Below are 136752 nucleotides of genomic sequence, written 5' to 3' on the forward strand. Positions count from 1 at the left end.
TCTCCCCACCCAGAGCCCTGTCCTCTGCTTCTGACCTTCGCAGCTCTCTGAGAGGCTCATAAGGTGCTGGCACCCTCAGCTGGCATGGAGGATTGCTTCCTCTCTGGGAATCAGAAGACCTGGGTTTGAATCCTAAATCTTCCCGTTGTTTTTATGAGACTTCAGGGAGCAACTTCACCTCTCTGAATCCAAGCTTCTTCATTCACTAAATGGATTTGGATGATCTGGACCTTGAGTCAGCATGGGAGGATAAAGCAAGCTAATGTACATAGCTTGCCCTGCACTCAGGGCAGTGCCTAGCACAGGGTTCCCCTATGTGACCACTCCTTTGTCCACTCTGCAGAGCTTCCCTTTGCTGCCTGCCTGGCCAGGCTTCGGCCTCGGGGTGGAGATGCAGGGTGGACGTGGAGGAAGCCACAGTGAAAGCGATGGCCCAAAGAAAGTGGGCCTTCTATCAGCTTATCTGCTTCCCCCCGCTCACACCCAGGGGCCGGAGCTGTGGGTTCCCATGTAGCTAGCTGCAAGTCTAATTTGTGGGACAGATGCCATCTGACCGTCCTGCCATGCCCCATCCCCATACAATGAAGCCATTTCCTACTTTCTGAGCTCACCAGCCCTCCCTCTCTGTCTGGGTTCCCCCCTCCCCTACTCTAATCCTACCTCCAGGGTAGCAGCTGGTCACATGCCTTGGCTTTCCTCCTACTGCGTGCCAGGCCCTAGGCACTGTTCTGGGGATCCCGAAATGAGTCGGATGCCATCCTGCACTCCCAAAGGTAAGACACAGGCACCATCAACTAGAATACAAGGACGAGATAAATGTCCCAAAGAGAGCCGGCAAGTACCTGGGAGCTTAAGGGGGGAGAATTTGCTTTGGGTTGGAATAATCCTAGAAGGCTTCATGGAGGAAGCGACATTGGACTGGGCCCTAAAAATCTGGGATGGGAAGGAAATGGAAAGGAGATTCATTCATTCCATGCTGGCACAATGGCACGAGCAAAGTTCTGGTGGTAGGTAGGAAGCATGGCTACAACTAGAGAGGAGGGGAGAGAAGGATTGAGCCAGGAGGACCAGCAGGACCTTGACGTGGCCCTGCTTAGGAGCATCTGCCCTGCTAGACCATGAGGTCCTTGGGCACAGGACCCTATTTACTCACCCCTGAATCCCCACAAGCCCCTCCCCCTGGCACAGCATCCTGCACTCAGGGGCTGCTCAATAAATGAATGCCGAATGAATGAATGAATGCAAGAAACACTCCCGTAGGCACAGAGCTAGGTCCTGGGGGAGCCCTGGGAAAGAGACTCAAACATAGATCATTCAGGGATCAAGCAGCTCACCTCACTTAACAGTCGTGGAAACAAGCCCAAAGAGGCTGTGGCCTGCCCAAAGTCGTTAGTGGCGTGACAGATGTAGAGAGCTTCGCGGGGTGCCTGGCCTGTGGAAGGTGCTGAGTCGCGCCCTCCTCTTGCTGCCTGGAATTCATGCAGAGCGAGGCCTAGGAGCCTGTGAGCATCACACCTCCCAGAGCAAAACCCCTGCCACCTCTGTACTCTGCACTCCAGGAGAGTGGAAAGCAGACTGCCCCTGGCTCTCTGGGTTAGAAGGCAGAGGCAGGCTACAGCAGGCCCATTAAAGACACTTGGGAGGACTTCACTCTGCACCTGGCGAGGCCTCCACCATGGAGGTCTGCAGCCAGGCACAGAGTGAGGGTCTTGGGTCCAGCCTGGTGTCTGAGAGGCCCCCACTCCCACCCCTGTGAAGCATTTTCAGGCAGTCCTAGCAGTCCTGCCCTGGTTACAGACTCATTGGCTTTGGCTCAGGGCAGGGCACAGCCGACTTCCTTGCTGTGTGCCTGGCTGAGATCTTTCTTTTAGACCCTTGCAGGGGCAAGATGTTCTTTTCAGTGAAGGACCTACTCAAAGGAAAATAGAGCAACTGCTTAGGTTGGTTCAGCACTTTACAGTCTACAAGACACTTTCAGACCTAGCTTGTCATTTAAGCCCATGGTGATCCCCTAAGGTAGGTAGGTCAGGTGACTTCTTGAGGCCTCTGAGGGAGAGAGGCAGTCATGTGAGAGTGCCTGCAGTTGTGACTTGAACCCAAGTCTTGGGCTTCTAGGCCAAATGCTCCCCGGTGCCCACGGGCTGGGGTTTGGACTAGCTTGGGAACTGCCTGGAGAGGCTTCCCAGGAAAGCACAAGGAAAACATTCACCCAACAGGAAACAGTCCCCAGCCCCAAACAAGCCCCCTCTCCCAAGGAATCTGGATTTACCCACTATAAAGGCCTAAATGAAGTACACTTCCTCCAGTCTGCCCTTTCCAGGCCCTGGGGCTGCCTGCTTCTCCTTTGTCCACTGAAACTTACCTATCTCCAGCCCCACTATGGAGCGGCTAATCTGATCAAATAAATCCTAGAATCAAAATCTGGATTATATATTTATTTATTTATTATATATTTATTATCTATAATTAAACTCCTCCAGGCTGGTTACTAAGAGAACTCCCTCCTCCACATCCCCACCTTTTCTCTATCCCCCCAATCCTGGTCTGGCAATTCTCCCTCCCTGTTAGGTATGTTGCTCCGCTACTCAAGAATCTGCAATGGCTCCCTAGTTCCTTCAGGAGTCAGCCCAACCTCCCTGACTTGCATTCAAGGCCTACCCCCAGCTCATCCCAGCATCCCTTGTGGCCTCGACTGCCACTTCTCCCCACTGCACACTTTAATTTCAGTCAGAGAAGCTCCAAGCTGCTCCTCAGGTGCACTTCTGACCTCCTGCCTCTTCAGAGCTGCTTCCCTCTCCTGTTTCCTCCTGCCAGATCCTCCCTGGCCTTCAAAGCCTGATCCAGGGATGTTTCCAGGAACTTCTCCCTGATCCACCCAACCCAGCATGACCTCTGCCAACCAGTAGCCCCTCTCTCCTGGCCTTGACACTGACTGCTTTGTGTTGTAGTGGTGACTGTCAGGCAACAGCCTGGCCCAAGAGAAAGAGCCCAGCCTCGTAGATCAGGCAGGCCGGAGGCGAGATCCAGGCCCTGCCACCTGCCAGCTCTGTGATGGGTGTGCTGTCCTGAGTATACCCTGCCGGGCATGGCATATGGACAGCTGAAAGAAGACTGCTGGAACCCAGAGATTTAGGAGGCATATTGGGTAACAGTTCTAGTCTTGGGAGGTAGTGCCCAGGGCTTGAGATTCCTCTGGGAGGCGGCTCTGAACACAGGCAGGAGCACTGGACTGGGAGTCCAGAGCCTGGACTTTAGACCACATTCTTTTTTTTTTTTTAAAACTATTTATTTATTTGTTTGTTTGTTTATTTTGTCGGCACCAGGTCCTAGTTGTGGAACACAGGATCTTCGTTGTGACATGCAGGATCCTTTTTGCAGCATGCATGTGGGATCTAGTTCCCCAACCAGGGATCGAACCCAGGCCCCCTGCATTGGGACTGCAGAGTCTTACCCACCGGACCACCAGGGAAGTCCCTAGACCACGTTCTTCAGTGAATGTGCTGCAGTGACTATTCAGCAGGGGGCCTCCTTGGGGCCATCTGCCCTTGACCTGGGCCTTGGATGACTCTTCTCTAAAACAAGGGCATTGACCAGGAGGTTGGAGGCCCCTGGGTGCCCTGCCTTCTGATTCTGTGGTGCCAACGGGGAAGGGGTGGTGCGGAGATTGGCACGGGGATTTGAGAGTCGGAGAGAACAGTCCTTTAAACCCTTCAACAAATATTTGTGGAACACTCTACTTCCAGGAGGCTGGGGCAGCTGGAACTCTGGAAAGCCCTTGTACTTGTGGGTGGCCATGCAGAAAGGCCCTGACTCTCAGCCTCCTCCCAGCCCTGCCCACATGCTGCCTCAAGTCTTTTTCAAGCAAAGTGGGGAAGGAATAAAGAAATCTGCACCACCCAGGACTACACGGCCCGGACAGTGGAGGTGACAGCAGCAGAATGAGGAAGCAGTGGTGAGGGACTCACTCCTGTGCCCGCCCCTCCCCCGCACCCAGGCAGCCCAGACTTCCGCTCCTGAGTGGAGCTTGAAGCTAGAGCACCTTTCATGCCTTTGCTCCACCAGCACTTATGCAGCGGGCATGGGGCCAGGCACGGGGGCACCTCAGAGGATGAGGCCAGCAGGCCCTGCCCTCCTGGAGTTCCTGGTCCACAGGGGGACAGCCAAGGCCAAAGGCCATTCGGTACAGAGTGGCCAGTGCTGCCATAGGGGGTGCAGAGGGGAGGGTCCCCATCCAGTCCTTGGTTTCCCAGAGACCTGATAGCTGAGCAGGATTCGGCCAGATTGGAGGGAGACGGAGGCCTGGGAACCATTCATCCATTTATTCAAACGTTCATTCATTCATTCATACGTTTGTTCATTCATTCGGCACTTATTTAACTGAGCGCTGTGCTAATCATGGAGTCAAAAACTGCGCCCGGGGAACTTACAGTATTGGTGGGGGGCACGCCCAGACTGAGATCAGGCTGTGGAGAAGTGAGGGGGCAGTGGGGGCCAGATAAAGAGTCAGGGCATGGGGGGATGTGGCTGTAGGAGGGCCGGGCGTCAGGAGGGACCTTTGAGTGGTGGGGAGAACCTAGTCTGAGATCTTTGAGCTAGTGGGGTGGTCTTTCTTCTTCTCGGAACTGGGCATCCTTGATGTTGAACAAGAGTAGAATATCCACCAGGGTAAGTTCAGACTGTGGACGAGAGTGCCTTTGTAGGTTGAAGGGACACACGTGGATCTCCCCTGGGGAGAGGGTTATATCTAGGGGAGGGGGCAGGATAAGGAGCCCTCTTTGCAGGCCCCTCGGGTTCCAGCTGCAGCCCTGCCCAGGTGCCCAGAATACAGGATGGCAACCTGTCTATTACCTTATGGTTTGTTCTCCCTCCTGCTTTCCCCACTGACCCTCCACCCACCCCACCAAATAAGGAGGCCAGGGGTGTTCAGGGACTTCCGCCTAGGAGGGTGGCAGCCTGAGTTCCCGATGACTTCTGCTGCAGCTTCTTGACCCCCTGCTCTTGCCTCTCCCCCTGCACTGATGTTGTGAAAGCAGAGGCAGCAGACCTGGACCAGGAGCCAGGAGGCCTGCGGCCAAACCCCAGCTCCTCCAGTGGCAAAGTCACCTACCTGCCTTCTCTGGGTGCCTGTCACCTGGGGAGAAAAATAATCCTTGCCTCTCTCCCAGGGCTGCTGTGAGATTTCCAAGCGAAATAATAGCTGGAAAAGTGGTGGGTGCACAAATGAGACGGATTATCAGTACTATAATCTATTATGTGTTATTTCTGAAGGCACAACAGAACGTGAGAAACCAAGCCCGCCTGGCTCCTCCCCAGGAGCCCACTTCCTCCTCGCTTCCACAGTCTACCCTGGCTTTGCGAAGACACAAATCCTCTCCCTGCCCCACTTCCCACACCCGAACCCCGCTAATTAAGTCCCTTACCTTCCCGGGTATCATTGTCTAATCCCTAAGCCCTTTCTCACCAGTCTCCAGTTCTCTCCAGAAGTCAAATCCCTTTAGAGTGAGGTGGCCCAGTTAGCTGTGAACCAAGAGGCTGGGGGCAGGGAGCAGGCATTTCAGGGCTCCTGGAGGGGCGGGGTGAGGAGGAGAAGGGAGGGGAGGGCAGGAGGGGTGCTGGAGACTCTGCCCTGGCTCTGCCACGAACTGGCACAAGCCTGGAGGCTTCCCCTGGGAGGAGTGGGTTGTCATTTCTACCCACACCCAAGACAGAATCCAGATTCTACTGCCAGACTGTTCATTCCCGGCCAGTGCCTTTGAGAAGCGTGACAGCTCAGGGTGAGCCCACCGACTCTGCAGCCAGACCACCTGCATTCAGGTCCAGGGTCCATCACTTACTGGGGTTACTTGACCTTCGTGCCTCAATTTCCCTTCCATCAGATGGCAATGACAATCTTACTACCTCATGTGGTGTTGATGGGATTAAATGAGCTAGTTCATGCAATTCACTTGAACAGTACCTGAAACATAGTAAATGTATCAGCTGTTTTACTTGAACTTCCTGCTTCTTCCCCCATATATTTTTGCCATTCAGGTCTTAACCCTCACTACACTGCTCTTGGACAGTCCTTCTTTCCCTGGCACTGAAGCTGAAGCAGCCCCCAGCCCTGGTCACCCTCTAATGCTATTTTTATCTCCTTCAGGTGGCACTTACCATGGTCTGAAATACATGGTTATGGTTGACCATCTATTATCAAGGGCAGGAGCCATTGCTGGTCATAGTCATGGCTACCTGCCCAGTGCCTAGAACCCCGTAGGTGGTCAACATCCATTTGTGGGCATGACCCAACACTCACTCTGTCCCCTTAGGACTAGACCCTGACCACCCTGACCCCCCTTCTACTCTGCAGCCCCTCCTCTTGCCACACCACAGTTACATTCCTTATGTGCACCTGCCCTGTGTGATCTCAGGTGGGTCAACACCCCTCGCTGGGCGTCTGGGTGAGTAGAGGGAGGTGATGATGAAACCAGGCAACTAAGGGACAGTCTAAGATTTTTCTAAGATGATTTGTTATGTGTTCTGGGGCTCGTGCCTATAAGGTGAAGAGATCTCAGGGACCTCTGAGTTCTGGAAATACAGTCCCCCCACCAGCCTAGTCCTCTGTTGCTGCAACTGGGCTTGAAGCCCTGTCAACTGAAAAAAAAATGCACAACCTAAAAGTTATGTTTTTTTCAGTGGCCAAATCTGAGGACTTAAACCCGGGACACAGCATCTCAGATAATTCTGAGAAACTGTTCCGAAGAGGAAGGTGGGGAAGCAAGGATACATAGGAGTTTTTGCAACAAAGACCAGGTAGTCGGAACATCAGAAGATTCCTGTTAAGATAAGAAAACCAGATATCTTAAGTTAAGGAATGTGGCGCTTTTCTGTGTATGGGAAGAGTCTGGGCTCACTGAAATCATTCCTTTGATATGCACCTCAGCTACATGGGGCCAGCATCCTTTGTATTCTCATCTTGAGTTCCCTCAGGGCTCACTGGTGGGGTGGCTATAATGTGGTGGCTTGATGGCTGCGACATCCTTTGTTTACTGATATGGCAGGCAGCCTTTTTAGTTCACACCCCCATGGGTGGTACATTCCTGTGAGCAAGGCATTGCCTTCCTCAAGGTCCCTTTGTAAAAACAGCAGAGACCAACATTGGGCCCCAGTGTGGCCCCATTCCCTGGGGACTAGCCTGCCACCTGGTGGCAGCTCAATCACATTGGCGCTCCTCCATCACAGGGGCCGAGGTTCGTGCTCACTGGAGCAGACTTGTATTCTGAACATGGATTTGCCTTCCCTGCCCTTCATCCTTCTGCCAGCACCACCATCCGTGGGCTCATGGGGTGCTTGACCATTTTATGCACAGCCTGGAATCACAATGAAGAATTCGTTTCACAGCAGAGGAAGAGCAGCCCTGGGCTCATGCCAGCCTCACCACATATCATGTTCCTGGTACCAAGTCTAAACCATTTCCCTGCCCCTGCCCCATTAGTGCTTGGGGTAAGGCACCCCATGCTTCACACTTTCATTAATGGCTTCATTTCTTCCTCTGTCCCCTTGCACCTTTAGGGGGGATGAGGAAAGATGGGGGATGGGGGGCCTCCTCCACACAGTTCACAGCCCAGCCCAGAGCCAGGAAACCTTGTACTCCAAGACTCAAGCCACTTGGGATCACAGCATGCCTGGTGAAAAGACCCACCCCCCAAATTTTTAGTCCAACTCCCAGTTGGGGACACAGGCCAAGAAAAGGGAAGCGGCTTGCCTGGAGGCACAGGCTGAGAAACTGATGGCTCTGTCCCTACCAGCTCCCTACCCTGCCCCAGAAGTGAAGCAAGCCAGGATTTGGGGGTTTTGCTCCTCTGGAGGGGCCTGCAGGGCTGAGCATCCTGTCCGTCCATCCCTGAGAGTAGAGTGGCCTGAGGGTCAGCACCAGGCCCCGTGACCCGCCTCCTCCCCCAGCTGGGATCCCTTCTGAGATCCCTTCCTACCCTGTGGTCTCTTGTCTTTATTTATTTATTTAATTTATTTTTTATAAATTTATTTATTTTATTTATCTTTGGCTGCGTTGGGTCTTCATTGCTGCGTGCGGGCTTTCTCTAGTTGCAGTGAGCAGGGGCTACTCTTCGTTGCGGTGCACGGGCTTCTCATTTCAGTGGCTTCTCTTGTTGAGGAGCACGGGCTCCAGGCGCATGGGCTTCAGTAGTTGTGGCACACGGGCTCAGTAGTTGTGGAGCACGGGCTTAGTTGGTCCACAGCATGTGGGATCTTCCTGGACCAGGGCTCGAGCCTGTGTCTCCTGCAATGGCAGGCGGATTCTTAACCACTGCGCCACCAGGGAAGCCCTGGTCTCTCTTGTCTTTAGATGCTCTGTTCCCAAGCAGGGCCTCTCTGAGCATTCACCTCCCTGTAGTCAATCTCTGGTCCTTTGCTGCCTCTGTTCCTGGGCTTACTCTCCCATCAGTAGCAAGGCTGATCTCTACTGCTCCTCTACTGACCCCAACCCCACCCCACCCAGCAGCAGAAGGGCCTGGGCTGGGCTGGCCTGGCCTGGGCTACACCCTCCCACGTTGAGACTGTATCCTCAAGTCTTTGTCTCTTCCAGGATCACCAGGGTTACCCCGTGGGAGGACAGACCTCAGGGTAACACTGTTCACTCACCAAGTTTACAGCAGCCCTCAGGCTCCCACTGACTGAAGGCTAGGATGTGGACATTTGTGGGGAAGAAGAGATGTGTTCTAGGTGGGGGACGGGTGTGAGCTGGGATCTGTATCTGGTAGGTGTGTGTGTGTTGGGGGGCAGCAAGGACCCACTGCCTGGGGAGGGGGTAGGGAGAAAGTGGTGGGAACAGGGATAGGGAGAGAGTGGAGCCAATGGCCTGGCTAATTACAGGGTGTGTCCTTGCAACCTTGTCATTGGGGCTGACAGACGGGTTGGGACATTCACAGAATCAGAGAAGCAAGACTCTCCGTGGACACCAAGGGGCCTCCACCGTGCATTTTGCAACTTAGAACATACAAAAGAATGTTAGTAACCTATACAAAGAAGAATGATATAACGAACAATCATGTGACTTAAAAAGCAGAACACTGAGACCGCTGGGGAGGGTGTCCCTCCCCAATTACATCCCACACTGGTGAACTGAACTTTGTGTTTCTCGTTTGCCTGATTGTTTTAGAGTTTTGTTACAAGTGAATGCATTTCTTAAAAATACAGACAGTCCTGCGGTTTTTTTTTGCCGTTGAGGTGAGTTTCACACAACATAAAATGAACCATTTTAAAGTAAGAAAATCAGTGGTATTGAGTACATTCACAACGTTGGGCAACCAGCACCTCTATCCAGTTCTAAAACATTTTCGTCACCCCAGAAGGAAACCCCGTACCTGTGAAGCAGTCATTTGTCATTTCCCCTTCTCCTCAGCCACCGATCTGCTTTCCATCTCTATGGATTTACCTATTCTGGACACATCATACAATAATACATGGCCTTTTGTGTATGGCTACTTTCACTTAGCATAATGTTTTCAAGATTCATCCATGTTGTCATGGGTGTCGGCACCTCATTCCTATTTATGACTAAATACTATTCCAGCATATGAACATATCAAAATTTGTTTACCCATTTATCCACTGGTGGACATTTTGGTTGCAAAACTGTGGGTAATGAGTCAAATCCATTTCACCTGCCTTCACTAATCAAGGTCATTTTAAGATGCATGTCCTCCAAGCAGCAGTGGCCTAAACAATAAGATATTTGCCCGAGTTGTTTTCCAGAAACTTAGAGTCAGCTGTGCCTAATTTGAGGTGAGCTGGTTAAGACTGGATAGGACCACTGACCCTCCAACTGGGCATGCTCGAGTGCCCACTTGGTGACCTTCTGATGTCAGAGGGCCAAAATTCCACCCTCAGATTGTGCTATGAACGTGCAGAGACCTGTAGTTTAGTTACGCCTGTGCAGAATGAAGATTACCGCCCCTTTTTCCAATCGCCTTTCCCTACGCTCCCCACACTCCCCATGCCTCAGACTGCCCTGCTTGCTTTATCTTCATCCCATAAATACCCCGGAGCCCCTTGCCTTCAGGGAGGCAGATTTGAGACTTCTCCTATCTCCTAACTTGGCTGCCTTATGAATAAACCCTCTCTTTGCTGCAAACCTCAGTGTCCCAGCGTTTCGGCTTGTGCAACGGGCAAAACAAACCTGGTTCAGTAACAGTTGTTTTCATATTTTGGCTATTGTGAACAATGCTGCTATGAATGCTGGTGTACAAACACTTGAGTCCCTGCCTTCACTTCTTTTGGATATACCCAGAAGTGGATCAGATGGTAATTCTTTTTTTTTTGGCTGCGCTGCGCAGCATGCGGGAATCTTAGTTCCCCAACCTGGGATGGAACCCGTGCCCGGCGTCTTGACCACTGGACTGCCAGGGAAGTCCCTCCCAGATATTTTTATTCTTTTGAATACTATTGTAAATAGAATTGTTGTCTTAATTTCCTTTTAGGATTATTCATTGCTGGTGTGTGGAAACACAACTGATTTTTGTATGTTGACCTTAAGTCGATTTTTTTGAACTTAAATAGCATGTATTATTTGGAGACTTGCTTTTTGAGCTAAGCATTCTGTTAGTATTATCCATGGTGATACACATACCTAGTCCATTCATTTTTCTCTATTGCATTGTACGCTACACATGAAGAGATCACGATTTATCTCTTTAGTGATTGTGAGTCGGGCTGTTTTCAGTCTTTTACTATTCAAATAGGGATGTTCTGCACATGCCCAGGGAATGGTTCTCAGCCAGCAGAGTCACCTGGTGTGCAAGCTTCTTTTCATTTCCAACAACAAAGGCCCCACCTCCAGAGATAACAATTCAGTTGATTTGGAGTAGAGGTTGGGCATCAGTATTTTTTAGAAGATCCTTAAATGATTCTAATGTTCAGTCTGTGTTGAGAACCACTATTCTAGAGTGCACTGTATACCCAGCAGTGGAATTCCTGAGAGTGTGCATCTCCAGTTTTATTTGATGTACAATTATTACCAGCGTGGCTGTCCTGTACCAGCACAACCAGGCTGTACGCCCATCAGCAGTGTACAGATCCACATTCCTACCAGCACTTGGCATTGTCAGACTTCAAATTTTTGCCAGTTGATCTCTCATAAGACCTTAATTTGTATCTCTCTGATTAATGATTAGGTTGAGCATCTTTTCATATTTATTGACCATTCTTGTTTCCTCTTTTGGCAAATGCCTATTTGTATCTTGTGCCCATATCTATGTATTTGTATATTCTGCATATGAATCATTTGGTTGCAAATACCTTTTCTCATTTGGTGGCTTTCCCTGCCGCTTTATTACAATGTTTGGGTTAACAGAGTTTTTCATTTTTTATTGTGGATGAATTTTTTTCAGTACTTTCCTTTATAATCTGCTTTTATGTAGTAAGAAATCTCTCCTGGGGGAGGGGGAATTGGATAAAGGCAGTCAAAAGGTACTACAAACTTCCAGTTATAAGATAAATAAGTACTAGGGATATAATGTACAACATGATAAATAGAATTAACACTGCTGAATATTATATATGAAAGTTGTTCAGAGTAAATCCTGAGTTATCATCATAATTTTTTTCCATTTCTTTTTTTTTAAAAATTTATTATTATTTTTTATTTTTGGCTGCGTTGGGTCTTTGTTGCCATGTGCGGGCTTTCTCTAGTTGCAGTGAGCAGGGGCTACTCTTCATTGCGGTGCGCAGGCTTCTCATTGCGGTGGCTTCTCTTGCTGTGGAGCACGGGCTCTAGGCGCGTGGGCTTCCATAGTTGTGGCACACGGGCTCAGTAGTTGTGGCTCACAGGCTCTAGAGTGCAGGCTCAGTAGTTGTGGCACACGGGCTTAGTTGCTCCGCGGCATGTGGGGTCTTCCGGACCAGGGCTCGAGCCCATGTCCCCTGCATTGGCAGGCAGATTCTTAACCACTGTGCCACCAGGGAAGTCCTCCATTTCTTTAATTTTGTATCTGTCTGAGACGATGGATGTTCACTAAACTTATGATAATTTCATAATGTACGTAAGTCAAATCATGATGCTGTAGCCCTTTAAACTTATACAGTGCTGTATGTCAATTATATCTCCATAAAGTTGGAAGAAAAAAAAAATCTCTCTTGACCTTGAAGTAACCAAGATATTCTCCTATTTTTTTTTCTAAAAAGTGTTTAGGGTATTACTTTTCATATTTACGTCTTTAATCCACATGGAATTGATTTTTTGTGTATGATGTGCAGTAGGAGTCTAATACCATTTATTTTCCTTATGGTAACCCATTCCCTTAGCACAATTTATCAAACAGTCCATCCTACTGCCTCCTCCCCTCTCCTCAAATGCAACGCTTCTTCTTACACAGTCATGCTTTTGTGTGCGGGTCAGTTTCTGGCTTCTGCGTTTGATGCCCTATTTGTCTGACTTCAGGCTGATCTCAGACTGTCTTATTCTCTCCATCTTATTCTTCAGGAGCATCTTGATAGTTCAACGTTGGTGGTTATACAGGTGTTCCCTGTAAAATTCTTACAATTTTTCTGCATGCTTGAAATTTTTCATAATAAAATATTGGGGGAAAGAGTGTCCATGGCTCCTCAGGCCTTTGCCCTTTTATCACGACACAATTTTTTTAAAGTTTTCAGACTGAGCCAGCTTCCAGCAGCAGCAACCCCTGGGAGAGAAGGACGAGTTTTAGGGCCGTCCGTGGAACTTTCACATTCCGGTGGGCATCAGACATGACTTGTTGGGGGTGAGGCAGTGCTGGTCTTCTATCGTGCCCGTTTCAAGGCCTGAAAACCCAGCCTCTGGGCCCCACTGAGGAACTGTGTTAGCTGGGCGTCCCTGGCCCCTCTCTCTGCCCCTCCAGGACCCCTGCTTCAATCTCGCCCCTCCCCGCCCCCCGAACGCCTGTCACGCCAGTCTCTGGAGTTCAGTCTGGTGGAGAAATGGAGAACCAGGCCAACCGTGTGACCGTCGGGCGGCTCCAGAGCAAGGGCTAGCGTCCAGACCCCCAGAAGTTCCTCGTTGCTGCCCTTCTGGGGCCCCAATCGTGCCTCCGGCTCCCCAAGTCGCCAACTATCTTCCAACTATCTCCGTCGGTCTCCCTTCGTCTGGTCTCCGCCGTCTGACAACCGAAAGCTGGGAGCGCCTCCTCTGACTTCCCACCTCTGCTCGTTGACCTGGGCTCCGCCCGGCTCCAGCCCCGCTGACCGCCGGCGCCTGTGTTCTCCACGGCCACCAGGGGGCGCGCGCGGCCGGGTCTGGGTGCAGGAGCCGCCGCGAGCCCACCCCGCCTCCCGGCGCTCCTCCCCGTCCGGCCACGGCCCCGCCCCCGCCCCTCTCGGCGTCCCGCCCTGTCCGGCTGCGGCCTGGCTCTCTCCGCTTCCCCACGTTCCCAGGACCCCCGGCGCCCCTGTCTCCGGCCATGGGCCCCGCCGCTCGCCCCGCGCCGAGGTCGCCGCCGCCGCCTCCTCCTCCGCCGCCGCCGTCGCCACTGCTGCTGCTGTTGTCCCTGCTGCCATTCTGGCTGGGCCTGGCGGGGCCCGGGGCCGCGGCGGACGGCAGCGAGCCCACTGCCAGGGCGGGGCGGGGCGGGGCCCGCGCCGTGCGGGTGGACGTGAGGCTGCCGCGGGAGGACGCTCTGTTGCTGGAGGGCGTCAGGATCGGCCCCGAGGCCGACCCGGCGCTCCCTCTGGGTGGCCGCCTGCTGCTGGTGAGCGCCGCTGAGCCATATGGCCCCCGCCCCGCCGTAGACCCTGCACCCAGATCCAGCCTTCATCCTGGACCAAGCCCTGTCAGCCCAGCGCCCCTTCCCCAGGCTGCCCAGGCCCCCAGCATTCCGGCTTCCAGAACCTGAGATCAGATGCCCTCCCCTCCAGACTCGTTCCCAAACCCTGGCCTTGCATCATCTGTGTGACCGATCCCCCTTCCTTCCCCTCCTCCCTCTACCATGGCCCCTCGCCCCACAGATGGACATCGTGGATGCTGAGCAGGAGGTGCCCGTAGAAGGCTGGATTGCAGTGGCGTACGTGGGCAAGGAGCAGGAGGCCCAGATTCACCAGGAGAGTCAGGACAGCGGCCCACAGGGCTATCCTAAGGCTCTGGTTCAGCAGGTGCAGGGGGTGTATGTGGAAAGGGGGCTGGAGGAAGGGTTTTCAAGGCAACTGCTAGAACCAGACTACCAGGTGGGCCCCTAAGGAGCTTCCAGAGAAGCCCTGGGCCTGGCTGGGGCAAGGGACCCCAGAGGTAGACTGGAGTCAGTGTGGTTGGCAGCAGGGAGGTGGGAGGAGGCCAGAGAGAGTCAGGAAGCTCAGCCAGACTTTGAGAGTATCCAATGGGGAGTTCCTGCTGGGGGTCGATGGGCAGGCCTGCCCTGCTTGGACCAGGGAAGGCACAGTATTATTTGGGTCCCCCAGAGCATCTGGGGGGAAGGTGAGAGGAATAAGGGTTTTTGCCCTTGACCTCAGGGAGCTTATAGCTGATCTGTCCAGAGGAAATGCTAACCACAGAGCCAGGAGCTGAGAATAACTATGAGCACAGGTGGTGAGACAGGTGTGTGGGCAGGGTGTGTGCTAGCCTCTGCCTCTGTCCTGCAGATGCGGAGGGCGCTCTTCCTGGGAGCCTCTGCCCTGCTTCTCCTCATCTTGAACCACAACGTGGTCCGAGAGGTAAACCGGATCAGGCTTTCGGGGCACGTAGGCTGGGGAATGGGTGACCTGGCCTGGCTGACCTCCCTGTCCCCCTACAGCTGGACATATCCCAGCTTCTGCTCAGACCAGTGATCGTCCTCCATTATTCTTCCAATGTCACTAAGCTGTTGGAGGCACTGCTGCAGTGAGTTGGGGTTTGGGCTCAAAGGACTGGGCTTGGGTGCTAGGGTCCTTGGCTTTGTCATGGGCTCAGGCGTCCTGGGACCAGGGCCTTCCCTGTTAGTCTGAGACTGTAGCCTCCTAGTCTGAAAAACGGGTGAGGGGACTAGAAGGAGATGATTCTATGGGCTCTATACGTGGAGGTGATTGGCTCCAACAAGGAGGAAGCCAGATTCCTGATTGACTCTTCCCTGTGCTTGAGGGCCTGCTTGGCCGGCTGTTATGAGAACTAGAAAAACCACTGGCTGGGAAAGGCGTGGGGGCCGAAGCAGAAGGGCTGTGGGGTGATGCTCGGGGGTATCCTTTTCCCACAAGGCTGGGGTGAGTGGGTCCGGGCCTCTCCTCCCAAGAGCCCTTCCATCTGGCCCCTTTGGCCTTCCCTCCCAGGAGGACCCAGGCCACGGCTGAGATCACCAGCGGAGAGTCCCTGTCGGCCAACATCGAGTGGAAGCTGACCCTGTGGACCACCTGTGGCCTCTCCAAGGACAGCTACGGAGGATGGCAGGACTTGGTGTGCCTGGGAGGCAGTCGGGCCCAGGAGCAGGTGGGTGCCTGGGGAGAGGAGGTGGGGGTGGGGGGACCACACACATGACTTGTCTCCAGTCCTGTGGCCTCTTCCTGCCCTGGTGGGGAGGACCACCCCTTGCACCTCCCAGGGCTGCTGTGAGGGTTCAGGGGCCGGGTGGGTGCTCAATGTGGTGCCTGACCCGGGGTCATGCACAGTCAGCCTTAGCTGCTGCTGTTGTCACGTCCCTGTCCCTCTCAGAAGCCTTCTTTGACTCCCTATCACCTGCAGAATGAAGTTCAAACTCCTTACCTGGCTTTCACAGCTCTCCTGATCACTCACCGTTTTTTTCCCAGTCTTCTCCCTACACTCCAGCCACTCTGTGCCATTTACCGGTCTCCACTCACGCCCCGGTCTCCTGCCACCGGGGCTTGTCTGTAGGCTTGGACACCCTCTTTCTCCAGCTCTGTATGTCCCAGTCCAGCCAGAGCCCTCACAACTCATCCTCCTGCCTTCTTTGGAAAGCCTCCCTCACATTGGGCCCCCAGCCCCCCTACTACTTTTATTTTTATTTTTTTAATTCTTTTTTAATTTTTAAAAGAAATTTATTTATTTAATTTATTTATTTCTGGCTGCATTGGGTCTTTGTTTCTGCGCGTGGGCTTTCTCCAGTTGTGGCGAGCTGGGGCTACTCTTTGTTGTGGTGCACGGGCTTCTCATTGTCGTGGCTTCTCTTGTTGTGGAGCACGGGGCTCTAGGAATGCGGGTCAGTAGTTGTGGCGCGCAGGCTCAGTAGTTGTGGCTCACAGGCTCTAGAGCACAGGCTCGATAGTTGTGGCACACGGGCTTAGCTGCTCCGCGGCATGTGGGATCTTCCCAGACCAGGGATCGAACCCGTGTTCCCTGCATTGGCAGGCGGATTCTCAACCACTGCGCCACCAGGGAAGCCCCCTCTCCTGCTTTTAAATCACAGCAGTGCTTTGTCAGGCCCTTCATAGGCCTCTTAGGACAGCCCATCCTGTGTGACCGTTGGGGACTGTGACTTTATCTCCCGAAGGCCAGGCTGTGTCTTATTTGTCTCTGGCTTTCCCAGTGCTCAGCATAGAGAGGGTCAAAGGTATTGTGTCTACAAGCACTTCTCAAATCCCCACTCTGCAGGGCAGGTTTGCCCCGCTCTCCTGACACGCAGCCTCCAGCATGCCTTGGTGGATGGGGAGCCGTGCAAGGCAGCTTCAAGTCAAGCAGACTTGGAATGAGGCTCTGAAACCTTAGCTGGGCAATGTTAGGCTGCGTGTTTAACCTCTGGTCTTACGTTCCTCATTTGTGAACAGGTATAGCACACGGCCACAGGATTGTTGAGATCGTGAATGTAAATCTCACGGCGGGCACTGAGCAGATGGGTGGCTGCTCTGATACAATACCTGTATTGTTATGAGTGCTCGAGTAAGTCAACAGTCACCAAAGGACTTCTGATATTCTAGGACATTTGGGGCTCCGTGAGAAGGGCTGTGGAGGGTACAGAAGGCCTGGAAGACCCCGGCTCTGCCGTTCAAGGCCTCAAAGACAGGCAGAGAAGAGGAACTTACACGGAGGCAGCCCAGACAGCACGATTTCGCTTGAGCAGCGTGAACCGCAGTTCTGCAGAGGGAGCGGGCAGTGAGGCTGCGGGAGTGGAAGGAAGGGCTTTCTGGAAGAGGAGAGAGCCCGCCCTCTCTCCCCGTGGAGGGCAGCCCACATGGACTTCTGGGAGGGGCAGGCATTTGGTGAGGGGCTGTCAGATGCGAGACTGGGAGGAGGTGCGGGCAGAAAGCCTGGAGCTCAGAGAGGAGCAGGCCGGGAGCGTGCCCAAGAGGCCAGGAGGTGGGCACGTACTGTAGGTCAGGTGAGGCTGGCTGGTTGTGAGGGCAAAGCTGAACAGCCTTGACCTTGCTGCTGGCCGGGGTGGGCCAGTACAGGTGTTGGGAGCCCACGGGTGCTGAGGTGTCTGAAGGCCAGCCAGGGCCAGCTCTCAGCCCTAGGGCCCATTCACCATTCCTCCAGCCTCTGGGCGTCCAGAGCTGTAGCCAGCATGTATCAGAAAAGTCCGATGACCATGTCCTACTGCTCTGATGGACAAGGCCCAACCCTGCCCTCTCTCCTCACGTGGGGGTCCCCAAGATGCACCGAGCCTGGGGAGATGGGGTCTCTGGCCTCCAGTAGAGCTCCAGGCCAGCCACACCCTCGGCCCACCCAGAACTCACTGGCCGCTCCAAAGCACGGAGCTCCAGTTTCTGCCCCAGAGAGCTTACAGTATAAAGGTCGCGCGAGTCCTGCCACGTGTCAGCCTGGCTCAGCATGGCAGGGGGTATGAGGACAGGACAGCTCCAGCCCTGGGCTCATGCGGCCCCATCAGGAGAGGAGCTAGGCCAGAGACACTGTCACATGCTGGGGTGATGACTGAGCTGGTGAGGGGCATGGCCCTCCAGTCATGGTGAAGGCGCCTGAGCTCAGCCTAGGGGCTTCGGGAGAGCTTCCTGAGTAGGTGTCACTATCCCACCATGGATGAAAGGGGACGGGGACACAAGCCAGGGGGCAAGGGTGGGACAGAGCGTGAAGCTGGGGCTCACAGACCCCTCTTGGCAGTGGCCCCCAGAGTGCTTCCACCCTGAACAAAAGCAACATCTTGTGACCCTAACAGCACCCAACCTTGCCCATCAAATCACTTCTCAGCCCCTCTCCCACCACGTGTTGGCAGTTGAACTTCAGCATTGGCTGGGGAAGAACACGGTGGCAGAAAACTTTTAAACGAATGCATTTATTAGTTGTGACACATCCGCAGGCCCGCGTGCTGGTGGGTCAGCGGCTGGGTCTTGCTTCCTCCGCTGTGTCATCTCCTGAGCCAGCTGTTGAGTGGTCACAGCCTGTCTGCCGCACTGGATATGGTGGCAGTTCAGTCTACGTCAGTGTGTCCCCCTGGGGGCCTCTCAAAGGCGAAGTGAGGTACCTCAGACGTGGTTCCCTCCGACCAGCGCGAGCTGGAGGACCGCTGAGGGCAGAGTGGGTATGAGGAGGGTGGCAGGGGAGGTGAGGGGGGAACATTTGCCTGGCAGGGTTGGTCAGGGAGAGCTTCCAGAGCAAGAGGTGTCCAAAGCCATAAGCCAAGGGAGGGAGCGTGGAAGAAGAGCATTAGTTCCCAAGACCGGGAACAGTGTGGAAAGGCACAGACGTGGGAGGGGCAGGGAGCATGGGAGGGGGGAGGGGGGAGGGGTGGAGATCAAGGGCCTTGAGGGCCCCCTGGTAGAAGAGTTTGGGTTTCCTCCTGAGGATGGGGAATGCGGAGGAGGCGGGAGGGGAGCATCAGAGGGAAGGGTCCAGTAGGGGTGCTGTGTAATCGGGTTTGCAGGTGAGATCCCTGTGACTGTGGGTGGGAACTGGGTGGGTGAGGCCTGAGCAGGGCACCTGAAGAGCAGCAGAGTGGGGAGGAGAGGAGGGGCGTGCGGGGCCTCTAGGGAGTGAGGAGGCAGGGCCTAGGGACTAGCACCCTCTCAGGCTGTGAATGCTCAGCCTGGATGGGGGTGGGTGGGTGGGTGATGGCAGCCAGGAGAGCAGACCAGGAGGAGTGCTGGGTAGGGATGGGGGTCCTGGGCTGGGGAATCTGTGAGGCTGTCAGTAGCTGCTTCTGTGAGTGCACAAGCACGAGGTTTGTTGCCCAGGATTGGCCTGGGCTGAGCACTGATGTAGGGTGGAGCTGGGGCAGTCCCTGAGAGAGCACGGGGCGGAGGTGGGGGACAGCAGCTTCAGAAGAGGAAGCCTGGCGCCTCCGGGGTCATGGTGCCCATGGACCTCATCTGCCTGGTCCTTGGGGTGGATTTACTGGGTAAAGAGGGTGGGGTGGCCCCAGTGCCCCTGACACCCTGCTCTTCTCCCCAGAAGCCCCTGCAACAGCTGTGGAACACCATCTTGCTGGTGGCCATGCTCCTATGCACAGGCCTCGTGGTCCAAGCTCAGCGGCAGGCATCCCGGCAGAGCCAGCGGGAGCCCCGAGGCCAGGTGGGAGCCAGCCCTCGGGGGCCCTCGGGAGCCCTGGTGTCCCCAGCCCTCGGGAACTGTGTGCCCTTCCCCCACAGGTGGACCTGCTCAAGCGCCGGGTGGTGCAGAGGCTGGCGTCCCTCAAGACCCGGCGTTGCCGGCTGGGCCGGGCAGCACAGGGCCCCCCGGAGCCTGGTGCTGAGACCTGCGCCGTGTGTCTGGACTATTTCTGCAACAAGCAAGTTAGTGCCCTGGGCAGAGGCCAGCCTTCGGCTGACACGTGATGCCCCCTACCCTGCTCCCAAGAGACCTGAGAAGTACCCCAACCAGGCCTTCACCCAGCCCCACCAGAGCTATGGAAAGCAGCATGGGGGTGGGGCAGGTCACAGGGGTTTCAGTTCCCCAGCTCAGGTGAGGGCGTGGGGCCTGCTACCCCCACTGGAGGCCTGTGCCTGTGGCCTGAGCCCTCTCCCCCACCCTGCAGTGGCTCCGGGTGCTGCCCTGTAAGCATGAGTTTCACCGAGACTGCGTGGACCCCTGGCTGATGCTCCAGCAGACCTGCCCGCTGTGCAAATTCAACGTCCTGGGTGAGCACCAAGGGTGGGGGCCCTTGACCGGCTCCACTTGGTTCCCACCTGACACCTCCCTCCCTGATATTTTTTCTCCTCTCCTGCAGGGAACCGCTACTCAGATGATTAGCTGCCCCGGCTGGGTCTCTGCATGTGGGGAAGGGACCCCTCCACCTGCATCCCGGCCCTGGGCCCTGGGTGCCTGGAACAAGACGGCAGGGGGAACAGGACAGAAAACCCTATGGGTGGAAGGAGGGATAGGGGCCTCCCCTGCTGAGGGGCAAGGTGCCCACCACATCCACACTGGGGTGGAGGGACCACAGCCCCCAGGCTGAGGATGCAGGGCCCAGACCCGGCAGGAAGAGAGGCTGCTTTGGGGCCTTTCTCTGCCATCCTGGGGTGCCTGCCCTCCGCTCAGACAGCTCCCAGGACTCTCTGGCCAGGGACCTGGGGAAGAGGGTGTGGGCAGTGCTGCTGTTCCCAGGGCTCTGGGAGCTCTCTGGCCTGCCTGTCAGGGCATCCCTGGGGGCTGAGGCTGCAGTGGCCAGGTTTTGTGCTTATTTATTGGGGGGTGGGTTGGGAGAGGAGCTATCCGGCCTTGGGGGCACTCTAGCCTGACCATATTCCATGACACATCTTGGTGAAGGCTATGATGTTAAACCTAGCGGCCCTTCCATTGCCTGCTACCCTCGGTCCTTGGGCACCGGCAGCTGCAGGTCCCATGGCCTGTCCAGCTGGGCTCCCTTCTGGGGCCTGGCTGGGACCAGAGGCCTTAGAAACCATCTAGTCCTGTGCTTCTCCGTGGGGCTACAGGTTGCTGACCAGGATACTTGAAGCCACAGGATAAATGTACATCTTATAGGGGCATCCGTTTTTTTAGATTTGGGGTATGGGAGGTTTAATATTAAAATAAACATGGATATATTTTAACATAAGATGTAAAATTTGTGTGGATGTTTTAAGATAAACAAGTCGCCCTGGAGTCTACTGCCCGTGGGAGGCGGATTCTAAAATGGCCCCCAAGATTCCCCCAGCCCCCATGGACACGCCTTATGTGATCCTGGCACTATGACGCTGATGGATTTTACTACCATGATTAGGTTATGTTATATAGCACAGTTGACCTTAATATGGGAAAGCATCCAAGTGGGCCTGACCTAACCACGTGAGCCCATTAAAAGTAGAGAGTTTTCTCCAGCTGGTGGAAGGAGAGGAATTCAGAAATTTGAACCATGGAGGGGATTCAATGCCTGAGAAATTCTCTGTTGCCGACTTGAAGATGGGGGGGCCACGTGGCAAGAAGTTGGATGGCCTCTCAGAGCCCAGAGTAGCCCTGACAGCGGCACCAGTTCGACAGCTGCAAGAACCAGAATTCTGCCCACGATCAGAATGAGCCTGGATTCTGTCCCACACCCTTGCAAAAAGAAGGCAGATGCTTTTTAAGTTTTATTTATTTATTTTATTTTTTATTTTTGGCTGCGTTGGGTCTTTGTTGCTGTGCGTGGGCTTTCTCTAGTTGCGGCGAGCGGGGGCCACTCTTTGTTGTGGTGCGCGGGCTTCTCACTGCGGTGGCTTCTCGTTGCGGAGCACGGGCTCTAGGTGTGCAGGCTTCAGTAGTTGTGGCACGCGGGCTCAGTAGTTGTGGCTCTTCGGCTCTAGAGCACAGGCTCAGTAGTTGTGGTGCATGGGCTTAGTTGCTCCGCGGCATGTGGGATCTTCCCGGACCAGGGCTCGAACCCGTGTCCCCTGCATTGGCAGGCGGATTCTTAACCACTGCGCCACCAGGGAAACCCCTGGCAGACGCTTTGATTTCAGCCTTGTAAGGCCCTGAGCAGAGAACCCACCCACACAGGGCCCGGACGTCTGACCTACAGACCTGTGAGCTACTGAATGGATGCGGAGAGGAGCCGGGCCGTGACAGGTCCTCCCCCTGCACTTGGGCCTGGGCCCCCTGCCTCAGGGAGCACACCTGAGGGCTGGCTCTCACCTGTGAGGGGCCCAGTCCAGACAGCCCAGGCTCCCTCAGCGAGCCCCCGGGCTCCACAGAAGCAAGAGTTGGGCAGCCCGTGGCCATGCCAGTTCAGCTACACCCACAGCTCTTCTTGACTTTTCTCTGTAAACTGAGGTGCTCTACTTGTTGGCCTCCTGACCAGGGAAAACTGTCATAGAAAGCCAAGAGCATCTCCCATCCCACCCCCACACCCAGAACTCCTCAGCAAGGTCTTAGCGCCTGTCCTTCACAGGCGGGGTGGCTCAGGACAGGCTGGAGGCTTCGTGAGGAAAACGACTACTGCAGGCCTGGTGTGGCTGGTGGCATCAGTGCCCTGGCCCCAAGGGACAGGCCTGGGAAAGCCAGGGCTGGCTTGGGGTGTCCCGCTCTCTGGCTGGGTGAACGCTTGCCCTGCCTTCAGTGGCCTCCTGGGGATCCAACCTCCTGGATTTAGAGAAACCCTTTCTGACTTGTGTTTCCTGAAGGTGAGGCGTTCTGCAGTGAAAGGGGGGCTGATTTTCTTGGATCCTTAATGTCCCCATCCCCAGGTTCACAGCTGGGTGGTCCCTGCCTGCCTCTGTGAGCCTGAGCCAGGACCCCGGCCTCTGACTCCTTCCTTGCCTCAGGTGTCCTCACCGGGCCCACCGTGGCGGCTGCTCTCCTTCCCCTGCGCACCCCCTACCCTGACCCTGCTCTTTATTGGTGGGGGTCACTGAGTCCATGTTACCCCTTAGCCTTTGCTATGGGGATCAAAAGACTGCCTTTCACATCGCCCAGGTGCTAGAAGCTTCTTTCTGCCCTCGGTGTGTCCTCTTCCCCCACTGCCCCTATCAGGAGGGAGGCAGGAAGCTCCCATTTACTGAGGGTGCACAGTGTGCCAGGCCTCTGCTGGCCAATGACCCACATGGCTGGGGACTCAGGACAGGGAAGGAAGGACTCTTGCCCTGCTGAGCCAGTGTGGTGAGGCCAAGGTCGCTGTGAGCAGATGGCCTAGGCTTTATTACATGGGGTGGGTTGCCAGCTTCCCGCCCTCCAGCCCCACTCCACTGCAGGCTACGTGGGCCGCTCCTGGGGCTGGTATGCAGGGCCGGCCTGGCCCCGGCTTGGTGACAGTCTCCTTCTCAGCCTGGCCAAGGCCCGGATGGGGTTCTGGGCACAGTTGGTCGAGTGGGTCACATCCTCCAGGGAGGACTTGCTGGGTCGACCGCAGGGCTGCTGAGGCGGGGAGGCCTGGGGCTGGCCCGGCAGGGTCCTGCCCGCACTGGCCGTCCTGCTGCAAGGTGAGTGCCGCCTGCCCAGGGGCCTGAGGGAGGACCAGACGGCAAGATCCCCTGTGAGCGAGGGGGACCACCCCACCCCCACACGCCCCGCCTCTGACAAAGCCTCACTCACCCTGGAGATGCTCTCTGGGCCTGGGCTGGGGGCACTGCTCCGTGGATTCCCTTGCTGGGAGGGGTCCAGAGCTGGTCCTGTGGGATCAGCTGCAAAGAAAACCAAGCTCAGAAAGGCCCAGGATCCCCTCTGCAGCGGACAGAGAGGGTGTCATAGAGGAGGCGGGAGGGCCTGATCCTGTCGCCACGGCCCCTTCCTCTGAGGGGCAGGGTTTGGAAAGCCTTCCAGGGCCTGTCCTTAGCCGTGGTAAGGGTGGAAAGGTTTGCCTTCTCACAAGGCTCCTGGTGCACTTGAAATAAAGGTTCAAAGGGCTAGAGGGGGGATTTGGAGCTAGAAGGCACGGTAACATCCTCATGCCTTCCTGAATCGTGGAAGATGGTTCACAAAAGCACAGCCTAAAGCCACCTGTCATGAGAGCCCCATGTGCAATGAGCTGGGCTGACGGCAGATTCCCCGGGGGAAGCTGAAGACCTCTGCTGGGTTGGGGGCCTCTTCCAAGTCCCCAAGGGCCGGCCCCTTTCAGGTGGGGGAGCCATGCTGCCCACCTTGAGGCCCCCCTGCTGGGCCACCTCCCGGATCTTAGACAGCATGGATCGCAGCCGCCCGTTCTCCTCCTGTAGGACCCGGATACGGATGTCGTTGGCCTGCACCTGCTTCTCCATGTCGTCCGTGACGTTGCCAGAGCCTGTGGAGACCCACTATCTGGCACCCAACCCCATCAGGTCTGCCTCTTGTGCCCAACGAGACAGGACCTCAGAGGGCAGACACGCCAGCCGGTATGTGCCTAGGGTCCCCTGCCGGTGGCCCTGCAGGTGGGCGGGGTCAGCATACTGGACCTCCCACCTCATCTTTTCTCTCCTGAGGCCTTGTTCCCCCCACTCCCCCCGCGCTCCCTACCCCCCTGCCTGCTGGGAGGTGACCAAAGCCTTGCAGAATTTGAGAGCTGAGGGGGACCTGGAGCTCACCAAAAATTTAGCACATAGGTAGGAAAGTGAAGCTCTTCCAAGGCCACCTGTTTTCGGAGGGCCCGAGAGACAGTGACTCGTCCAAAGCCACAGCCAGCCCTTGGATATGAGTCTCAGGAATTCAGCAAGGATGTTCTTTCCCACTGCTGGGGGGACAGATGCTCCCCCTGACTCTGAACCCAGGCAAGGTGCTGCCTGCTCTGGTTATCAGTTTCCTGGTTTGTCACAAGCGGCTGCTACCTGCCTCGCGGGGCGGCTGACAGGGTAACACAAGGGCCCAGCACTCACAAGTGACGACTTATCATGACAAGCTAGATTGCAGTGGATCATCCCAACAGCGCTGCACGGGGATTCACCCCAGAGCCTCAGGGGGCTGGAGGGGTTAGGACGAGAGCCCACGTCGCCGGGCAGTCAGTCTTCCACTGAGATGGGTCCCTGGCACTCCCATGGACACTGGACAGTTGGGGCTGTGCCCCTGGAGCTGGCCCCACGGTGTAGTTTGGGGAGATGCCAGGACAGGGGACATGGAAGCTGAGCAAGGACTGGCCTGTGACGTGGTACACAGCACAGGCTACACAGGTAGCCAGACCTGGGTCTGGATTTGGCTGTGTGACTCTGAGCAGTCACCTCCCCACTGGGCCTCTGTGTCCCCATCCACACAGAGGAGTGGGTAACTCGCACAGCACCTGTGTGTTGTGGGGGCTCTGCCACCCTTGCTGTGGACCCGTGTCCTGCCCTGATGAGCCCTCAGTTGCCCGCCCCCAGCCCCGGCGTGCCCTCCGCACCAACCCCGGGCCCCTACTTTGGATCTGGGCTTCCACAGGCCTGTGCAGGTCCGGAAAGGCCACCAGCAGCCTCTCCCGCTCCCTCAACTCCACGAGCTCGCGTTCTAGCTCCGAGATGGTCAGCTGCAGATCCGCTGTTGCCTGCTCCAGGCCTTGCTTCTCTCGCTGCAGGCTCTGCAGCAGCTCCTGGGGCAGGGGAGGCTCAGAGCTGAGGACCGGCTCCCAGCCCCCTGGGGACACCCCATCACCATCACTCCCCAGGCACGGGGCAGGCCCGCAGGTGCTTAGCTGGCTGGAGGTTCCTGCAGAGAAAGGGAAGTGCCGCCCCTGCCCGCTCGCACCTGCTGGGCCCGCAGCTGGCACTGCCCCTGCTCCCTCTCGCTCTGCACGTGCTGCAGCTGCTCCTCCACGTGGACCCGCTGGGCCTCGGCCTCGTCCAAACTGCCCCTCAGCTCCTCACGCTCCTGGTCCAGGGTGTCCAGCTGCTGTAGCAGGGCTCGCTGTTTGGCCTGCAGGGACTGAGCCGGGATGGGCAGGAGGGAGGCCATGAGGCCCATGGGGCCAGGCCCAGCCACGCAGGACAAAGGAGGCAGCTGTATCCAAGCCCACCCCCTTGTGCTACATCTGTCTGTGCACATGCGTGCAGTGGAAGGGGTGGAGGGAAGAAGGGAGCAGACCACAACCCTGGCAAGGCCAGGACCCCCAAGCTTGGAGATCCTGCCCCGCCTGGAAAGCAGACCTCGTCCCCACTTCTTTCCAGTCACAGTCGCCACTCAGGAATTCTTCTCCTTAGGTCTCCAGTGTCTCCCCGCCGTCAGTGGAGCCCTTTCTCTCCCTGCAGCCTTCGTTGCAGGAGCCCAGGCGCTGACGAGGCTCCCAGCCTCACCTCCTGGTGGCGGACCATGCTGTCGACACGGGCCTTCTCCTTGTCCAGCTCTGTGCTGGCCCAGCGGATCTGCTGGCTGGCTCCGTCCAGCCGCCCTGCCAGCAGCTGCACCTGCTCTTCCAGCTGCTGCACCTGCCTCTCAGCCTCCGCCCTGTGCTCAGCCTCCTCTTGCAGCTCCTGGGCCTTCGTCTCTGCAGGATTGAGCGGGCGGGGGAAGGGGTAGAGCGGGGGAGCCCTGGGGAGTCCCTGCACTGCCTCTGACCCAGGACGAGACCTGGGAGGTGGGGGCTGGTCAGAGGACATCTCTGGGCCTCAGTGTCCTCAGCCACAAAATGGGGCTCTGAACCCTGCCTGAGGTGGGTTCTGAAAACAGAAGGTACTTTCTGGGTGGGAGGTGGCATCACCCAACAGTGTGGCCTGTCAGACCCAGCCTCCTCTGTGGTTCCCTTTAGCTTTGCCCCCGAAGCCCAGGAGACAGAAACAGAGGGTGCTGGTCCAGCCACCGAGCACAGGGCACACAGTACAGGGCTCCATGGCAGGGCTCCTCACCCACGGCCCGCGTGGACTCCCGCTGCTGCTTCAGCTCCCCCTCCAGGGTGGACACCTTTGTCTTGAGGTCACTTGTTTCTATGGCAGCCAAGAGAGAGGCCCTTCAGAGGCTCCCTTGGGCCTGGCTGGCAGCCTCAACGCCCAGTGCACCCCACAGCATGGTGGCAGCCCTGGCCAGGGTGGAGGAGTGCCTGGGCTTGTGGGAGGAGTTCTGGGGAGGTGCCAGGAGGCCTGGGTCCCTGTCCACTCTGCTTCCTGTCAGCTGGCTGACTCTCTGGGCTTCAGTGTCCTCCACGGGGGTGACTTGCCCAACTCCCTCAGGCCTCACAACTTCAGCAGGAGCTGGCCCACTGTGAGTGCCATAGCTGCGTCTCTCTGCCTGACGGCTTCTACTGAAGCCAAAGAGGGGCCTCAGCTGGCTGGAGCTACCCAGGGGATGAGCTCCCCAGGAGTCCCCTTCGGTGACCGACAGGAGTGAGTGTATGAATCTGCCGCTCCCTCGCCCCTCTGGTGGGACGACTCGGACTTCTACACGGGCTCCTGCGTTCCCCAGTGGGATTAAGCTCCAGTTGCCCGCAGTGTAACCGGCTTGATGAGCACACCCCTTTTCCCCTGCCTTCCCTTCCCTGCGTCTGCTGCCCACTCCCAGTCCAGGTTTCTTCCACACCAACTCCCAGCACCCACAGCCCCGTTGCGGGGTCTGCTCCTGGGGAAGCCCATGCTCAGGCTGTGGCAGAGCCTGGCACTGAGGGTCCGGCCTCAGGCACACACCTGCGAGCAGCTGCTGCCTGTCGCGCTCCCACTGGGCCAGGCGCTGCTCGGCCTCATCCGCCTGCTGCCGCTGTGCCCCCTGCTCCCGCTGCAGGGCCTGCTCCAGCTCACCTACTTGCTTCCTCAGTCTGTCCTTCTGCCCCTTAGCCTCCTCCAGCTGGGCCCTGAGGGGCCCCACAAGCTGAGTGAGGGCCCCCATGTGTTTGCTGAGGCGTGTCAGGTCTTTGCTCTGCTCGGCCGCCCAGTGGCCCACGGTGGTGGCCGGCAGCGGCCTGAGCCCCATGCTGTCCTGCACCAGATGCTGGAACTGGCCTAAGGACGAGGGCAAGTTCTGGCTCTGACACAGGCTGATGACCATCTTGCCCACCTCCCGCAGGCTGCCCTGCACGCTGGTGCACGCATCACAGGGCACCAGGGCTGTCTCCACGGTCTGGGAGTGGACACTCCTGGCGTTTTCGGCCATCCTGGCTGGACACGGCAGGGAGATGCGGACAGAGAGTCTGTCCAGCTCTTGGCAGGTCTGGGGCAAGCCTGGCATTGGGGAGGCGGGCTTGATGAGCTTGGCGGTCACAAATTCAGGGCTCCTGGCTGGCTCGCCCTTGGCTGTGGGCTTGGAGGTGGGGGTCTCCCCTTGGTTTGCCCTTTTCTGTAGTCAGGAAAAGAAAGGGAAAGCAGGTGAGGGAGATGGGCCTGGGAGGTGACCAGCTCTCTGGGGATTTCTGTGACAGCAGCCACTCCTGATGCTCAGACCATCAGATGGTATCTGATACCAATGTGAGTGAGAGAGCGAACCTTCTCCTTTCTGCTGCCCCAGCTTACCAAGCCCAGGCTCCATGCTGTTACATGCGTGGCACTGGGAGGGTAACACCGTGACAGACACAGCTGCCGGGTACTGGGCCCTTGCTTAGCGGACTTGTCTGCTCTTGTGTTGCTGAAGCCACTCTCAGTTTCAGTTTCCTTCCCATCATGGTGACAGTGGTCCTGCCCACCAGGTGGTTGTGAGGGTTACGGAATAACCCATAACAAATGGGGTTCTTACAAACACCATTCCCCAACAATGCCCTGGGAGGTAGGGACTGTTATCACCCCCACTGCACAGATGAACAAACTGAGGTTCAGACTAGGTAGGATTTTTCCAAAGCCCCATAGTGTAAACTGCAGAACCAGGTGGCCCACACATGACCCCCGAGGCCTGCATTGCGAACTGCCAGGCTGCATGGGCCTTGAGTGGGGGCTCCAGAGTGGAGCCAGCGACAGATGTGGTGCACATGTGGTGTGCGAGGAGCCTGGGGCAGGTGGACTGGTGTGAGGGTGACCGCAGTTGGGGAAGCGGGTGGCCGACCCACCTGGGGGGCCACCTGCTGAATGAGCATGCCCAGCCTCAGCAGGCTGTTCCAGAAGCGCCGCACTGTGAGCCCCACAGACATGCAGGGCCTGGCAGCCCTGGCGGGGGGCACCGTCTGCTCCAAGCCAAGGTTCTCCAAGTAGCTCGCGCAGCTCTGAAGCAGCAGCAGGAGCCTGTGGGCAGAGATGGCAGGGTTGGCTGGGGCAGAGCCCAGCGCCAGTGTGCCCTCACACCACACGACCAACAGCCTCCAGCTCTGGGAACCGGCCCGGGCGTCAGGGACTCGGAGCATCTCAGAATATGCTCTGCCTGACCCAAGAGCCACTTCTTCCAGGAAGCCCTCCCTGAAGGCTAAGCTTGGGGCCCCTTCGGGGCCTCCTGGGTGGAAGCACTTCTGCCTGGCTGCTCCCCACTGGACTGGGAGGCTCTGGGAGGCCGGGCCTTGCCTCGGTTGTGTCCAGAGTCCTCAGAAAGTGCTGGGTAAGTGGCTGCCTTCCATCATGTGGCTCAGAGCCTTCACCTCGCAGAGGACCCAGCTGAGACCCCCAGAGCGGAGGAGGCTGCGCACGGCCTCAGGGTGAGTGTGCAGAGCAGTGTGCCCTGCGGTTTCCTGATTCTAGTTGGTGGGGGGGGGGGGTTCTCCTGTGGGACGAGCTGCTTCTGCGACAATGGAGACTGGAGTGAGAGACCAGGTCCCTATCCTACCCTGAGTCAGGGGCTAATTGTAAGGAAAAGGGTTGTTGGGAAGAGAAGTATGTATTTGCGTGGGAATCAGGCTGTTTTAAAAGAAGAGGTACTGTGTTTACAAAACATATGGCCAGATAAACGACCTCAACTTGTTGCAGGTGCAGGAGGGTCATCCCAAACCAACTGTGCCCTTGGGCAGAGAGGGCCTGGGGGAGGGGGTGCTGACCGCTCCAGGCCCTGCCCCTCTCTGGGCCAAGGTGTCCTCCTCTGTGAATGGGGACAATGAATGAGCAGCACTGGAGGGTGGAGAGTGGCCTGGACAGAGGGGCCAGGTGAGGGGTGGGAAGGCGGGTCAGCACCAGCTTTCTAGAAGGTGGATGGGTGAACTGGGCCCTGACGGGCTCGGCCAGTCCAGGGACGAGTAGGCGGGGCACTCCTAGCAGAGGGCACAACGAGGAAGGAAGGTGTGTTCTGGGCTCACACATGTTCAGCCCCCTACAGGGTCCAGGTAGTACTTTCACACCGTTGGCTCCTCCAGGCCTCTGAGTGGTTACCCTGGCTTCTAATTGTCTCCAGGCAGGTCATCCCCAAACTGCTGGGGTCCCTGCCTGTCTGTCCCCCGTGACTTCATTAGCATGCAAGGTTTGGAGCACGTGGAGCCTGGGCTGCAGTCCCCAGGGAGTGGAGGCTGACGACCATGCTAATGTGAATGACAGTGTAGAAGTGGTGGGGCTGCAGGGGAATCCACTGGCCTCCTTCCCAGCAGGGCCAGGATTTGGAAAAGCACATCCTGTGTCTGGCCCTGTGACACATGGAAGGGACAGGAAAAACAGCCTGGGATGGAAAGTCTGAGCAGCAGCTGTAGTGTCCTCGACACACAGAAACCCTAAGGAAGCAGCTGGCAGTGGCTGGAGAAGTAGCCGTCAGAGCTGTGGTGTCACAGAGACCAACAGGGTGGCCAGCAACTCCCTGAGGGTGGAGTATAAGACACACAGCACAGCACGACACAGGTGAGATCACTGTGAGGGCCCTGAACCAAGCTGGCCCCCGACAGCATTCAGTCAAAGGTGACTGTTGTCATCAATGTCATCACCCCCGCCAGAAGTGGATCCTGTGGCTGCTACTGGTTTATGGGGTGGGTGCCAACATCCTGAGATGACCAGGTTTGGTCCAGGCTCTCACCTGTCAATGACCAGCTCCAGCAGCACAGCGTGGGACAGCTGCGTGAACTCGGGGTCACCCGGCACGTGGTCGTAGTGCTCTAGCAGGGCCACCATGTCCAGGTCACAGGCCATGCGGTCAGGGAACTTCCAGGAGGGGAAGCGCACGGGCCCGGCACGCGAGAACACGTCCACGATGGCACCCTGCAGGTCAGTAAGGTCCCTGCGCAGGCTGTCCATGCAGGCCTGGCTGCCCAGCAGGTGTGCCATCCTCGTGGCTCCTGGGGTGGACAGAGAGGATCTCCGTTAGCCAGAGCCATGCGGCTGCTGCTGCAGGAAGCTTCTGAAAACCCCAGAAAACCTGCTGAAATCCAACCTCGACCCTGGGGAGAAGTCGGTTCCCTGGCCCCTTCGGGACCTGCTTATGGGTGACCTCACCAGCCTCCCTCTCATCCACCCTACCCCACGCCCACACTACTGATTCCCTCGGTCCACAAGTCCCTCTGAGGACCTGTGTGCGCCAGGCCCCTGCTAAGTGCTGGGTGGATACAGCTGTGCATGAGGATGTACCTGCTGTCCTTCCCTCCCTGAGCAAAGCACTGGATGGCTACTGACAACGAAAAGACAGTTGTAGCTACAGTATGATGGGGAGCACTGGACCACCCCTGGCCACTCTCGTCTCCTGCCTGGACTGCAGCAGCAGTTCCAGCTGGGCCACAGGCCTGCCCACTGGAATCTGATCCACTTCTGCTATGGAGACCTGGGCCAAGCCTATCTGACCACATCACACTGGCCAACAGCCCCTCAGGACTCACTTTGGCCCTTGGGGAGAAAGCCTACCTCCAGGCACACCCCTCCCCTTGTCCTCTCTAGTCACCTCCCCTCCCCTCTCCTCCACTCCACATACCATCAGCTACAAGCAGCAGCTCCTGTGCAGGCACTCGTTTCTGAATCCGTGCCCATCTGTCTCTTCCATCTGAGTCATGCTTCCCCCATCCAATTCCCATCACCTGCCTAACTCCTCTCATCCTTCAGGGTTCCCGGACATCACCTCCTCCAGGAAGCCTTCCCCGAGCACCCTCCAGGCTGGCTTAGATACTCCCTCTGGGCTTCCCCCATCTTGGCCCTGATCGCTCTCGCAGAGGAATGGCCTCTGCTCTCCAGGACAGGTCCTCACCGCACCTCAGTCACTGTGGTATCCCCAGTATGGCAGCCTGGGGCCTGGCCTATTGCAGATGCTCCCTGACAAATGAACGACTAGTAATTGAATGGAGAAAAGAAAAAAGAATCCACAAAGAAAATTTAAAATACCTTGACTTTGGGAGGAAAACAAGTCCTGAAGTGTAAGAGAGGAACACCTGAAAATTTGTATGGATAGCTATCCTAATCACTCTGGTGACAGGGGGCCCATTATATGTTGATACAGGGGTCCCAGTCCTGCCCCTTTCTGGCTGTGTGGTCATGGGCAAGTCACTGCACCCCTCTGAGCTCCAGCTGTCTCACTTGTAAGATGGGGACACCGTCCCCCATCAGGCCAGGTGGTATCTGCAAGTAACGTGCTTGGTCCAGGACTTCCCTGGTGGCGCAGTGGTTAAGAATCCGCCTGCCAATGCAGGGGACACAGGTTGGTTCCCTGGTCTGGGAAGATCCCACATGCCGCGCAGCAACAAAGCCCATGTGCCACAACTACTGAGCCTGCACCCTAGAGCCCGTGAGCCACAACTACTGAGCCCTCGTGCCACAACTACTGAAGCCCACGCGCCGCAACAAGAGAAGCCACCGCAATGAGAAGCCCGCGCACCACAACAAAGAGTAGCCCCTGCTCACCACAACTAGAGAAAGCCTGCGGGCAGCAATGAAGACCCAACGCAGCAAAAAATAAAAAAAAAATTAAAAAGTGCTTGGTCCAGGGCAAGGCACCAGTAAAAGTTCTGCAGCCATAGTAACTATTATTACTGTGATTACTATTACTAGCAGTAACAATAGCAAAGACCATCCTTGTCTGGAGCTGCTGTCTACCTTCCATATTTCCTGTTCTCCCCTGCGGCCCGCACAGATTGCTCCCCTTCCATCTTTGCCATGTGTGGACATCAGAAGACAGTGATTTGGATGAACCATCCCTGGCCCTTGACTCAGAAGGTCTGGCCCCTCCCATGGCTCTTCGCAGGCCTCTGACAGCAGGTGTCAGAGCCAGCAGCCCTGTGGATGCCGAGCCCTGGTCCCTCCCCACCCTGCAGTGGGGCCCCTTGTCCTTTGTGGTTTTCTCAGCAGCAGAAAGTTCCTTGCACCAAAGCCCCACCCTGCAGCAGGGGCTGCTTGGGCAGGATTCAGGCCCCCAGGAAGTCCAGGCCTGGCGGGGAAACCTCTCTTCCTCCAACCTGTTTCCACCTCCCAACCTTCCTCATCGCAGAAAATGGCACCCTCACTGGAAGCACCTGGGCACTTCCTCGAATCCCTTTCCTTTATCCCCACATCCAGGCACCCAGTACTGCCAGCTCCACATCCCACCCACACTGAGAACCCGCCACCTCTGTCCATCAACACTGCTCCACACCCGCCACCTCCCCCAGACCACTGCCCCAGCCTTCCTGAGGGTCGCCCTCTCCCCTCTGCCCAGCACCCCCTCGCACCTCGGCGTCTCACCCCCGCAGAATATGCTTCCTCCCCATACTCTGTCTAAATAAGATGCCTCCCTCAGGTCCCCGGGCTGGTGAGGTCCCCTGTTACACATTCTCAAAGCAGCCTGTGCTTTTCCCTCCCAGTACACACCACAGTGGCATGGAATCATTGAGTCATTATTTGCAGTTGGGAATGCGTCTCCCTGTGAGCACATAGACCGTTTTTGAGTTCACTGCAGTATGACCTGGCCACCTGGGCTGGGACCTGAGGGCCTGCCTGTGCCCACAGGTGCAGGGAAACTCAGAGGCCCCAGGGTGGTTCCTGAGGGCAAGCCAGCCTCTCCGGCCTCCCAGAGGACTGGGCCCTGTCCTCACCTCTGCACAGGTGCCTGTCCGTGGAGCTGGATGTCTGAGTGTCCCCAGCTCTTGGACTTGCCTGTGGGCTTTCGGGCTCAGGGTCAGAGGCTCAGCCAGGTGCCTGGCTTCCCGTGTCCAGCTCTGCAGTCCCTGGGAGTGGATGAAGGGAGAGTGAGGGAGTGGGCACTCAGGGAGGGCTTCCTGGGGGTGGGGGGCAGGGAGGAGGCTGTCCCAGAAGAAGGGGGTTGTTTCAGGCTGGAGGATGGGGTGAGGGAAAGGGCAGGTGGGGTTGCCAGCCTTGAGCCTGAGCACCGCTGGCTCTGACTACAGGACCTACTGTCGGCCACTTCCCAAATCCACCTCCTTTATTTATTTATTTTTATTTTTTGGCTGCACCACGTGGCACGTGGGATCTTAGTTCCCTGACCAGGGATTGAACTTGCACCCTCTGCATTGGAAGCGCAGAGTCCTAACCACTAGACCGCCAGGGAAGTCCCCAAATCCACCTCCTTTAAACAGATGAGGAAACTGAGGCTTTGGGAAGTTAGGGGGCTAGCCCAAGATCACTCAGGGAGCTGGGGCTCTTGAGTCCAACATCTCTGCTCTGTCTTCAGGCCATACTACTTCTAGAGCAGCACTGGACAAAAGAAATATAATGCAAGCCATGTATGGGTTTTAAAATTTTATACTCGCCACATTAAAAAAACTAAAAAGAAAGAGGTAAATTAATTTTAATAACATATATTACTTAACTTAATATACCCAAAATATCTCTTCAATGTTAAATCAATATAAAATATTAAGTCTATTTTTTTGCATTAAGTCTCAAAATCCAATGTCTATTTGACACTTATAGCGCATCCCAATTTGGACCAGCCACCATTTTCATATACAGCACCACATGGGCTGGTGGGTACTATATCGGACAGTGCAGGGGTAGGGGGTCAGATCCTGTGTTCATTAAGCAGATGGTGACTGAGTATCTTCTACATGTTGGGCATTGTGTCAGGGATAGGTACAGAGCAGGGCACACAGAGCACTGTCCCCCAGGAAGCACCATCTATGTCTGAGGGTCTCTGCAGGGGGCAAGTCTTGGTGTGTCAGCTCTACAGTTCCACCCTCAGGTGGGGTGATGAGTCCCCACAATACACACACACACACACACACACACAGGTCCACTTCCCACATACAAATGTTGCCCCAGTGATGGCCTCTCATAAGATATTGCCACCCATGAGGTGTTATGTCCCCAAAGAATGAGGCAGAAACAAACAGAAAAACCGACTGAAACATTCTGGGTTTCCTTCCTGGAATGGCAGGAAGGAAATAAATACAGCAAGCAAGAAATCCCACCCCGGGAGGAAGGGTTTTCAGGTGGCAAAGCACCTGGAACTCAGGAGCTTGCTTGTGCAGACATTAAGAAACAGTGACCTTGGGCTTCCCTGGTGGCGCAGTGGTTGAGAATCTGCCTGCCAATGCAGGGGACACGGGTTCGAGCCCTGGTCTGGGAAGATCCCACATGCCGCGGAGCAACTAAGCCCGTGAGCCACAGCTACTGAGCCTGCGCGTCTGGAGCCTGTGCTCCGCAACAAGAGAGGCAGCGATAGTGAGAGGCCCGCGCACCGCGATGAAGACTGGCCCCCGCTCGCCGCAACTAGAGAAAGCCCTCGCACAGAAACGAAGACCCAACACAGCCAACTATAAAAAATAAGTAAATACATAAAAATTAAAAAAAAAAAGAAACAGTAACCGGTTCACCCTCAAATAACTACAGCTGCCATCTGGGGCCATCTGGGGCCAGATGTTAGATTCTGGTTCTGATGAGCAGCAGCAAATGCCAAAGCAGTAAGAATATATGAGAGCAAAACACAACATAGAAAAACATCTGAGGTTACCCTACGTCGTTTCTTCTGAACAGTGGGGGTTTGCAGATACAAGCCTGTTTTAAGAAACACGTGTGTGTGTGTGTGTGTGTGTCAAGTGAAGGAACATTTGACACAGGCTTTCTCTGTAATTCCTGGGTCCTGAGTAGAACCCTCGCCCTGAAGCTGCCAGCCCCGCACTGTTCCTGAGATCACACAAGTGCTGGCACTAATTGAGCCACCACTACCCTGTGGTGGGAGCAGCAGGTAACTCTGCCTCTCCTCAGGCCCCTCAGCCCAAGGTGGACTTTTAACTCGCAGAGAAGTGAAGGAGCCTTTCCTGCACTCCCGTTCAACATTCGAGTCCCTTCCCTCTCTTCTCCTGCTTCTCTCTCGTGACCCCTGGGACTCTACCCCTCAGGTAAAGATTATGCCTCCCTCCTGGCCAGTGCACCCATGGAAACACTTTGGAAACTCTAAAACCATCTAAATGGCAGTGTCAGTCTCTGACTCAGGAGTGCTAATTGCCTGGATCCCTGGGGACACTGAAGGAATCCAGTGAAGACAAAGGAGTAAGTAACTGCACTAGTAGAGAAGAATGACCTGGGTTTGGATTCCCACTCCACCATGTGAACTGAGGATGTGAACCTCACTGTCCTCACCTGTAAGTAAGTTGCTATACGAAATAAATGATGGAATGCATGTAGTGTTTGGCACACGGTCTGGCTCATGGTACGTGTTCAATAAAGCCTAACTATCATTATAATTCAACATTAATAATAACAATGGCATAAGCCAGCTATGGTGTGTATGTGAGGAAGAGAGACGGGGAGGAGACTTGGGAGGGCATCTTTTCCTATCCCCCCTCCCCCACCCCCCCATTTCACAGGTGAAGAAATTGAAGTCCAGGCAAGGGTTCAGGAGTTGGGAGAGAGGGGAAAGGGAGGAGAGGCTCTCAGGAGGGGAAGCGGAAAGGGCGGGATTCGAGATGTACTGCGGAGCGGGGAAGTGGTCCGCAGGGACCAACCTGCGGGCGTGAGGGGTGGAGCCTAAAGAAGAAGCCTTGATTTGAATTGGTCTACGGGGTTTGAGGGCTTGACTATGGAAGGCAGGGGTGGAACTGGAAAAGGCAGGCCCGCGGGAAAAGGAACCCGTGGGAATTAGGGATTGAGATTTGGGAAGGGGGTCTGAAAGAGGTGGGCCTGAAAGCAAAAGAGGGGGCTGGGGGAATAGGGAGGCGGGGCTTTGGCCAAAGTGGGAGGCCAATGGGAGAGAGCGGGGGCCTTGGAAGGCGGGGGTCGGAGGGAGAGAGGAATCTTCTGGTGGAGTAAAGGGGAGGGGGGCCGGGGCCGTGGGGTGCGTGCGAGGGCGTCGGCGGGAGATGTAAAACGTCTCACCAGTCTCCGGCGTCGCAGCCTCAGCCACTGTGTCTGGTCGGCTCATGAAACTGCCCCCAGGTGCGCCTGCCGCTCCTGGGATCCCCGGCAAAACCTGTCCCGGCTCCCCGACCGCTGCCACGGCAACGGCGTCTCTCGAGAGGGAGGGGCGGGAATTTACGTCACGGAGAAGGGGCGGCCCCGGAAGTGCGTCAGCCTCACCCCCCCCCCCCTCCTCGGCGAAGACTTGCTTGGCTGCCGCCATCTTGCGAGCTTGTTGTACTGTTGGTACGGGGAAGCCGCTTTGACGCCACACCGCTCACCTATACAGAGGCGGACTGGCAGCCCTGAGCGTCGCAGTCATGCCGGCCGGACCCGTGCAGGCGGTGCCCCCGCCGCCGCCCGCGGCCACCGAGCCCAAACAGGTACCGCGACCCCCGCACCTCGACCTGGGCCCTCCCCTCGGGCGCGGGCCCTCTTTACTCGTGCAGGAAGAAACGGCGGTTTGGAAGGGCTTGGAGGGACTCCAGGTCCCAGGAGGCAGCGCGCTTCCCGCCTACCTTCTGTTAGCGAAACAAGCCTGTTAGAACAGTAGTTCTCAAAGTGTGGTCCGCGGACCGGCTAGCATCACCTGGGAGTTTATTAGAAATTCTGAGTTTCCACCCTAGAGCTTTTAAGTCAGAATCTGCATTTTAACAAGATCCCAAGGTGGTTCATTAAAGTTTGAGAAGCACGGATCCAGCGCATCCACCGGTCTTCTGTGTTAATTGGGCCCACCGGCCCCCAGTCTTTGCTCAGGAGTCCCTAATTTCCCAGCCTGCACAGTGCATCTTTGAACGTTAATTCTCAGCATCTGTGTAGTGCTTACTCTAAGTCAGACACCATGCCAGGCTCCGACGGAATGAATGAATCGCAGCTCCTGCTTTATTTAGGGAGCTCACAGACTAGTGGGGAGACAGATATAAGTGAATACTCAATAAATGTTTTTGCCTCATTTACCATAAATGATACAGTTTCAGCCAGCCCTTCAAAAGATCTCAGTCAGCTAAGGAGGAAAGACGTGGGTCAGTAATTGCAGTGTGATATAAGTATCAAGTACAAAGGAGACAGGAATTCTAATCAACATTGCTTTGGTGGGATATAGGTGAGACTAAGGTAGGTGAAGCCCACCGGCATGAAAGGTAAATTGCGTTTAGAAGAATGAATCAGTAGTTCACCAGATAGGTGATTGGGAAGGGAAATACCATTCTTTATTCATTCAGCAAACATTTATTGAGCACATCCTGTATGCTGACCACTGCAAGTACCTATGTATCCCTGGCATTTTCCCAGTATCTTGGGGAAAAATAACCAAGGTAATACCAGATAAGTGCCAAGATACCAAGGTGGGAATCAGATGGTGCCTCTTGTCAAGAGTAAAGAAGGTTAAAGCATAGGGTTGGGAAAGTGGTGGTTAAGAGGTGTATTTCTGGGGATTTGAACTTTTCCTGGCAGGCTATTGGGAGAAAAGGAAGGGATGTAAGCCGGATAGTGACATATTTGTATTTCAGAAATTCAGGTAAACAGTGATGGGGAGAATTGCTAGGAGGACAGGTTAGTCATGTTATTCAAAAGATGTTGAGAGCCTGGCCTAGATTGTGGCTGGGGCATGGGACAGAGGGGATGGGCAAGCTCAAATCACAAAAGGGCTGATGGTGCAGGCTTTCCCTCCAAAGTGTTACATTGGAATCCTGGTTCTGCCATTGGGCCAGTTAAGGTCTCCATTCCTCAGTTTGTCATCTGTAAAATGACAAGACAATAATATAATAATAAGGGTACTTAATCTCTTAGGGCTCTGTAAGGGTTATAGATTTAATATGCTTAAGGTGCTTAGGAAAGTATATGGAACCTACTCTGTGCTTGATAAATGTTCTTATCATTGAACGTGTAGGCTGAGGAAGGGAGAAGAGACCCACGTTTCTGCCCTGGATGACTGGAGGCATGGTTGGCCGTTCATGAGGAAAGCGGTTAGAGATGAAAGTGCCCAGGACTGCTGGATCTAAAGCTGTGTGGCACATAAGAGTGATGTGGGACGTTGATGTGGGTAGAATGGTTCAGCCTACAGGTGCTAGGGGAAGTGGAGGACATTTTGTAAGTGCCTGACTGAGGACAGTGTGTATAGTGTGAAGAGAACCAAGAACAGAATTTTGGGGACCCCTAACACTAGAGGGCAGGAGGTGAAACAGGAGCCAGGAGAGAACCTTGGATGGAATGGTGAGCAAGAAGGAAATACAGGTGAGAATGGGACCTGGGAGTTGAGAGTTTTGTGAAAGAGCGGTCACTGGTCACACAGCCAGATAACCGATGTAGCTGGCTGTAGGCCGTCATTTCTGACTTTGGCATGAGCACTTGAAATGAAGGGGGATCAAATGGGAGGTGAGCAAGTGGGAATGGCAAGGCTGAGAGAACTCAGGCTGTATAGCTACCAGAGGAGGGTGGGGAGAAGGCAGTAGCAGAAAGGAACATGAAGGCAGGGGAGAAAATTTGTTTTTCTAAAATGAGAGACTTGACCCTTTGTTTACTTAGGGGAAGAAGCTGGTGAGGAAAGAGTATTGGAATTTATGGGGCAGTTAATGTTGAGTACATTTTACATTAACATTTGAACATTAAGTGACGGTTTAGACTATGGAATGGATGCAGAGGGAAAGGGCATTCAAGGCAGAAGAAGTGGCCAGCAAGGAGTTTCCCATTTCTTTATTCAGCAGACAATTCTTACATATCCCGTATCAGGCACATCCAAGGGTGGGGATACAGGCATGGCCTTCTGGATTCTGGAATGTGGTTTCTCAGAACGTGGTTAGATTTCCCCCCTCCATCTAAATCACATGGACACTTGGTAAAAATGCAGATTCCCAGTGTCACAGAGATGCTCTAGCTGGAGGGGAGCCAGGGAGGCTGCTCTTTTCATTGGTTCCCTGGGAAAGTCCCATGCAAGCACAGAGCAGTTGAGAGAGCGGCTCTTCTGGAGCAGAGGTTCCTGACTCGAGGAAAGTCTCGATGAATTGGGCGGGAGAGTCTGTATTCTCAATAATATCCTAGAGGAGTTTAATGGTGGGCATCTGGCACCAAGCCAGGAACTTTAAGACCTTCCTTTTCCTGTTTTCACAGCCCATGGAAGAGGAAGCATCTTCAAAGGAGGATTCTACCCCTTCCAAGCCAGTGGTGGGTATTATTTACCCTCCTCCAGAGGTCAGGAATATCGTTGACAAGACTGCCAGCTTCGTGGCCAGGTAACATAGCTACTCCTGCTCGTGTGGGTCACGGGTAGATTTTAGCATCAAGAGCTCCTGAATTTGCACAAGGGTAACACTTGGGTTTTTAGAGTGGTATTGTTGGCTTAGGCCTGTCAGCTCATCTAAAACCACAACATGGTGTGAGGTAGGCAGTGGGCAGGACTGGCATCTCTAACATGGTATGCCGGTGGCAGAGTACAAGGCACACCCAGCTCCAGAGTCACCAAGAACCTGTGCTTCCAAACCGAGCCTGAGGAAATACCTGGAAAACTGCTTTGTCATGGGTAATGTGTGTCTGTATCTGAGCTACTGGTCTTAGGAAGACAAAAGGGAGTTGATCATTCTCATTGTGCAAGGACTGCATTTCCTTTGACCCATCTGCAAAATGGAATAAAATACCACCTCAGAATTGTTGTGAGGCAGGGGTGAGGGGACTGAGTGCAGTTCGGGTACATCATGTAGCTATTACCTCAGATGGCATGGAAATCAGCTTGATCTCCTCTTGTTCCTCCCCATTACACTTCCTCAGATGGAGTCTTCTTGATGGCCACTTGACTCCAAAGGTCAACCATCCCTTAGTTTAGGGCATTTCAGGTATTCCTTTGGCAGCCAGCAGGCCACATCCAGCCTACAGATCTTTTTGTTCATTCTCAACAATATATATTTTTTTAACTTTTGAATTAGTTGTCACTGTTTAAAAATGAGATTGCACAGTAAATCTGGATTTCTGGCTTCTCTTGATGAATTGGACGGCTCCTTGCATGGAAGCAGTCACTGGCCTGAGCAGACTGCTGCCCTCAGTCAGGGCATATGCTCTCCAGGGAGCCACACCTTGACCCTGAGGCAGCATCCCCATCATGATACATCATTTAACATATGGGTCCTTCCTTTCTCAACCTCTTTATAAAATGAAACATAGAAAGAGGTTACTCTGGTTGATGTCTTTCACTGTGTCAGGCTCCATGCGGGTTAACCTTTCACATTTCAAAGGCTTTGACCAACCTGGATATTGGGTTAAAACAGCTCTGTGCTTGATTGAACATTATTAGGCCATGTCAGATTTAGGGCAGCAGGTGTTGTGTTTATAAGTTTAATATTTCATAGCAATGCTCATTCTTCCCCTTGTCCCCTGATTTTTTTTTTTTTTTTAATTAATTTACTTTTGGCTGCGTTGGGTCTTCATTGCTGCGTGCAGGCTTTCTCTAGTTGTGGCGAGCGGGGGCTACTCTTTGTTGCGGTGCACGGGCTTCTCATTGCGGTGGCTTCTCTTGTTGCAGAGCACGGGCTCTAGGCATATGGGCTTCAGCAGTTGTGGCACGTGGTCTCAGTGGTTGTGGCTCACAGGCTCTAGAGCACAGGCTCAGTATTTGTGGCGCGTGGGCTTAGGTGCTCCGCAATATGTGGGATCTTCCCAGACCGGGGCTCGAACCCATGTGCCCTGCATTGGCAGGCGGATTCTTAACCACTGTGCCACCAGGGAAGTCCACCTCCTGATATGTTTTCCTATTTAAAACAATAAATAGGAAAAGAGTGTAAGAGGAAGAATCACCACAGTCTCGCGACCAGAATAGCTTCTACTAGCTGTTTTCACTTTTTCCTTCTGGCCCTTGGCATCCTTTTTTAGATTCTTGTAATACTAGTAGAGATACTTTCATATCCTGCTTTTTCCATTTGCACTGTATTGTAAGCATTTTCCTGTGTTGGTCCATGGTCTCCTGGTGCTGCATGGTCCTCTCTGGAAAGGATGCACCATGTTAAGGTGATGGGCCTTCCTTGACTTGGCTGACTCCTCTGTATTTTCCTTTGAAGTTGTTTCCAACATTTCAGTTTGGCAAACGAAGCTATGGGGAAGTCTCTGAGCATTTTCTTTCCCTTTTAGATTGTTTTCCTAGAAGAAAATTCTGTGTGGCACATTACTGGCTAAAAGAGCATTTTTAAATATTTCTTATTTTGCCAAGTAGCTTTCCAATAATTTTGTGCCAGCCACAAAAATAAGAATCTCTCCAAGTTCCGTTAATAATAAATCTATATGTCCACATCTCTAGATCTATTTTTGACTATGATGATTGCCTTGTAGGCATTTCTGAAATCTGTGGACTTGCTTTTGTTTACGTTGCAATGAAGGGACAGAGCAGCATCTCACTCTGGGTTAAAAGCAAACATGCAGGACCCTCTGCTTTACTTCTGTTGGGTTCACATGTATTGATTGATTGAGCATAGAGTAAAAAATCACCAACCCAGTGTGGTTTTCCAAAAGGAGTTTTTTCTCTCTAGGTTTGGTCTTCCCTTCCCTGCATTTTCCTGTCAAGAAATTAAGGGAAATTACTCTTAAAAAGTCCCACCAGCTAGGTTGAGTCAGAATCATGTCTTTTTCTGCTGAAATCTATTCCTTGTGTTAGAAAATATAATTCTAAAATTAACATTAAGCTAATTTAAAGCAACAGAGTAGCTTGGAATGAACATGCCTGCGTTCTTGTTGTTTTGTATTTCAGATTGTTCCCAGATGTGAGGTTATGGCTTAGGAGGCAGTGGTAGAGGAGACAACCAGAGCACCTATTTCTAGCAGCCCTTTGTATGGTGGCCTAGTTTAGCCATATTTAAATGCACATTTACCCTCCTCCTTGTGTGGTTTGCATTATTTAAGAGGGTGGAAGAATGCTTCTTCCTCAAGCATGGGGTTTCAGCTGGACTAATGCATTGTCACATTCAGACCTCATGGTGTTAGTCACGCTGCAGAGTGTGACCAGAACTTGTGGAGGAGCTAGCCAGGGTGCTGATGACCACTGCCATGGTGGCTAAACTGGGGCACAGCGTCACCTGCACCCTGTGTCCTGCCCTGTCTTCAACTGACAGGGCCAGGGTATGAAAGTGGAGTGACCCGGGTGCCACCAGCCTCTGGAGCTGTCCTTTGGTGTGTTTGGGGCACCTCTGAGTGCAGGGCTCTGGTCAGAGGAGTGATGGAAGCCCCCCAGATCATCTCTCATCTTTATAGGACAGCCCCTTCTAGCCTTCATAGGAGTAACAGTCCCTGGCATTTGCAGGCCACTGTATGATTCAAAAAGACTTTGGCGTCTCATTAACTAATTCGATTTTCTCAGTATTTCAAAGTAGGGAGAGAAGGTGGTTTTTGCCATATTTTACGCATGGGAGATTGAGTCAAAGAGATTGAGTCAAAGAGAAGTTTGGTGAGTCAGTAGTGAACCCAAAACTTGAATGTGTCCACATCTTGTGTCTTTAAGGTTAGTTCACTTCCATAGATGTTGTGGATGTGTGACACCTTGAAATATTACTGTTGGGATTCTTTAAAAAAATCAGGGTTCCCTACACATCATGAGAGAGACATTTTTCATTCTGAGGGTTTAAAGGCATACAAATTGGGGGACTTCCCAGTGGTTAAGAATCTGCCTGCCAATGCAGGGGACACGGGTTCGTGCCCTGGTCTGGGAAGATTCCACATGCCGCGGAGCAACTAAGCCCATGTGCCACAACTGCTGAGGCCTGCGCTCCTAGAGCCCGTGCTCCGCAACAAGAGAAGCCACCGCAATGAGAAGCCTGCGCGCCACGATGAAGAGGAACCCCCGACTCGCCACAACTAGAGAAAGCCCGCGTGTAGCAACGAAGACCCAGTGCAACCAAAAATAAAAAATAAATTAATTTTTAAAAAATGCATACAAATTGGGGACATAGGGTGTATGTGGGAAACTATTCCAGATACAGAGAGAGATGGGGACCTCCCTGCCGTTCTCACCACTCCCCTGTCATGTGAATGCGCCTTATGCAGCAGCACAGATGCGGTCCTTGGAGAACAGTGTTTCCTATATGAGCCTCACCCAGTAGTAAATGAGGTGATTTTAGCCAATATTTGGACAAGGCATTAAATCCCATTAAATTTCATATTTTTTTTCTCCCTTCTTGTTACCCAAAGGACAAAGTCTCACTTTGGTGCTAGCATATCTTTTAATACTTCCCCAGCACTTAGTCATCCCACTTTTAACTAAGAGAACTGGCCTCAGTCTCAGCAAACTTCAGCTAAACTTTAACCATGTTACTTTGTTTTCATTGTATTGAATTTTATGACTGCCTTTTGTTAGTAAAGCCATAATGATTTTTATCTGAAGTAGTAATACTTGCCTTCCCACCGTGCCCCGGCTGTGCCATGGCTTGTGGGATTTTAGTTCCCCAACCAGGGATTGAACCCAGGCCCTCGGCAGTGAGAGCACGGAGTCCTAACCACTGGACACCAGGGAATTCCCATGCCTTCTTAAGTACATTTTTTAAAGTAAATAAATTTTATTAAAAGAAAAAAGCAATAGTCCAGATGGTTTTGGAAATGGCAAGACTGGCAGAGGAGCTGCAGGAATGATGGAGGTCTGGAGACCCTGTGGTAGAGGAGGCCTGCGCAGGCCGAAGGAGGCAGGGGGCACTGGCCGCTGATGCCAGGAGTCTCGAAGAGGACCTCTGCTGTGTTGAGGGACGGGCTAGTTTGAGTGATAGGTGATGGCAAGAATGGGGCTTGCATGGGCAGTGTTCTGGTCTGAGCAGCTGCAAGGGTTGTGGTATTAATGCTTCTCTTTTTTCCTTTTTCTAGAAACGGACCTGAATTTGAAGCTAGGATACGACAGAACGAGATCAACAACCCCAAGTTCAACTTCCTGAACCCCAATGACCCTTACCATGCCTACTACCGCCACAAGGTCAGCGAGTTCAAGGAGGGGAAAGCCCAGGAGCCCTCGGCTGCCATCCCCAAGGTCATGCAGCAGCAGCAGCAAGCCACCCAGCAGCAGCTGCCCCAGAAGGTTGGAGCCAGCCCCTCCCTTTGCTTCCCCAGGGCTGAGGGAGGCTGGGACAGGGAGGGGAAGATAATGAACTCTGCTGTCGAGACCTCACAACCACCCAGGGAGAAACTTGAGGTCTTTATCCCCATCTTACAGAGGCAGATGCTGAGGCTCACACAGCAAAGTGTTGCTGACTGTTGGCATTTGCTGAATGCTGCCTGTCACACTCTGTGCTCAGTGCTTTGGGAGCCTTGTCTCATTGGTGCCTCACAGGGGCTGCATGAGGAGGCCAGTAAAGTGACCATTTTTCAGATGAGGAATCTGAGGCTTAGGGAAGCACAATTTACCCAAGGCCACAGAGTCAGGACCCTAAAGTCCATGCTCTCAGTTCCTACTCTTTTCCTTGACCATGGCATGAGGGCAGTGCTGCAGTGTGGCTTGTGGACCCCTTCTTCTGCATCCCTCTCTACTGTCTCACCTTGCCAGGGCCTCTCTTTCTGGCCTGCCCTAATACCCCCTTAGCACTAGGGATGATTAGGGCTATCAGTGAGGACAGGAAGGGCCCTCACATTTTGCCTCCTGTGTAGACCTGGACTGGTCCTTTCTCTTTGCTTCACTCCTGAGCCATGGTGGCAAAGGCTGCCCCTTGTTTTACAGTGGTAAGTAAAGGTTGGAGTAGGTTCTGAGACCTTGTGTTGCAATTTACTACTCCTAGGACCTCAGGTGATCTCAGTTTCCTCATCTATAAAAAGAATTCACAGTACTAGTTCTGTCCACCTTGTGGTTCGTGTAGTGGCCAGATGAGGTAACAAATGTGGAAGTCTTCTGTCCAGTGGGGTCCTCTGCACACATGTAGGGCTTACTACATCCTCTGTCTCCCTTGGGCGGGGTTTCATAAGCTATGTTCCTGTTAGATCTTCTGCCACGCAGTTTTGGTCCTTAGTTTCAAGGCAGCAGTAGAGATACAGAGGGACTCCGTTCTCATTCAGAAAGCCATTTAGGGAGTCGAGGCTACAGTTGGCCAAGAAATCGGTGCCCTTGTGAGTTAGGATTCTCTCACACCACGTGCCAGTGGCGTGTGCGTGATTAGAAGTGTAGAGGTCTGTGCCATCTGCCGGGGGTGTGTCCCCGCCCCCTCTCTGGATTCTCTCCACCCCTGTGCCTCTTGCCTCACATTCCCTTTGCATCTTAGGTTCAAGCCCAAGTGATCCAAGAGACCATCGTGCCCAAAGAGCCCCCTCCCGAGTTCGAGTTCATTGCAGACCCCCCCTCCATCTCAGCCTTCGACCTGGACGTGGTGAAGCTGACGGCTCAGTTTGTGGCCAGGAATGGGCGCCAGTTTCTGACCCAGCTGATGCAGAAAGAGCAGCGCAACTACCAGTTTGACTTCCTTCGCCCGCAACACAGCCTTTTCAACTACTTTACGAAGCTGGTGGAACAGTATACCAAGGTGCCTGGGCAGGGCGGGGGCTGGGGTGCTGGGCCCAGGGAAGGAAGGCATCTTACCATCAGCACTCTATCCACTCACTGTCTGCAAGGATCCCGCTCCTGTGTGGGGCCCCCAAGCAGATGTTAAAAATCGCAGTTCAGTATAAAATCTTGATTTCTATTCAGTTTTCCTAGTAAATGCAACGTAGACTGCTGTTTCTAAAGAGAAAGGAAACGCGTGATTGATAACTCATTAGGTGAGTGCCTGCTGCGTGATAAGGCCAAGTGGTGCTAGTTGCTTTTATGTACATTTAAATGTTCGGTTGCCTCAGTAGGGCTTGAGAAGAAGCAAGCTCTTAATAGTTCCCTCCTATTATTACCTAATTTTATCCTCACAAGAATCCATAAGGTAAGTGTTTTCCTTCCTATTTCAAAAAGCTCAGAGAGGTGAAGTACTTACTTGTGGTCTCTCAGCTAGTAAGTAGCTGCACTGAGATTTAACCAACATTTGACTCTGAAACCTCTGTTGTTTTCCACCCTAAAAAGTACCTTGAATTAGAAGTATCATTTAAATAGGCATTGGGAAGCAATTTAAAATAAATAAGTGTAGCCAGTATTGAGTACTTATATTATGTAGTATCTTCTCATTTAATCCCTAATAACCTATAAGGTAGCCACTGTTATTAAATATTCATTTTACAGAAGAGGAAACTGAGGCACAGAGAAGTTAACTTGACCAGGGTTGCACAGCTAAGGAGTTGCAGAGCAGGGACTTGAGTGCTGGCATTTTTATTCCAGACCCTAAGATCTTAATTATCATGCTGCGTTGTTGCAATCAAGAATGCAGACAAGTCAATACTGGTATTTAAAATAATCAGATCGCTAATTTATTAAAAAGTACACTGGTATAGATATGCCTGTGGAACATTTTTCTTGCTACATACATAATGGAGGTTGTCTTTCCTTTTTAGTGGCATGGTTTGCACATCTGTTTTTGATATCTAGAAACAATATGTTAAAGATCTGACTTGAAAGGTTATGTAATGATTTCCTCTAACTTCATTCACTTTAAGTATATAACTAGAAAGAATGACAAAAATGTTTGTGTTTAGGAAGTCCAGAAGCTAGGAGAGTAGCTGAAATAACAATCATTCAAGTCATAAGACCCAAGGGTTATTGTAACTACACAGTATCAATTTTAAGTGAGCCCTGGGTTAATTTCTCTCAGTGGACTGCATCCAGAGTTAAAGGTCCACAGATTCCTTTTTATTCTGTTAACTTCCTATTCCTTCTCCTTCAGAATTTGGGTATTGACATTCATTACTCTAATCTGAGGGCGCCGGTGTGTCTCTAAGCCTGGGAATTCTAGGAGCAGATCAATTCCTGAGGAAGAAGGACAGAGAAGATGGAGTGGGGCTGAGCTGCTTTGCCAGTGAGAGTGGATACGCTTGGGGCAGTTGGAAAGATTGGCTGTTTCAAACAAAGCCAGCATTCGTTCTCTCAGCAAATAGGCTTTGAGTGTCAGACACTATTCTAGGTGCTGGATATGTAGCAGTGAGCCGAAGACAGAGAAATCCCTGTCTTTGTGGAGACTGGTCTAGTGAAGGGGCAACAAGCAAGTGCAACGTCAGTGTATGTCGGATGGTGATAAATACTATGGAGAAAATGCTAAACAGAAAGCAGGGGATAGAAGTCTAGGGAGGTGGAGCCTGTGGGCTGCAGTCTTCAGTAAAGTCATCAGGGGGCCTCTTGGCATGTGCAGAAGGGTAAAGGGCAGATCCGCCCCCTGAGAGCAGTCATCACGTGCTGACTGTATGCTCAGTGATCTGGTGGTGGTTTTGCATACTTTCCTGCTACCCTTGGCAACCTTTTAAGTTGATGATGCCAACTTTAAGTGGCAGTGTCACCATTTTGTAGAAGGAAACCAAGTTACAGAGGTTGAGTAACTTGCCCAAAGTTGCACAGCCAAGTGGAGCTGAGATTGGATCCCAGAATCCCATGCTTTCCTTTCTCCTGTGCCTTTCCACAGGCCCAGGAAGGCCACTTCTTTGTCCCGTGTTGTGCTGCACTGACAGTTGCTTTAAATCTTCTGTGTTTCAGATCTTGATTCCACCCAAAGGCTTATTTACCAAGCTCAAGAAAGAGGCAGAGAACCCCCGGGAAGTTTTGGACCAGGTAAACTAAATTTCTTATAACCAGTTACTGACGGCACTAACGTTACATTGTGTGGGTTCTGTTGTGTGTTTGGAAGTAGGCTCCGAACCAGTACCTTGTTATGCTCCAGGCATAGTCGTGGTGGGAGGAAAGGCCTTGAGGCTACAAAGACCAAGAAACCTGGATTCTGTGCTCCCCAACTTTCTGCTCTGCTGTCTGCTTCAGTCTCTTCTTTTCTTCTGTTGCTAGAAGCCAGCTTTTGAACGGGTTCTCTGGTGACAACTGCCTTCTGAAGTCCCAGGTTTTCAGAGTCGAAGAAAGAGGGCATATTGGTGCTGGCTGTTCTGGGTGGCTGCTTGAGGCTTCTGTTTTGCAGGCTTTCAGACTGCTGCTGCTTTTGTGGGCACTTGGTTGTCGTGCAAACTTCTGGGAGGGAGTTTGCTAGCCACTCACCAACTGAAGCAGAAAACTTTTAGGTTATAACAAACAGCTGCCCAGACAAAAGGTCTCTCTGGGCCCCAGACAGAAGGTCTCTGTGGCATGTCATATTTTCATCCTGTCCAAACTCTGAGCCTGGCTGAAACCAGATACAAATACCATAGTCTGCCCCAGGAAGTTCCCCTTTATGGGCAGATCAGCTTCCTGTTCTGAAGGAGACGTTGGCTTTGGTGAAGACCTTGGAGATGATAGCCTCCTCAGGAGCAGACTCTGATTCAGCTCAGCACCATGCTGTTTCCCATCCCTTCAGGTATGTTATCGAGTGGAGTGGGCCAAGTTTCAGGAGCGTGAGAGGAAGAAGGAAGAGGAGGAGAAGGAAAAGGAACGGGTGGCCTATGCTCAGATTGACTGGCATGATTTTGTGGTGGTGGAAACAGTGGACTTCCAACCCAATGAGCAAGGTAGGTCTATGAGGAAGGTAGGTCTGTGACTCCAGTTAGGGGAGCCAGGAGCTTGGAGCCATCCTGGGAGATCTCTTCCAGCTGTCCCCAAGGAGCAGCAGAATCCCTCAGAGGGTTCTATGGGCATCTGTTTCTTCTCTGCTTCTGGAAGACTTCACTTCTACCACATTGCCCCAGTTAAACCCAATTGAACAAATATTATCGTGCCTGACAATAATGGCCCAACGGGTGGGCCTCTGGAGATAGGAGAGGTATCAGACAGTCCCAGCCCTCAGAGAGTTGACAGTGTGGAGAGGGCAGATAGATGGGGCTTTGATAAGGAGCATCTGTGGAACCCTGCCTTTGACTCTGGCTCACCCTTTGCCAGGGAACTTCCCTCCCCCCACCACCCCAGAGGAGCTGGGGGCCCGAATCCTCATTCAGGAGCGCTACGAGAAGTTTGGGGAGAGTGAGGAGGTCGAGATGGAGGTCGAGTCTGATGAGGAGGACGAGAAACAGGAGAAGGCGGAGGAGCCTCCGTCCCAGCTGGACCAGGACACCCAAGTGCAAGACATGGATGAGGTATGCTCCTGGAGCCCAAGAAGATGGGGGTGCTCTCCTCCAGAGAAGTCCAGCTCCCTTGTGAATCTTGAAAGGAGGTGTGGGTTCCTGAAGGAGTCCTGGCTGAGTAGCTGCCCAAGCCCAGGCAGCACAGAGCCTCTTTCCAGCTCAGGCACCAAAGATTCATTCATAGGCAAGGATCTGAAAGCTGTGCTGGCCCTGTTCTGTGACCTTCCTCCTTTGCCCAGGGGCCCTGCTCACTACCGACCCCAGGCTGGCTCTCAGTTAGGGAAACCTCTATACCATGTACTTTGACGCTTTTGCGCTGAGGCCCAAATGATCAGCAGTTTCCAGAGCTTTTCTTTTTTTCTGGGTGGGGGCGCACACCGTGTGGCACGTGGGATCCTAGTTCCCCGACCAGGGATCGAAACCATCCCCCCTGCAGTGGAAGCACGGAGTCCTAACCACTGGACCTCCAGGGAAGTCCTCCAGAGCTTTGCTAAGTGGCTTTTGGCCTCCTCTACCCCCATCGAGGCAGGCTCTCCAAGCAGGCATAGAGTCTCCAGAGCCAAACTGCTTTCCTCCCCTCGGAAAGAATTTGTGTGCAGCCTGAGAATAAAGGCACGTGTGTCTGGGAATTGACTTTTTCTCTCCCTCCCAGCATTGCTTCTTGAGCAGCTACCATTGAACACAGACTTGTTCCCCGCACCCCTCTCCATCACGTTAAGTGCTGTTGGCCTCCTGTGACTGCCTGGTGCCAGCTGCTGGAAATGCCTGGGCAGAGTGTTAGCACCGCGGCCCCCAGCCCTCCCATTCATGCTGTGAGGAAGCAGCTTGGCCAGCTGCCGGCTGGCCTCGGCTGCCCTGGGAGGCTTAGCACATGGGTGCTGACCGGCAGGGGCCTAGGCTCTTTGCCACCCTGAGAGCCACCAGGGCTCAGCTGCAGGGAGGTGGCTTCTCATCCCCTCTCTGAGTCCTGCCACTACTTTGCTTTTCAGGGTTCAGATGATGAAGAAGAAGGGCAGAAAGTGCCCCCACCTCCAGAGACACCCATGCCACCGCCTCTGCCCCCAACTCCAGACCAGGTCATTGTCCGGAAGGACTATGACCCAAAAGGTTGGTTCTGCTCTTCTGCCCTCATGTTCCTCAGACCTGTCCATTTTTAGGAGGGCTCGAGGTGGCTTGTCATAAAGGCATTGATAGCTCCTCTGTCATAGGCCTCACGATGGGGAATGGGACTTCGTCATCGCTGGTGCTCTGGTGCAATGCATAGTGCCAGGTACAGCGTGGCACTGAATGGATGGTGCACAAATGAAATAGCACCCTCTTAACCTGGGCTGCCACCCAGTATTCTCACTCAAGAATCTCTTGCTTTTTAGCTTCCAAGCCCCTGCCTCCAGCCCCTGCTCCAGATGAATATCTCGTGTCCCCCATCACTGGGGAGAAGATCCCTGCCAGCAAAATGCAGGAACACATGCGCATTGGGCTTCTTGACCCCCGTTGGCTGGAGCAGCGAGATCGCTCCATTCGTGAGAAGCAGAGTGATGATGAGGTGTACGCACCAGGTGAGGTTGTGGGGCATCTCCCACTCTGTCCACACCCCTTCTTTGACTCAGCCCCAACTCACTTTGGCCCATGGGGAATCTCTGATCAACTTTATGCTTTAATCAAGCATAGAAGGTAACAATTGAGGTCAATAAAAGCTTTTGAGGATAGGTGCAGCCTATGACACTACAAAATAACTTCCCATTTTCTAGAAGGACTCTTCATAGGGATTCTTCCAAAGGTAGGCACCTGATGTGGATAGCATGTGTCCATTGACGTCCTAGTGCAAGATCTGACTACAGCTGGGAGAGGTGCTCACTCTCAGGGCTGTCTTAGAATGAAGGCTCCTGATGGCTGGAGTACACTGAGCACCTTGAAATGAGACCTGGTGCCTTGACTGTGTGTGAGAAGCAGCATGATAGGGAGGGAGGAAACTGTCCTGGAGGCAGGAGACCAGGCTTTTAGTCCTGACTCTGCTACTTTCCACGCCACTCACGTGACCCTGTCTTCTCAGTTGCCTTTTGTAAGTCAAGGGGTTGGACAGGCCCTGGTTTACAGGCTTAGTGCTCGTTGGGCAGCCTTCCCTAGGCTCAGAGGACAGGCGTGCTCTATTGGGACCCAGAGATAGCCTTGTCCCATGAGAACAGCCTCCACCCTGCACCAGTAGAGCTGCTGTGTTGTCAGAAGGGCATCTGGTTTAGTTTCCCTTTCTGCCCCCTGCCTCCGTTCTGTGACTATTTCCAGGCCTGGATATTGAGAGCAGCTTGAAACAGCTGGCTGAGCGGCGTACCGACATCTTTGGCGTAGAGGAAACGGCCATTGGTAAGAAGATTGGCGAGGAGGAGATCCAGAAGCCAGAGGAAAAGGTGCAGCTCAGATGACTCTTAGTGCCTTCCCTGCCGTCAGACTCACACTTGGGCTCAGTTCCAGGAGCCCTGACAAGCTGTGGCTTTGCTTTCCCATGCAGGTGACCTGGGATGGTCATTCCGGCAGCATGGCCCGGACCCAGCAGGCTGCCCAGGCCAATATCACCCTCCAGGAGCAGATCGAGGCCATCCACAAGGCTAAGGGCTTGGTGCCAGAAGATGATACCAAGGAGAAGATTGGCCCCAGCAAGCCCAATGAAATCCCCCAGCAGCCACCACCTCCGTCTTCAGCCACCAACATCCCCAGCTCAGCCCCACCCATTACCTCGGTGCCCCGGCCACCCGCGGTTAGCCAGCAGCCACCCTGTGACTGGTCTTTCAGAGCTGGGTTCTTGGGGTTAGACATTGCAGGCTGAGAAGGGCAGCTATCTCACAGCGGGCCCAAGCTCTGAGTGGGTCAAGTCGAGAGAAGAAGAACCCTTTAGTTAGAAGTGGGAACCTCCAGCCTGATTTTCCATCTGTGTGGGAGGCTTGGAACAGGGAGGGAGGCGAGTGGCAAATGTGAGAAGCAGGCTTGGGTCAGGGACGGGCTGGAGGGCTTAATGGGTCTTGGAGGACTGCTGGCCTGACTCCAGGGGGCTAAATGGAGGTCAGTGTCTTCAGTGGCTCGCTCAGTGTTTGCCAAGAGCAGCTGGTTGAGTCCCAAGTGGAAAGAGGGTTGCCCTGGGCCTCTCTCAGCGTAGTTCCTGTCAGGGCCCAGTGTGAGGCTGCACTCTCAGCCCCAGGGGGCTGAGTTGAAGCTATCCAGCCCCATCCTCAAAGCTGCAGGTGGCCAGTTGCCAGCTGTGTGTGCTCTTAGAGTGCAGCCTTGGCTTCCTGTGACCTGTGGGTCTTCACCCCCACAGATGCCACCTCCTGTCCGTACCACAGTTGTGTCTGCAGTACCCGTCATGCCCCGGCCCCCGATGGCATCAGTGGTCCGACTGCCCCCAGGCTCGGTGATCGCCCCCATGCCACCGATCATCCACGCGCCCAGGATCAACGTGGTGCCCATGCCTCCCTCGGCCCCTCCTATCATGGCACCCCGCCCACCACCCATGATTGTGCCGACAGGTCAGTGGGTCAGGACTACAGGCCAAGCCCTGAGCAGAGCAGTGGCTGATGGTAGTGCCAGCTGTTCCAGCTGGTGGTCCAGCTCAAAGGAGAGCCTTGAGTTCACCATGTGAGAGATCCCTGAGCTGGGAGCCAGGGGCTTACGGCTCCTGGGGGAGGTAGGCTGATATGGCAGAGCTGGGGTCTGTGCACCCAGAGGGGTCAGCCTGGACAGGCACAGAGGCCTGATGATGCTTGCTGTTGGCTGCCACCTGTTCCACCCATCGGTCCTGCCCCTCCTTCAGTTTCCTGCTACCCAATCTGGGCAGTCTCCCAGGTCCCCCTGCCAGGGAACTTACTGGCTGCCAGACTCAGCAAGGAGTGGTCCTTCACACCTCTGGGAGAAATGGGAAACCTTTGCAATCTCCCCTTTTCACTCTCACCAGCCCTGAGTCCTGGGCCCTTCCTCCCACTCACGTGGCTGCTTATTCCTGTCCTTGCAGCTTTCGTGCCCGCACCGCCTGTGGCACCCGTCCCAGCTCCAGCCCCTATGCCGCCTGTCCACCCCCCACCTCCCATGGAAGATGAGCCTGCCTCCAAGAAACTGAAGACCGAGGACAGCCTCATGCCAGAGGAGGAGTTTCTGCGCAGAAACAAGGTATGCATCTCAGAGTGCTGCCCACAGCCTGGAGTATCTAGATGGGCGGGGGGAGGGTGGGCGGGGGCGGTGTCCAGTCCTGCCCCAGTCACACGCTCCCTGGCCCACCCTATTCTTCCATGGTTTTGGCTTCTGGGACCTGGGTCAGCCATTGGAGGCCCGTGAAGCTTCTGAGCACACACTAGATGGGGGGGTCAGCAGCCAGAGGAGCAGACAGCTGTCAGTAGTCCGCCTGGTGTGAACCGTCGCAGAGGCCAGCAGGGACACCCAGCTGCACAGGCAGTAGGACTCAGGTGTGAAAGGGGTTCTGGACACTGGAGGGAATCCTGAGTGCGATTCTTAATTTCTTGGTGGCCTTTGCCTCAGGTCCAGCCCTTAGGAGATGGTGTGTTGTGGGGATCCTGTGGGGGTACTAGAAATAAGAGCTGGGAACCTTGGCACTGCTGGTGCCTGGGAAAGCTCCAGTGAGGAGGCAGAAACATTCCCAGCCCCCCACCACCACCACCGCCATTGCATTTGACCAAATCTTTTTTCTTTTTTCCTTTTTGATGGTAGTTTCCATTTCTTGACTACCTACTCAAGTGCTGGGGCAGAGCCACACATTTTACAGTACTTGGTCTGTTGAATGCTCACAACATCACCATCCAGCAGTTGTGATCAGCCGCTTTACAGACATGGTGTTGAGGCTCAGAGAGACCTAGTTAGCAGGGAAGCTGAGTTGGGAACCCAGATCTTCTGACCTCGCAGTTCATATTCTTTCCCCTGTGGTACTTCTTGAGGCTTGCAGAGCACTTTCATGCCTCTTCTTCAGCTCCAGCCTTACCAGTAGGCAGGGATCGTTCTAAAGAAGGGAAACCAATTCTTGAAAAGGGGGAGTGATTTGTTCTATGTCACAAGTGGTGTCAGTAGTGAAACAGGCCAGAGTCCAGGAGCCCTGATGGACAGGTGACATTGTCTCGACTGGCCCAGGAACAGGAGAGCGTAGTTCCTGATTGACTCAGGGCTCCCCAGGCATAATGGCCACCTCCTGTTTTGCAGGGTCCAGTGTCCATCAAAGTCCAGGTGCCCAACATGCAGGATAAGACGGAATGGAAGCTGAATGGACAGGTGCTGGTCTTCACCCTCCCACTCACAGACCAGGTATGAGTTGCTGTCCCCAACTGGCATCAGGTACAGGGGAACCAGAGAGTCAGGGGGAAGCTTCCTGCAGCTGACCTTAGCAAGAGGTGACTGACCTCTCCTCGGTCCCATAGGTCTCTGTCATCAAGGTGAAGATTCACGAAGCCACGGGCATGCCAGCAGGGAAACAGAAGCTGCAGTATGAGGTGAGTTGGGTGTCTGTAGTCCTTGCCCCCTCTGTTGTCCAAGAAGCTAATAAATCCCTTGTGGAATCAGAGGAGTGGGGGGACACCTGGGTGTGGTCATTTGAGTCCATCCTGGAAGTGATGATGCTGGTGGGGGGTGCTGGGGCAGGTTAGTCTGACAGGGTGAGGCTCTGGCGGGGTCACAGCACAGTCTTGTATTGGGTTTGAATGCCTCAGTGACATCTGGGGACCAGACTTCAGAGTGCTCTGGTAGGTTTCTGTCCCAGTGGTAGAGCCATCCCAGTCAGTGTGGTCTCAGGTAGCCTGGCTTTGTGCTTGGACACAAAGGTGATAGTCCAGCTCACCTTGGTGCCTGCCAGGTCACACAGGACTGCTGTGTTCTCCCTTTTTGGACTTTGACAAATCCCCATTCCGGGCCTCAGTTTCCTCCTCTGTAAAGTGAGGCTGTTGATCTCTAAAGGTCTTATGATTTGAGAGTCAAAATTCCATGGGGTTTGTCAGGGCCAGATTTTTGGGGTGTTGACAGCATGGCTTGGTCAGAAGGAAGGAAGAGCAAAGCATTGTGGGAGGAACCAGAGACCTTCACTCCTGCCCTGTGCCACTCCCTTTCCCACCCCACCTTCCTTCAAGCCCTTGTATTTGCTAAGTTCAGAGTGTCGGGACTTGTGAGGCTGCTCTCTGAGTTCAAGGCCAGATTGCCCTGGGCTGAGGCACTCCATCTGTTTTCTAGGGCATTTTCATCAAGGATTCCAACTCGCTGGCTTACTACAACATGGCTAATGGTGCCATCATCCACCTGGCGCTCAAAGAGAGAGGCGGGAGGAAGAAGTAGAAGAGAGAAACCTGCTGTCAGGTCCCAACTACTGCCGTTTTGCCTCTCCCGTCCCCTACCCCTGTCCCAGACCCAGGAGACCCTGCCTCGCGCATTTGTTTCCCTCTTACTAAGTTTGGAAATCCAAATTGTCCTGCAGAGTTTCCTTCCCCCCACTCCCTCCCCACATTGATCAGAGAGGGCTTTCTCAGGCATTCTCCTCCCCAGTGACCCCTGGAATCCCTTTGTGTTTGGGTCTTGATTTGAGGGGTCATTTCTTCAGGTAGCCCATTAGGAAATGTGAAACCAGGGATGTCCTATAGGATGTTATCATAGTGCCAAGTGACACTTGGCTGGTAGAATATCGTTGTTATCATGAATCATTTTGTATCTTGCCATGGGCTAATAAACCTCTCCGACCCTTCTCGTGAGGTTAATGTCATGAGACTTGTCTCCTGGTCACCTGTGCCCTGCCCAGACCTAGGAGCGTGGCACAGTGCCTTGTGGCTCCTCTGCTGCTCTGAGGGATGCTGGGCTTTTAACTACATTCTTGCTGCCATCAAGTCTTCTATGGCTCTTTCTTCGATATATTTTTATTGCCTTTTTGAAACACATGGATCCTCCAAAGGCATAGCCCCGTACGTATAACAGACAAATACGTATAACATGCCTTCAACATGCCAGGACCACAAAAGAACACAGACAGATGGGATGCAGTTCCTAGGTCAGTGGGCAGCATGCAGATGAGACTAGAGGGTGGCAGTTTCCTGCAGGCCAGGGATCACTCATCACCTGATAAGTGACCTTGGGCAGGTGGCTTATCCTGAGTGAGCACAAGTATATGATGAGGTTTTAAAAAAAAAAAATGTGTTCATTTTAAAAATGCTTCATTGTGCCAAGGTCATGAACTATTTTAAGAACTTTATAAAATTTAGCCAACTACTCCTTATTGTTTTAAGCACTTTATCAATTTTAACTCATGTAAAATTTTTTTTTTTTTTTTTTTTTTTGGCTGCGCTGTGTGGCTTGCAGGAGCTCAGTTCCCTGACCAGGGATTGAACCCAGGCCATGGTAGTGAACGCCTGGAATCCTAACCACTAGGCCACTAGGGAACTCCCTAACTCATGTAATCCTGATGTGGGTGTTCCTGTTTTACACTTGAGTAAACTGAGGCACAGAGATGCTGAATCACATGCCCACAGTCACACAGTAAGAAGATAAAAAGAGAATGTGTGCAAAACACTTGTCAGTCCTTGCCCCATAGTAAGGGCCAGACACAGGCTGTTATTTTTGGAGTTGTGCTGTCACAGGGAGGTAGGTGCTGCTGTGGGTGGGTGTTCACAGGGAGGAAGGTGAGAGCCTGTTGATAACCATTTCCTGGTTTTAAACCTAAAGTTGATTTCATTCTGAAGATCTCGTGTGTTTATCCCGAGAGTTCCTAGTGCCTTTTCTTTGCAGTCCTTCCATTTCATCCTATGCAGTCATCTCCCAGGCCCAGAGGGGTGAGGCCATTCCCAAGGTCACAGTATTCTAGTCACCATCCCCTCCACCCCCTCACCAAGCTCAAAGCTTCCAACTCTAGACCTAGGGCTCAAGTGGCCCTTCTGCAGTGCCAGTTATGTGGCTCCATTACGAACTGCTCACGTTTTTAACTTGGTCAGTGGGATGTTATTCCTCACTCTGACATTTGCTTCCCGCCTGGTAGCTAGAAGTTTCCCCCAGGGGCCAGGGCTGAAATTTAGCTTCCTGAAGCTCCAAGGTTTGGGTGCCTGTAGTGAGCCCACTGCTGGTTGCTTCTCCCTGGCTAACACCAGAAATCCCCTGAACACCCCCTGGGTCTTGTTCCAAGAGGGAAGGGGGTCAGTAGAGCTGGGGGAGTCCCATACTTCAAGCTCTCCTTTCTTCCTAGGATTGGCTCTGGGGCCAATCTCTCCTTCACAGGTTGGCAGATCTCACCGGCCTTCCGTGACTGAGGCTGCGACTGGAGGCCGGGAATGCTGCTGGGTGGAATGTGAGTGAATGGGTCCTTTGAGCTGCCCTCTGGGGCCCAATCTCAGCTTCCTGGAGTTCCTGAATGAACATCTGTCCTGGCTTACTCAGTTGCAGAAGACCCATTGACCAAACAGCTTTGCGATTGTCAGTGGCTGCAGGCCCAGCGTGCAGCCCAGTGCTCTGCACTTCTTGTTTAGAACCCGCAGCATGTAGGCAGCGCCTTGCTTGCACAGCTTTTCTGATTCTCACTGCATTCCTCTGAGGATTATCTGGCCCATTTTTTTAGATAAGGTGGATACCCAAGGCCAGTGAGGGCTCTGGAAGGCCAAAGCAGCTCTTCTCTTACTGGTGACCACACTGTCCTCACCACTTTGCCAGACCAGACTGAAATGGGGAGAAATGCTACTGTTGTGAGATTGCCAGGAAAACCCGGCATGGCTTGGTGCTTTCAGGCTCACTGTAATTTTAAAGACTTGCATGAAGAGGGCTCTAGGAGTAGTAGACATTAAGAAATTTCACTTTCAGTTCCACCAGCTGCTTGAAATGAGCACTTACCATGTAGCCCAGAGGAGGCTACTAATGATTAGACCCATTTCACGTTTTAAAATTACGTATTGTATTAAGAGAATGTGTACAAAAGTTATATTAGGATACTTAAATTGAAATATGTGATATACTGTAATTATAGCAATCTTTACAGGTAATATTTCATTTATCCTTATAATGCAGAAATCGAAAAGGTAAAAAAGTACAATATAGCTCATGTTTAAAAGTGCATGAGGGGCTTCCTTAGTGGTGTAGTGGTTAAGAATCCGCCTGCCAGTGCAGGGGACACGGGTTTGAGCCCTGGTTTGGGAATATCCCACATGCCGTGGAGCAACTAAGCCCGTGCGCCACAACTACTGAGCCTGCGTTCTAGAGCGCACGAGCCACAACTACTGAAGCCCGCATGCCTAGAGCCTGTGCTCCGCAATGAGAAGCCCGCGCACCACAACGAAGAGTAGCCCCAGCTCGCAGCAACTAGAGAAAGCCCGCGTGCAGCAATGAAGACCCAACGTAGCCAAAAATAAATAAATAAATAAATTTATTTAAAAAATAATAAAAGTACATGAGTTAGTATTTAAGATTCTTAAAAGTTACTTTTTAAAAATAAAAGTGAAATGTAAGTTCTTAAAGTTCAGATTTTTAACTATCTGATTTGGGGATTTGATGTTAACTGTGTACGTTGTTTTATTTTAAAAATACATGTAAGTGAGTAATTCTAGGTACCCTGAGTCATACAATCGTGAAGCAGGACAAGATACACTCCTATTCTTTATCATATTACAGAGAAGGTACTACTGTTGCCTTAAGCTAAGTTCAGTTAAGCAAGTCAGTGTTCCCTAGCCCTGAGCTGTGGGGATGATTAGATTAGGGAAAGGCATGTGTCCTTGTATGGAGTGAAGGAATGCAGCCTCCCCACCATCGAGCAGAAGCTACCAGAAGAGTCACCCATTGTATGTATGGATGGAAGAAGCATGTTAGCCTGGAGCTGCTGCCGTGAGGGGCTCTAGCTTGAGGATAAAGCAACCACAGGAAAGAGGACAAAGAGAAAAGGAGAAAAAGGAAAAACAAGGCTAATATCCTTGGTGACAGTCTCTGGATCAAACTGCTCCTGAAGCTTATGTACCTGTGAATGTTTTTAAGCTCTGGGACCCACTAAGTGCAGTTTTGGGTTAAACCCATTTGAGTTGTGTTCTCTGCCACTTACCAAAAGATTCTTAACTGTTATCCTCAGTGTAGGCATAAAGAAGCTTTACAGTTTGCCTACTTTTCATAGGCTCCTGGGCACCAGCTACATACCTTCTGAACCTCAGCTCTGCTCTCATTACGGATAAAGGCTGATATCTGGACATCTGTCTGCTCCTGGCGAACACTGACAGATTTCCCAAGCACATTCCAGGATCCAGGAGAGGGGACTGCGCGTGGGCTCGTGTGAGGGCCTGAGCCAAAACTTCTAGGAATGACCCCAGTAGGATGAGACTCGAGTTTTTCAACACATTCCTGTAGCCCTGGCCAAGCATCTCATCCTCAAAAGAACATTTACAGCAGCCAGTCTACCAGGATGTTTCACAGCATTGCCAAAGGCCTCTTATTTTATACTCCAGTGAACGATGTGATTCTGTAGGGCATTCCTTTGGACCATTCATTCATTCATTCATTCATTTCTGCTTTCTTTCTCCAGTCTAACTACACCATCTTCTGAGCCTGCTTCCCTTTCAAGGGCTTTGCACTTGCTGCCCCGCTTCGCATATAGCCGTCTCCCAGATCCCTGCACAGAGGCTTCCTCATTTCCTTCTGCCCCCACCTCTGCCCACCCCCTCCCCCAGGGGTTACTAGGATAACATCAAATAAAGAGCTCTGGATTTTGAAGTGTAAAGAACTAACATTAAGTATCTACTGTGTGCTGGAGACTTGACTCTTCACCAAGTAATTACTGACATTCCTATTTTTCAGAGGAGGAGATGGTCTGAGAAGCTAAAAAATTTTGCGTAAGAACATCCAGTTATTGAGGGGCAGAGCCATGAAGCGAAGTCTCCCAAGCAATGTGCCATTAGTTAAATTAGGAAAATTCCCCTGCTGCAGCCACAGGCTGTGGTGGGAGACACTCAAGATAATGAATTTGCTAGTGCTTGGCAAACTACAAATGCCACCACTTCTGGCTACCATTTACTGGGAATCTCCATGTGCCAGATGTTTACCATGTACTATCACACTAGAAGTCTCAGAACAACTCCGAGGAGATATTTTTGCATCATTTCCATTTTGCAGATAAGGAAATGGGCTCAGAGAGAAGTGATTTGCTCAAGGTCACACAGTGACAGCAGAGATTTGAATCCTGGGTGGTGGTTTTTGTGTTTTTTTTGGCCACACCCCCCGTGCGGGTTGCAGGATCCTAAAGTGCTGAGTTGTGACCACTGGACCACCAGGGAATTCCCCTGGGTGGTCTTATGTAAGAAAATCAGAAGCTGGAGCATCAAGGCCTTAACTTGAGGTCAACATCTATCTAGTCTCCCAAGGAAGGACACGTGGATGCTTCTGACCTGCTCCTCCAACCCCACCCCAGATACCCCTGGAGTGAACATCACTGTACATGCGCCTCACAGAGCTGAACGTGTTTGGGATATGAGCCTAGAACCAGAATTATAGTCAAAGGGTTGTGGGTACTTTGTCAGGCTTGGTGCTTCACATCTGATCCACGTGCATCTGACTCCTCTTTCTCCCTTCCCTGGGATAGGCCCACACCCCGTTGCGAGGCCTACTCTGTCCTTCCTGGGAGCTTGGGACTGAGAGCCCACCACTCTGTCTGGAACTACTAGAGAGGTGGAACATGTCCTCCCAGACTGAGAGTTTAAGACCGAAATAGCATGTGTCTGCTGTTGCCCTGTTTATGGAAAACAGAAGCCTATGGAATGTCAAGACTGCACAGTGAAGTCTTTAAGAATGTCCGGGCCACATGGCATTAAGGAAACGGCTGGTGAGATCACTCAGGGCTTAAGACCTCCCCTCTTAGGGCTGCTTTGGGCCTCTTAGCAGCCTGTCCCAGGCTCTGCAGCTCAGGCCTGGCTCTTCTAGTCCCTTCCCATCTCTGGGCCTGTCTCCTGATAGGTCTACAGGGGAGTGTCAGATGACAACACGGTTGTGACTTAAGAGCCAAAAAGTGCTGGACCTAAGTGAGGAGCTATCATTATGACTCCATGAGTTGATAATCCGTGGGGTCAGAAGTAGGCTGCTGGGAGCTAAGTCTATATAGATAAAATTGGCCCATGCTTCCCAATAGAAAATGTTGGTAAGAGCTAGGTTCAAATCCTGGCTCTGCCACAAGCTAGTTCTGGGACTTCAGGCAGCTGACGTCACTTCCCTGCACCTCAGTTTCTTTAATTGTAAAATGGGACTAAAAATAGTATCCACCTCCTTGCTAAAAGATTATAAGAGATGGTGTGACCAATTTGGAAAACAGCTTGCCAGTTCCTGAAAAGGTTAAAGACCCAGCAATTCCCACTCCTAGCTATTTACCCAAGAGAAATGAAAATAAATGTCCACACGAAAGCTTCTACCCAAATGTTTATAGCAGTACTATTTACAATCACCACAAGGTAGAAACAGCCCAAATGTCCATCTACAGATTAATGGATAAACTGTGATATGTCCATACAATGGAATGGTTTTTGGCCCCAAAAAGGAATGGAGGTACTGATACATGCTACAACATGGATGAACTTTAAAAACATGCGAGGTGAAAGAAGCCAGACACAAAGGCCAAATACTGTATGACTCCATTTATATGAAATGTCCAGAAAAAGCAAAACTATGGAGACGGAAATTTTAGTGGTTGCCAGGGACTGGGGGAGGAAGGATGGGGAGTGACTGGTAAGGGTAGGAATTTCTTTTTGGGGTGATGAAAATGTTCTAAAACTAGATAGTGGGGATGGTTGCACAACTATAAATATGCTTAAAACAATTATACACTTTAAACAGGCGATTTTTATGGTATGTTAATTATATCTCAATAAAGCTGTTGGAAAAATAAAAATTAGAAGAGAAAGTAGGTAGAACTTGGGGCAGTGAGTAGCTCAATAGTCGTTGGTCATTAATCTTACTAATTAGGCCTCTCTAATTTAAAGCCCCAGAAACAGTGAGCAGGGGGAAGGAAGGGGCTGCTGAACTTCTAGCTCAGCCTAGGTCTTTAAGCCGCCGAGTGTCCCTGGGCGTGTCCCCGGACCCATCCCGCGTGTCAGAGTTCCTCATAAATGAATGGGAGAACAATCCCCACCCACGTCCCTAGGGTCTCGCGAGGAGTTGGGGGGGTTCAGGAGGCAGAGGCGGAATTCTCGGAGGGAGCCCTCGGTCTCGGCCTGGGCGGTGCGGCAGGTGTCGGGCCAGGCCTGGGCTAACCCGGAAAGGCCCGAGAAGCTTTTTCAGGTGAGTTCTAGTGATTGGCAGCCCAGGGGGGAGGGCTTCGGGTGACGGCTGCCCCGCCCCCTCACGTCGGGCCTGTTGGCGCCAGCCTGGGGGAGGTGGGCGGGTCCCGGGGTCTGCGGCGCCCATTGGGCATGGGGGGGAGGAGGTGCCAGGGAAGGCCTAGGGCCCCGCCCCCGGCTTTGTGGCGACCAATGGGCGCGGCTCGTGGGCGGGGCGTCGGCCGCGTCGGCGGAGGTCGGGCGGCTGAGGTGGCTGAGGTGGCCGCTGAGGCTGAGGCGGCGGGCGCGGCCGGGATGGCGAAGAGCCGCGGAGAGAACGGGCCGCGCGCGCCTGCAGCGGGGGGGAGCCTGTCGGGGACCCGGGAGAGCTTGGCCCCGGGCCCCGACGCCGCAGCCGCCGACGAACTCAGCTCTTTGGGCTCCGATTCAGAGGCCAACGGCTTTGCCGAGCGCCGCATCGACAAGTTCGGCTTCATCGTGGGCTCGCAGGGCGCCGAGGGCGCGTGAGTATCTCCGGGGTTCGGAGCCGGGGGTCCGGCGGCCGGGGGCGGGACCCGCGTGGGGTCCTCGACGCGGACAGAGCCGCTCTCAGAAAGGACAGACACGTCTCCCTTCCAACCAGGAACAACCGACCCCTTGTCTCCCTTGCCCCACCCCCACCTCCCCCCCAGGCTGACTGACCCACCCCTAGGAAGGGCCGACTGGGCTCTCCTCACCAGTGCGGACTGGTCGACAGATACCTGTCCCAACCCCAGCGCTGCCACCCTCGCCTTAGGGCTGGCTGACTCGGCCAGCCCCTGACAGGCTCACAGGTGGCCGCCCCTCCCCCAGCAGACTGCTATTCTCCATACCCAGCCTCCCACGAGACCCACAGACGCCCTTGTCTCAGCGCCCCACTACCCCCACTTCAGGGGGACACCTTAGGCAGACTTCAGAGGGACGGGCTGCCCTGCCCCCACCGCACTCCGGGACAGACTGAGCCTCACCTCAAGACACACGGACCTCTGGATGAACTGACATTGGTCAGCTCCCTACCACCTTGGGACAGACAGTCCCTTCCCCTAATGGAAGGGTCAGAGAGTGCCCCCCTCTCCCCCCTCAGAGGCAGGTTTCTCCCTGTCACCAGCAACAGGTGGGCAGGCACTGCCTCTTCCCAGTACCCACAGGATGATGGTACCTCACCTCCAGGACAGACTGTCAGCTGTCTCTGTGTATGCTGTGGAAGCATGCACCTCCTCTCCAAATGCAGACTGGGCGGGAGGCAAGGAGACAGCAGGGTCCCTGCTCATAGCACACCCAGATCCCCCACACCCAGGCACCCAGCTGGCAGGCAGAGAAATGTGAGGCAGTGGAGCAGCACCTTCCCTCCAGGCAGGGTAAGCTGAGCAGCCACACTCTGCCCCCACAGAACTCCCTGAGTCCAGTCCTCACAGAGATCATATGTATGGGTTGGTGATGCCCTTAGGAAAGATGGACTCCAGACCCCACTCCCATCCCACCTGTCCTATCAGCCTCTCTTATGACTTATGGAAGAGCCTTAACCATCTGTAAGATCCCCACCCCACACCCCATAAAGGTCCCTTCTGGGATTTTCCGCAGTCCCAAAGCCTCACATTCACCAGGCCTCCTTCTCCTTTGGAGAGCTGGAGAGAAATGCAGGCCCCTCCCCTAAGGAGAGTTCTCTTTTACCCACTGAATCTGTCTCCTCCAGCCTCTTCCCACTTGTTCACAGCAAGCTAAGCCTAGTCCAGTCCAGGACTCAGAGAGCACCCCTTATTCTGATTCCTTACCCTGACTTGCAGCTTTGTCACAGTTCCCCAGGGATTAGCTTGTGAGAACCCAAAGGGTACTTAGGGTATATTTTTGAATTGAAGAGCAGACACCAGGGATCAGGGTCCTGGGAGGCATGAGGTCTAGACAAGTGGGAAAGGAGTTCTCAGTTGCATTTGTGGGTGCTTGGAAGGAAGAGCTCAGATTTGCTGGTGAATTCTGGGAGATAAGAATTCCTACTCCATGCTTATCAGGCAGTTAACCAGGTATCAGGGTACAGAGCAGTGTGATATAGTGGAAAAAGGCCAGATTTAGGAAGAAATCACTCTTGCTGGCTGTGTGACCTTGGACAAGTTCCTGAATCTCTGAGCCTGCTTACTCACTGTAAAGGGAAACAGTAATACCTACTCCCAAGATTACTGTGGGGATTAAATGAGATCAAGTATTCGAAGGTGCCTAGCATAATGCCTGGCTCAAGTAGTGGCCCAGGAAAATGTTGTTTCCTTTCTTTTCCTTCTAAGGGTCTGAAAATTGATGAGAAAATGAGGGCGTACCTCTGGTATTTGTGGACAGAGAGGCCCCAGTGGAAGCACCTCCCTTTGGCTGTAGTCCCTAGCCAAGCAGCCAGACATCTGTCTTTCCCACCCTCCAACCGCAAACCAATGACACCATCTGCATCATTGGTGTCTATAGCGCTGGGGCTGAGGTGGGATTCCACATCCCTTCCTCTCTCCCTGCCTCACTTTCTTGACCCTGTTGGTCAACTTAAAATCTCTGATGTCTGAAAGCTTGGATGTTCCCTGTATAGTTTATATCGTGGTTCAAAAAAAGCCAAAAGTAAGTCCCTGCTCAAGGCCATAAAAGAGGAAGTTATGGGAAGTTTCAGGGTGACCGCCCTGAACCCAGTCTCGTGGTTGAGGGCTAGGAGACCATGTGCTATCCCAGAGAAGTGAAACATTAGCACTGATGGCTGCAGTGGAGATGGCAGGGACTCTGGCTCCAGATTAAAGGTCTGTTTCAGCCATCCTGGGCCAAAGGTTGTCTCAAGACAATCAGTTTTGGCAGTTGCCAGGGGTTAGGGGGATGGGGGAAGAAAGCAGATCAGAAGCTACCCCACTCAGGTGACTGCTGGGTACCTGGCATGAGTAGATCATAAAATCATAGACTGTTAACGCTGGAAGGGATCTTACGAGTTTGACCAGCTTAACCCTAACTTATTATACAGATGAGGAAACTGAGGTCCAGAGAAGAGAATAACTTGCTTAAGATCACACAGCACAGGGCTTCCCTGGCGGCGCAGTGGTTAAGAATTCGCCTGCCAATGCAGGGGACGTGGGTTTGAGCCCTGGTCAGGAAGATCCCACATGCCGCGGAGCAACTCAGCCCATGCGCCACAACTACTGAGCCTGTGCTCTAGGGCCCACGAGTCACAGCTACTGAGCCCACGTGCCACAACTACTGAAGCTTGTGCACCTAGAGCCCGTGCTCCACACGCAACAAGAGAAGCCACCGCAATGAGAAGCCTGCGCACCGAAATGAAGAGTAGCCCCCGCTTGCCACAACTAGAGAAAGCCCACGCACAGCAACAAGGACCCAACGCAGCCAAAAAGGAATAAATTAAAAAAAAAGAAAAAGAAAAGAAACATCACACAGCACATTAGTGTCAGAACCAGGACTTGAACCCAGGGTTTCTGACTCCCCAGTCAGGACCGTTTCCACTGCCTTTACCACCCATTAATATGGCATATGGCCCCAGCAGTAAATCGAGTGCTGGACAGGTAGAATAGAAGGTTCCTAGAAGAACCTGTCTGCCCTCACCTTCCCTGGCTTAGGTCAGCACTTTTGACTCCCTCAGCAGTGTGGGAGGCTAACAGGGATGGCCCAGCAAGGATAAGGCTGTGTTGTCATTACCACTTCATTAGACTGATGAGCTTCAGGACTGGAACCAGGCTATTTTCTTTTTTGGGGGGGGTGGGCCGCGGCTTGTTGGATCTTAGTTCCCTGACCAGGGATCAAACCCAGGCCCTCAGCAGTGAAAGTGTGGAGTCCTAACTACTGGATCGCCAGGGAATTCCCTCGGACCAGGCTTATTCACTTTTTCCTCAGGCCTGCAGAGAAGTAAATGCTCAATTAATATTTATTTATTGAGTGACATTTACCGGCACACATTTCAAATCAGGAAGCTGAAAGTGAGCTTAGAGATGGCCATCCTCATATGGATAGGTAAACTGAGGCCTAAGAGAAGTGATTAACCTCACCTCTTCAGTCAATTAGGAGCAAAGCCAGGAATTAAACCCAGAACTCCTGATTCCCAGCCCTAGGCCTTTTCTACTTCACCTTGTCCGTCTTTTTTTTTTTTTTTGGTTGTGTTTGGTCTTGTTGCTGCCTGTGGGCTCTCTCTAGTTATGGTGAGTGGGGTGGGGCTACTCTTTGTTGTGATGCGCGGGCTTCTCATTGCAGTAGCTTCTCTTGTGTGGAGCATGGGCTCTAGGGCGCGCAGGCTTCAGTAGTTGCAGCATGCAGGCTCAGTAGTTGTGGCTCACGGGCTTAGTTGCTCCGCGGCCTGTGGGATCTTCCCCGACCAGGGCTCGAACCCGTGTCCCCTGCATTGGCAGGCGGATTCTTAACCACTGCGCTACCAGGGAAGTCCCACCTTGTCTGTCTTTTGAGCCTACTCTACAGGGAACCTTTGCTGGGCCCATGATGGCCCCTGCCTGCCCTTGAGCAGTAGCCAGTGAGTGGGAAGAGGCAAGAAAGCAGCCAGCCAGTGAAGGACCCTGTGGTGGCATGGGCACAGACAGGAGTGCTGGCAGCATTAGTTCTCTTGGCTTGGCTGGCAACTGAGCTGGTTGTTGAAGCCCAGGAAGGACCAGAGGAGGAGAAAGAAGTATCCTCAGCAGGGAAGTGTGGGAGGAGTGATGTTACCATTCCTATCACTTCGGGGTAGGAAGAGCAGACCTGTTTGTAGGGGGGTGGGGGGGTCCCTTCTGCAGCATAGAGGACTTGGTCAGGAAGGGAAAGAAGGATATCAGTTGGATACCAGGTTTCTGGCCTGAGCAAGATGGCCTGAGAGGGGTGGATCCCTGACCTCCCTTTCCTTTTCCTATGTGATTGCCAGGACTGGCCTCCTGAAGCTGGAGTTTCCCACCCAGCTTCAGTCTGCTCAGTGCTTCAGGCCAGATAAGGTGAGGAGCTATGCTCTCTGGGGTCCCATGGGTGTTGGCTTCCTGTTAGGGGAGAGAGGGATCTGAACTGGGCCCAGGGAGAAACATCTGGAACAGCAATATTGTCTTTTGCTGATTCAGCTCCCCTGTCCCCTGGGCCCTCCACTACTTATAGCCAACTATGGCAGCCCTATGACTTTGGAAATCTTAGAACTGGCTTAATTGAAATCCTGATAGTTTGGTCTGTGCCAGTTATTGTTGGGCCAGGGCCCTCCTGACAGGCCAGGGCCTGCCTCCCTGCTTTTCCACCACCTTCTCCAGTTTGTAAGTTCAGAACATCCTCTTTTCTTGAGCTATTACAGTTCCCAGGAGAGCATGGAGCTGGCAGTGGAGTGGTCCCTGGGTAGCCCATCTGGAAAGAGACAGCTGTACATGTGGAGCCCTGGTCTATGACTCTGGGCCACAGATCCTTCATTTTCTCTCCTCCTTCTCTTCCTCCAGTTTCAAAGGAAAATCCGGTTTGGTAACCCTGTGGGTGTTCTAGGGCCTCAGACAAGACTTGACTTGGTGAAGGAGGGGGCCAGCACACCAGCTGCTGCCCTGGGAAGGTGCCTGTGTGTCCGCCTGCTAGGAAATCCTAAGCTGTGGGAAAGAGATAAAGCGGTGGGACCTGCTTGATGTTTTGTCCTCCCAGCATCTGGGTCTGAAACAGGACCTTCAGGGGGCCGGTGAGGCCTGGCTCTGGTTCAGCCTCGCAATCTGTTTACACCGCGGTGGGAAAAGAAGGTGCTCTGTGCTCCCTCCTCACCTAAGCTCTGAAGTCTGGCTGTTTGTGTGACCTTGGACATATTGCTTCACTTTTATGAGCCTCAGTTTCTCACTGTGAAATAGTTATGATAATACTGACTTTGCAGGGTTGTTGTAAGGTTTAAATGAGCTGATGTTTGAAAAGAGCCTGACAACACCATAGGTGTTGTCAATGAATGCTCAATGAATGTTCTACCTCCTCATAGAGACTGGAGTAGCTAGCGGTCCTGTCTTTTCATTTCCTACTTTCCATCTCTGGCTGTGATGATGAGCATCAGTGAGGTCCATCCACTGTGGGCAGGAGTGACCCCTAACCCATGGTGAACCCTTACTTCCCCTGAGAGGGGTGGTTATCCCATTTTGTAGATGAGTACACTGAAGTTCTAAGAAGAAAGCGTCCAAGGCTTGCCAGCTGGTGAATGGCAGAACTGGGACTAGAACCTGTTTCTCGACACTGAATCCAGTGACTAAACCTTGCTAAGGTGGAAGCAGGCAGGGCGCCAGGTGCTCACCAGTCCCTGAGGCCCCCACACCCAGAGCAGCAGTTAGCAGGAACCTGGCTACCTCCCCATCCCAGTGTGGAGGGCAAGGCAGGTCTCTCAGTACAGTTGAAGTCCATGGCCAACCAGGCCAGAGAAACACCCAGTGAAGATCCTTGGGGAGGCCCTGGAAGCCTGGGCAGATCAGGCCTGTTCTATCCCTCCCATAGGCCAGAGTCTACACTGCTCTTGACCCCAAAATACTGCATAATGACCATCTGACTTTGATATCCAGTGTGTGCCTTTTGGAAGAAGTGTTTCTTTGTAGGTAAGGCAGGAATTATGCACCCCGTACAGGTGAGAAATCTGAGGCTTGGAGAAGCCTTGCCCTTAGTTAACAGTGGAGCCAGATTTGGGAGGGATCCCAGATCTTCTGACTCTCAGCCCATTGCTACCACAGCTACATGGACCTGCCCATTCTCTTCCTCACTCCAAGCCAGTTGAACCTCAGGCCAGGATGCATTGCCCACCAGAGCAGAACCCAGTCGTCATCCACCCATTGTCAGTGTCCTAGCTGATCACTCTCTTTATCCTGCTGGCAGCACACCTGACGGGGAAGAGGCCTCCTTTAGCTGCTTTGTCTGCCCCTGGAAAATCTGCTGCTGTCCTGGGTCCAGGAAGGGAGACCCTGGCAGGGAGAAAACTCCTGGCTGCTCTACTGGCAAAACAACTCTCCTGATGCTTGACCTGCTTAGAAGCCCCCTTTCCAGGATTTTAGGGAAGCTGCCAACTTAGGCTTTTCTTTTCTCATCTTTCTCTTTCCCTTCTCTATCCCACCCCACCCTACTCTATTCCATGCTCTGTCCAGTTCCTCAGAGGCTGGCACAGCTTAGCTCGTCTCTGCTCTTCATGTAGGGAAGTAGGCAGCAGACTCAGGAGCCTGGGAGAGAAAGCCAAGGCTTTACTTTCACCAGTTTATCCATCTTAGCAGTGAGTTTATTTATCAAACATTTATTGAGCCCCTACTCTACCAGCCTCTGTGACTGGGACTAAGGATACAGAGTTGATCAAGACATCTGTGTCTTGTTGCCCTCAAAGCGTTCACAGACTGGTTGGAAAATAGAAGCACAACCAAATCATTACAGTGTTGAGCAATAAAGCCTGTAATGGAGGCATGTGGTTGCTCTGGGAATATATAGGAAGAAGCAGCAGCAAGCTCCATCCATAGGAGCCCAAAGAAAAGAAGTCGCATTTGATCCAGGCCTGAGAAGGAGCAAGGAAGGCCATTCTGTTGTATGGGAGGGGACCCGTGTACAGAGTCCCACCAGAAGCCAGCTGTTTGAGAAATGTGGTGTGCCAAGAGGTGACAAGAAGAATGGGAGGCGGGAGGATGACGTGAAGCAAGGGGAGGGTAGCAAAGTAGGTTGGGCAGACTGTGACTAGCCTTGAATGTCAGACTGAGGCCTCCTGTGTTTCATTAAGGTCAGTCTGGTGCTGGCATGGAAGATGGCATAAAGAGGAGCTGGGCCACAGGCAGTGAGAGCAGTTGGGAGAGGTTGGGACAGCCCAAAAGGGCTGTAGAGAGGCCTGGAAGAGCCCTTGAGCTATGAGGATGAAGAGATCAGCAAGTAGGGCTTGGTGCCTGATTGGCTGTATGGACTGAGGGGAACTGGGAAGGCTTTGGCCAAGCTGAAGTGGCCTAGCCATTCCGGGGCCTTCTGACCACAGGGAAGGAAGGCCATCTGTGGCCTTCTTTTGAAGCAGACAGTGGGCTGCTGCTGACTCTGCTTTGTCACAGCCCTGGGCTCCCCAAGGTGCCTGGCATGGCTGGCACGCTCTGGGCACATCAAGGGGTTCTTTGTCTCTCTCCAGTAGGAGAGTGGGTTTGGCCTGGTTGGGAGGGGGTGGGGTGAGTGGAACTGAGCTTTGAGGTCTCTGCCCAGTAAACATATTGGATGGCAAGGAGGGCTGCAAGAAGGGCTAGACCTCTCCAAGGAGAGAGGAGTAAGGCCTGAGGGCATGGAAAGCCTACCTTAGGACGGTATGTAGCTGGGGAGGGTAGGTTTGGGGCTTTTAGGCACAGCATAAGCTGATCAAGGGGAGGCAGATGGCAGCTGAGGGCTGACTTCATCTCACCTTTATTCTGTTCCTGGAGCTGGTGCCTCAGCTGGGAGGTGGAAGCAAGTCCAGTGCCTATGAGAAAGTGAACCCCTCAGCCCTTTGGGGCACCACCAGCCATTTCTCAGAGACGATTCTGGCTGGATATGTGGATTTAGGCTAATATGGGAAAGGGTTCTGAACCCAGGGGTCAAGGTGCCAGTGCTGGCTCCACCACTGCCCCTGGTGGTGTGTGACTTAAGCACGTCCTCTCACCTGACCATGGGACTAATGCTCCCTGCTTTTCATCCAGCACGTACTACATGTGCAGCCATGTGCTAGGCTCTGGGGACTTGGTCCTGCCCTCCCAAGACCTAGAGCCTAGCAGGGAAGTCAGACATTCAACAGTAGATAAAGGTATGGTCAGTGTACAAAAGGATTGTGAGGATCAAATGAGATAACTGGATTAGGAGCATGTGTAAACAAACACTGCTGAACAGGGGATCAGGAGACCTGAGTCCTGGGCTTCCCTGAGCCCCTAACTAGCTCTGCGACCTTGAGAAAGTTGCTTAATCTTTCTAAACCTCAGTTTCCCCTGCATATAAACTAAGACAGTTTTAATGGGTGATGTTGAAGAGGTCTTCTGCTTCTAACATTCTGAGACTTACCTTGGAGTATATGAAAAGGGCTTTGAGAAGTTTTTTATCAGGTACCACACAAGTGCAAGGGGTCGTCAGGGCACAGCCCACAAAGGCCAATGCTTCCAGCATGCTCTGTTTCTCTTATGAGAGGACCTCCCTTTGTCAGACCAGTGGCCCTCATGTCTTTGGGAGTGCAGTCAAATCAAAGAATGCTTTGATTTGTCTAGCTCTTTGTTCTGCAAAGTGCTTTCTTTCTCATTGCCTTGCAGTAATCCTTACAGGAGCAATGGGAAGTCAGTAGGGTAAGTTTTATTTTGCCCTGTTTACAGACAAGGAAACCCAAGCTGAACGAGTAATGGAATTGTGCCTAGAAGCCAGGGTTCCTCCTTCCCAATTTTCCATCTTACCAAAGCTTGTTGCTACTGTGTGGCCTGTCCTCCCTCTTCTTGTCCCAGCCTTAGGACTTTCAGTCCAGCCCCAAGTGTCTACACTTTTCCTAGTAGGCTTCTCGAGTTGTTTTTGTTGTTGAGTTGTTATAATGGATGGCACACTTCCTGTCCCAGGTCTCCACACACAGCCCCTCACATATACCCCAAGATAAGGCAGGAGCAGCTGGGTAGTAAGGGGCCCAGGAACATAGTATGGAAAACTCTTGTTCCTCCTCTTCTGTGTGTCCAGAAACCATCTTTCCTAGCCAGCCTCTTTTGGAGGATGCTGTATATTTCCCTTTCCTCTCTGTCTTGGTTTCACAAAAAAGGAGAACCTAAATTTGGACCTGGGAGATCCTGGGTTCAAGACACCAGCAGACCTGACTTCAGGCCCTGGCTCTGTCACTTCCTAGCCATGTGACCTCTCTGAGTCTGTAAATGGGCCAGGTGGTGGCATTGGGAGAGGGAACTGGCCCCATGCCACTTATGGTTATGAGTATTAAGGGAGGAAATGTTGGTAAAGCACCCAGCACAGTGTATGCCACAAAGTAAGAGTTCAGTGGTACATGGTGGCTCTTATAATTCGAGTGTGAATAATCCTCTAAGGTTTACTTCAGGCCTTTGGCATAATGGTGAGAGAACAAGGCAGCGTGGGTGTGAAGATCCAGACTCCCTCATGTGCTCTGCCTACCCACCCTTGGACCTTGGGGGTAGAACGGAAGCCAGTCCCACTCAGCTTGTGGTCTGGAGCTTTCTGTCCTGCCAGGGCAGGTTGGGAATCCCCCAATCAGTTCCTCATTGAGTCATTTGGAACAGAGCCCTCAGGTGACCCTGACTCTGAGGACCCTGATGCGAGGGCCTGATCTTCTCCTTGGTCTGTGAAGATAAAGCAGAAGTGAGAACAAAAGTGGGTCTCCTGAAAGATTCAATTCAAAGCATGCAACTGTAGGGCTGCCTGGGGCCTCTGCCCTCTTGGGTAGTGGCAGTCACTTGGGGAAGGAGTAAGAGTTTGCTTCATAATTACCACCACCCTCCTGGGTTCCTTGTAGACTTTCATCCTGGGCTTCCTGTCCTGCCTCTGAGTGACCCCTTCCAACCTCCCAGCATAGTCACATGGTAATGCCATTTCACAGAAGAGCCTGCATGGTGGACCATGCTTTCACCAATACCACCTCATTTAACTTGTGAGATATAGTTATTATCATCATAATCTCCATTTTACAGAGGTAGACACCAAATCCCAGAGTGGTAAAGTGACTTGCCAATCATCACACAGTATATGGCTCTGAGGTCACTAAGTTCCAAGCTCCCTGGGAGCAAGGCTTGTGCTCACCCAGCCTAGTGGATAGCAGTCAGTGCCAGAGTTGAGTGACAGAGCAGAAGAGCAGGGCCCGGGTATACCTCCCAGAGCTGTCCTCTGCTCACCCTGGACATTGGATAGTTACTGGCTTGCTGAAAACCTGAGTTTCTTCATCTGCAGAAGCGGGGGGAGGTGATAATTAGAGGACCTATTTCATGTGCTTGTTGTCAGGATTAAATGAAATAATTTAAGTGTTGAGCACCATGTCTGGTCCATAGCCAGTACCTTGTTAAGTGTTATAACAAACATTCAATTATGTTAATTGAATATAGAATTATAATGTTGTAAGAGGCCATCATCAAGCACATCTGGGCTCAGCCCTGTGCTGGGCTTCAAAGAAGATCCAGAGCTGGTATCAGGCCAGAGAGGGAGTGCCCTTTATGAAGCACTTTCTGTGCTTGTGCTTTTCCCATCTGATCTCAAGGTAGAGGATAGTATTCCCATCTCAGTGGGGAGAAAACTGAAACTCAGAGTGCCTGAGGTCACAAAGCAAATGAATCTGTCAACACACATTTATTGAGCACCAGCTAGGTACTAGGCTCTGCTCTAGGGCCAGGACACACTGTGGAGGGTGTGATTGGCAGAGCCTCTGTCCCCCAGGAGCGCACCTTCTCGTGGAATGCTGCCTCAGCGGAGTGGACAGTCCAGCGGAGAAGCCAGACTCGCTCCACTGGACTGCTCACATTCCCCAAACAAGCCAGGCCCTTTTCCATTCACTTGTGCTTTCTCATACTGGGTCTTCTGCCTGATATGCTCTTTCCCCTTTCTCACCCTGGCCACTTCCTGTCACCCTTCAAGGACCATCTCAAAAGTCAGCTCCCCTTTAAAGCTTTCTCTAACTCCCCCCACCCCCACCCTGAGGGCTTCTTGCAGTCTCCTAGCACCTTCTACCCTTCTAGTTTTTCTGTGATAGCACCTCTGTGTGTGCTAGTTATTTACTCACCCATCTGTCTCCTCTGCCAGATTGACCTCCCCAAAGGCAGGGACTACATTTTATTCAACTTTGTAGATTCAGGGCCTGGAACACAGGCTCTAGAGAGATGTGTATGGAATGTAATGAGGTGCTGATTGTGTTCTGCTGCTGGAGTGGTTAGGAAAGGCTTCGTAGAGATGAGAGGGTATTCTGAAGGAGGCCTCAGAAGATGAGTGGGCCTGAATTAGAGTTGGGGTAGGGGTGAGGGAGGGCAGCTCAGAGAGAGGGCCATCTAGAAATAGGGCTGGGATAAAAGAAGGACGTGTAGAGGGAATAGGAAGGCCTGGGAGCCAGGGCCTGAGGTTTCTGTTGAGCAAGTAGGGCAGTAGGGAGCCTTGAAGGAGCCTTGGCAGAGATAAGCAGCGAGTTAAGACTAATTTGATATGATCTATCAATAAAATTTAGCAGTTTTGTAAGGATGGGTGAGGGGGGATGTAATTGAGTCATGGGGGCCCCCAGGTGCCCACAGTGAGATTGTGACCTGAGGACCCAGTTGCCGGTGGGGAATTTCAAGTAGTACTCTGCCCCATAGGGGTGGGGGGTTGGGGAAGGGATGTCTTCTGTTGAGAATAGTCTCCATACCTCTCTGCATTTGTCAGGGAGAGCTCCCCTGGGAGTTTTTGCTAAGGTCTGTGCCTTTCCCTAGCTGAGTGGGGGTTGGGGGAGGGGGATTCCTTGCTTTTTGGAGCCAGCAAGGCTGGTGCTTAAAGGAACCATTTCTTGCCTCTGACATGGGGGGGAGGGTGGGGCTGTGCAGAGTGGAGAGTTGGGCAGAGGCCCATGGCACTGAGGCCAGAGAAGGGTGGAGAGAACCTGTTTACCACTGTGCACTGACCCAGGGCTGGAAGGAGCAAAGCCAGGGAATTCCTTATGGGAAAGGGAGGCAGGCCAGGAACGAGCTTGTACCAGGAGTTGGGGAGAGTGAAGCAAACCAGACTCTCTCTCTCACCCAGACAGGGAGCCTGGACACTGCCCTACCTCCAAGCCAGGGGTTGCCAGGACGCAGGAGGGAGCACCAGGCTGCTGCAGACCATCTTCCTTTTCTACACTGACTCACAGCGTCGCCTTGGGCAGATCACTTACCCTTTGGTCTGTAGGCTTCCCTGGCTGTCTGGGGAGTGGGTGGACTCGTTAGGTAACCTCACAGGCCTCCCAGCCCTGATCATCGGCCATTTGCACACCACCAACCCACCCTCTCTTGATTCCAGTTTCCTGTCATTGGTTATTATGGAGCTGGCATAAAAGCTATTTATACTTTAGTCATTACCACCTCTTAGGTTAATGAACTCCAGAGGTTGTTACTCAGTGTGCAAAGTAGGTCAGCCTTTTGTGTATTCTCACTTCTTTTTCCAGCTCTGGGTGGGAGAGGGGAGCACCCCCATTTTGTTGTCCCTGGATCTGTGATTGCACATCCATTTCCCAATTTTCTGCACTTTCATCTTGCTCACTCTTGCCATCTCAGCACAGGGGGTAGTGGTTCTCTACTTTACTGGGTGATAAAGGAAAAAGAAGGGAATGTAACAGGTATTGAGGCCCTGTTACATGTGGGTCACTTTATATTTATTGGATAGTTTAGTACTCAGTTGGCAGCCTCTATTTCCAGGCTGTGTAACCTTGGACAGATTATTCAGCTGTGCTGAGCTTTAGTTTTCATGTCTATTAAGTAGAGATAATAAAAACTACTTCCTTGGGGACTTGTGTGCCTATGTAGTGCTTGGCAGAGCTAGTACAGAGCGAGTGCTGGAAGTGTATCAGCTCTTACTGTCTCATGTGGTCTTTATTGCTGCCCTCTGAAGGGGTGGTATTGCCCCCATGTTACACGTGGGGAACCAGAAGCTCAGAGAGTGGAGTAGTCACAAAGTGGCAGAGCTGGGTCAGAAGCCAAGAGTTACAGTCTATGTGTCATTGAGTAAATGACTTAATCGCTTGGGGCCTCAATTGCTTCATGGGTAAAATGGAGATAATCGTGCCCTGCTGCGCGTGTGTATGGACCAGTCAGATGAGAAAAGGGATGTGAAAGTGCTAGGTAAGCTGCAAATACCAGTCACCTAAAGCTACCATTAGCCGGCCACCCACCAGGCTGGGTCCTTATACACATCTATTCTTCATTTAGGCCTTATAAAGTATGAGGTATGTGTATGGTCCCCTTGAAGATGAAGTTGTGACTTAGAGGTCTGTCTCCCAGTTGGAGGAGCTGGAATGGAAACCTAGGTTGGTTGGCTTCAAGGTCCCCACTCTTTTTACTCTCTCCCACACTCCACCTGGCCTTCCCGATGGTTGAGATGAGGAGGATCAATCCTGAGGTCTGTGACCTTGGGCCTTCTGCTTGGGCTGGTTTAGAGAGTGAGGCTTGGAGGAGGCGGTTACACTGGTTCCTTGGGACCAAAGTTTATCTGACACCTTTCGATAAAGGGGTCATGGGCACAGGCACCACACCTGGCTGAGTCTGCCAACCGGAGGGGCTGAGGTGTGCTTGGTTGGAAAGTATTGATACATGGCTGGAAGGACAAGGCGGAGAGAGCCCAGGTCTTGGGTAGCCTTGGGAACTGGTCTTCTCCCTCTGAGCTCTTGGAAGTCTTCAGCTTCTGGGTTTGGGGAGAAGGCTAGGGAGCCTGCAGAGCCTGGTGTCAATGGAGTGTCGCTGCTGCCTTGGGCCATGGCATGGCACAGCATGACTAAGCCTAGCTCAGCCTGAGAGCCCGACAGAATATGGGCTCAGTCACTCTCTGGCTGCCCACTTCTGTCTCCTCTGTGTCTCTCTCCCTTAGGAGGTGGTGGCCGAGGGTGCGCTTGCGAGCTTTGCCCATCCAGCATATTGGCCTCACTGAGCATTGCTAGGTAGGGGCAAGCCGCTCACTGAGACAGTCAGAACACTAGAGGAGGGTTTAGACTGTCTCCAGGGGTTTTGGGGCCAGAGATAGAGCTACACAGTGGCACCTGGAGAACGGCCTGATTTCCTCACAGCCTTCCCAGGGGAGTGAGAAGCAGCACATGAGTCACTACGGCAAAGGAAAGCCCTGGTTTTGCCACTTAATAGCTTTGGACTTTGCCCAAGTCATACAATCTCTCTGATTGGGTCAAGTTTCTCATGGGTCTAATGGAAATAGTAATTAACCTATGAGGATCTCACTGGGCTATTAGGGTCACAAATAAAATTGCTGTAGGCAACAGTGGCTTGTAGCCCTGAAGGCAGTACAGATGAAAATAATGATGTCATGGAGAAAACCAGGCAGGCATCTGTTGAACACCTGTGAGGTACATGGTGGGAGTTACAGAAGTTCAAGACCCAGTCCAGTTAGGGAGGGACAGTGCTGAGCAATATGACCAAGTTGTAATGAAATGCTCATTTCAGACCATATCTTGATTCATTAGTGATTTAGTGCTGTAATCAAATTTAGGGGATTGTGACCAGCATTAAAAGAAGAAGAAAAAAAATAGAATAGAATATAGGGCTTCCCTGGTGGTGCTGTGGTTAAGAATCCATCTGCCAATGCGAGGGACACGGGTTCAAGCCCTGGTCCGGGAAGATCCCACATGCTGCGGAGCAACTGAGCCTGTGTACCACGACTACTGAGCCTGCGCTCTAGAGCCCGCGAGCCACAACTACTGAGCCCACGTGCCACAACTACTGAAGCCCGTGCGCCTAGAGCCCGTGCTCCACAACAAGAGGAGCCACCGCAATGAGAAGCCCGTGCACCACAACGAAGAGTAGCCCCTGCTCGCTGCAACTAGAGAAAGCCCGTGTGCAGCAACGAAAACCCAACACAGCCAAAAATAAAATAAATTCAAAAAAATAAATTAATTAAAAAAAAAGAGTAGAATAATATAAAAATTGAACTGAAAATATCCGGTACATTAGTACATGTAATAGTAAATTGTTTCATAAAATGTATTTTGGTTATGTGTGTGTGTGTAGTCTCAGTCTAAAATGTATTTCTTACTGGGAGTTTCAGTTTAAAAACTTTGAGAAATGGTGTTCTAGGTCAGGATGAAGGTCTTCAGGTTGGAGGACAGCCAGTGAGATCTGGGCAGGCATGGAGGCTGCGTGGAGGCTAAGGGCTTGACCTTTGCAGGCAGAGGAGTATAGTACACAGTCAGGAGCATGGGCTGTAGAGTGAGGCAGGCCTGGGTTTGAATGCAGCTACATGGCCTTGAGCAAGGCACTTAACTTTACTAAGTCTTGGATTCTACTTCTGGAAAATGGATATATATAAGTGTTTTGGAAGATGTTGGTAAGTAGTAAATGATGTACAGATGGTAACTACTATTGCTGCTGTTATTGTTGAAGTTGTCATTTTTATTATTATATTGGGTCCTGAAAGTGTTGCTGTGACTTGGAGAGGGGAGAGGAAAGGGCATTCCAGGTAGGGATGGGTGGGTGACAAGGGATAAGTACGTGTGTGCCTGGTGTGGGGCTGATCTGGCTGAGAATTGTGCAGCCTTTGAAGGGGGTATTGAGATTATAGATAGAAGATACCAGGAAAATTTGGGGGAATTAAGTTTTAACAGTAAAAACTTCAACAGTAAGGGTGGCTTTACCTAGAGATAATGAGGCCCCATCCCTGGAGGAGTTCCAGCAGAGGCTGGGCCACTAGAGACTGTTATCATTAGGCTCTTTTGGTTGCAGAGACTCCTTCAGGTCACCGTAAGGACAGAGGGGTTTTCTGAAAGGGTGAGTGAAACTCTCAGACCTGAAGCATCCCCCATGGGCTGTTTGGTTCCTTAAACTGCCATTTGGTCAGCTTCCCTGTCACTGGAAACTGGCTCATGCTCTCCCCCCACTGTTAGGAGGAAGCCACCTCAGGGCCTCTACACCATTATGCCATTTGCAGGGATACCCAGACCCCAATTCCATCTCACGGCTCCTTTCTGGGCATCTTTTTTTTTTTTTTCTGGGCATCTTTTGAGGGTCAATTCACAATGCAGGCCATCCAATTGTATAGGGAAACAGCCTCAGAGAGGGCAAGGGACTATTGTAGAAGGGATTCCTATATCAGACAGCAGTCTGATCAGATGCCTTCTGAGATCCTGACTGACCAGACTGAAGGGTATGTGAAATGGGTAAAAAAATGGGTAGGCTGCAGCTTTTCAGGCGCACATCCTGTATGTAAAGAGAAGTTTACCTGTAGTTAGAGAGCACGTAAAGTGCTGAATGCTCCGTTCAACCAGACTTCCAGACCTCCAGTGTCTTCCTTCCCACCCTCTCCAGGTGGGTTAAACTCCTCTGCTGTTGGAGGAGAAGGCACTCAAATGACCATATTTCCTCAAATTTTTCCCAATTTAAGATTTTAAAAATCAAAATGGATCTTTCAGTTGACATGTACATTTAAAGCAGTGGTGGGTTTTTTGTTTGTTTCTGAGCAGACCTTACCAAATCAATGGTGTAGTTTAAAATCAGTAGTGTCTTAGAACCCAGGAAATATGGTTGTTTGTTTTGTACCCATTTGAAATTCCGGTTTGAGGTTTGATGTTGGGGCTTTGAAACTGCCAAAGCTGTTATCTGGAATCATTTAAAAGAACACCGAACTTGAACGTGTTCCCCTGTGTATTTGTAGTTGGGAGAATGGGTGTCTCTGGGGCCCTGCTGTCAGATCTTATCAATAAAGACAGACTGGAGGGTTGAGGTATCAAATGGGCATATATTTAATCAGATGGGAATTCTCTGGAAACTGGTAATCTCAGGCGAAAGCCTTGCCCTCTTATGAGCCTCCATTTTCTCATCTGCTCTAGGGAGGGATTGGATCAGATATTATCCACATCCATAACTGCCAGCACTTCCTGTTGACTCAGTGTGGGTACCCCTTTTGTTTAGTCAGCTAGAAGGCTCATCCCCTGACTTGTATAAGTGAGTACTTTGTAGGTGATGGGAGGGCACCTGGCCTGTGATGCTGGGCCTTTGGTTTCTGCTCCCTGGGTGTTTTGGGGGCTGCCTGGAGACGTGCATAATTTACATTCCTTTGTAAATTACCTGATCTAAAGGTATGGTCTCAGGTTTTCTCCTATGGGGAGGGATAGGAAGGAGAGTATCCTTGTGCCCTGGTTCTATCTGTAGGTGGTGAGAGGGTCAGCAGTTCCAGAGGGTGGTAGCCTGTGTCCCTGTGTAGAGGGGGCCAAGTTTGCCCAAGGCTCTTGTCTCTCCTTGGCTGTTCAGCTCCAAGGCTGCTCTCAGGCCTGTGCAGTTCTCCAGATAAAGAACACTTAAGAAGAGGACCTGCCCTTTGTGTCTGGGGGCCTTTGCTCTGCCAGGGCCCCTCCCTCTGCTCTTCCAACCAGTAAAAGTTATAGCAGTGCATTTCCTTCCGGTAGAAAGAGAATCAGAGAATCAAGGCCTGGGCCAAACTCTAGCCCCACCATGTCTTGTTCCTGCGAGCCTCCTCCCAGCTGCCTGAGTGCCTCAACTTCTTCCTGGGAGGTCAGGCAGCTCCTTCCTGGGAGGTCAGGCAGCACTGAGTGCAGGCACTTGGCTAGGATCTGACTTGGATTTGAGTCTGGGTTTTTCCACTGATTTGCTGTTTGACTCTAAGCAATATACCCTCCCTTGGTATCTTTCCTCTCAATAATGTCAGTATTTTTTTAATTGAAAAAAAAAAGGCACAAAAAAGAAATTTAAAAGATCCATAATCCACTACTTTAAAAATAATTTTAAGAGAGTGTGTATGTGTGTGTAGAGAAGTGCACATATATATTTTTTTCATTGTTGTTTTCTTACCAGTATTGCTCTGTAGGCTAAATAAGGAAGCAGCCTACAAACACTAGTCTCCTTCTTCTCTTTGCCCCTTAGTTACGTGAACTCAGGAATTTCCAGGGTCTCACTCCTTGGAAGAAGCTCACTCACTTGAAGCGCCCTCTAAGCCAGGGATTTCGCCTCAGCCTACCTCAGCTGCTTTGGTGCTGCCTGGCGTGGGTCTTCATGCTGAGCTGTTTTCCCCACCAGCTCTAGCGGACATTCAGAGGCCAGTAGGAGGGCTGGGAGTTTGTTTTTGTCACAGGAGTTCTTCTAGGAGTGCTTCTAGGGCCAGATACCCTGGCCCTAGAACAATGCCTGCATAGCTGTGACAACTGCACAGTTAGTAGATGTACAAATACGAGTGGCATTTGACGGGGCTTTGAAGTGTATTTAGGATTTTGATAGGTAGAGACAACTCGGAGAGCATTCCAGCTAAGGGACTGGCATGAGCAAAGGTTGAGAGGTGGGAAAGGGCCAGGGCGTAATTAGGGAAACTCTGAGTAACTAGTTTTGTAGAGTGCAGAGGTGAGCATGTTATTTCTGTACTTGTTTGACTAGTTTTTTCGTCCAGCTCTGAAACTTGCATGCTGGCCCTGCGAAGAGGCTTATTTATCGGGACAGACCCAGCATGGGAATGCTTTGCTATGGTGCACAGGTGCAGGCATTCAGGCCTCTGCCCCAGAGAGGCACGGTGATCCCTGGCCCCTTGACGCATTGGGGGAGTGAGCACTTGAACCTAGTGTCTCTCCAGCCTATGTCTTCCAGGGAGGGGGTTGCATTCCCTTGCATCTGTGTTAGGGTGTCCATGAGTTAGCAGCTCCAAAGGGAACTGCAGGGATGGAGGGCAGGGGGAGGAATGGAGACCGACCAGGCTGGTGGCTGGGGCCTCAGCCAGGGCCTTTGCTTCTCTTGGCACCTCTGACAGGCCCTGCCCTCTGCTCCACAGGCTAGAGGAAGTCCCCCTGGAGGTGCTGAGGCAGAGGGAGTCCAAATGGCTGGACATGCTCAACAACTGGGACAAGTGGATGGCCAAGAAGCACAAAAAGGTGAGGGTCCTGGCCTTGGGCCTCAGGCTGGGAGTCACAGCCGGGGGAGGAAGTGAAGAGGGAGGAATTGCATCAATTTGGAGGAGCAGGAGCTTCTCCAACCGCCAGCTGCCTTAGGTGTCCCCACCTGCCAGCTTGGAAATGGGGACAGAAGCTGGCTGGAGGGCAGGTCCCAGGTTTCACTTGGTCCTCCCAGATGACTTCAGACTCTCACAGAACTTTGTCCTGGAGTCAAACTTCAAAGCCGCTCTTAGCCAAAAGCCCTTCAGGCAGCTTTCTTCCAGCTCTCCTGGGGGAAGTCCTTACTGCTGCTCACCACCTATCAGGGAGGACTTTATAATACTAGTAATAGCCAATGTATGTTAAACACTTGCAGTGTGCTGGGCACTTGACTTGGATAATCCTTACAACACCCCAGTGAGATTGGTGGTGGTAGTATCCTCACTTTATGGATGGTTACAGAATCAAGGTTTGAACCCGGGCAGTCTAACTTTAGTGCCTGCACTCTTCACCACCACAATAAGGGGCCTTCTTCACCCTCTAGATTAATTTGATGAGTTCCCTCTTGCCCCTTGGACAAAGCAAAAAGAAAGAAAAGTAACCTCACAGTTTAATGGTCTTATAAAAATGAAAATACCCTGTGGTCCTTTTCTGGTGGGCTATATTTAGGCACTAGCTCTATCACCCCGTAGGAACATCCTTGCCCACCACATGTATGTGTTGATACTCTTGTCCACCTCAGCAGAGTCTGCTTAACTCCCTGGCCTAGCGGAGGCCTGTCCACAGTCCCACAGCCGGGGTCTCTCTGCACAAGTACCCAGTGCACAGTGACCCCGCTGGCCTGCTGTTGTCTGCTGACATGCTGGTCTCCAGGCTGGCACAGCTGGCTGCAGGGCTTCGCAGAAAGCCCAGGACCAAAGGTTACATAAGGGCTTGGGCCCAGCCCCACGGCCTCCCTCTCTTCGTGCCTGTGGCTAGCTGTGTGACTTTGGGTGAGTCACTTCACCCTCTCAGCCTCAGTTTCCCTGGTCAAGTGGGAATGACAATCCTGTTGCGAGGCTCCTACTGTAAAGCCCTGAGCCCAGGGCTCTTTCTTGCTGTTCTATGTGGGCTTTGGGGCATTCATTTTTTGCTTATTAGAAAAACTTTCACTTTAAAAAAAATATTTTTTTAGGGCAGCTGTTCTTCAACTGCTTCCTGCCTGACTCTGGGGTCAGTTTTCCTGCTTCCTCAGCCCTCGGGCTTTTACCCTGAGCTTCAGCTCCCTCTCCACTGTCTGCTGTGGTGACTAGTGCCTGGCAGGGAGATGGCTGTGGAATTCTTGCCCCAGCCTCCCTCGCAGATGGGGATTCCAGAGGGGAGCCTTGGGGAGCTCCTCTCAGCAGAGCAGCCAGCATCACTTCCTCTTCCCCTTTGCTTCCCTGGCACTGTGGTTAGAGGCCAAGGCTACTCCTGCCCAGCAGGGGCCACTGCAGGAGGCTGCACCCTCCCCTCCCCAGAGGCCCTAGCCCTCTGCTTCTCTCCTGCCATGCTGGCCCTGGGAGCTCTTACTGCCTCGCTGCGCAGGCTTGGGCTTTCCCCGTGGTCAGGAAGTTGTGGCACAGGAAGGACAACACCTGCATCAGGAAGTGGATCCACACCCACTGCACTTGTCCTGAGTCCCCAGGACTGGGGCTAGGCCCTGCAGGGAGGCAGGCTCTAGCTGGAATTCTGTCTTCCCCTGTAGGGCTCTGCTCAAAGTTTGGCCCTGCCCTCCTGGAGTTCAGCAGGCTGGGTGTGGCTTCACACTATTGTCATCAGAGCTCTCCTTTCCCAAGGCCTTACCTCAGATAATGATAATCCCTTGTGCTTTCTGTTAGCTGAGCACTGTCTCTAGCTTTATCATTGCTGATCCCCACCTTTGCCTCCTCCCTAAGGAGGAGATTATGATCTCCAGCACCCCTGTGCTGAGGATTCCAGAGGCCAGAGTGGGAAAGGCTGGTTGTATTCCTGGCTCTCCACCCCCACCTCCTCAGCCTTGGGCCTGGGTGAGGGTGCGGCCTCTTTGAGAACTTAGTGGACCTAAGGTATTCCTGGGCTCCCCTGGGGCAGGCCAAGTTTGATAGGGCTGTGATATGTGGGGGCTGGTTCCAGCTGAGCTTGGCCCTAGGGGAGCCTAAAGGGCCTGTGGCTCTGGGCCATACTGCCTCCCTTTGCCAAAGCCTGCCCAGACCAAGCGGCTTCCTTCAGGAGACCCTTGTCCCACAGCAGCAGGAAACTGTTCGTGGAGTCTGGGGCAGTTTCCTTCTGCTCCCTTCCTCTCCCCCCTTTGCAGACAGTCCCAGAAGCTCAACTTGGCTCCTATGACCAGCCACTCTGCTCTTCCCCTACTGCCCTCAGCCTGTCTGCCTGTCTCCTTCCTGGTTCTTGACTCTCTCTGACCCTTGGAAAATTTTGCCTTGTTTGTGCTGGTCATCAGGAAGCCCGGGCCTTCTGTGCTCCCTCCTCTGAGAGCTTCCAATGGGACTCTTTGAGGGGGGTTTCCAGGTGAGGGGAAGTTAGGTGCGAGCCCGAGGCCCAGGGCTTCTGTGTCAGGCATCCTCCTGGGATTGGAGGGGTGGAGATGAAGCCATCATTTATTGAATACAGACTGTGTCAGGCTAGGCATGTCCCCCCCGCCATCACCCCACTTCTAATAGAATCATAGTTGTTATCATTTTGATCTTACGGTTGATGAGAAGTGATTGGCTAAGGTCAGTGCTGTGAGTAGTGGGGAAGGCCTGTGCCATTTTATTTAGCAAGGGCTGGAATCAGGACTTGTACCCAGGCCAGCTGCCTCGGCCGCGGTCTGGTAATCCTGGGAGCTTAGGGTCAGGGAGAGGAGAAGAGATGGTATTCTTGACCAAACAAAGAGGGAGCCATTTTGATCAGCTCCCATCTTCCTTCTGAATTCTGCTGAGGTCTTTCCTCTAGGCTGGATGTGTCCTGCCACACAGCTGCTTAAACAAACACTCCCATGAAAGTGCCCAGGCCATGTGTCTGGGCACATTCTGGGTCATCTCGTGAGCTACTCGCCGTGTGGCTGAGCTGTGTTCCACATTGTGCAGATCCCTTCCTGGTGACATCCCATGGGGATCCTCTAACTTGTATGGTTCCATTTTAATTCAGAAAATGGTGATGGGGGTTCATAATCCTGTGGTAGACTTCAAGAATACCTGTGTTGGGGACTTCCCTGGTGGTCCAGTGGTTAGGACTCCGCACTCTCACTGCTGAGGGCCCGGGTTCAATCCCTGGTAGTCAGGAAAATAAGATCCCACAAGCCGCACAGCATGGTCAAAAAAAAAAAAAAAAAAAGAATACCTGTGTTATCACTGGACCAGAGAATACGGGGACTCTGCCATCACCTGGTGGCAGCATATCTGATTGCAGTATTGTAGCCACAGGGGAGAAGTCCTCTTTTCACCCCTTTTCTGCTCTTGCTGACGTGCTCACTGAAGGCCTGACAAGCACCAGCAGAAGGGGTGGGCTAGCACACAGCCTCTGGGGGAGCAGCCCAGCGGGATGCATAGGCACAACCCTCCTTTTGACTTTCAGATCCGTCTGCGGTGCCAGAAGGGCATCCCTCCTTCTTTGCGGGGCCGTGCTTGGCAATACCTGTCAGGAGGCAAGGTGAAGCTGCAGCAGAACCCTGGAAAGTTTGACGTGAGTTGCCCTTCCTTCACCCTGTCCTCCCTTCCTCGTCTCTTGACTTTCTTTGCGTGGCAGTGATCCTCTGTGTGCTCACCTGGACCTCAGCAGTATGAGTGATTGATGACATCACTTGTCAAGAGCCTGACTGCCAGGCCTGGTCAGTCTGTGACTCCTGGGGGCTCTGCTCATCTGAGGCTCCAGCCCTGAGAAGGCCTCAGTGGGATGGACAGATTTGAAACCCCCCAATTCCAGCTCTTCCTCTTGACAACCGCCCAGGTTTGCTCTCTTGGACTCAGTGGGCCACCTCCCAGACTGCCTTGGGCCCTGTGCTCTGGGCCTTTGGGGGCCTGCCCAGCAGGGCCACAGAACCCTGACACCTCTTGGCCTCCCATCCTCTACTCTTTCTCCTGCCTTGTCCAAGCCAGCTAGACATGGTTCACCTGTGTTGCTTATGGGCTTGTCTGCACTAGGGATGGCAGAGCCAAACCAGTATCCTTAGAGTTTAGAAGCTAGTCAGGGTCAGAGAGGTTACCCTCTGCAGCCATGCCTTCCCCTCCTGCTGCCCCCTGGCTCCATGATTGCCAGGGTGAAGAACACCCCCTCCATCCATGGGGCTTCTTGGGGCCCACCTGGGCTGGGCAGCTCCGCTAGCCTGCTCCTCTAGGGAACTAGGGGAGTCAGTTGGCTTCCCCGGGGTTGCCCCGGCTCACCTGCCAGACTTGGCCCCAGGCATCAGGGTATCTCCCAGGCTCTTGGAGCTGGTGACAGGCAATGAGACAGAGCTGCCGGCCACCAGCTCTTTGTTGACATGCTTCATGCTTCAGTGAACACTCCTGTGCCGCCAAACCTGTTCCTTGAGAAGAGTAGGCAGGGCAGCCTAGAGTTTCTGCCATTGACCTGGAGGAGGTGAGAGCTGTTTGCTGGCAGCACTTGGCCCCGGGGGATCGGGGGTTGGTGGAGTGTCTGGCTGGGGTCAGACCTGAATCAGGGCGATTGGACTGTCCCACAGAGCACCAACATTGTGCCCCCCACTCAGGCGGCCTCTGGACTCCAGAGTCTTCCATCTCTTCCATTTCAGGGGGCTGTATCCTGGGCAGAGTGGGAGGTTCAGGGGTGGGAGTCTCACCCCAAGCCCATAGCTTACCTTTGGCTGCCAGAGTGCAAGCATGAGAGCCAAGACTTGGGTGGCCCAGTCAGCCTCCTGGTTCCACAGTTAGCAGACGTGAGCGCATCCTGTGTGAGCAGCGGAGCACGGAGTTCTGTGTGCTTTACATGTCTGGGGAGTGGTACGTCCAGAGAGGAATTGACCACCTCTGTGGGGTCTTGAAGGTTGCTTGTGGGAGGAAGTAGATTTGCCAAGAAAGGCCTTCAAGATGCTCTGAAGCTGAGTGGTGGGTCCCCAAAGCAGTCCTGGGGGCCAGAACAGTGGTTTGTGAACACACCGGAAGGACTTTGCCTGCGGGTGAGATAGAGGAAGTGGACAGGGATGAGAAGCTCCCTCTGGCTGCTGTGGGCACAAGAGCCCAGAGGCAAGGGTGCAGTGATGGGGCTGGTGGTGGCAGCATATCCTGCTCCTGTGCTCCCCTGCAGACCCAGGCGGCTGACCCCAACCTCAGCTGTCAGGGCAGGTTCCTCAGCCCCTGGTGGCTCCTTCTTCTCAGCACTTGCTACTTCTTCCTCCTTCCTTAGGCAGGGCAGGACCTTCCAGCCTTTTTCTTACTTGGTTTTCTTCTCTGGCTTCACTTCATGATGGCGCCAGTGCCTGCAGGCTCTCTGGGGGCTGCGGTAGCTGTATCATCCCCAGCGGCCCACACCTGCCTTTGATTCCCAGTACCCTTTCTCCCTGCAGGCCCTTCAGCTACACCTTTTCCTTTCTCACCCACCCCTGTGTGGCCGAGTGCCTTGGGCTGCTGAGGTCGCCGGCGAGCATATCCTAGCAACTGACTTTTTGGGTTCCCAGGTCCCCACCTCACTAGAACCTTCAGGAGAACTTGTGGGACCCTCCTCTCCCTCCGACAAAAGCAAACCTGCATCATACTCGGACAGTATCCAGCCCTGGGCCTGACCTGCAGGGTGCATAGGACACACACAGTCCCCCATCTTGAGGGTGTGCGGGGCCCTACAGGTTGCACGTCCACCTCTTCAGCCATGTGCCTGCTCCAGGGCCCTCCTTGGAAGCGCCTGGCCCCTCCCTCCACCCTCCAGCCTCCAGCACTGCGTCAGCTTTTTCTCTCAGTACTTCTTCTCTCATGTCAAGTTACCTGGCACCCGAGGGCCCATATTTCAATGCTGGGACACCCCCACTGAGGGGGCACAAAAGGCAAAAGGGACTTATACGAAGTCACCTGCTGGGCAGGGACCTGGGTCTACACCCATCCATGTGTTTGCTGAGGGCCCAGCCTTCCTCCTGGGGGCCTCTCCTGACACTGCCCAGCATGGAAGGCTATGAGTACTTGGTCTGCTTCCCTGCTCAGCCCTCTAGGTTTCCTTCCCATTGATTTTTTTCTTTCTTTGGTTAAAGTTGAGGTATGAATTTATGTAAAGTAAAATGCACAGATCTTGACCATGCAGTTCAGAGTTTGGACAAATAATAAATACCAACAAGCAAGTCAAGATATAGAACATTTCAAATGACCAAGTAATGATTGTTTTGTGTGTAGTAGCTTTGTTTTTATAAATGGAACTCATGCTAAAATGCTCATGGAAGTTCAAAGAAAAGAGTAAAAGTTTGTTGAAACCCCAGCACCCAGAGATGGCTCCAAGGCTAATGGTTTGACAGGTGTCATTACAGTGCTCAGTGCAGCAGGGCACACACACACACCCCTTCCTGAATATGTGGCACCACTTGTACAGGGAGATGGGCAGCAGAGGAGTTGGGATTGACAGCTCTGAGTCAACCTGGCTTCCAGGCCCAGCAACACCGTTTTTCTAACCACGAGGCATTGGGCAAGTAGCTTTTCTTTGATCCTCAGTTTCCTCATCTGTGAACAGTGTAATGATAGGACCTGTCTTTTGGGGGTTGAGGAGGACAGTCAGTGAGGCCCACCGGTGCCGTCTTGAACGGTGCTCAGAGTGGTGCTTCCAGGTGGTGGCCATTGCTTTGATAGTCGCCTTCCATCTTAAGGGTGTAACATAAGGTGTCTGAGTCCTGAATGAAGTGCCTAGAGGTTATTTCAAGCCACAGCTATGATGGACACTCTTGCCCACACTGGTCTTCCTGGAGCCTGGATCACCCGTCAGGGTTTCCAGGACTCTGCTCCGCTTGTCTCTGCCCCTGCCCAAGCTTTCTGACCTGTCCTCGGGAAGGCCCAGTCTCTGATGGGATCGGGTGGACATTTTCCCTGGTGGTGGGTGCTCCTCCAAAACCTGGGACAGTTGTATCCTCCTAGCCATCCCTAACTCCTAAGAGATGCTCTTGACCTTGCTTCCAGGAGCTGGACATGTCCCCCGGGGACCCCAAGTGGCTGGATGTGATTGAGCGTGACCTGCACCGGCAGTTCCCTTTCCACGAGATGTTTGTGTCCCGGGGGGGCCACGGGTGAGCAGGCTGGGCCTTGTGGGCTGGAGGTGGCTCTTCACCCTTTCCCTCAGAGGGAGAGAAGAGGTAAAATGAGTTTGAGGGTATCTTGGGGTCCCAGGAGTTGGGGGCCCCAAACTACACTGTTAGTTTCCCCTCTTTGGTTTGAGTCTGATGGGTCCTCTTAGTTTCTCCTCTTACGTCTGGGGCAACTTCATCATTTACTCCCCAGAGTGCTAGGGCTTGCCTGGCCTGGCCTTCTTCTGGAAACAGGTTTTGGTGGGGAGAAAGAAGGATAGAGAGAGTTGGGTGGGCAGAGGGTATGTAGGAGAGGAGAGATATGGCAGGCCAGGCCCTGGGACCAAGACAGACACCTGGAACAAAGCTGGCCTGGCTAAGAGGCCACAGCTGCTGAGTGAGGGGCCCACACTTCCAACCCGGACACATCCTTACCCTGTATCTGGCATCTTGCCCTGGCCCTGACCCCTGCTTTCTTTTTGAGCCGCTGCCCTCACCTGTCAAATGGGGGAGGTGAGAGTCGATGTGCTACAGTGGGAGACTGACCCCTTGGTGACCACAATCAGGTCACATCCCTCTCCAGGGAAGTGCAATTCTGAGACAGGTCCGATCTGGTGGGGCACAGGTGAGGGTAGTGGGTGGCAGAGTCACACCTGTCATTCCTGCCCCGCTTGGCCTCTCCACAGCCAGCAGGACCTATTCCGTGTGCTGAAGGCCTACACACTGTACCGACCTGAGGAGGGCTACTGCCAGGCCCAGGCGCCCATCGCCGCCGTCCTGCTCATGCACATGCCTGCTGAGGTACCACCAGGCTTCGGGCGGGCGAGCGGTGGGCGGGCAGGGAACAGCCAGCAGCAAGGCCTCACGTCTCTTTTGCCCACAGCAAGCCTTCTGGTGCCTGGTGCAGATCTGTGAGAAGTACCTGCCCGGCTACTACAGTGAGAAACTGGTGAGTACTTGCTGGGCCTGGGCCCTGGCCTCAGACCCACCCCAGCCTGGACGCCCTTTGTCTAGGCCTTAACTCTTTAAGCCATTCCTGTCCCCGCTTAAGTCCTTCCCAGCCTTCTGTTGCTTTCAGGCTGAAGTCCCAAGGCCTGCCAGGGTCAGGGCTCCCAGGCTCCAGCCTCATCAGTCCCACACTCCCTCCGTCGCTGCCTCCAGCCGCAAGGCTGTTGGGCAGGATCGCTGCTCCTCCAGTGCACCGAGTTCCTCCCTGCCTTGGCCTTGTCATAGGCTTAAACCTCTGCCCCTTTCCTTCCACTTCTAACTCTACTTTTCCCTCAGCTTTCAGCCCTCCGGAGCTGTCCTTGACTCTGACAGGTGGCACCTCTGGCACACGCTCCCCCAGTGTTCCTGTTCCTGCCATGTTCTGGTCACTTAGCCCCCTCCCTCTCCCCTCCCTCTGGTCTCATTGCTTCTGTAATTCATGTCTGTCTGGCCCTCTGCACGACATGCCCCATGAGGGGGACTTAGATGTGTCCGGTTTGCTCACTGTTGTAACCCAGCACCCAGCATGAGCTTGACACCCTCCAACAATAGCCGCCTGAGGAACGAATGGATGCCTGCCTGGAGCTGGGGCCGGGCGTAGTTCCCGCCCTGGCTGCTGTGGGCCCATGGTCATGGCCCTGTGGCTTCACTGTCCCCCCAGGAGGCCATCCAGCTGGATGGGGAGATCCTCTTCTCGCTGCTACAGAAGGTGTCTCCCGTGGCCCACAAGCACCTCAGCCAGCAGAAGATCGACCCGCTGCTCTACATGACAGAGTGGTTCATGTGTGCCTTCTCGCGCACCTTGCCCTGGAGCTCCGTGCTGCGTGTCTGGGACATGTTTTTCTGCGAAGGTACCAGGCTGGGCTCGGGGGAGCACCCTTGCCCCCAGCCCAGCCCACAGGAGGCCTCTATTTCCAGAGAAACTCTCTAAAGGCCCCCTTGCACTCACTGCCCGCTTCCCCCATGCAGGAGTCAAGATCATCTTCCGGGTGGGGTTGGTGTTGCTGAAGCACGCACTGGGCTCCCCCGAGAAGCTCAAAGCCTGCCAAGGCCAGTACGAGACCATCGAGCGGTTGCGGAGCCTCAGCCCCAAGGTCATGCAGGAGGCCTTCCTGGTCCAGGAGGTACAGCCCAGCCCACACCTTCCCCTCACCACCGGGAGGGAGGGGGAGACTTGAGGGCCCTTTGGCAGGGGGCCTGGTAGCCCTCTACCCCTGAGGCCTTGTGCTCAGCAGCCCAGAACAGTGTGGACAGACCTCATCCTTCTGTCTGAACAAGAAGAGGGGGAACAGAGAGGCCTAGGTTTGAGGGAATGGAAGTAGGTGCAACCCACCACCCTCCTCCTCCCTGGCCCTACAACCACGGCCTTGGCTTTCTTTTCTTTTTTTTGTGGACCATTTTTAAAGTCTTTATTGAATTTGTTACAATATTGCTTCTGTTTTATGTTTTGGTTTTTTGGCCCTGAGGCATGTGGGATCTAGCTTCCCAACCAGGGATCGAGCCCTCACCCCCTGCACTGGAAGACAAAGTCTTAACCACTGACCACCACCGAAGTCCCAGCCTTTTTTTCTTTCCTTTGTGGATTTTTGTCTCTCTGGGGCTGTAATGAGGTGACACATATTTAGGCAAGTGGACTCATGAGCTTTCTCCTCTGAGGCAGTGGGTCTCAAGTGCCTGGCTCACCTGGCACTCACTTCTGGGACTTGTGACCATCACAGGGTCCAGACCCCCCACCCTTCCTGTGGTCAGCCTTTAGTGACCAGGGCTGGGGGAGCTGAGGGAGAGAAGGGGCCCAGGCTGGGAGGCAGAAAGGGAAGGTTCTTCATGGTGCCCACCCACCTGTCACTGCCCCCACAGGTGGTAGAGTTGCCAGTGACAGAGCATCAGATAGAGCGTGAGCACCTCATCCAGCTGCGGCGCTGGCAGGAGACCCGGGGTGAGCTGCAGTGCCACTCTCCACCCAGGCTGCACGGTGCCAAGGCCATCCTGGAGGCAGAGCCAGGCCCGTGGCCCACCCTGCAACCTTCACCGTCCATCCGCCTGCCCCCAGATGCCCCCCTCCCTGGTTCCAAAGGCAAGTACAAGCCGCCCAAGCAGGTTCAGAAGGAGCAACGGAAGCAGGCAAAGGCGAGTGGGCAGCGGGACAAGCCCCCAACCCCAAGTCAAGCCAAGGTGGCAGCTGCTGCAGGAGATACATGTCCCCCACAGGATGTGCCCCCAAAGGACCTGGTCTACCAGGACCCCCAAGACTCAGCTCCCCAGGACTCAGCCTACCACTGCTCCCAGGAGAGCCTGACGTCCCAGGAGAGTGAGGACACCTACTTGTAACCCTGGCAGCTCAGGCCCCTGGGCTGGGGTCTCCACACACCTACACGGTTCACGGACTGACACTCCAGGGCCTGGCCTGGCTGCCTGGCCCCTGGGCGGCAGAGAGTCTAGCTGGCCCAGCACAGATTCTGCCTGAGCCTCCTTATTTATTTTCTCCAGAGTGGAGCTCTGGCCGGCCCAGCTGGGGCAGGCAGAAGTGAGGGCTGATGGGTGGGACCTCACTCAGCCCCCTCCTCCTGGGGGGATGCTCCCCAGGGCTAGGGCACTGACGTGAGGGGAAAGGGAGGGGAAAAGGGTGGGGTGCTCTTTGTGTAAAATAGAAACATGGTTTTGTACAGAAATAAACACGCTTGTATAGAGAGCTGCTGTGCAGCTAGGGACTGGGAAGGGGGTGCCAACCCTGGTGCTCAGCATCTCTTCTGCACACCCTCCAGAGCCCCCCATCCTGGTCACAGCCCAGCACTAGAACCTCTCTGAGAAGTACCTTTGCCAGAGGAGATGCCAGGTCTAGGGCCAGCCCCTGTTCCTGGCCCCTGTATCCCCTTACTCCATCCCCTCTGCCCCATGGCCACCATCTGCCATGGATGAGGGTCACCAGTGCTGGGGCAAAGCAGGGCCTGTTCCCAGGCTTTGATGCCTACCCATCACAGAAGGGGAGGGGCTCCTTAAGGAGCCTTCCTCCTTTCAGGGTCTTCCTCCTCCAAGGGCTGGCCTGGATGCCACTTTGGACCCCAATAAGGTACTGAGTGCTCATTCTGGGTCAGGTGCTGGTGCCAAGGGTGGGTGATCATGAATGCCCTCACATGCTCAGCCCAGGCCTCCATCAAAGTTAGAGGGGTGTGGGGCGAAATCTGGATCTGTGATAAAAGGTCGCCTGCCATTTACTGAGCACTTAGCATATGCCTGGCTGCACTGGTTGTGTCACGTGTTTGATCAGGTAGGCTTTATTATTATCCCCATTTTACAGATGAGGAAACAGAGGAGCTGAGTGGGAAAGATGAAGCTGATCCAGATTTGTACCCAGAGCCCCTCAATACCTCTCCTGACAAGGGTGATCGGACTCTGCCATCGAGGACCCATGCAGGCACTATGGTCACAACTGATGACCAGCAAGGGCGAGGACAGGGTGCCCCTGGGAGAGGCCCCCCTTCTGCTGAGGAAGCAGCTTTTCCAGTCAAACAATAGTGGCTGTTCCTGGCAGGCCACCAAGCTGGGCCAGGCCATGGGGGAGGGGGGAGAGAGAGGAGTAGAGCCTCCCTGGGAGCTTTTAGGCATTGCAGGGCCTGGGCCTGGAACATCTTGTTCTGGTACAGCTGGGGATACTGAGGCCTGAGGAGGTCAAGGGTCGCATGAACCTGTCATGGCAAGCCATCCACTTCCTACGTCCTACCCCTCACCCCTGTGGCTCCCTACCCCATCTGCACGTGCCATCAACGAGATGAGGGGCTCAGCCTTAGAGGACACTCCCCTCCCCCTGGCCCTCCAGGGGACTGGCCAGGATGTGGTGGCTTCAGTGTTCCACTGGGATCCACCATGCCGGAGAGTCCAGCGGGAAAGGTGCTGCCCCACTTCCATCCGCCTACAGTAGAGGCCCCCGAGCAGGCAGGAGGCCTGCTCAGGCCTGCTGGGTCCCAGTCAGACCTGAGGCTGCTTTAACCTGTTTGGTTCAAAGCCTTGCGTCTGAGGCCTGTGGATGCTCGGGCCAGACAAGGGCCCCTGGAGCGTGTTCCGTCCTGCTAGGAGCCAGCCTAGGTGTGCTGATGCCTGCTCAGCACTGGGGTCTTCGTAGACCTGAGGAGGCCTGAGCAGAGCCCAGCCCTAATGTTGAAATGAGCCCAAGTTGGCACTAACAAGCCTCAGATCTGGGGTGTCTGCCAGTGCTGGGGGGGCCTGCTTGGGCATGAAGCAAGTTTATATGTGCTCAGGCCACGTAAGTTCTGCTAATGACTGCAGGCTTAAGTCTCTGCTGAGAGCTGAGTACCCAGTGAGCCCCAGATGCATGGCCCTGTTCCCCCAAAGTTTGAGTTTTGGGCAAGTGTTTGGCCTGGCCACCTAACTTTTTCTGAAAGTTGGGTGAGAGGAACAGATGTGGGGGACACCAAGTCCAGGTTAGGTTTCACCTTGTCAGTCCACTGACAGGGCTCACAAAGCAGGGAGGGGTACGTATCAACACCAGTCCTGGACAGCGCTTGCTGGGGGACTTTTGTCTCCGCCACCCCCGCCAGCTCTGGTGGCCCTGCACCATGCTGAGCCATGAGAGGAAGGAGGGGGAAAGACACCAGGACACTCTTGGCTGAGAACCACAGGGTCGCCTGGGCTGCACAGTTGACCCCACCCCTCCGTGTTCCACGGATTTGGGGGCAGCGTTCTGTCCCAGCCCAGCCCCGGTTCGTCTTGTGGCCCTCCAAGGATCAGTGAAATTAATCATAAGGCCCATATGCCGGCCCAAGGACAGAAATGACCCCAAGCATCCGCTGGCTCCGGACCCCAGCGCAGCAGGCGTCCAACGGAAAGGGCGGAGCCCGAAGAGGGGGCGAGGCACGGGCCGGGCCTAGAGGACTCGACGGGGGTGGGGTCAGAGGGTGATTCCCGAGCCACTGACGAGGGGGAGGAGGCAGCAGGGGCGGAGTTCGGCGGGCTGGGAGGAGAGGAGTGTGGCTCCGGCGTTAGAAGGAGGCGTGGCCACTCTGGATTGGCCGCCCGTCCCGCACGGCGTGGCCGTCAGGGAGTTGGCGTAGCTGGCGGCGTGGACTCGGCCGCCCACCGGCTCCTTTAAGCCCCCCGGCACCGCCCCCACTGACCCGCCCCCAGCACGGCCTGGGCCAGGTTGGCTGCGGGGTCGGCTTCGCGCGGGCCGCGATGGAGCTGCACATCCTAGAGCACCGGGTGCGGGTGCTGAGCCTCGCCCGCCCCGGTCTCTGGCTCTACACCCACCCGCTCATCAAGCTGCTCTTCCTGCCCCGCCGAAGCCGGTGCGCGCCCGGGTTCGGGGCACATATGGGGGTGGGCTCCACTGTCGCTTTGGGACGGGGTCGGGAGATTAGGACCGCCGCGGGGCCAGCGGCAGCAGGCGGGGAGAGCCCTCTCTGCCACCCTCCCTCCCCCCGCCCCCGGCCGCCATCCGGCCTGGGCCTACCCTCCCTGGGACCGCCGCCTATCCGGCCCCGTGAGGCCCCCTCCCAGGGCCGGTTAAGGCGCAAACAGCCTGGGATGGTCAATGCTTAACTCCTAGTGGTGTCAGGTGGGGGCATTCCTTCCTGGCGACTGCGGGGAGCTTTTTCCAGATGCCTCCCATCGGGTCAGAGGGGCTGGTCTTGGGGGCCCAAGGTCCGACGCCCCCGGGACTGTCGCTGCGGGTGAGCCTCTCCTCCCTCCCGGAACGGAGGGGCAGGGGGCTCCTGCGGAGGTCGGGGAGGCGGAAAGGAGTCCGCAATTCCGGAGATGGGGCACACACCCCACTGTCCTGGGGAGAAAACTGAGGCTTGAGGGGGCAGGGAGGCGCCCGGCGGGGGTCTACACCCCCTCCGCCCCACCCAGGCTGAAGATGCCCCCACCCCCCCAACCAGGTGCAAGTTCTTCAGCCTGACGGAGACCCCCGAGGATTACACGCTCATGGTGGACGAGGAGGGCTTCAAAGGTGGGGGCTGGGCTGGGGAGGGGGAGTAGGGGAAGGAGACTGCGCTTTTTGCGAGATTCTCACCGAATGCTAGGATCCAAGGTCGCAAGAGCTGGGGCCTTGAAGGAGGATGGATCTGGGTTCGAATCCATTTCCACTATTCACTGGCTGTGTGCCCTTGAGCAAGTCACTTCCCCTCTCTGAGCTGTTTGTTTCCTCTTATGTAAAGTGGGTATAGTTATGGTTCTGATCTTATAGGGTCCCACGAGGGCTTTATAATGGGGCTGTGTGTGGAGGACACTTAGCGGCCGCAGGCCAGCGGCAGGGCCTCAGTTACAGTTCTGGGGCAAGAATCGGGTTCCTGTGGCTGTTTCACCACCACCCCCCTCTGCCTTTGGACTATTTCTCCTTGGACTTCTCTCCCTGGTGTGGGTCACCCCCTCCCGGACTGGTCTGGCGACTCCAGGAGTCTGAGGGTTGGGGAAGGAATGCAGGCAGTCAGCCCAGGGCAGGGTCCTGGCCGGCCTCCGAGCTGTGCTTGGGCAATTAGCAGCCCGCCTGGTTGTGGCCCCTTCTCTGGACTGGACGCCAGCCTGGTCCCTCCCTGTTCCCTGGAGCTGACATCTGCCTTCTACTCCTGCCAGCTTGACCCATCCTGGAGCCTCAGGCCAGCCAACTGGGGCTTGGTCCATCCCGCATAGCGCCACTTCAGGCCTTAGTTTCCCTATTTGTGCAGCAGAAAAGTCTGGGTCTGCTCAGAGGGAAGGGCATCCCCCAGCCAACGTGGTCTGCTGGCTCCCCCTGATGGTGCCATGTGGTATAAGGTATCTGTGAACCCACAGAGTACTGTCATCTCATTCTACAGAGGAGGAAACTAAGGCTCAGAGAAGTTAAATCTTTTGCCCCAGGTCAGCAAAAAGTAAATGGGGAGGCTGGGATTGGAAACCAGCTCTGTCTGGATTTGGAGCTCCGATCTTAACTGGGAAGTTTCAATCCCTGACAGGCCAACACCTGAAGCACCTCTCAGTCCTTGCAGACATGCAGGTCTCAGGAGCAGAACTTGGGGGAGGAAGACAGCTCCAGTCTCCAGACCTGACCTGACCTTGGTAGAGCCCTCCAAGGCTCAGACAGGGAAACTGAGGGCAGGGTCCAGCCCTGTAGGCCCTGACTGGGCATGTGCCCCCTGCCCCACAGAGCTGCCCCCATCTGAGTTCCTGCAAGTGGCCGAGGCCACGTGGCTGGTGCTGAATGTGTCATCCCACAGTGGCGCAGCAGTGCAGGCTGCTGGGGTCACCAAGATCGCCCGCTCAGTAATTGCACCGCTGGCCGAGCACCACGTTTCGGTGCTGATGCTGTCCACCTACCAGACAGACTTTATCCTGGTGAGTTTCCTGCAGGTGCTGGTGCAGGGCAGGGTGGGCATGGGTGCCTGGGGACCCATGTTTTGTGCCATCTCCTGTGGCCCAGGTGCGGGAGCAGGACCTGTCCGTGGTGATCCACACGCTGGCCCAGGAGTTCGACATTTATCGAGAGGTGGGCGGGGAGCCTGTGCCCGTTGCCAGGGATGATTCCAGCAACGGCTTTCCCCGTGCCCAGCATGGTGAGGGCCGCCCTCTGACACCCAGGCCGCCCAGGGGCTCCTCTTCCCACTGGGGCCCTTCCCTTGTGCAGGTGGGTCTGTGGGCTTAGGGACACCAGCTGACACTGACCCCCTCATAAGATAGGCAGATGGGGCCAGGAAAACTCAGGCAGGTTCCTGCATGTAGACCGTGACCCGGCACCCAGCCCAGGCCTCCTCTCTGGCTGGCCACCAGGGGGCGCCGCAGCCCACAGTCGCCCTTTCACCCGCCAACACCTTGTCCCTCCTGAGCAGGGCCCAGCCCCACGGTGCATCCCATCCAGAGCCCAGAGAACCGTTTCTGTGTCCTCACGCTGGACCCTGAGACGCTGCCAGCCATCGCCACCACCCTCATTGATGTCCTCTTCTATTCGCACAGGTGGGCCTTGTTTGCGTTTGTCTCTTTGTCCTCATACCTTGTTCCCCGTGCTCTTTCCCACCACCTTCTGCCCATCCCTTGGTTCTGCGGGTTCTGTGCCCTGTTCTGTGTCTGGGGTTCCTGGCAGCCTGCGATGCACACGTGTCCTGCACTGAGGTTCAGGCAAGGTCCTGATGCCGCAGCTGGAGCCCTCCCCTCTGGTGTGGGCAGAGCCACCCCTGAGCTGTGCCCTGGCAGGCCCTCCGGCCCTGGGGTCTGTGTCTTTGGCACAAGCAGGGTTCGTCATCTTCCCCCATCCCCACCTACACCAGCTGGAGGTCAGGGCGCTTGGAAGGGGATAAAGTGGCCCAGGGACAGGAGGGTCTGCCCAGGGCCAGCTGTGCCAGTTCCTTCCCAGGTGTGGAGGCCGACGGGGAGGTGGAGTGGGCAGAGCACCTGAGCCTGTTCTCCTTCCCCAGTCCCCCTAAGGAGGCAGCCTCCGGTGGTCCTGGATCCAGCTCCATCACCTTCTTTGCTTTCTCCCTCATTGAGGGCTACATCTCCATTGTCATGGATGCTGAAACGCAGAAAAAGTATGTGACCCCTGACCCTAGGTGGGCCACAGGCCCTAAGTCAGCCCCAGGGAGGGAGGGAGGAGGTAGAGCATCAGACTCCGAGGTCACCAGGCTGACCTGCCCAGGGAGCTCATGGTGGGGCAAGGAGGGGACAGGGGTGCCCTGCCCACTGCCCACCTGCCTCCCCAGGTTCCCCAGTGACCTGCTGCTGACCAGCTCCTCAGGGGAGCTGTGGAGGATGGTGCGCATCGGCGGACAGCCCCTGGGCTTCGGTGAGGGCTGCACCTCGTGTGTCGGGGGCTTGGGAAGGGCCGGGGGTGGGGGTCGGGGTGGGGATCAGGGTGATCCACATGGACCTCTCCTCAACCCTCAGATGAGTGTGGGATTGTGGCCCAGATCGCAGGTCCCCTGGCTGCGGCCGACATCTCCGCCTACTACATCAGTACCTTCAACTTCGACCATGCCCTGGTGAGCGCTGCTGGCTGGGGCCAGGGCCCCTGGAGGGACGCTGAGGGGGTGGGGTGGCAGGAGGTGGTCCCAGCTGGGCCAGGAAGTTGGGCAGCCCTGACCCCTCCCTCTGTCCACCTGCCCGCAGGTGCCTGAGGATGGCATCGGCAGTGTCATCAAGGTCCTCCAGCATCGGCAGGAGGGTCTGGGCTCCTGAGGCCCCGAGGGGAACAGCAGCCTCCAGGCTCTCCCCTTGTCCTCAAGCTTCCAGAGACTTCTCAAAGCTATTTCCTCAAGCTCTGGGATGTTCCTGTCGGGGGACTCCTCCTTCCGCTCTGTGTATGTAAGCTGCGTGCAGACACTGGCTCTCATGTGGACACGTGTGTCTGCCCAACGCAGGGGAACACGGTGCTCAGGGCTTCCTCCAGGAAGCCCTCAACCCATCACTCCCTGCGGGGCCTCGGCATTTGCACATTCCCTGCCTGAGGCCCGAGCCTTCCCCCTCTCAGCGCCCTGGGTGGGCTGGCTGCTCCCCAGAAGGCCTGATCTCCCTTCTGCCTCTGGCTCTGTTGCCTTCCCTGGCCACGTGAGTTCTGACAGTGCCTTCCCTTCCTGGGGCCTCCAAAAAATGTATTTTTACATCTCTCTATCTCTCTTCTTTTTTAATCAACTTGTTAATAAAGAGCTTGTAGTGAGCGGGCCGGGCTGTGGTCCTTGGGGTTGTCCGAGCCTTGGCCATGCCTGCCCCGCAGCTCCTCAGGGCCCCTCTGCCTGAGGTCCTGGACTCTCCCCGCGCAGCTGGCTCTGGGCCGGGCTCGCCTCACCTCCCTCAGTTCTCACCTCAAGAGCGCAGATGAGCTATCGTTCTCCGGACAAAGGACCTATGCGCTGGGAGGTGGAGTGACTTAGCCAGGGTCACGTGATTCCTGCCCAGGGCTGCCTGGCTCTGAGGTCCGGGCTTTCTCGTCATTCCTTGCTGCTTCTGAACAGCCCAGAAGGTTCAGAACAGGGAAGAGACTCCCAGACCCTCCTGCCTGGGGGTCCCCCAGCCTCCCTGCCACCTTAGGTGTGGCTGGCCTGTTGCAGAACCCCCTCAAGGAGGGGAGCCCTAAAGCACCTCTCCTTCAGGCTGCTGCCTGCTTTCTTTTGGACCACGCCTGAGTTCTGGCTGTCCCTCACGGGAGCAGTCAGTTCTTGCAACCAGGGCTCTCCTGGAACAGTGGTGGGAGGGGGCCAGGCAGAGTGTGCACCTGGGAGTCTGCACACTGGGCTTCCCCTGGCTGGGGGGACAGGACAGGGGCCTGGAGGCCACCTGGAGCCCCCTCTCCCCTCGATGGCTGCACGCTGGGGCCAGAGGCTCCGCACATCTGAGCCCAGGTTTCCTGTCACAGAGGGGCCACCTCCCTGCTCTGTGAGCTGGGATTCCACTGTGGCCCGATGGGGCCCCACAGATGTGCTGGGGAGGTTATCGGGTGCCCTCAGCCCAGACCCGCCCGCGCTCAGGAAGGGAAGAAGGGTGTGACTTCAGCGTACTCAGAGGTCGTGGTGGCTCCCCAGAAAAGCCAGAACGGGGCCAGACCTCTGGCAGTGCGCCCGCCCTGCCCCTGGGAACCTGGGGGCTGAAGATCAGAGGAGCAGGGAGCACAGCCCAGCCCGGTGAGTGGCGGTCGGGCGCCCTGGGCCAGCCCCTTCCCCTTGGCCTCCGTTTCCCCGAGTGCATTGAGACCTAGGAGGCAACTCCCTCAGGATCCTATACCTTTGGGCCCTGGGAAGGGGGCGTTTGTTTGTAGTTTGTCTTTGGGTTGGGGAGGGTCCTGCTTCTCTCCCTGGAGGGGCCACCCTGGGCCTTGGCTCGAGGGATGTCCTGGGCTGAGATGGGGGTTTTAGAACCAGAATTCTTGGGGCTGCCTGACCTGTAGCTAGAGAGCTCCTGGCCGCACGTCCAGCTCTGGGGGTCTGTCCATCTGTCTGTCAGCTTGTGAGTCACTGCCTGATTTGGGTGTTTCTGTCATCCCAGTTTTCCAAGTGTGTCAGGTCTCACCTGGTCCCCCAAACTGGGTCCTAACCTGGCAATGGTTAGATCTTGCGGCTGCCCGTGGGATTGGCCTGGGTGGGAGGCCACAGGCCCGCCCTGGTGGGCTGGTACAACTCAGGCCCAGGCCTAGAGGCCAGCATGTCCACCTGCGTCTCTGCCACACGAGTGCAATTGTGTGTGGGGTTGTTAGCTCCCAGGGCATTAGGGTCCTTGGGGGTCAGTGGGCCGGCTCTCAGCCTTCTTGGCAAGTTACAGATGGGGAGACCTGCTCGGGGAGTGCGGGAGACCGAGACCTCCCTGGGGCTGGGGCACAGGGCTTGGGGCACAGGGCTTGGGAAGTGCCTGGAGAACACAGCTTCTCTGGGAAGGGGATATGACCCTGGCCTTCTTGCACAGCTGATGCGCTGGGTGCTGTCCGACAGGTAGGTCTCGAGCTGTCCCAGGCCGGGGGAGGGGGGACTCGCAGAACCACTTCCTTGTCCACCCAGGCCCCAGAGAGTTCTAGGGAAAAGGAAGTCGGTCTGGTCAGCCCAGGCCTCGGGTTGGGTCATTCATAACTGAGGTTGGGGGTGCTCGCTGGCTCACCTGGAGCCCCAGTCCACCTGTCTGCCTCAGCGCGGCCACTCCTGAGCGTGAGGCCGAGGACCGTGGAGCCTGAGTGCTTGTTCTCAGAAAGATGCAGCCCATGCCCGGGGAGGGCCCTGCCCGCAGTCCCTCAGCCCCACGTCCAGCATCTGCTGGGAGGATGTGAACCAGGGTGGGGGGCTGTTGGGTGGGTGGGGACGGGAGATGAGCAAACCTCAGGCGTGAAGAGTCCCGGGCTCCTTTCTCCCCTTTCTGATCTCCATGCTCATACAGAAGAAGTGACCTCTTCAGCCCTCCTCGAAGGCATTTGAGCAGAAATTCAGGGTTTAAGGTTTTCACCCCCACCCCAGTTGGGTAGGGCCGTGAGGTCCCACGCTCACCAAGTTGCTCCAAAGCGGGGTTATTTTCTTGCGTAGAGGGGAGGATAAGGCCATGCCCTCTCCATGTTCTACCTGGTCCCACCGGGTGGGACTGGTCCAAGCAGGAGGAAGGAGGGGCAGCCGTCTGCAGCTGGCTGACTGTGAGCCCAGGGAAGCTGCTTCCCCATCTGTACGTGGCGGAGGGGAGCGTGTGTTCCATTAATTCATGTATTCAACACACGCTCTCATTATCCCCCTTTTACACGGGGGAAACGAAGCACTTCACAGAGGGGTGAAGTGACTTAACCAAGGTCACACAGCTGGGCATGGCAGAATCATTATTCAAAAAGAAGGTCAATAGTGCCCCTAGGGGCCTGGGGAGGTTCCCTGGGGGAAGGGATATTTTAGCTGAACCCTGAGGGACCGGGAGGATTTTGCAAGATCCCTCGCAATCCCAGCTGTCTGCGTTGGTGACTGGGTGTCTGCCGCCACCGGTGACAGTGGGTGCGTGGGCGGGCACGTGAGGCGTGGCCCTGCCTCCTCCCTGACCCTGGGCTGGGCTGGGTGAGCCTGTTGGGCAACAGGCGGGGTTTGTGTCTCACTTTCCCAGGCGGGCCCTGGTGCTGGGGTTCCCGAGCCAGGGGTATCTCAAATGGGGGTGCCCAGAGCTCCCTTCCCAGGGGGTTGGTCACGGTGCCACTTGGATGGGTGTGCTGCACCGGTGTGTGCACTCACAGTGTGCAGGCCTTCATGGGCATCTACAGGCAAGTCTGTTTTGTCCAGAAAGTGTGTGTATGTGTGTCTGTCTACACGTGTGTCTAAGTGTCCGTGTGTCGTTGTACTTATGGCTCCATGTCGGAGGTCTGGATGTCTATGGCTGTACATGCATCCAATTTCTTATAAACATCAGCTGTGTGCCTGGCTCCGTGTCTGCATGTGTCCCGTGTATGTGTGGCTGGTGTGTGCATCTATGCCTGTGTGTGAGCATTTGTGGCATGTATTTCTGTGTGTCTGTTTTTGTCTGTGGCTGGGGCAGTTTTTCTATGTCCACGTGTGCTTGCACACGTCTGCATCTTTTCTTTTCACATTCACACCTGTGCCCGTGTACACCCTCTTGTCCACTTTCCTTCTGTGGACCCACATTCCCTCAGGGCCCCCTGCTCTCCCTCTCCCTGATACCAGAAGGCCCAGCTCCCTGCCGTCCCCTGGGGAGTGGTGGGCTGCGCTGCCCAGCTCCCCAAGCCCTACCTCTTCACCTCTGCCCTCCGCCCCTGGCCGCCTCGGCCCCAGCCTCTCCCGTCTCCCTCTTCCCTCTCTGCCCACTTCTCTGTCCCTCTTCTTCTGTCTACAGCCCCAAGGGAGCCTAGCCCTGCTTTCTGTCCCCCTGTGCATACGCCCCTCAGCCTGAGCTCTCTGCAGTGACCCAGCCCCAGTGCCCTCTGCAGCTCAGCACCCCCCACTTCCCAGGGCCCTGAGTCAGCCCACGGTTGTCCCCGCCTATGTGGCCACCCCAGACCTCCCGCTGGTCTCCCTGCCTGGGTCTCCCTCTCCTCTGGCTGCAGAAGCATATTTTCCCCAGCACTAGTGTGCTCCCTCCCTCCCCTGTCTCCAGCCTTCCGCAGCCCCCCTGCTCTGTCTTTGAGACCAGCCCCCACACCCCCACCCCACCCCTGGTCCCCCTCCCCCTCCAGTGTCTCACCTATACTTGCTCTCTCCTCAAACCAGGAGCCTCCGCTCCAGGCAGCTTCCAGGCCCTGTCCTGAGCTGGCATACCCTGGCCTTTTAAATTTAGGTGTGCCTTTTCTAAGTTGACAAACAAGAGCCCATGCACAGGGACTTCCCTGGTGGCGCAGTGGTTAAGAATCCGCCTGCCAGTGCAGGGGACACGCGTTCGAGCCCTGGTCCGGGAAGATCCCACATGCTGTGGAGCAACTAAGCCCGTGAGCCACAACTCCTGAGCCTGCGCTCTAGAGCCCGTGAGCCATAACTACTGAGCCCACGTGCCACAACTACTGAGCCCACGTGCCACAACTGCTGAAGCCCGTGTGCCTAGAGCCCGTGCTCTGCAACAAGAGAAGCCACTGCAACGAGAGGGCCGCGCACCGCAACGAAGAGTAGCCCCCGCTTGCTGCAACTAGAGAAAAGCCCGCGCGCAGCAACGAAGACCCAACGCAGCCAAAAATAAATAAATAAATAAATACATTTATTAAAAAAAAAAAAAGGCATGCACAGGTGCTCACCGGGCAATAACACAGGAGGGGCTGTGGGAGACCCTCTGACTCTCTCCAGCCCCTTTGGAGTCGACTTCCTGCTTCCCAGCCTCTTGGTTTTCCTGGAGTTGTGTTCTTAATTCTGCCTTAAATTTTTATTTAATTGAAGTGAAATTCACATAATATAAAGTTGACCATTTAAAAGTGAATAGTGGGACTTCCCTGGCGGTCCAGTGGTTAAGACTCTGCGCTCCCACTGCAGGGAGCACAGGGTTCGATCCCTGGTTGGGGCATGATTGCACAGCACGGCCAAAAAAAAAAAAGTGAATAGCTACCTCAGTGGCATTTAGTACATTCACAGTGTTGTGCAACCATCACCTCTTTCTAGTTCCCAACACATTTTCATCACCCCAAGAGGAAACCTTATACCCCTTAGCTGTCACTTCCCACTCCCCTCCCCCAACCCCTGGCAGTCATCAATCTGTCTTTATGGATTTCAGTATTCTGGACATTTCCTGTAAATGGAATCATCTAATATGTGACTTTTGATGTCTAGCCTTTTCACTCAGCATGATGTTTTTGAGGTGCATCCAGGTGGGAGCGTGTGTCAGTACTTCATTCTTTTTATGGCCGAATAATATCCCATTGTATGGACATAACCACTTTTTTTATCCGTTATCCGTTGATGGACATTTGGGTTGTTCCCACCTTTTGCCTGTTAAACTCTGCCTTCTTGACTGTGGGGATACCCGGCAGTTGTGTTTAATGCCACACTGTCCCCCTTCTCTTCCTTACACACTTGTCTGTGGACAGGGTGACCTGGCGCGAGCTGGTCACACCCCGTCACCCATTGAATGGCCACCAGCTGGCCCTTGGACAGAGCAAGATTTGATGGCCTTTTCTCCCCTTGGAGCTGCAGGAGGTTTCTTTTTTTCATATCAAGATAAATGCTCAGAGTTTCCTTAGCGTGTCCCCAAGAACAAGAGGAAGAAGAAAGCAAGTCCTCCCAGCACCTGTCCCAGGTCATTTCCTCCAGACCAGTAATCGGCATCCCTGCAAGTGAGTCCTGCCTCTGTGTCCCAATTTGTAGACAGCCCCATGGGGACCCTGGCCTGTTCCCCCATTTCTTCCAGCTGCATTCTCTGTTGAGCAAAGCTTCTGAGCTTTGGCTGCAGCTGGCACCCAGAGCAGGCTCAGCCCATCCTACTTCCTCCCTCCGTGCCCTCCACCCCTACTGCCCCCATCCTCATGCTTGTGAGGACTAAGGAATCCCCATGGCAAGTGCCGGGAAACCAGCTCAACTAGCAGAAACGGGACTCTCATCACATCCTGTGTAGTTGGGACCTGCCGCGTGGTTGGCCCTGGCTTCGTGCAGGGACCAGGGGCTCAGGGAAGTCCCTTGGCCTTCCTGGCTGCACCAGCCACCCTCTTGCCCACTCGGCAGGACCCCACCCCCGCCTCGTGACGTCCCAGCACAGAAACCCCAGCCACGCGAGGGAGGCGTGTCTCCTGGGTCTGCCGTTATTCCTGGGAAGGATTCTGATTCTGCTCAGGATGCAGGTGCATTGCTAAACCCTGGGGTACCACGAAGACCAGGCTGGGTCAGACCCCTCCTGGGGCAAGAAAGGGGCAGCCTGGCAAATGGGTCTTCCAAGCCCCTCCACGTGCTGGATATTGGCCTGTGTGTTTATTCATCCTTCATGGTAACTTCACTCTCCTGTAAGTTAGCCTTGTCTTTCTTGCTGATTTATCCCCCCACCTGGCCTGGTGCCCCACACACAGTGTTACTTATTAAATACAGGTTGAATGAGGGACTGTAGGATTGTCTCCTCCAGTGAAGACCGGCCCCTTTCTACGAGGCTGTCAGGTGCCGCTTATGTAGAATTTGTTCTGAAATGTATTCTTTAAAGGAAGCAGGAGAAATGCCTTAGCTTTTTCTTTTTCAGTTTGTTTCTCCAGGAAAGTGTTGAAATCTGCCATGGCTAAAGAATAGGTTTTGAATTCGCTTTAGAAAAATCATCATAAAAGAAAAAGTTAGTGTCTTTAAAATCGAGGCTTCCTGAAAAAAGAGATCACATGCTTTGGTGTATTGTGAGTGATGTGATTCTGATGTCCTTGGGGAGAGGGCATGGGAAAGGCTCCAAGAGGGCCTGTTCCCACCCCGCAGCGAGGTGGGGCTGCACTTGTAGAGGCCCGGCTACAGGTGTACTGGATGTGGGATGGGGCTGCGCCGGGGCCCTGCAGCCTGGGGCTTCTGCAGATGGCCACATCTGTACGGCCATGCATCCATCCATTCACTAACGATTTATTGAGCACCTACTACATTCTGGGGCCTGTGCTGTGCTCTGGAGACAGGCGATGGGGAGCCACCACCAGAGTGCACACCCTCTTGGAATTTACAGTCTGGCTGGGGAGACAACTCCACAGTTGTAAGAGTTTACAATTCTGAAAAATGCTACAGAGAGGGGTACGTGGTACTCTGGGGTGGAGTCAGGGAGAGGAACCAGACTGGGGTGAAGGAAGGTCACTGGAAGAGGTGAAGCTTGGACTGAACCTTGTTGTCTGATGGCAGTTCAGTAGGTGGAGTGTTCAGGCAGTGGGTACAGCATGTGCAAAGGCCCTGGGGTGAGAGCTCAGCTCCTCCGTGGGGCTGAGGAAGGTCAGAGAAAGTGGCGGGCTAGAGAGCTGTTGGGTGAGGCTGGGGAGGTGGGCAGGGCCTGGGGGGCTGAGGTGATGACTTTGGCTTTATCCGAATGGCAACAGGAAACCAGGGAGTGTTTTGAGCAAGAGGATGGGACCAAGCTGTGTTGTACAAGCCCCTCCGGAGGGGCTGCAATGGCAGAAAAGTTGTTTTGTGGTGGCTTGCTTTTCTCCTCCCTCCTTGCCTTCCTCCCTCCCTGTTCGACTTCCAGCCACACGCGCCGTTCTCTAAACTGGTCCAGTGAGGTCCTATTTGCCCATCAGCTCATGCAGTTCTCTCAACGTGGAATTTGTAGCATTTCTTTTCTGCCTTTCCGCCAATGAAACCAACGTTATCTTTGCAGACCTGCAGAAATACCGACCTCCGCCGCCAAGTCCTCCCCAGGCAGCCACCCCCATGAGAGCCAACCTCCCCTCTCCCGGCTCTGGGAGCCGCTGGTTTTTGTTTCTGTTGAGCCTTTGCTCCCTCCCAGCTGTGTGACCTTCCGCCAAGTTCCCCACCTCTCAGGCCTGTTTCCCCACGTACCGGGCGGAGACCATGATTTCTCCCTCATTAGGAGGTTTTGAGGATTCAGGGATCTGGCCCATGTGAAAGGCCTGGAACTGGGCCCGGCACCCAGAAGAGCTGCAGAAATGGGCCCGAATGTCACCACTGGGCAGACAGCATGTGCCTGGGGCATCAAAACATTTTTGGCAAGAATGTGATGTTTCGGGACTTCCATGGTGGCGCAGTGGTTAAGAATCTGCCTGCCAATGCAGGGGACATGGGTTCGATCCCTGGCCCGGGGAAGATCCCACATGCCGCGGAGCAACTAAGCCTGTGCGCCACAACTACCGAGCCTGAGATCTAGAGCCGGCGAGCCACAACTACTGAGCCTATGTGCCACAACTACTGAAGCCCTCACGCCTAGATCCTGTGCTCCGCAACAAGAGAAGCCACCGCAATGAGAAGCCTGTGCACCGCAACGAGAAGCCTGTGCACCGCAACGAAGAGTAGCCCCCTCTTGCTGCAACTAGAGAAAGTCCGTGCACAGCAACAAAGACCCAACACAGCCAAAAATAAATTTATTTAAAAACAAAAAGAATGTGATGTTTCAAAATAGGCGTTGTATGTTGTCATCATGAGAAAAGTCAGAACTCCATTGGACTTCCTGATCCAGTTTAATGATTAGGTTTGCTTTTCTTTACAGAGCCATCTCAGTGTTTAGAGCTGCCATGGGACCCCTGGGGCTTTATAGGGTTGTGGGTTCTCTGTGGTCATCTCGCCTGTCTCCGAATCTCACAGAGGGGACCCTGGGCTCAGAGAGGGTGGCCTGGGGGTGGGGACCACCTGCACCCTCAGCTTCTGGTTATCCCACCTCAGAGTAGACGAATCAGCCCCAACCCGCCTTCCTCTCGGCCTAGGGGTTCGCTGAGGCAGGGCCTGGTCTGGGGGCCGATAGCTGGCGTGAGGCTCCTGCACAGTAGCCAGTTGTCCCTCACCTCTGCCTTTCCCTGAATAGGTGTTCAGGCCCCTGGAAGGGGGATCAGTCAGTTACCCAACTGGGCGGAGCCACTGGGTGCAGGGGAGGGCATGGAGTCCCATCCCCATGGACACACCAGGTCCCAGAAGAACTGTGGCAGGTCTCGAGTCAAATGACCCCCCAGCTGACGGTGACCTCACTGACCTCATGGGGGCCCTGGAAGATCCTTGCTCACCCGGTGTTTATGTAACGTGTGTTTCCCAACCGCCCTCAAAGTCACCCTGTGACACAAGCAAATGCGCACCTTCATCTGCCCCAGTGGCAGGAGGGATAAGTGGTCATCGGATACTTGCTATGGGCCGGGCACTGGCGTGCATTCTTCACTGAATTACACTGACCGTCCAGTAAGGCAGCATTTGCTCCTGCATTTTTAAAATCGAGATACAATTCACATACCATCAAATGCTTTTAAAGTGTATAATTCAGTGGTTTTCAGTGTATTTACAAGACTGTGCAGTCATCTAGTTCAAAAACATTTTCATCCCCCCAAAAGAAACCCCGTACCCATAAGCTATTACCCCTGGTCCCCAGGTCCCCCACTCCCTGGCAACCACTAATCTACTCTCTGTCTCTATGGATTCACCTATTCTGGACATTGCCTATAAACGGAATCTTATGTGGCCTTTCGTCAATTTTTTTTTTTTGGCCGCGCTGTACGGCATATGGGATCTTAGTTCCCCGACCAGGGATCAAACCCACACCCCTTGCAGTAGAAGCGTGGAGTCTTAACCACTGGACTGCTAGGGAAGTCTCTGTGTGGCCTTTTGTGACTGACTTCTTTCACTGAGCATAATGATTTTGAGGTTCATCCACATTGTAGCATGCATCAGTACCTCATTCCTACTTGTGGCTGAATAATATTCTATTGTATGGATAGACCACATTTTAAAATCCATTTTCTGTTGATGGGCAGTTGGGTTGCTTCTACATTCAGGCTTTCGTGAATAAATGCTGCTGTGAACAATTGTGCACAAGTTTTTGTGTGATTATATGATTTCAGTTCTCTTGGGTGTATACTCAGGAGTGGAATTGTTTGTTGTATGACATTTCTATGTTCACCATTTGAGGAAGAGACATATTTTTTCCAAAGTGGCTGCACCCTTTTCCATTCCCACCAGCAGTGCACAAGGGATCCGACTTCTCCACGTTCTCTCCAACACTTCCTATTGTCTGTCTCTGATTATAGCTGCCCTGGTCGGGGTGAAGTGGCATCTCATAGTTTTGATGTGCATTTTCTGGATTCCTAATGATATTGATCATCTTTTCATGTACTTCTTGGCCATTTGTGTCTGGTTTGGAGAAATGTCTGTTCAAATCACTTGCCCATTTAAAACCTGGGTTGTTCTGTCTCTTTAGTACTAAGTTGTGGCACTTCAGTCTACAGAGGGGAAACTGAGGCTCAGAAAGGGGGTGTGACTGGGCCAGGAACACTGGGCCCACAAGCAGATGGAGACCAGAACCTGGGTTGGTCTCTGCCCCCCACCCCGCCGGCCTCTGCATCCAGCCCAGTGACCTCCTGCTCCAGTGCTGACCTGCCCCTCAGGCCATGCCAAATCCTGTCCTTGCGTTTAAAGATGGAGGGCTCCCCAGCCGGAGGGTGGGCTGGAAAGGCAAGGAAGCAGCAGTTCTGAGGAACCAAGCCGGCCCTCTCTTCCCCTCCGAATCACGCGGACCTGCCTGACGTGGCCCGGGAAGAGGGGACAGCCCGGGCCCTGTGGTCGGGGAGCCTATTTATACCGGCAGGGCCGTGTTGCAAGCCCTTCCTGCTGGCGAGAGGGACGTCACCGGGCGCTGACCTCACCAGAAACGCTGACGCATCTTCCCCTCACGCTTTGCTTGGATGGGGAGCAGGGCCTCCTCACCTTGGGGCCTCACCTTGGGGCCACTCCCCGTCCTCCTGAACATCACGGCCCCTCCCACCCAGCTCCGGGTTCCCCCTGCCAGTGTTCCCGCTCCCTGCTGCCCTCCAACCATGCCCTCTTCTTGCAAGCTTTTAGGGGCTGAATTGTGTCCCTCAAATTCGTGTGTTGAGGTCACAACCCCCAGCACCACAGAATGTGACTGTCTTTGGAGATAGAGCCTTGAAAGAGGTAATTGAGGTCAAACGAGGCTATTGGGTGGGCCCTCCTCCAGCGTGACTGGTGTCATTATAAGGAGAGGAGATCAGGACAGACATACACAGAGGGGTGACCATGGGAAGAGATCATGAAAAGGCGGCTGTCTACAAGCCAAGGAGAGAGGCCTTAGGATGAAAGCAACCCCGCCAGCACCTTGATCTCAGACTTCTAGCTCCAGGACTGTGAGAAAATACCTTTCTGTCATTTAAGCCGCCAAGTCTGTGGCATTTGGTTATGGCAGCCCAAGCAAACTAATATATAAGTTTAAAGCCTCATGCTCAGAGCAAGGTCTTTCAGATGTGACAGCCCTAGTTTGAACGCCCCCCTCCTCTTAAAGGTTTCTACAAAGGGCAACTGAAGGAGGGGCGACCTCAACGTCTCTAGGTCTTGGAGGCCTCTTTAAACCGAGGAGATCTTACGGCTTCTGGACTGAGGGGTGAAAGCACCGGGCTGTCCCACGAGTGTGGAGGCCGGTCAGCAAGGAGCCCCTGAGAGGGGCATGAAGCTCTCCAGCCAACCCTGGCTCTCCTGCCTGGAGCCCGGCCCTGAGTTTCTCCGAGCTCCCGTTTCCTCGTTAAAGAGAGCTGAGGCATCCCTGCCCGGCCGCTCTCCCTCCCAGGGCTGTAGCAAGATGAGATCAGGGATGTGAAATGAAGCAGGATCCCGGACTGGCCTGGGCCCCAGGAAGCCGCCTCTTGGAGGTGGGCACTGAGATGAGAAATCGAGCGGAAGTGACGTTCTTGGGAGGAGAATCCGGACGGAACTGGGGTGGCGGATTCCACCCTCAGGGGTGGCAGAATCCGCCCTCAGGGGTAGCAACGGTGTGATGAGGACCATGCTGGGTGCCAGGGAGTGGGTGGGGGTGAGGAGAAGCCTCCTGGCGGTGGGGTGCCTCTGGTTTTGCCCACTGCTAGATCCTCAACACCTGGCAAAGCGCGCGGCTGAGTGAAAGTTTGTCGACTGCATAAATGAGCAACGTGGGCGCGTCTGCAGAGGGGAGGGCTGGTGGGAACGGCCCTGGTGGTGATGATGGGTGCCGGGGTGGGGATGGGTGGGAGGGTGCCTGGCCCTCCTCCTTCTGGCCACCTTGGCTTTCCTAGTCCAGGCTCCACAGGGCCTGAGCAGCTCAGGCCTCCCTGGCAGCCCCCAGGGGCCCCACCCTGGCTCCTCAGGCTTTGACATCCTCCTCCCCACCGAGCTCCTCAGGGTGCAGGCCAAGGACCCTCGTCCAGGTCTGCTGGATGTGCTGGGGCTGCCAGGCACGGCATGCAGGCCGGGGCCAGCCCCTCCACCCCCTCATCTGCCCTTTCCAGGGCCTCAGTTTATCCTGCGCTGAAGCAGCAGGTTGGCTCGGGAGGCGCTGTCTCTGGCCCTTTCATTCATCTGTGAGAAGCAGAGGACTGACTCAAGATCACTATCTTTCAGAGAAAGTGAAACCTGGTCCCCAACGGTCGCCGCAGCAACTCCCCATCTCCTCCGGCCCCCCACCCCACCTCCCGACAGCTAGTACTTAGAATCAGACTTTCATCTTTCCTTTTGCCTTCAAAGGGCTTTTGCCTTGTATGTCCATGACTGCAGCAGCCCTGTGAGGTGGCTGGGAAATACTTTTCAAATCCTCATTTTACAGTGGGTGGGTGGGGCTCTGAGGCCCAGAGAGGTTAAGCGACTTGCCTTGGGTCACACAGCATGTCAGTGGGCTTGAACCCTAATCTCCTGTTTCTCTTGCCTCAAGTGCCTGGTTCTCCCCAGAGGGCCCTGTCTATAGAAAAAGAGCCTGGCTGTGGGCAATGGGCCTGGGATGGGGAAGGCTGGTTATGTGAGGGGTGCCTCGTGGGGGAAAGGAGATGGCTGGGAGGCCCACTGGGGGATGCAGGTCCTGGGGCCAGAACCACAATCTCGGGGCTGCCAGCCTGGGTCTGGCTCTGTGCCCAGAGCCCGGTGGTTTCCGCTCACAGATGTCCCAACAGCCCTGGCAGGAGGGCGGGAAGGGCACTCAAGAAGGAAGATGTCTCGCTCCCTTCAGCCCCAAACCACAGAGGCCTGTGAGGCCGATGGCTCCTGGGCTGGGACTGGGCTGTGGGTCCTCCAGGAGCCCAGCTGGTGGACTCTCCCCTCCACCCCGGGCACAGCCCCCTGCAGCGAGCACGGACCCCCTTGCTCCCTGCTCGCCCCAGGAAGGCTGAGGCTGCGGTTTGCATCATCCTTGGGCGTGGGGCTGACCTCGAAGAACGAATTCGAAGAAAACAGGAGGAGGAGCAGGCATGCCACCGCACCCAGCGCCCATTGGCCGCCTGTGGAAACTTTGGTTTTTGGGGTCATGTTCCCAGAAGGCCTGCCCTCCCCCCTCCCCCTCCCCACCCACCTCACGAGGTGTTGGCCAATCGTCCCGGCGGGCATAAAGTGGCTGCCAGCCCGCAGGGCTCCAAGCCTGGAGGTGTCACCCCCAGCAGGCGCAGGCCAGAGCTCAGTCACCCAGCATGCGGGCACAGCGTATGCGGAGGACACCGCTCAGTAAGTACTTCCTTCCTCCCCACCAGCACCTGCTTGCTGTGCTCATGGGTGCCAGCGGGGAGCAGGGGCACTCTCTGTCCTCCAGGAATAGGGGAGGCCAGGCGCCGGGCAGAAGGATGCTGAGAAGGGGAGAGAGCCAGGGGGTCAGGCAAAGAGAGGGATCCACTGAGAACAGAGCATCTTCACAGGGTGGAGAAGGATATTACCAGAGGGCTTCCAGGGGGAGGGTGATGTAGAGTCAGCTCTGGGAGCAAGGGAGTGAAGGAAGGGGATCACTGCGGGAGAAGCCAAGGAAGCAGGTGGGAGGTGGGAGATGTGCTGGGGCAGAGGAGGAAGCCGCAGAAGCTGAGCAGCGTCATGGTGTGATGTCTGGAAGGGCTGTGGAGCCTCCTTCTTGCCCCGATTTGGAGGCTCTGGGATGAATGGACACTGTCAGCCGGGCCTGGGGGCCCTGGAGCCCACACAATCACACAGCACACATAGCCACACCCACAGGGTGACATGCACACAGAGCCACGTGACGTCATCTGGAACCCTCAATCTCACCAATCTGGGAACCCCCGCATGCAGCCCGGGGCCCCTGCCATGGATGGGACACAACGGTTGTGTGTGGCCAGCTGTTCCCTCGAGCCTCGCGCAGATCTAGACACACACCCATGCAGGCACCCTAGTCCCACGTGCGCTGTGCCCACACCAGCCCCCCTGCCCGAGCCCAGCAGCAGGTACCTGGGGGGCGGCGAGGGGTGCCTGGTAGTCATTGTGCCTGGGCGCCTGGCCCCTTGGCCTCCCCAGCAGCATCTTCCCCAAGGGGCCACAGTTCTTAGGAAGGGAAGGTGGTGTCACTGCCTTCCGGGCCATTGCGCCACAGGCCCTTCCGACCACGTGGCTGCCAGGGCCTTGTGGGTGGGTTGGGGGAGGCGGGGGAGTGGTAACTGTACCCGCCCCCCAGAATGTTCTGGCTCACAGCATCTCTGGTGGGCCTGACAAAAGTGGCCACTTACGGAGAGAGGAGGGAGGCCTGAGAGATGGGGGCACGGGCTGGCCTTGGGTGACCTGAGCAAGCCCTTCTCCTTTGGAGCCTTGGTTTTCCTGTCAGTCAAATGGGGGCATGGACGAGATGGTCTCACGCATCCTTTCCAGATGGAAACTTTGGGTAGAAAGGCAGCCTCTCCTGGTTCTGCAGACATAGCTCAAGGTGTCTGGCTGCTCCTGGGCTGCAAAACCCTCCAGAGCCCACCTGCGTGGGGGGTAGGGTCTGTTACAGCAGGTTCAGGGCCTGCAGCAATGGCCACCCCTTAGCCCAGAGGACTTGCGGGGAGCAGCCCCACCTGGGCCACCCCAGGTCAGCTCCTGAGTTTGGCAGGCTTGACTCCAGCCAGGCCCCACCACCTCTTCTCAAAGTCTTACTTGGTGAATTGCAACCACTGTTTTGGGTGCTGGGCAGTGACTCGCTGGGAAGGTGGTGGTAGCCCCAGCAGGTACCCCCGTGCATGCACCGTACCCAGCCCCGCCCCGAATGGCAAAAAGCTGGGGATGATGGGCTGTGCCCTCTGAGGCCCGCTTGAGTGACCTCCCCTCTGAAAGGCACCCACCTGTGGCTTCCTCACTAAGGCAGGTGACACGTCCCCTCTCTGCCCCAGGTGTGATCCTCGGACTCCTGTTCCTGAGCATGGCAGCCACAAGCAAGTGCTTGGGCAAGTACCATGAACTCCTCCTGCAGCTCCGGCGTCAGGCGGACCTCATGCAGGACACCAGCACGCTCCTGGACCCCTATGTGAGTGACCAGCCCCTGGGGGCATCTGAGTCTCAGAGAACTGTGGGGTTAGGGCAGCAGTGACTCCCAGAGAGGACAGGCCCAAACCCCACTCAATCTGAGGCTGGGGGGAAAACGAGTCTCCGTGTTATTCCTGGGCCACGGCGAACATCCCAGGCCTAACCCTGAGATGCCACAGAGGCAATGCAGCTCCCCCAGCTTAGTGGGCCTGGAGTGTGAACCCCAACTCCATTGCCTCATTCGTCCGTTTGCCCCATGTGCTCATTGCACACCTACCACGGGCCTTGTTCTAGGCACCGGCATGTAGCAGTGAACAGTCCCACCCTCCTGAGCTCATGTCACCTCCCATCACCTCCCCAATGACACACCTCATGCCACAATCACCACCTGTGTGGTCACTCCTCCAGCCCCCTGGCATCCCTCTAACCTCACCTTCAGTGATCCAGGAGTCCTCTCCCCTCTTGGGCCTCAGTTTCTGGATCTGTACAATGGGAGGATTGGATGGGGGGGTACATGAGGTCCAGCGGTTCAAGGCTGAGCAGAGCAGATTCGTGTGTGTGTGTGTGTGTGTGTGTGTGTGTGTGTGTGTGTGTGGTGGGGGCTCCAGCTCTCATCCCTGGATTGTCCTTTCCCCACAGATCCGCATCCAAGGCCTGGACACGCCAGGACTGAAGGAGCACTGCAGGGAGTGTCCCGGGGCCTTCCCCAGCGAGGATGCCCTGCGGGGGCTCAGTAGACAGGGCTTCCTGCGGACCCTCAATGCCACGCTGGGCCTCGTCCTGCACAGACTGACCGCTTTGTATCAGGACCTCCCTGAAGCCCAGCAGTTGGTGGGACTGAACATCCGCGGGTTCAGGAGTAACATCCACTGCATGTCCCTGCTGCTGCGCAGCTCCTCGGAGGCGGAGACACCTGAGCCCACTCAGCCGGGCCCCGGGCCCACGCCGCCGCCCACACCGCCCTCAGACGCCTTCCAGCACAAGTTGAAGAGCTGCAGGTTCCTGCGCGGCTACCACTGCTTCATGCACTCTGTGGGGCAGGTCCTCCGGGAGTGGGGGGAGAGCCGGAGCCGGAGCCGGAGCCGGAGACACAGCCCCCGCCGGGCCCCTGGAGACACAGCCCCCTCCGGGCCCTGCAGAGGGGGGGCCCGCAGGATGTGGCCCTTCCGGAGGGACAGGAGACTCATGCCGAGGGGACACCTGCCCCGGTAGCCTTAGGGGCACCCCTGCCAGGTGAAAGGTCAGCAGGTACTCTGCAGGATGGCGCAGCCCCGGGGCCTGCCATCCTGCTCCCCTCTGTTCCCCACCTCTCAGAAGTGCACTTTAAGGGGTGGGAGCCGGGCAGCCCCTCTACCTCCTCTGGGCTGGGCTAGGGACATAGGGTCAGGCTGTTGAGCCCCCCAGCCCTGAGTTCCTCAGTCTGGTGGGGTGGCCAGGTCAGGTCCACATGGGGCCAACTTTCCATTGATTCAGGGGTCTGATGACACAGGATGACTCATGGCCAGACTGGCCGCCACCCCCTGCTCTGCTCCCCGGAGGCCTGCCGGACGGTCCCTCTCATGACTTGCAGGGCCGTTGCCCCCATACTTCCTCCTTTCCCTAGTGGCCTGGTTCCAAGGGGGGGGAGGTCAGGGCCTGAGCTGGCCTCCTATGCCTCATCACGTCTCGGGCCAGACCCCTGGATGTCTGGATGACCTCACTTTAGGCAGCTGTGATGGGGCAGAGTGTACTAGAAAGAGCACTGATTTGGGGGGGGTCCAAGGTTGGCCCCTAACTTGCTGTGTGGCCTCAGCAAGGCCACTTTACCTCTCTGTACCTCAGTTTTCTCTTTGTGATTCGAAGGGCTTGGGGACTGTGTAAAGCCCTCTCTGCCTGTCAGTTGCTGGGACTCTGTGACATAGGGTGGATATCAAATTCTCTCCATACATGGGGACACGCAGTACAGATGGCCACTGGGCGCAGACGGAGCTCTCTGGAAGAGACCTAGCTAGCACCTGGAAGCGCCTGGTCTTGGGTCTTGGGTGCTGGCTGCTCCCCCTGGTGGTACATCATGGTATTTTCTCATGCTGAAAACATTGCCCTCCTGGAGGGGGTCCCAGAAGCTACTGGGCCAATTCCTTGGAGGGACATGACTAATTTATAGATTTTTTAAATCAGTTTTTATCTGTTTCCTATTTATAAGGCTTATTTATAATGTGTATTTAATGTTATTATTGTGCCAACATATATTTAAAACTTGCCTGGTTTCTAAAGCCCCTGTGTCTCTCTGCTGCCTTGTGGGACAGGATTTGGGGGAGCCTCTTGGGGGGTTGTCCCTATGTGGTAAGGCCACAAGCATCCACCACCTGGGGCCTGGGCTGGGGGGGGGTCCTTGCTCTATCCAGGAAGGGAAGTCGCCCACCCCAGTCAGCTGGGGGCTCTGACTGTGGGGCATCTCAAACACAGACAAGGTGCTTGTTGTTTCTGAATGGGTCTCTCTTGAGAAGTTGGGGACCAGGGGTGTTGGGGTTTGGGAGCCAGAGGGGAGGGAGGAAGGATGGAGTGTACGGGTTGCTCTGGGCCCTTGTGGGTGTCTGGCTGGGGGTATGTGTGCTGATGTGTGTTGTGTGAAACAGACAAGATAATAATAGATCCTGCCTCACATGTGGCCTGTAACCTGGTAGGTGCTTGAAACTGCTTCCTGAAGGGCCCCAGGGTGGATAGGGATTCCACCTGGCTCTCCCCGGATGCTCAGGGCCCCGCCTCGGGAGGGTCATCTATAGGCTGATGACATGCTGAGGCAGCAGCTACAAAGGAAGGGCTCACAGAAGCCGATGAACTTGACCTGGATCAGTCCCATTTCTGGTGGGAACGGGACTTAACATGGGGTGGAAGAGAGCCCTGTGTGGGACTCCCCGCAATAGATATGACCCACTTTGCCGATGAGAAGACCGAGGCTCAGAGAGTTTGGGTCCTCAGAGCAAATTTACTGGGGGCGGGCACGTTTTAAATTCAGGTCCGTTAGACGCCAGGGCAGGAGCATCCTCCTGTCACCTTTCAGCCTCTGTAAATCCGCTGACAATTTCATGAGTCCCCAGGGGCACGGAGCTCCCAAGTGTGGGGGCAGACAGACAATAGACAAGCAAAAGAACCAACAGGAGCATCTGAGGTTGCAGTGTGAGATTGAGCTTGGCGAAAACAAAGCGGTGATGTAATAGAGAGTGAGAGTCAGGTGATGTGGGTTGTCAGTGTGGTGCCTGGAAGAGGTGATGTCCACTCTGAGGACTGAATGACGCACAGGAGAAGGGGTGGAGCCTGTAGGTGGCAGGAACAGCTAGGGCAAAGGCTCTGAGCATTCAAGGATGAGGACATAGTGAGTGAAGGCATTGCTGATTTATCAAAAAGGCCCAGAGAGGGGAAGCACCTTGCTCAATGTCACGGAGCAAGTTAGTGCAGTGCTGGGGCTAGAACTCCAGGTCTCTTACTCCCAACCAGCGAGCGCCCAATGTATTCCAGGCTGTTTACCAAGTACTTAGTAAGGGTCTCTACTGCCCCCCAATGGGCTCTCTCTTGCTCTCGGGCTCCTGCCCCACCAGCCACTTTTGGGATCCCAGTATGCCCAGGGTACCCTCCCACCACAAGGTCTCTGCCTATGCTCTTCTCTCTGTCTGCAATGCTATGCTCTGTTCTTTTGGTTAGTGCATCCTCGGCTATTCTTACCCCCATCTGTGTTCTGAGTCTAACAACTTGGTTATTATTTTTCTCAAAACTGTCATGTGGGGGGCCTCCCCTGGTTTGCTTTGCCATCTGCCTCCCCCGCTAGCCTGGAGTCTCCAAGGATGGAGACCACATCTGCCTTGCTCTGCTCTCAGCACAGTACCTGGCACCCAGCAGGAGCTCAGTGAGGAGCAGGGCAGGGAGCCTGGCCTAGACAGGTGCTACCCAGGTGTGGCCAAAGGCAGGGGCCGGCCTTGCTCTTTTCTGCCCTGACCCAGCATGGGGGTGGGGCACTTTCCTCGGGTTGGGCTGCTGGGAATCTCGGGGTGGGAGGTGGCAGACACCGAAAGCCAGGCACCCTCAGGCTCCCGGAGCAGAAGGGGAGTTGGCATTAGGGCAGCATGTGGTTGCCCACGGAGAGGGTAGAGGTTGGTCTGCGGAGGAAGAGCTGGGAAGCCCAGGGTGGTTGTTCTCCACCCCTGCCTGGGCCCCCTGCCAGCCCCTAGAGAGGTGGCTAAGCCCCGGGAGAGGTGTCTGGGGCTGCCTTTGAACTGGAGCTGCACCCACCCGGCAGGAAGCAGATCAGGGAGCCCCAGACTCTGGGGTGGGGTTCTTGGGGGTCCTATCAGTGAGGACTTGTCAATTCCACACTGTCTTCTGATGAGACCACAGCTGCAGGTGCCACCTCCAGCCTGGTCCCAGATCCACAGACCCAGCTGCCAGAACATCTGCTGGGTGCCCTGTGGGTGCCTCAAGGCCGAACTCAGCCCCAAGCCCACACCTTTCTGCTTCCTAATTGCCCCCACTGAAGTTCCCGAACCCCAGCGCACCTCCCTCAACCTCCCTCAGCCTCAACCTCTTCTCTCACCATTGATCCTGTGATTTCTCCAACACCCCGTCCCTGGCACGTGCCTCCTTCTCTCCCCACCGCCAACCAGGTCCTGATTCCCTGGACACATCTCACTGTCATGTCTTCTGCTCACAAACCTTTGATGACTCCTTCCCATCCTGCTGCCCGAGGCATCGATTCCAAACTCCTCAGCACAGCCGGCCAGGGCCCTGCTCTCAGGCCCGGCCAGCTTTGCCAGTTCATCTCTGCATTTGCTACGTGCTCAGCTGACCCCCAACACATCCAGGCATCCTGACCTCCCAGTGCCTGCATTTCCCCCTCCCCACGCCTCCCGCCCTCCCAGGCCCCTCCTCCTGAACTCCCCATAGAGTGGCTGGCGGGGCTTCCCTGGGGCTTCGGGCAGGGCAGCTTGCAGGGGTCGTTTCTGGTGTCTGCACCTGGAGTCAGAACGAGCCCTCTTGGATCGTCCCCCCCCCCCCCACCTACTACAGCAACAACTGCTGTGAGATCAGGGTTCCCATGACCATCCGGCGTGAGGTGTAGCGGAGGGCGGGGTTCTAATAATGCTTTTGTGCCACAGTGTGAAGCTGATCCCCCACAAGGCGTGCTTTTCCCAGAGTGGCGATGCCCTGTGAGGCTGCAAATAGCATATGCTCCCCCCAGTGGCTCATGTGAAGGGACAAAGCAGCCGCAGGCCATGGGCGAGCTGGTACAGGGTCAGGGAGATAAGGAGTCCTCGGGCAACCCTGCTGCTGGAATCGACCATAAGCTGGGTTTTCTTTTCTTTCTCAAGTTTTTCAGGGTGACAGTCACAGCCCCTCAGTCAACCCTGAATAGGACACACACGGATGGAGAGTTCCCTGGGACGGGGGGCGTGGAGGGCAGGGAAACTGCAGGAAAAAAGGCAAGGATGGAGTGCCAGCACTTATAGTCTGTCTAAAGAACAAACTCCTGGCTTGCAAATGGCAGATCTGGGTCTCTGGCCTCCATGGCCTCAGCGCCTTCACTGCCCGCCAGTTCTGATGTGATTTGAACGCTCTCTCTCAAGGGACAGGAAAGTACTTGGGAGTTCAGCAAAATGCCTTCAAACCCCAGCCCCGTGGCCCGTGTAACCTCCGGGCTGAGCCTCGGCTTCCCTGTCTGCACAACAGACTCAGTTAATTGGCCACCTCCCAGGCCAGAGCAGAGATTTTCTGGGAAACAATGCAACGCAGGGTCTGTTGGCGCTGCCGTCATAAGCTGTCACAGAACAGGTGCCCGAGCCGCGTCCTCTTTATTTTCTCTCCCTCATTTTCCCTTTTCCTTGTTGGTTTCTTTCTTCGCAGCTCTTCTGTCTTTGTCCCTGTCCCCCTTCCTCACTGCCACCACCCACGCCAGGCCTGGGACCCGGAGCGCCCACAGAACCCCTTTTCCACGCCGAGGAAAGGGTCACAGTCCACGGTCAGAGTGGGGAGGCCCTGGGCTCAGCCAACCCTGCTCCCTGCTTCCTGGGGCGTCCCCGAGGGCTGGGCTCCACTGACTCTGGGAGGGGCGAAGGTCTCTGAGGGAGGGGGTTGGGCAGGTGGGGCCCCAGAGCCCGTGGAGGAGGGCGGACCAGATGGGCCAGGTGGCTCCCGGGTTCTGAGGTGGGTGCCAGGGCAAGGAGTGGTGGCTGAGGGGCACCGTGTCCGGGGGGGTGGCTGCAGCCCTGTGACTCCTCCAGGGATGGGGACAAGGGGACATGGCCCTGGTGCACACGGCCTGTGGCAGGTCTGAGTCAAAACACCTAAGGCCGACCCCGGCCGGTCATGTGGAGGGCTGCCCAGTCATCGCCTTATGCCGGCCTGGATCACCCTGGCGGGCTGGGCGCGGCCCAGTCAGCCGTGAGTCAGGCCCCGGCGGCCTCGCCACGCGGCACAGGGCAGGGGCCGCCGGGCCCAAGGACGCCCCCTCCCCACCCCTGGCCCTGCTTCTCCCCTCAACCAGCCTGAAGACCCTGCCCCATCTGTGTCAGGTGCAGTCTAACCAGGGACCTGGGCTTCCCGGCCCCTGTTGCCCCCAGCCCTTCAGCCAGGGGGTGGGGTGGAAGTGGGGGGAGCCTCGGGGCCACCCGGCCCTGGACGGGAAGTCAAGTCGGGGGCGGGGTGAGGAGCTGTCTCCAGAGAAGATTCAGCAGGAGAGAGAAGCAGAGGAGCCTGGCCCAACGTCGATGGTGCCCCACTGAAGACCCAGCAAGCACCCAGCCAGACGCTGGAGGGTCCAGCGCGGCACAGACCACGGTAGGCTTCCCCGAATTTATCCTCAGCACAGGCAAACATCACCTTTTCCCTCATGTGTTGGGGGCACCTGATGGCCCACCCGGCTCTCCAGGCCTCAGTCTCCGCATCCGCGTAATGGGCATGGTAAGACGTGCCCTGCACATCTCTCTGAGCCTGTGGAGGTAGAGTTCAGACCAGATGTGAAAGTGTCATGTGGACACCTGAGGGGTTAAAGATCATGGCGGGTTTAGAGGGCAGAGGAGAGAGTACTGGATGGGGAGGCCGGAATCCTGGCTTTGCCATCCTGAAGGGGTCACCCCTGGGGGTCTTGATTCCTGGATTCCCAAGGGGCCCTCAAGTTCCCTTTTCCCCAGAGCAGTGGAGGGTTCTGAGTTCGTGGCGGCCTAGCTTTCCCTGGGATGGAGACCTGGCAGGTAGAGGGCCCCTGTCCCCCCAGAAGGGGCTGCGGTGGGTCACGGGGTGGCCCCTGCCTGCCTCTGCTTTCGGGAGAAGAGAGGGAGTCTTTGCTAAAGTGAAGTCCCTCAAGGGAGGCTCTGGGGTGTGTGGTTGGTCAAGGTCATGGCCCCTACACTTTTGACCTTGACCCAGAGAGGACTCGACCTCTCTGTGCTTTGCTTACTCTGTAAGATGGGCTTAACTGTGGGGGCACCAGCTCACGGGACCATGCAGGGAGAAAGGAGAAATATAAGTAGTCTTCACAGAGTTTGGCACCGGGGGGCGGGGAGGGGGCAGGTGGCACCTTGGCATAAATAACCTGAGAAGAGGCTGGACCCCAATCTTGCCATCAGCAGTTCCCCAGGACTGGGGAGAGGCTCCCAGGAGGGCAGGAACATTGTCCCCAGAACCTGTCCTGGGTGGGGATTGGGTGGTCCTGGGGCTTGAAGGGGGTGGGAAGGGACATAAGTCCCCCTCCTCCCCGTCCTCTCCCTTCTACCCCCCCCCCCCGCCCCTCCTCCCAGAGCTCCCGCTGGAGGGAGGCACGCAGCCCCCACCCCAGGCCCGCTGCATGAGGTCTCTGGCACCCCCTTGTGGCCAGTCCTCAATGCACCCCCCCACCCCCAGCCCCAGGTGCTCAGCAGGGCAGAGGCCCTTACAGGACCCCTCCACTGGCCTCCTTCCCCGCCCTGGCTGATGGCCTCGGCCTACCCTCCATTCCAAGCCCCAGGCATCTACCCCCACTTCCTCAATCCCCAAATCCTGCCCTGCCCAGCCCTAGGGGAGGCACTGACCCAGTCAGGTGGACCCGGGGCTGGAGGTGCCCCTGCCACGGTGCCTGCTGCCCACTGGTCAGTGGGGGGCGCTGCAGCCCGCGGCTTGGGGCTGAGCTCAGTGGCTGAGTGCTGGCGAGCGCTGGGCAGCGAGCCCTGGACCTGGCCCTCACCCCCGCTGCATCCAGTGCTCCAGGGTGCCTGGGAGGCTTTCTCTATCCTCCACCACCCCATCCCGTAGTTCACACCTCAAAGAGCCTTTCTGGATCCTTGGGGATGGATGGCCTTCTCCAGGCTGGTTTTACAGACGGGAAAACCGAGACTCCTAAAAGGTTCTTTCTGGAATCCTCACAGCTAATCAGGACTAAAACCTGGGATTCCTGACTCCTTGTCTGGGAGCCTGAGGGAGGCACGCAGCCCACATGCTGTTGGGGATGTGCCACTAATCTGTGGCCTTGGAAAAGTCACTTCCCCTCTCTGGGCCCCACCTGTGACGTTTTAACAGCTAAGATAATAATACTATCAGTCACTCAGGCATGTCTTCTGTGCCTGCAGGGTTTCCCAGAGGGTGATGTTAACCTCACAGGTTGACAACATAGTGTCCCATTTTATACTCTTGGAACTGGGGTCTGAGCAATGAGGTCACCTGTCTGAGGCTGTGAGTGGCAGAGCTAGGACTGCCCTTGAGGCCTGGCTGATTGCAGAGACCACCAACCCCAGCCCCCTGACACCCCCCTCATTCTTTCTGACCTTTTCCCTTTGCAAGTGGGGACATGGAGGCAGCAGAGGCCAGGGTGGTCTTTAAGTTTCCCAGGCTAACACCACTTTAGGAGGTAGGTGGGCTCTTGGAGGGGAGCCTAAGGGTCAGGAACTACAGGCCACTGTCCTCCCTCTATGTGAGGGTCTCCTGCTGCCAGCCTGCTGACCAGAGTGGACTCTGGGGAGACCACAGCCACTGAGGGGCTTGCGGGACTCCAGCTCTCTAGACAGTCCACTGTGATCCTGGGGCGGGCGCCGTCCCACCCAGAAAGGGAGGAAGCGGAAACGGGGTCCAGGGGTGGGGCAGGGGTGGAGGAGGCCTGGCTGGGCAGGAGATCAGAGCGGGATTGTGTCATGGAGTCCTGCAGCTGATAAGCAGCTGAGCGGCCGGCCCAGGCAGAAGGAGGGGATCCCAGGGTTGACTCATCCTGGGGACCCCCCTGGCCCCCTGCTGCCAGTGAGCCCTGGATCACACTTGGCCTCCTGGCTCCGGTTTGAGGGAGGCTGTGGGGTCGTGGGCTGGAGAGCTGGCTCCATCGCACCCTGTGTGACCTCAGGCAAATCGTTCAACTTTCTGAGCCTCAGTTTCCATGTCTGTAAAACCAGGATTAAAGTGTCTCCCGTGGGGATGGGTGTTAGGACCGGAGATAATAGGGGACTCTCGTGAGTGCTTTGCTTGCTTTGGGGGATGCAGGCGGGAGAGAAGCTCATAAGGCCTTTGGGGTCTGTGATGGGCCAGCCACGTGCCCCAGAAAGCATGGGAAGCAGGGCTGGAGTGGCTCAAGGGTGCAGGGTAGTGGGGATGGGTGTCATACCCAGGTTACCTGGAGGACAGAGGGGGCAGCCTGGCCCTCTCCTCTCGGCTCCCCCCAGCTCCTCCCCTACCTGGTCCTGTCCCTCCCTGACTTCAGGGAGCTCATCTTTTCTTCTCTTCCCAGGAGGAGGATGGTCCAACCTCAGCCGGGCCTCATCCCCTCTATCCTCCCCACCCATTGGGACTGGGCTACTCTACTCTTTCCATCTTATCATCAGGCCTGAGGCTCACATCACCTCCCACCCACCATCCTCAGAACGGTTTCCTCAGTCCGCGCTGGCACTGAGGGACGGTCTGGGGAGAGGGCCTGGCTGCTTCCCTGACATCAGCTCTGGGGTCGGGTCAGGGTGGCCCCAGTGAGCTTGTCTGGGGGAGGGGACGCCAGTTTCAGGCTGAGTGGGTCCGCGGGGCTGCTTCCTGTTCTGTTTATTGCCTCTGAGTTCAGGAAATCACTGAGTGAAACATCCTCCCCACCTCCCCCCACCAACCCCGCGATTATTTAATAGGAGCTGGGCTGTGGTCTCTCTCTTTTGGAAAATCCAGTGGGAGAAGGAAGCTGTCAGCTCAGCTCTGACATCAGCTTAGTCCCTGAGCCAAGAGTCAGGGTGGCCAGGGCAGGGGGGCGGCGCTGGGGCGGGGTGGGGAGGAAACCAGCTGCTGGTGGCCCCCGTGACGTGAGGCTGCCACAGAGTTCCCAGGGGCGGGGGCTGGAGGGTGAGGAGCAAGGGTTGTTGGAGACACACTTGGGGGCGCGCGCGCACGCACGCACACACACACACACACACACAGGGTCACGCCTCCCCACACGTGTCCAGAGACCCCTGGCACGCACAGATTCACATCCACTGGTACAGGATCCAGGCACACGGTCACACACACACTCACACAATCACACAGGGGGCTCACAAAGTCAGCCAGAGGTGTGTCCACCCCGGCTCCCTCCCAGCCACACACTCACACACGCACACATGGCCAGACACAGCCCAACACAGACACACAGCCACACAAAGGGCCTCACCACACACGCACACACATGCGAATGCCCACTCGGGCCGGGAGAGACAGACCCGAGGGGAGCCCGGCGGGCACTCCCAGAAATGGGCTGGACCTCTGGGCCGCGGGCTACCCTGGAGCGGGGACTGCAGCCCGCGTCCCCCTCCCGCTGCCCGAGTGAGGATGAAGAGCTCGGTGGCAGAGTGAGGAAGGCCTGTGACTATTCCGGGCCCCACCCGGGCAGGGAGGGGCGGGGTGGGGAGCCCGGGGGTCTGAGGCTGCGGAAGGGAGTGGACGGTGAGAAGCCAGGCCCTGGGAGGGCCTTTGTCCTGGCACCGGATGATGCCAGGCCTCCGCCCCCCACCGTGAGCACCTGCCCGGCCCCACCCTGCCCGCAGCACCTCCTGCCACTCCTGGGCTGCAAGGGACGGCAGCTGAGGAGCAAGTCAGGAACCCCACGCTGCCAGCTGCCGAGTGACCTCGGGCAAGTCACTCCTCAGCCCCTCAGGGCCTGGCTTTCATCATCGATACCAGTGGCTTACAGACGTTTCTGACTGAGACCTGCAGTTAGAAACACATTGCACCTTGCAACCAGAGGGTGATGCACACGCTGACACATCCAGACAACGGAAACAAAAGTTTCACCGAGCAGTGCTTGCCCTCGCTCTGGGCAATGCTGGGTGATTTTGCGATTCTATTTTCTTTTGAAAGTGCTGGCGGCAACCCTCTAAATTGAATCCATGATCCACTAAGAGGCAGAGACTTACAGTGTGAAAATATCGCTCTTTACCTCTGCCTGCGATGGTCTCAAGCTAGTTCAAGATTCAGAGAGAGCCTGGGGGAGGTCAAAGTGCTTGCAGAGGCTAAAATGCCAGATCCATTAAGGGCTGATGCATGAACCATCAGGGAGGAGAGACACCCATTCTAAAGATGGAGACGTTGAGGACAGAGCCTGCAGTGGAATCAGGCCCCATGCAACTTGGCATGGACCTCGGAGGCAGGCCTCTGACCCCACTGATGATCGGAGCCCTGTAGGCTGCTGCTTCCCTTGCAATTTCTATCAGAATTGAAGAAAAAATATGCAGTCACTCTGATTCACCTCCAGGGGGGTGATTCCTGACGCAGAACCAGTCAGGAAATGTCAGGGTGATGCTGGGGACAGTTGGCAGGAGGCCAGACTGGCTTCTGGCTCCCACTTGGCCCCGAGGGTGTGTAGCTGGTCCCTGCCAGAGATTTGATGGGGTGAGAGTGAGAAGGGCAGACTATAGGCCCAGAGCTGGACCTCAGGAGCCCCAAAGACAGCTGGAAGGGAAGTGTTGCTTATTCCCAAGGTGGGAAGTATTGCTTATTCCCCTGCAGAGGCTCTGAGAGGTTGCCTGTTCCCCCAGGACCCATGCCACACTCTGTCTACTGAGAGGACCCAGGAGCCCTCCTTGGCCTAACTCTCAGATCTCGGGTGGAGTACGGACCCCTGGACCCAGGCCCAACCCAAGCCCCTGACTCAGGCTGGGGTTTGAGCCCCTCCTGTGGCCACCCCGACCTCTGGTTAGAATGGCTGCCACGTGGCAGGCACTGTGTGTTTCCCACTTAACATCCTCATGACAGCCCCATGAGCCCGGCGCTACCGCATCCCCACTCTCAGTGGGCTCAGAGAGAGGAAGCCAGTTGCCCCAGGTCACAGGTGTGGACAGGAATCAAACCCATGTTTGCCTAGCTCTAAGACACACCCTTACTCACGGGTACTACCACCCTAGCCCCAAAGGGACCAAAGGTGACTTGCAAAGCCGAGCCAGCGGCCACAGGAAAGTACATGAGAGCATATAGATGGTGGAGGTGGGCAGCCCTGCAGGTGTAGTTACATCCTCCTTTCTCAAGTGCTGAATAATGAGGTGTTTTTGCCTTTTTGGACAGGATACCCAACTGCCAGGGCTGTGCCAGGAATTCCTGAGCTTCTCTTGTCTCCTCTGGCTGCCCCTCACCAACTCTGGTCCTGGGCCACTCCCTCTGGCCCCCAACTTCCTCCCCTGGGCCCATCTGACTCCCCTGTGCTCATTTCCCAGGTGGGAGCGTCAAGGCAAGGAGCGGGGCCTGAGCTGATGATGGCTGAGAGCAGCTGCAGGTCGCGTTTTCAGAGAACTGAGATCTTAGTTGGGGACAGGGAAGAGGGATGGGAAGGGAGGAGGGGGGCCTGCCTGGGCAATGGGGGTTGCCCAGAGCACTCAGTTTCTGGGTCACTAGTCTTGGGGAATTCCCCGATGCCCAGAGAGCTGCTTACCTGGTGAGTAACTGCTCCTGGCTGCCCACACAGGATGCCTGGCTGAGAGGGTACCTCCCTGCCACCCCCTGCCAATGGCCACTGCCACGTTACCCTCTCCCCCGAGTGCCCCGGGGCCCAGGAAAGAGACAGACAGACAGGCAGGGGGCTGTCCCCCACCTCCACAACTCCCCCCGGGGCTCCGCAGGGGGCGGCTGGTGATTCAAGCCCCTCTGAGCTGAACTGTGTCTCCTTCCTTCTCAGATGGGCCCTGGGGGTGAATCAGCTCCTGGGGGCGGTGAGGCTGGGTCAGCCACTGTCTGCAGCTCAAGCCTGGGGTGGGGGTGGTCATGGGCCAGGATGGGACATAGGGAGAGAGAGCCCACCGCCGTGCCAGCCCCCCCAGCAACCCATCTGATCTTCCTGGGGCACCCCAGAAGCTGGAGGCTCGAGGGTGTTTTGTTTCCATTATCCATCAGGAGAGAATGAACAGGCCCCTCTCCTGCCCAGCTTTCCCCCTTTAGCCCTGGATTATGTCCAACTTTCCTCATCTGTAAAATGGGGACAAGAACCCTACTCCTCTGCGGTGAGGAGGATCAATGCTGATGAGCAGAGGGTTGGCTGGGCTCCCAGAACTGCGCTGAGCCTGAGCCCTCACAGCAAACCCACAGCACAGGTGTCATTATTCCCATTTTATAGATGAGAAAACTGAGGCCAGGACATGGTCACTTCCTCAAAGTCACCCAGCTCATAACTGGCAGACCCAAACCTCTAACCCGGCTCTGACTGAGGCTGAAGTCCATGCTTCCAACCAGCAGACTTTACGCCTTCTCGCCATGAGAGACTTGGCACAGACAGCTTTTAGAAACTAAAATGCTTTTAGAAAATACTTAGCATCTGCTCTGATGTAACCCTGAGCCAGGTGCTGTCAAGAGTACAAATGAGGATCAGACCCCAACCAAGCCCTCAAAGAGGGAGGAATGAGACTTGTTCCCACTTGAAAGGAGAGTGGGCAGGACTGGGCAGACTCAGCTAACCTGGGCTGTGGGAGGAAGGGGAGGCTTCCTGGAAGAAGCGGCCTGAGTACAGCTCGCCACCCCTTGTTCCCATCGCAGCATGAGGTGCTGCTGGCATAGCTGCAGCCTTCAAGCCAGAGGCCGGGGGTCCAGGCCTCATTCTCTTGTTAACTCTCTGTGCTGCCCTGGGCAAGTGTCTTCACCTCTCTGAGCCTCAGCTTCCCCACCTGACATTCTAAGAGAGACTTGTGGATGGCGAGTGAGAATCAGAAGAAAAGGAGGGGCTGAATGGCCACATGCGCCAAAGTGAGTGGGAGAGAAAGAGCCCTCAGGGGCCCTGGGGAGGCCCCAGGCCAGCCCTGGACTCACTTCCTGGAGATGAGCAGGTGGATGGCACAGCCGCCTGGAGGAGCACCCCCAGCCCTGGCCTGGCCGCCCCCCGCCCAGGCTGAGGGTACCCTATGTGGGCCCCAACTGTCCCCCTCACCCCGAGGCCGGTCAAATCCCCAGCAGGCCCAGTGTGTAGAAGCAGGACAGGCTGGGGATGAAGTCACAGCTGGAAGGGGCCGGGCTGGGGCTGCCACTCCAGGGTGGGGCCTGGGGTCACGACCCTGGGAGCAGGCAGCCAAGAAGGGAGGATGCCTTCCGTGAGGAAGCTGGGGAAAACACACACACACACATAGCAGCGTAGAGAGGGAAGGAAGAAAACAAACTCCAGGAGACCAAAGCTGGCCTGGAGCGCCGCCTGGGCAGCCGATTCCCGGGGACCGAGGCCACGTTGCAGGCGGCTCACGGGTCCGCGGCTCCAAGACCCTGCCCGGCCTGCCCCCGAGAGGCCCGGTGCAGGTGGTGGCTGGACATGGACAGGAGAGGGAGGCTGGGCCTGGGGTGCCGAGGGGCCCAGAACACTTGGGGAGCACAGACCAAGTCAGGTACCGTGAGAGGGGAAACTGAGGCAGGGGAGGGGGGCCAGTCAGGGCGAGGGTGAAGCGTCTTCTAGACTCCGCCCCACTTCCTGTTTCCTGTGGGGTGGGGCTGAGATTACATGGCGTTTGGGGGAGTTTTATAGGGCTGAGGAGGGGTCTGGGCAGCCAGAGGACAGTGCAAGACCCGGCGAGTCCACTGGGAGTGATGCAGGGGAGGAACCATGGCAGGAGGGCAGTGGGACGAGGAGGCGGCCTCCAGGAGAATCAGGGTACCCAGTGAGATACTTGGGCGGGGGAACAGGGGATCCATAGATGGGGCCTCTGTGGGGCCCTGGTCAAATGGATTTGGGGTCCACATCAGAAGAGTCAGGATGAGTCAGACGACAGGGGTCCGGGAGATGTGGGGTGTGGGTCTGGAAGCTGATCCAGAGTTCATGCTCCCCGAGTGCTCAGGCCCTCCTGCAGGAGAGACTGGGTCTGGGGGAGTATGAGAGGGAGGTGACCTGGGATGTCCTGGGGTGTGGGGCTGCCTGAGACAGGCTGGGGTGGCTGGACCTCCTAGGGGCATACACAGACCCCAGAGCAGGTGCATGAGAGGGGCAAGTGCCAGGTGGGGCCTTCCATGGCCCCCAAGGAAGACACCAGGTGTGGAGCGGCCGGGAGGAGGAAGGAAAGCCAGTGTGGGCTCTACCAGCCTCCTCCCTGCTGGGAAGCGCCCGCTGGGATGGGCAGTTTTATCGCCCCACAGCCGAGGCCCAGCTGGGAGAGCGGCTGGGAGAGCGGGGAGGAAGCAGCCTGGAGAGGGCAGGGCGTGCGTGGTGGGGAGGGGGCACGGAGGCAGCAGGAGGGCTCGTCCTGGCACGAAGAGGGAGGAACGAACGACGCTGGGCAGGTCCTCCGGGATGTGGCAAGAGGCGGGAGTTGGGGGCATGGAGGATGGCTGAGGGGGTGGGCAGAGGGAATCAGGGGCCAGGGAAAGGCTGCAGGGCTCCCTGGCCTTGGAGAACCAACTCTCCTGCCTCGTTCTCTGGTCAGGGTCAGGTGGGAGGGCTGCAGCGGGGACACCCTTGGCAACTTGTGGGACCACATAGACCCAGATGTGTCTGACCAGCACTCCCCCACCTCTTTTGTTTTGTTTTGAATGCTTTTTGCCAGGGAGGAGTTGCTGTGGTCATTTTGCCCTAGTCCTCACCATTCCTTCCTGCCCCTCCTTACTCATTTATGAATCTACCTGGCCACGATAGACACCAGAATTTGTGACCCTGCCTAAGAGACTCCAGAAGCACCTTTTGGGGGCCATAATCATTCTCTGATGCTGAGCCCCAAGGGCCCTCCAAGACATTTTCTGTTCTCCTCAGCCATCCCTCTGCGTCCTGAGGAGCAAACCTGGCTCCGATTGGCTCAGCCTCCTTAAGTCTCTGCTTCAAATGTCCTTTCAAAATGGAAATGCTGGACCACCCTCCCCTGAAGGGTGCAAAGAGTTTAGGTAAACGCCAGACACATCACACCTTCCCAGAATCTCCTCCCCAGGCTCTCCCCAAAGAAGGGAGTCACAGTAACCCCTCACTTCCCATCTTCCCAGCCCCCTCCTCAGCCCCACAGGTACCTGTGGTCATCAGTGCAGGCTTGCTGATGGCAGTCAGGAGGCCTGACCTTGTGGGACCCTGGACAACCTGTCCCCTTGGGAGCCCCACTTTGCCTGGTGGCAGCGGGCAGGTTGGAGGAGGCCACCTCTGCGGTGGCTTCCAGTGCCCACGTTCAGTTTCGCTTTTTTACCGTCTAAAGTCCACACCAGGGCCCCAGCCCCTCTTCCTGGAACCTCCTTCTCAGCCAAGCCCCAGCCTGCCTCCTCCCCACTGATCCCCAAACCCCCTGACCAGGGGGCCGCAGGTGGCAGCCTCCGTCTGCTTGCCTAGTTTCAAGCCACCTCCCCAAGCCCAGGTGAGTCAGGGCTGTCTGGGGTACCCACTGCCCAAGGACCCCGATGACTCGGGGACCCTCCTCCCCCTCCCCATCTTCAAACAACTCCCAGGGCAAGCCACGCAGGAAAACCGCAGGGTGTTTTGTTGAAGAGTTCATTATAATTTTATCAATCAAATTCTTAGAAGAGGGAAAAAGTCTGTTCTCGCCACTCTCCCCCCTCACTGCCCCCCCCTTCACTCTCACTTTCTTCCATTCATAATTTCCTATGATGCACCTCAAACAACTTCCTGGACGGGGATCCCTGCTAAATATAGCTGTTTCTCTCTCTGTCTTACAACACAGGCTCCAGTATATAAATCGGGCAAATTCCCCATTTGAGCATGAACCTCTGAAAACTGCAGGCATCTAAGGTCTCCTCCAAGGCCCTCTGGAGTCCAGCCCATAATGAAGGTCTTGGCGGCAGGTAAATCCACCCGCCCCGCGCCGGCTTCCGCGCCCCGCCACGGGCGCAGCGGCAACTTGGGGCACTTGGCGATCGTGAGCGGGACACCCACTCGCCGCAAACACACGGACACTTGGGGCGCCCGCGCAGCCCGCCGGGCCGCCGGAGGCGCTGGGTGGCGGCCGGGAGCGAGAGCAGGCACATGGTCCCGGCACCGCGCGCCCAGCCCGCCCTGGGGCCCGCAGGTTGGCGGGCAAGGGAGGGTGCGCCGCAGCCTTCCTCCTCCTCCTCCTCCTCCTTCTCCTCCTCCTTCTCGCTCCGCCGTCTCTCCCTGCTGCTCTTCCCGCTCAACTTTCTCCGGGACTCACCCTCCCTCTTTCTTTCTTTCTTTTTCTTTCTTTCTTTCTTCTTTCTTTCTTTCTGTCTTTCCGCTTTCTCTTTTCCAACCGCGTCCCGGGCTGCTCCCTGGGAGGGGCGCCGGCCTCTGAGCAGCTTGCAAACTCCGGCCCGGGACAGGAGCAGGTGCCGCCTCCATCTGCTAGTGTCTGGAAAGCTGTGGTCTGTGCTAGGTGAGCCTGGGGTGTGGGGGCCCCCCAGCCATTCGGGGGCCTCAGCACTGCCGGGGGATGCTGGGAGGCACAGGGGACCCAGAAGTGAACTTGAGGCTGCCACTGTCCCAGGAGGGGAATCGGCTCCTGCGCGCCACCCTTTCCCCCAACCTCATCGGTTCTCCAGCCTCACAGGTCCACCGACCCCAACCCTTGATGCTTGGGTCACCTGGAAAGCAAGGGGGGGTGGGTGGGAGGCGGGAAGCAGGCGCCCTGGGGGGGGGGGAGGGGCGATCCTGGACAGGCCCGGACAGCTCTCAGCTCTCCTGTCACCTTTCACTTTCCTTCCTCCCCCGCCCACCTGGCTGTGTGCGACATTTTCCCTTTTTTCTTTCCTGGTTGCACCATTCCTTTTCCCTCCCGAAGGCTCTGGGGGACTGAGGGACCCCAGGATTCTCCTTGTCCTAACCCACAACCTGGGGCAAGGACCAGTAGACAGGAGTGGGAGGGCATGGAGGCCAGGAGCAGTACAGAGTGGGATAGGAAGTTTTGAAGAATGACTTGGGAATGGAGGGGGGGGCAGAACTGCAGAATTGGGGTGGAGTTGAGGGTCCTAGATAGGGGAGTGGCCACATTTGGAGAAGGATAACCACAGAATTAGGGGACAAAGGGCCCAGTGAGCCAAAATCATGTGACAGGTTTGGGAGATGAGGGTCAGCAGAAACCCCCCCTCTCCCCATGGTCCCCTAAGAAGCCCACTCGGGGAGACTGAAGCGTGAAGTAACACTCAGGAATCTGGACCATGGTGGGAGGTGGAGAGGCAGGGGCTGCTCTTTTCCTTGAGACCTGCTGGGGCTGGGGCGTGGTACCCTCCAGCCAGAGGCCAGGATGGCGTCACCCTGGACCCAGCTTCCAACTGGTAGAAACAGCTCACGCCCTGCCCCCTTGCTCCTGTCAGGAGAGAGCAGGGAGTGATAGATGGGAGAGAAGCAGAGACAGAGGGTTAGAGCTCTGGGGAGAGGGGGACAGAGAAGCAGATTTGGTGACATCGTGAAAGTAAGAAACAGCCATGCTGGGCGAAGAGAGAGCTGGACACTGAGAGGGGACACTGGTGTCCCCGAGGGAGACGAGGAGCATCCTCTACCATGAGACCCCTTGCCCACACCCCCACCTCCCTGCTCATGGCTCCCTCCTGCCTGTTCCCAGGAGTTGTGCCCCTGCTGCTGGTTCTGCACTGGAAACACGGAGCGGGGAGCCCTCTTCCCATCACACCTGTCAACGCCACCTGTGCCACACGCCACCCATGTCACAGCAACCTCATGAACCAGATCAAGAACCAGCTGGCGCAGCTCAACAGCAGTGCCAAAGCCCTCTTTATTCTCTATGTAAGTCTCCCCCCAGGGTGCCAAGGAAGGAGGGCGGGAGGGGCTGGGCTTTGCTGCAGGGACCTGGGCTGGCGGGGCTGGTCAGGGAAGGGAAGGGAGGGGGACTGGTCCCACCACACCCAGACTCCCTCAGCTTCCTCCCCACCCCCTGGCCCAGGCTCCGCCACTTTCCTAGGGTGCCCAGTTAGATAGGGGCAGAAGCTGCACTTCTAGCCTTGGGATTCCTCCACCTTGTGGAGGGAGAGGCCGATGAGAGACAGAGAAGGAGGCGGTGAGGTGGACGGGGAGGTGCTGTTGGGAGAGACGGCAGGTTGTGGGTGACAGGGGTGCAGAGCTGCCCAGGAAGAGGGTGAGTGCAGTGGGTGAAAGGGCAAGTGTGTGTGGTGCACACGTTGGAGGTGAGACTCGGTGTTTTCCTTTCTGTCCCCATGTGGTCCTGATGATTGTGATGAGGAGGATAATTCCTTGCATGGTATAGGCCTGGGTGCTTTACCAAGGGAATCCACACCCACAATTACTTCAGGCTCTCAGGACAGTCCTGAGATGCCTATAGGGCAAGTGATTGGGTCCTCATGCCACTGTGTTTGGGGTGGGGGGACTGAAGCCCAAGAGCTGACCCAGAGGCTTGGTGGCAGGGCTGGAACACCCGTCCCTGACTCCCACGTCACCTCCCCTCCGCCCCTCTGCTCCTCAGTACACGGCCCAGGGGGAGCCGTTCCCCAACAACCTGGACAAGCTGTGCAGCCCCAATGTGACCGACTTCCCACCCTTCCACGCCAATGGCACGGAGAGGGCCCGGCTGGTGGACCTGTACCGCATCATCGCATACCTGGGCGCCTCCCTGGGCAACATCACGCGGGACCAGAAGGTCCTCAATCCCAGCGCCCACAGCCTGCACAGCAAGCTGAACGCCACGGCGGACGTCATGCGGGGCCTCCTCAGCAACGTGCTCTGCCGCCTGTGCAGCAAGTACCACGTGGCCCACGTGGATGTGGCCTACGGCCCGGACACCTCAGGCAAGGATGTCTTCCAGAAGAAGAAGCTCGGCTGTCAGCTCCTGGGGAAGTATAAGCAGGTCATCGCTGTGGTGGCCCAGGCCTTCTAGATGGGAGGTCTCACAGCGCACAGTGACCTGAGATCTTAGACTTAGGTGGCTCTCAAACTGTGGCCAGGGCCCAGAGCAGTGCCAACGCCAAGTGGGGGCTGCTCGCAGACCCCGAGGGGTTCCTGGCCAGTCTACTCCCCTCCAGGGTGGGCTGTGATGAAGCCAAGCAGAGCCAAAACTCCCAGAGGGAGAACCTATATATGGCACCAACTAGAAGAAGGCGCCCCTTCTTCTGGGAGACTGCAGCCAGGCACCCGGTGTCGGGCTGGATTTCGGCCCCTTCTCGTCCCCTCAGCCAGGGTCTTTGTGAGCAAACCACACAAGTTGCCTCCGGCGACCCTGACCACGGGGCAAGACAGCAGGGGTCGGGGGCATTGCCTGGCCCCCGGCAGAATGACGACTATCAGTGCCTTCGCTGCCCCTTTGGTAGACCTTGAAAGGTCTGGTTGGAACTCAGGCAGCCCAGAGGGGCTGGGATCCTGAAGGATCCTTGGCCCCTACAAGTACGTTGAGTGGAAGGCTAGAAAGGGAGCTCTGGTTTGAGATGCTACCTTGTCTTGGGTGTGATTGGAGAGCTCAGGCCTAGGACTGCCAGGTGGAAGGTTCCAGAAGGAGGTCGCTGGCCTTCAGGCTCCTGGGGAGGCAGAGAGGCCACCTTCAGGCCTGGGAAGGAAGAGAGGCCCTTGAAAGTCTCGACGGGCTCTTCCTTGAGCCCGCAGTCTGTCCTGCTGTCCCGGATGGCTGGGGTCTGGTGGCTGGACCTGGAGGCGGGGTGTGGGGAGGTGGACGGGTTGCAAAGTCAGGTGAGGAGGTTCTGAGGGGACCCAGAGTCTTGTGGGCAAAGGGTCTGTAAGGGAGGGGTGGATGGAGGAGTTCAGAGTGGCAGCTCACATCTGAGGCCCACGGAGGCCCCGTGAGGTCACACAAAGGTACTTGAGGGGCACCAGAGGCCATCGCTGGTCCCTGGAGCAAGGGGACAGCAGAAGTTGAGGTCAGGGTCTCAGGAAGCCTGAGATCCAAGGGTGCTGTGTGTCTGACCCAGCATGATTGTCTATTTATTTTGATGCCCTATTTATATTAACTTATTGGTGCTTTACATAGCAAAGTTAATTCCCCTTTCCCT

General features: G+C 55.2%; 7 protein-coding genes across 10 annotated transcripts in view; 6 read left to right on the forward strand and 1 right to left on the reverse strand.

Annotated features, from left to right (window-relative positions):
• Positions 1-13345: 13345 nt before the first annotated feature.
• On the forward strand, positions 13346-20897 carry RNF215 (ring finger protein 215). Of its 2 annotated transcripts, none has more exons than XM_068563663.1 (9): positions 13346-13715; positions 13972-14115; positions 14599-14670; positions 14751-14836; positions 15259-15415; positions 19286-19405; positions 19483-19626; positions 19869-19971; positions 20061-20897. In XM_068563663.1, the coding sequence occupies exons 1-9, from the start codon at positions 13428-13430 to the stop codon at positions 20081-20083; spliced, it is 1137 nt and encodes a 378-aa protein (XP_068419764.1). In that variant the 5' UTR covers positions 13346-13427; the 3' UTR covers positions 20084-20897. The 2 variants fall into 2 exon arrangements, with proteins under 2 accessions (XP_068419764.1, XP_068419765.1); XM_068563664.1 differs by having other exon boundaries at positions 19289-19405.
• Positions 20898-22894: 1997 nt separating this feature from the next.
• CCDC157 (coiled-coil domain containing 157) lies at positions 22895-36961 on the reverse strand. Of its 2 annotated transcripts, XM_068562245.1 has the most exons (12): positions 36718-36893; positions 33477-33608; positions 30506-30764; positions 28638-28809; positions 27292-27937; positions 26521-26598; positions 25972-26162; positions 25427-25603; positions 25103-25271; positions 23881-24020; positions 23336-23424; positions 22895-23246 (listed from the first exon to the last, which is right to left on the reverse strand). In XM_068562245.1, the coding sequence occupies exons 3-12, from the start codon at positions 30751-30753 to the stop codon at positions 22997-22999; spliced, it is 2160 nt and encodes a 719-aa protein (XP_068418346.1). In that variant the 5' UTR covers positions 30754-30764; positions 33477-33608; positions 36718-36893; the 3' UTR covers positions 22895-22996. The 2 variants fall into 2 exon arrangements, with proteins under 2 accessions (XP_068418346.1, XP_068418345.1); XM_068562244.1 differs by lacking the exon at positions 33477-33608 and having other exon boundaries at positions 36718-36961.
• Positions 36962-37036: 75 nt separating this feature from the next.
• Positions 37037-56492, forward strand: SF3A1 (splicing factor 3a subunit 1). The gene is made up of 16 exons (XM_068562247.1): positions 37037-37121; positions 39844-39965; positions 44557-44764; positions 45936-46193; positions 48272-48346; positions 49074-49224; positions 49592-49785; positions 50763-50880; positions 51144-51329; positions 52054-52175; positions 52277-52522; positions 53081-53288; positions 53771-53925; positions 54964-55065; positions 55179-55250; positions 55981-56492. The coding sequence occupies exons 1-16, from the start codon at positions 37059-37061 to the stop codon at positions 56080-56082; spliced, it is 2382 nt and encodes a 793-aa protein (XP_068418348.1). The 5' UTR covers positions 37037-37058; the 3' UTR covers positions 56083-56492.
• A 6756-nt stretch (positions 56493-63248) lies between these two features.
• On the forward strand, positions 63249-93512 carry TBC1D10A (TBC1 domain family member 10A). The gene is made up of 9 exons (XM_068563367.1): positions 63249-63517; positions 82407-82506; positions 86080-86187; positions 89607-89713; positions 90397-90511; positions 90594-90659; positions 91359-91548; positions 91667-91821; positions 92555-93512. The coding sequence occupies exons 1-9, from the start codon at positions 63309-63311 to the stop codon at positions 93023-93025; spliced, it is 1521 nt and encodes a 506-aa protein (XP_068419468.1). The 5' UTR covers positions 63249-63308; the 3' UTR covers positions 93026-93512.
• A 2217-nt stretch (positions 93513-95729) lies between these two features.
• On the forward strand, positions 95730-100335 carry CASTOR1 (cytosolic arginine sensor for mTORC1 subunit 1). Of its 2 annotated transcripts, XM_068562733.1 has the most exons (9): positions 95731-95997; positions 96592-96662; positions 97836-98023; positions 98109-98241; positions 98515-98638; positions 99097-99210; positions 99382-99464; positions 99566-99660; positions 99788-100335. In XM_068562733.1, the coding sequence occupies exons 1-9, from the start codon at positions 95885-95887 to the stop codon at positions 99854-99856; spliced, it is 990 nt and encodes a 329-aa protein (XP_068418834.1). In that variant the 5' UTR covers positions 95731-95884; the 3' UTR covers positions 99857-100335. The 2 variants fall into 2 exon arrangements, with proteins under 2 accessions (XP_068418833.1, XP_068418834.1); XM_068562732.1 differs by lacking the exon at positions 96592-96662 and having other exon boundaries at positions 95730-95997; positions 97645-98023.
• Positions 100336-113645: 13310 nt separating this feature from the next.
• OSM (oncostatin M) lies at positions 113646-116664 on the forward strand. Its single transcript, XM_068563761.1, has 3 exons — positions 113646-113679; positions 115320-115453; positions 116092-116664. The coding sequence occupies exons 1-3, from the start codon at positions 113646-113648 to the stop codon at positions 116662-116664; spliced, it is 741 nt and encodes a 246-aa protein (XP_068419862.1).
• Positions 116665-130022: 13358 nt separating this feature from the next.
• Positions 130023-136752, forward strand: part of LIF (LIF interleukin 6 family cytokine) — an 8804-nt gene continuing 2074 nt past the window's right edge. The window contains exons 1-4 of the mRNA XM_068563498.1: positions 130023-130232; positions 132492-132612; positions 134346-134524; positions 135219-136752. The exon at positions 135219-136752 is cut by the window's right edge and continues 2074 nt beyond it. Coding sequence (XP_068419599.1) covers positions 132594-132612; positions 134346-134524; positions 135219-135629 — 609 coding nt within the window. The 5' untranslated portion in view covers positions 130023-130232; positions 132492-132593 and the 3' untranslated portion in view covers positions 135630-136752. The remainder of the gene's footprint in view (positions 130233-132491; positions 132613-134345; positions 134525-135218) is intronic.

The sequence above is a fragment of the Eschrichtius robustus genome, chromosome 14 (assembly GCF_028021215.1).
Source record: "Eschrichtius robustus isolate mEscRob2 chromosome 14, mEscRob2.pri, whole genome shotgun sequence".
Lineage (NCBI taxonomy): Eukaryota > Metazoa > Chordata > Mammalia > Artiodactyla > Eschrichtiidae > Eschrichtius > Eschrichtius robustus.

Bases quoted from the DNA above. Each gene is read 5' to 3' on its own strand.
- RNF215 (XM_068563663.1), top strand. From the start codon at position 13,428: ATGGGCCCCGCCGCTCGCCCCGCGCCGAGGTCGCCGCCGCCGCCTCCT. The intron at 13,716-13,971 runs GTGAGCGCCGCT...CTCGCCCCACAG, and splicing joins TGGGTGGCCGCCTGCTGCTG to ATGGACATCGTGGATGCTGA. The intron at 15,416-19,285 runs GTGGGTGCCTGG...TCTTCTCCCCAG, and splicing joins GCAGTCGGGCCCAGGAGCAG to AAGCCCCTGCAACAGCTGTG.
- CCDC157 (XM_068562244.1), bottom strand. From the start codon at position 36,961: ATGGCGGCAGCCAAGCAAGTCTTCGCCGAGGAGGGGGGGGGGGGTGAG. The intron at 30,765-36,717 runs GTGAGACGTTTT...TGTCCACCCCAG, and splicing joins GGCTGCGACGCCGGAGACTG to GAGCCACGAGGATGGCACAC. The intron at 26,599-27,291 runs GTGTGTGCCTGA...TGGCTGCCATAG, and splicing joins CAGGCAGCAGCTGCTCGCAG to AAACAAGTGACCTCAAGACA.
- SF3A1 (XM_068562247.1), top strand. From the start codon at position 37,059: ATGCCGGCCGGACCCGTGCAGGCGGTGCCCCCGCCGCCGCCCGCGGCC. The intron at 39,966-44,556 runs GTAACATAGCTA...TCCTTTTTCTAG, and splicing joins ACTGCCAGCTTCGTGGCCAG to AAACGGACCTGAATTTGAAG. The intron at 49,786-50,762 runs GTATGCTCCTGG...TTTGCTTTTCAG, and splicing joins AAGTGCAAGACATGGATGAG to GGTTCAGATGATGAAGAAGA.
- TBC1D10A (XM_068563367.1), top strand. From the start codon at position 63,309: ATGGCGAAGAGCCGCGGAGAGAACGGGCCGCGCGCGCCTGCAGCGGGG. The intron at 86,188-89,606 runs GTGAGTTGCCCT...CCTTGCTTCCAG, and splicing joins AGAACCCTGGAAAGTTTGAC to GAGCTGGACATGTCCCCCGG. The intron at 89,714-90,396 runs GTGAGCAGGCTG...GCCTCTCCACAG, and splicing joins GTGTCCCGGGGGGGCCACGG to CCAGCAGGACCTATTCCGTG.
- CASTOR1 (XM_068562732.1), top strand. From the start codon at position 95,885: ATGGAGCTGCACATCCTAGAGCACCGGGTGCGGGTGCTGAGCCTCGCC. The intron at 98,639-99,096 runs GTGGGCCTTGTT...CTCCTTCCCCAG, and splicing joins GTCCTCTTCTATTCGCACAG to TCCCCCTAAGGAGGCAGCCT. The intron at 99,661-99,787 runs GTGAGCGCTGCT...ACCTGCCCGCAG, and splicing joins TCAACTTCGACCATGCCCTG to GTGCCTGAGGATGGCATCGG.
- OSM (XM_068563761.1), top strand. From the start codon at position 113,646: ATGCGGGCACAGCGTATGCGGAGGACACCGCTCA. The intron at 113,680-115,319 runs GTAAGTACTTCC...TCTCTGCCCCAG, and splicing joins TATGCGGAGGACACCGCTCA to GTGTGATCCTCGGACTCCTG. The intron at 115,454-116,091 runs GTGAGTGACCAG...CTTTCCCCACAG, and splicing joins GCACGCTCCTGGACCCCTAT to ATCCGCATCCAAGGCCTGGA.